This window comes from Haliotis cracherodii, unplaced genomic scaffold (assembly GCF_022045235.1).
Source record: "Haliotis cracherodii isolate W230 unplaced genomic scaffold, xgHalCrac1.p SCAF_5, whole genome shotgun sequence".
Taxonomy (NCBI): domain Eukaryota; kingdom Metazoa; phylum Mollusca; class Gastropoda; order Lepetellida; family Haliotidae; genus Haliotis; species Haliotis cracherodii.
In genome coordinates this window covers 66,392,052-66,536,230 of record NW_027266308.1, presented here as the reverse complement: position 1 = coordinate 66,536,230, position 144,179 = coordinate 66,392,052, and the positions used below count along the sequence as shown (strand labels likewise).

Below are 144,179 nucleotides of genomic sequence, written 5' to 3'. Positions count from 1 at the left end.
CAAAGTGCTGGTGGAGCAGTCCAATAGTCATCACTATCCATTGAGAATTCAGCATCCATAATCCTCAGGAACTGCTTGTCATCAATAGACAAAGTTTATGTTTCGTCAAGTCTTGTTTCCTGAAATACACTTTCCCAAAAGTCGTTTGTCTCTTTGACTTCAAAATCATTTGGACAGCGCTCAAAGATTGTCATTCGACCATCACCGATCATGTGAGTCTTGTTAACTATTACCACATCCAATTTGTGTGCGTGCCTGAGACAGACTTATCCAATTATCGGCCATCAAAAGCACAACTTCTGGGCATAAGGTGCATCTGGCAGTCCAATGATCTGATCAAGTGCATGATGAGCTGCAAGGAGGTCACGTCCTATGAGCAAAAGAATGTCTGCACCTGAATTCATAGGTGGGATGTACTCAGCAATGGATCTTGTCTCGCACATTTGGAATGTGATTACACTCTATCAAGGTAGGTAAATGCAATGACAACGACCCGTCACAGGCCTCTGTGACATATCCTGATGCTCGTCTGCTAGACATTGTCACTTAACCAGCACATAATGAGAGTGTGTATTCAATCTCATGTACATCTTCATCAAAGTTATCAAAGAATTATTCACTTTTCCGAAGTGACCGGTTGCCCTGATCATTTATGAGAGCACATTAGAGTAAGTACTGATTGGGATATTCCTTCGGAAAAACCTTGCCTAGCAGAGTCTTGGCACATGACTTGCCGTGAACTAAATCATCACATATCTACATGAAAGCAGACATCATTATTGGCTTCTCTTAATGACGTGACGCTGACGGAGTCCTATATTTTATCTCCGCTTCATGCCTCCTCGGCGAAGCCCTGCTGTCTGCAACTTTGGCGGAGGTTTCCCCCTCATTGTTAGTGTGCATGGCGGTAGCAAGCTGAACACTCCAACAAAAGAGAAACTGAATGCTACTCTTGCATTCCGCGCAGTGTGCTGAATAGATTCACAACACTTGGGGCATATTCCAGTCTTACCAAGAAAGTATTTTCTCTCACTCACAGACAGGCGTCTGGGCTGCGTGTAGAGGGGGCAAGGGCCCTGAGCTGATGATGAGCCGATCCTTTTATTACCGTCTTCGCAATGCTTGTGGTTTTGACACAGAGGTCCATCCATGGTAGAGGGCGTCATGGAAAATGATGTACAATGAAGTACAATTCTTTTGGGAATAGGCCCGTATACAGCCTTAGGCGCATCCAGGCCAACAACGCCAAACAAAGAAATAATTTTTAATTTAATATTTTCTTTTATCACAAAGATACAAAATGCAAGATTGTCGCATGACAAGAGTGTTGGTTTTTGCTGCTTTAGGTAACATAAAGGCTTGCTTTTGTAATGAAAACTGGGGCAGTGGCTATAGAGCAGAGTATGCTTAGTCTCTTTACGAATACCTGGTGTCATCACTGATTTTCACTGATGCGTTCATATGATACGCGGTTGTCCTCAATATTTTGCCTTTTACACCCAACTGAATCTGTTTGGGTAGATAATCGAGACAATCTGGCGCTGACGTTTTAAATTATCAAAAAAGTGTTTCGTCTGTACCTCCTAACAATGATTTAACAGAATAATAAATGCATGCATTTTTCCTATGTTAAGTTCGAGATCGCAGCCCTAAATACGGCAGAAGATGGGGAGAGACTGCATTCGTTACGTGTGATCAGTATTGCCCAGTTTGCAGATGGCAGATGTGAGTATTTCAATTTTCGTTTTCTGTAAAGTATTACCTAAAGACATCGAATACAACCCCGAAGTGAATTCCACTCATAATATACACTCAGGCAATGCTTGTTGTGAAAACCGAGTAAAATGAATATTGGGTTGTCACAATGTGTCTCCTAGCTGTTCGTGTGTCATCGAAAAAGTGTATTCAGTATTAAGAAAAAAAGTTTCCTTTTTTTGTAGACTTCAGTAATCCGAAAGGTTGGAATTTGGAAACAATGTGAGTATTTTTACCAACAAATCTTATTATTATGCCAAATGCCGTTATTGATTTGTGTTCGACTATAGGTAGGTGTCATGCAATCATGTGACACAGTATTGTCCGAGTATTTACCTGATCTTTGTCTTGATGTGATTATAGAAACTAACCTTAGTGCCAGTGAATGACTCTTAGCATCTGATAAAGTGAGCGAATGAGAAATATCAGGTCATATCAGCAGGATTTCATGGCATCGAACTGAACGTTTTGGAAGGTTACTGTTGATCCCTTTGAAGCAATAATCAATATAATATTGCCTTAGACTAGGTTAATATTTACTAATGTCGGTGCCAATTTATTAACCTGTATTAGTTTACCTGACAGAAAGTCAAGTGAATTTGTCTTTGTCTGCTTGTCTGACGTCGTCATTGTAAGAAACTGATGGACCAATATGCTGCTCTTTTAATGATCCCCCATAAAGTGTTTTATTCAACAAAACGTTGATTTTCGAAATAGAGCAATAAATGGCATATGTGTAGATTGTAGTGGAGGAGTATAGACACTGTGGGAACAGGATTAATCCACATGAAGTTATATACTGACCCACCAAAGAAACGTCACCCAAAGTAACATTGCATGAACAGTTGGCATTTAACTATCTGGGTAATTTTGGTCAAAGTTTCTAAAATTGAACATTACCTTGTCCGAAAAATTAAATCAATAAAGCCGATCGCCCAAACGCATCACGATCACGACAACGACCATAGTAAGCCGATGCACGTGGGTTCCATGCAAGTTGAAATGCACATGCGTTCCCCCATTTCTTGCCCTATAAAAATCCACCCAGATTCATTCGTTATTGAATAGCTACCACATGCCAAGATTGACAAGAAATCAGCGACACCAAGCCCTTGGACGATTGCAAGCTGGACAAACCGCCCGACAAGTAGCCAATACATTGCAAGTCCATGTAAGGACCACATACAGGCTCCAGCAACGGTACCAGACACCAACACTACAGATGACCGACACGTAGTGGAAGACCAAGGGTCACCATTTGACGTCAGGATCGTCAGATTGTGCGACAGCATCTTCAAGATCGCTTTGTTACTGCTGTGGAAACCGATCGACAGACCATGGGGACACACCAGTGACGACACCGTGCGTTGACGATTGACGAGCAGACACCTTCACTGTCACAGGCCACACCGAGGACCCATTCTGACGCCACGTCATCGCCGGGTCCGTCTTCAGTGGGCAACACAGCACCAGCATTGGCGCCACCAGCAGTGGAGAAGAGTCCTCTTCTCAGACGAGAGCCGTTACTGTATCTCAACAGTCTGGCGACGCCGTGGTAAACGTTCTTCGGATGCTTGTGTTGTTGAGAGAGAATCGTGGGGTGGTCCGAGTATCATGTTGTGGGGTGGAATTGATCTTGCACATAAGGTCGGCCCTGTGGTCTTCAAGAACATTGGTCCAGGGAGAGGTAATGGTGTCACAGCAGCTCGGTACATTGATCAAGTCTTAGACCACACGCCATACCTCATTTGACACGTCGCCGCAACCAAGAGTTTCAGCATGATAACACCCGTGCCCACACTACGAGAGTAACATGACTTCCTCCAGAATGGCATCAGAACCATGCAGTAGCCTGCCCTAAGTCCCGATTTAAATCCTATGGAGCACCTGTGGGACGAGATTCAAAGACGGCTGAATGACATCCGACCAAGGCCGACAACTGCAGCAGAACTGCGTCAGGCATTCCTCCGAGTGTGGGCTCAAGTGCCTATGGCCTTCATCAACCGCCTCATCCATTCCATGGCAGTCATCAATGCACATGGTAGCTACACGAGATACTGACTTGTGATGCATTTTCTCAGAGACTAGTGTTGTGTTTCACTTTAAGAACATTTGACACTTTAATTTCAACCTTGATGATCAGTTTTGCCAAGTTTCATCTTTATAATACGTCTCAAAGTATGTTTACAGTGTTTGGATAAATAAGGTTTTTGATATTTCTATTCATGCTGACGTTTCTTTTGCGGTTCAGGATATTATGATCCGACAAGACGCCAACCTTCACAAAAAAGTATGTCATAAATCCCTACCATTAGCTGATATGATGCATGAGCAGACTGTAGCCTTGTCATAGCATGTAACCTGATAACGCACAATAACCTAAGTAAGATTAATCTTATACTAAATCTAAAGAAAGGCATGGTAAAAATTCAGCATTACTTGTGTAAAACTGTCTAAAAGCTGTGCACTTATAAAGTTATTTTGCGTGTAAATATTCTGAGCTAAACCGATCAAGACATGTGACCAATATTTTTTACTTTGTTTGAACTGCATTTATTAACTGCATTTCATTTATTTGTCTGTTATTATCCTGAAGTAACTGCCTTTGTTGAGAATTTTCCCAGACACAGAAGACATGTCAATACTTAAATTTTGAAACAGATTAGTACCTAATCTTGAAAACCAATAATACTATGTTCTTATTTTTTACGTAACCTTCAAATCAAATTGTAATGAATGTATTCTCTATTGTTTTCACACCATTATTTTTTACATATTTATATTCAACAGTTTTGCTAAGTTTTTCGTTCATTTTACTTAGAGACCAGACTGAACACTTCTTCAGGAAAGAAGGAATTGATAACATTATCATGGATGGCACAACATCCGTGATAATTTTGTCTGCGCCAAAATGCTTCTAAGGCTTTTTCAAGTTCTTCTTTTGTTGGCTTGTATTTATTCATTCGTATACACTAAGGTGAACATTTATCTGAATGGAAATTTCTCATTGTATTGAATGAAAAATAGTGTTGGTTAATTAGCAGCGGACAAAATTTACTTTAGTCCGCGAGAATATTGGAAAGGTAAAGGAGCGATAAAAGAATCTATCTACCGCCGGTAAGGTATCAAAAGATGTTGCTAAGGATTAGTTAAAGAAACAAGAAATATGGCAAATATATTTGTAAGCCCCACGGAATATACCAAGGAAAAAGACTCATATTTCCATAACTAATTGAGTTCATCAGGTTTACCTCTTGATTCTTCCACATGATTAGGTAAAACGTAAACCATATATATGTGTTTCAAATGTAGCACCATGTTACAATCAGGCATTGTGAAAAAGAGGCCCATCCACAGCAAAAAAAATGCAGTTTCCGGTATCCGGATACCTCCGGACCATTACCCAAAACGCGTCCGGGTATCCGGTGGCAGATACCTTGCCGGATACCAGATCCGAGGTATCCGGCATGGACACCTCACCTGAAAGTATGCCACCTGGAATCCGGGTATCCGGCACCGGATACCTCACCGGATACCTCAATCTGGCTGGGTGTCCAGGGATCCGGCACCGGATACCTCATTCTGAGTTTCCAAAAACATGTCACAATTTGAGGGGTGCATTTTAAGTGTGAAACACCTAAATATATATTGGAAACTAACCAAGAAAATTGAACATTGCTGAAGGTATCCGGATGCAATTTTTCCAGATGTCTTATTTCTGGTAAATATCGTTAGCCTGGGCATATCAGATAGCTGTAGTAATATTCTGTGTCATTTTAGTCTTAAATATCCCCTTAAAGTTGAGATCTATGGGCATGTACTTTTGGAAGACACTTTTTTTCAATTTCATCTATAATTCTTTTTAGATGTTAAGCTGTTAAATGAACAAACATCAGTTCTGATACATGTATGATGATATCCTTAAATTTCAAGATCAGACTTCCAGATTGTTCTGAGTGAAAGTATAAACTCATCGACTGTGTGCTCACTTGGGCCTTTGGTCCTAGTGAGAAGATAATATGGTTATTTGTAAAGGTACAAGTACTTGTTACAAGCATACCAGCTTCATTTAAGTTTGAAACACATTATGCCTCACTCTGAGGGTGACATGTACCAGATTTCATCACACTACAGAGAGCTGTTCCTCAGTTACTGGGAAAATTTTTACTGAAAGACATTGAAAGCTAATTTGACCTTCAATCACAGTAGCGACTATTTCAAAAACAATTGTAAAGTGGTTCATTCAGCGTAATATTGACAAACATATGACAATGATATACAACTAGATGTATAAGAGTTATTTATACTTCTGCAGGAAAAGGCACATTAGAGAACAAGAGTCATCAGAAAGATGACATATAGAAAATCTCACCCGAGTGTCTTTTGATATTAAATATATCAACATGAGTTGATAAAAGTGGAAAAAATCTGAGGCTTGCTGAGGATTTTTGCCACTTTTATCAACGAGTGTTGATATATTTGATATCAAAAGACACAAGGGTGAGATTTTATTTATCATCCAACATCATTCTTCCAACTTTTTCAGTTTGTAGACAGTAATTAGCAGTGTCTTCAGTGTAAAAAGTACTGCTAACAGCTTCAGTAGCAGAGCCATTAGTGATGTCATTTGATTGTGACGTCATGGTAACCAATGACGTCACAATGGTCTGCAAAGCATTGTGATGCAATTTCATAGCAGCGATATCTACAGTGTAGATATCGCTTGATCTCACCCAAGCCATATCTCCTGTGGGAGCCAGTTTTGGATGATAAATCCCCCCGGCAGCTGTCTGTAAAGTAACCACTAGTAAATGTGCAATTCTGTATGTAATGAGTCAACAGTTTAAAGTTCTTTAAGAAGCATACATTGTTTACCCACAAAAGATCCATCATGGTCGCATCCATATGAATGCCAAGTTTCGATCAAATACATTGAATGGTTTTCGAATTCTGCCCCAGAAACAAAGCTCATCCCCAATTGAATCTATGTCCAACTTCAATCCATAAAAATTTAAAAATATAAAAATTAGAAAAATCCCTATATGTCTGATAGCTTTGCCAAGTTTCAATCAAATACACTGAATGGTTTTTGAATCCTGCCCCAGAAACGAACCCCATCCCCAATTGAGTCTATGTCCCACTTCATTCCATAAACATTTTAAAAAATAAAAATTAGAAAAATCCCAAAATATCAAAAGGCACCACTTCAGTATATGCCTGATACCTTCGGCAAGTTTCGATCAAATACACTGAATAGTTTTCAAATTCTGCCCCGGAAACAAACCCCATCCCCAATTGAGTCTATGTCCAACTTCATTCCATAAACATTTAAAAAAATACAAATTAGAAAAATCCCAAAATATCAAAAGGCACCACTTCAGTATATGCCTGATACCTTTGGCAAGTTTCGATCAAATACACTGAATAGTTTTCAAGTTCTGCCCCGGAAACAAACCCCATCCCCAATTGAGTCTATGTCCAACTTCATTCCATAAAAATTTAAAAAAATACAAATTAGAAAAATCCCAAAATATCAAAAGGCACCACTTCAATATGGGCCTGGTAGATTTTCCAAGTTCCGATCAAATACACTGAATGGTTTGGGATCCTGTCCCGGAAAAGGAAATGATAACGGACGGACAGACGGACAGATGGACAGACAGACTGGTGTGATCGGTGTATCCCCCCGCATTATATGCCGGGGGGGATAAAATGTAAGTGTATGACCTTTTGCCAACTTCTATCCCTGCCCTAAGGAAGAGTTTGGCCATTAACAATTTTTTTGTCTGGCTATGACATTGACATTTGACATAGCAGATCAATGTGTTATTCCAAAGATGTCCAAGCAATGCATGGTTTCATACGATAACTGTGGCTATCAAACTGAGGCAAAATATTGGAAAATCCCCATTTAAACAGCTGGCTAATGAAACATAAACAACAAATTATCAATTTCTTTTATTTATATGCCTATATCACACATTGATCAGTGTTCACATGATGGTTCCTGATGCAGTATGCAATTTCCTCCTTTTCTTCAATACTCAATAATTCTTCAATAACAGAGCGGGATAACTGTTTGCTTGAAAGCATCAGCAGACCATGCACACCAGTTCAGAGTTACTTGCCCTCAAACATCCCTTTCCTTCTATATTGCCATGGAAAAACAGGAACCAGGATGAGGGGAGGCCAGATGGGCTCTATCCCTGTTGCATTGTGTTAGTAGAATTGTGAACATTCTATTTGGTGTTTGGGTCCACATTTATAGACAAGTAGTCGCAAACATCATTCCTTTCAAGTGATTACCACATGGCCAAAGACAATAATTTCTTCAACGTCCTTGAATGGTCCCACTCCGACTTGGCATTGGATGGTCTTCTCACATTAGCCAGACCAGCCTTTGTGAGAGTGTCCCAGTGTCAATTGGCATATAACTTCTCAGTAGGCCCCCATTGAAATAACAGGACTCTCTTCTTTGCTGTCTGCCAATCACTTCGGAAATCTGGAAGGGTCCTTCCAGACTGTCAACCTTTCATCCGGGTATCTCAAGCTGGACTTCAGTTTCTGCAGAATTATGTATACAGATTGTAGCAATAGAAAAGAATTGTTGCAACATGTACTTACAGATAAAAGGCAGCAAATTCACTTAATTTATCATCTTTGAGTTTTGTTGTATACCAAACATTTGAGATATATATTGTCCCATGCTGATGAGTTGAAACAATCATTAACTGACATCTCTTAAAAATGTTCCTAGCAACCTATGCTTGCCATACAAGCCAAAGTAATAGATGAGGTAGCAAGTTGGCTCATTGATCGCTCGTAATCGTACCCAATAACGTGGGATGTTGTCCATAACAGTCATCATCTGTGCTTCTGGATCGAGCTCATAACATTAATCACTGGTTTGTCTAGTTGAGATTTGATTATTTATAATCCTTGTCATTTAGCCGAACTATTGCTGGATGTGGTGTTAAATGAGTGAATTGGGTTTAAGGCCTCTTTGAACAGTATTCCAGTTATATCACGGCATGTAAGCTTGATGTGGGAAGAAAGCCCGAAGTGATGCAGGTCTTACATGTTTACCACTTTGATGAAACCCACAAGCAAGTGTATGATGCTACCCTCGATTCAAACCCACGACCATTGGTTTCTGTCAAGCCCAAGAGATGTAACTATGCACAGCAAGTTGTGGTGCCTTTGATAATTAGGCCATCCATGCCAACAGGTGATAAAGGACAAGCAAACTGAAGAAATATTTGCAGAATAGCTACATGAACATGATGAACCAAACAGAATAATTTCAAATATTTACCACTCACTGCTACTGTTCTCTTGTTCCGTATTGCTTCTCTTTTTCCATTGATGCAGTGCAGATGACTGACTCATTCATTCATCCAGACATTCTGCAAACATAAGTAACATTCACATTACAGAAATGTCCAAACTGTACATGCTGTACATTGAATTCAATTGAAAAGACCCCAGTTGAGATTCCAACTTAGAACTGTCCTTATTAAAATATTTCATCCCCAACATTCAGAGATTAAACATAACCTCATATTTAACAACTGTCAAAAGATTATTTGACAACAAAGCCAGGGTCAGTCAACATACACTTTAACCCTCTTGGTGCCACGGGACCATATATGGTCCCTCACTTTTCACACCCGCATAGTGCCAGGGGACCATATATGGTCCCGAGAAAATGCCCTTTTTAAGCTGTGAATTTTGATATTTAACACGGAGTGCGCAAAGTCAAAACTATAACCATCATCACCCCAATCATTTTAGCTTTAACATCGTGTAACTCATACTTTATACAATGCTACGGATTGCGAAATATGGCGAGATTAGTAAAGTGGCTATCGCTCTTCTCGGCCTTTTTCTGCCATGTTTGAACACCAAGCGAACGACGGCGAATTTTGATTATGCACCAATGTCACATACACGTAAATATTTTCAGATAAAATCCTTGTTCATCAGAACAAATATGACCTGAGTGGTCAGAAAGACATATTTTTCCCAACTGTATACTTATTCACGTAAATACAATTCTGTTCACTCCTTATGAACAAGTTTATTTACACGTTTTGTATATTTTTATCGACTGTTGGTAATGGCGGAAGGGTCGGTACACATGAGAAAACGACAGTGTATATTTCCATTACATTTATGCCGTTCATTGAATGAATTTATAACCATCATCACCCTAATCATCTCAACGTTAATATCGTGTAACTCATATTTTATGCAGTGCTACGGATTGCGAAATATGGCAAGATTAGTAATGTGGTTACCGCACTTCTCGATCTTTTTCTGCCATGTTGAACTTCATGCGAATGAAGGCAATTTTTTATTATGCACCGTTGTCACATACACGTAACTATTATTATATCAGACAGCCAATCTGAAAAAGAAATCTGATCGGACTGGTCAGAAAGATTTACTTGACCCCACTGTACAGTTATTGGCGTAAGAGTACTAACGTTTAGTCGGCCACGGAAGTTTTTTGTTCAAGTATTGCATATGTTTATCGACTGTGTGTCATGGCGTTTTAGCACGGCGCTACATACAAACCGACAGTGCAGATTGTCTTTTTGTTTATGATGCTGATTTACAGAAAATATTCAAATCAAAGATACGGAAAGATAGCTATAATCGTTAATATTAAGTTGGTATAGTGTATATTTATGGGCAGGAGGTTCATGATCAAAACCTAAACATTGAATGGCCAAGCCCGAAGAGATGAACAATACACGTTCGCATCATAGCAGTGCCGCGATTTCTTGTTTACCGGTTGTCCTACATACTCGCCCGTTCAGACAAATAACTGCTACTTTTTTCATATGAAATGACTAAGAGTCATGTGTGATTGCTCAAACTAGCTGACCGTGTGAGTGACTTGCCCTAACTGTTTCACATTTTGTCGCAAGTGGAGATTTTAAAAGTGTGGCCACGACATCTAACGTGAGTCGACGCCATATTGTAAACAAATTGTGTCAAGGTCGGTTCCACATGTGGTAGCTCGGCCCCCGTTTCTGTCGATGGTACACGCGATACAAACATAATGCAACTACTGAAAACATCAACATAACTTCTACAATGATGCCAGGAATACCTTTTTGCATTTGGGTTAACCGCTTATGGATACGATGTGTTGTAAAGTTCGATTTCGATTTGTTTTTCCTTTCATTGAAACTGTGATAATGGCGCTGTGATTGGTTTGCTGAAATAGTATTTTCCATGTGTCTAATGTACATGGTACATGCTGTGATTGTCGAAGATAATTGATAACCAATTGTGTATGCATATATATCATCAAATACACATTACTAATCTCTTCAGAAAATGGAATATATTATAGCTCGTTTTCAAACATTCTGCCATGGATATTAGATCAAAAATTAATATTAGATTTTCAAATTATTTATGTACACTGTACTCTCGATTAACGTATGATAATCTATTGCAAGTCTTCAACTCTTATTTGATATGTCATCGGAAATGTCAGCAATGATTAAAATTAATTTTATTTCGTTACAATCTGCAATTTTATTCAAATAGGCTAATAGACGGTCGGTGATTTCCCGCCCCTGTGAATTTGTCGTCTGGACAGGTGCGCGTGATTTGACCTCGCGTGTTGTGACGTCACATGAAACAGCTGATCTAATGTTGTGGTAGTATAATGGATACAGATGGTTTCATTTTCCAAATAACAATATTCTCTCTGACTGAACTAGAAAGCATATATAGTACACCACGATTGGAAAATGTCTACGGCGACCGAGTGAATGAGACCGCATATCATTTGACGAACAGTGTTAGAATATTCGGTGCAGTTTTCTAATTTTGGTATGTTGACATGTGCTTTTCATATCTGTTTGAATGCTTGATATTCCAAAAATATAATGTGCATTTAGTTGAGTACAGTGAGAAAGCTGTCAAAATGGATCCAATATTAAACAACCAAGATTTTTAACATGTTAGCTTCATCTTTTGGAATCTCGAATGGTTCAATTTATAACAAACAGTAAAAGTAATTAGATCTACTCACAATATATAGATAATCAATTTCTGAAAGACAAAAAGTTTTCAGTGTAAATGTTATTTCGTTTTGATGTTTTATATAGTTATATTTATGTCTTTTTTTCACTTTGCATTATCTAAATTACCAAATACCTCGACCAGTGACATAGTAGTAATTAGATTCTACTTTGTTTTGTATCCTAAGTATGAAATAGATATTTTTTAAAAATAAATGTTTGTCTAAGAGCAAAATCAATGCATTCTTGTGGTTTTTTTTCACCATTTTAATTTGTATATCTTCCCTCCAAGCTGTAGTTTAGCTAGGCCAAAATTAAGGGGGAAAAAGGAAAGACATAATAAACCATTTTTATTAAAGATTTTGCTGGTTAAATTTTCAAAGTTCAATACCAAGAATATATTTTTCCTTTTATGACAAATAACTCCATTACTTTCATTGACCTACGATCATTATCTATTACAAACTTTTCCTTTAGTAGAATGGGATGGAATGGGAAACTAGTGGAAATAAACTATCACGTATGTCCTTAAATGTACATGTCCATATATACCTGGCTAGGTGTAAATACACTTCTAAAGTCGTATTTATAAATCAAATGAATAAATGAAAGAAAAAGTGGTATTTCATGGACTGGCCATACAAGTATATTTTGAGCAAAGGTCAAAGTTAGGCAGCCAAGTGCGAAATACGAGCTGATACGAGGATGTATGTTTTCTGGTGGCCATAGTGAAACAATGACATATGGCACCCGAGTTGCGAGTAATCGAAACTAGTTTTGTTGAATAGATTTGCTGCCCATGAAAACGTTTCAACAATTTTGATTGAATCTACATGTACTTACTCTTAGGTGGTGTAACGTTAGTATAATCTTGTTAATTATTAAGAAATAATAATGATGCCCGATATTGAGCGATGTCAATTTGAGTATTGTTAGGGCTGTTTAGCGATCTTTCACATTTTGTCCTTTGAAAATGTACGATGTCAGTTACCTCGAAGTTGTTTTTAAAACTAATAAAAGAGCACGGTCACTGAAACATACATGGACGTAACCGTGATTTCTTCAAGATATACATTCCAAACTGTCATTCGTTTTGTGACATAATCTTTGAAACAGTCTGCGTATGAATTAATTACGACCACTTCCGTCAATTTTGTTTTGATGTCAAAAACACGCACAATTTCATCGGGATTTTTTTATCGGTAAATATGTGTACTTCAACATAAATATCATATGTCTATCACTGTTAGGACATGTACTTGCCAATGATATGAATTATTGGTCATTTAGATTTCAAACAAGGGCGCTTACTTGACTTTGCTTACCATATTCGGGTGCGTCCATATTACGATTAATGTGGAAAATTAGGAAACTTATAATACCAGCACTTTTATCGATGGCTGGACAGTGCATAGATCTTTTGGATTTGGTGACTTTAGATACTGTTGGAAAGGCAATCAACTCGATTTGCATGTTATACAATTTGGTAACATTGTGTGAAGAAATAAAGACGTTGCAACACTTTTGATACAATGTATACGTTTTTGTAACCGCGACCTTCAGCACAGTACGACACTGAGCGGTTTGCAGGCTGACTGACGTCCAGGCACCATGATGGTTAAATAGGGAATCACTTGTTGCCAAAAAGAACCTCGCCAAGGTCAGAGTCATTCCATGATATATTGAATTTTTAAGTTATGAAACAACCAGTTGACCATAATACTAAAAAAAGGACCCTTGGCGTTTACGGTAAAGTATGTAGAGCAGGAAAATATCTAAACCAATCCGTACCATAAGATCTCTGCACAGAAATCATGAGGTCACGAAGCCCTGCTACGTACCTGGCATCCGCATTTGCTGCCAATCGCCTTTCCAAAATACTGTTGACTTCCGCGTTGTGGATGGCTCAGAGGAACTTCGGTCGGCATTTCCGTGGTGGAGGTGAATGAGAACAATGTATCGATACACGAGGTAAGCTTATCGTAATCAAGCATCACAGTGTATATCGATAAAGGTCGAGTCAGTATACGTCCCTTTCCCAAACCAGGCCACAGCGCTACGTTTATCGAGTGGTATACATCTTGCAAGGGACGCGACTCTTCCCTTTAATTACTTGCGCTCAGTGCTACTGTCATGGCGGATCTGTTTACGCATTTGTTTTCTGTCGAAGGTCGGCTTGTTGTTATATTAACGTACAGATCGCTTACTATAACTGCCAGGAAGTCTCTTAGGTGGGTTATGGTCGGTTTTATTGTGGTTGTGTCAACAGTGCGAATGCTAAAATTTGTTTGCCACCAAGTATGATTAAAATCGATATGGCTCAAGACATATCTTTTAGCATATTATGTTATCCACGCGTGCCTCTTAGATCCTTTGGGTTAGTTGTGTCAGATTTGTTTATTTGTTGTTGTTTAACGAAGCACTCACCAATATTTCAACTAAATGACGGCGGTCTGTAAATAATCGAGTTTGCTCATGTATTGTCATTTAAGCCATTAACAATAAGCGGTACTGAACATTTCAACCAAACCTTGTGAAATCATTTCATACCACACGTTATTATTTTTTGTGTATCATGCACAATTTTAGACAAAGGGATGTGTTGAAAGTCTCTATGTTCTAACAATCATATGTTGAGTTTGTGTTCTGTTTCCAAAATAGAAAACACTACCATTTAACACTGCAATTAAATCCAGTCTGACATTTTGTTACCTACTCTTGAGACTTGCAGTGGGTACCCGGGTAATAGGGGATCGGCTAACCGGGTAGTAAATTTGAACTCGTCCCAGCCCTACTGCAACTATATCACAAAATAAATGCCTCATTAACTGCAAACTGTGAAAAGTTTTATTGTGGCATGGTACTTAGTTTTAAGGCTTAATTTCATTTCATCTGTGCTTTAAACTTAAATTTATAAATAAAGTGTGTGTGACAGTGTTAATGCACTTTTTACACTTCCAAATACAAGGAATAAAATCTGGTATTCAAGTTTCAGTGAATGTTACTTTTGTTTGAAATACAGTCAAACTCAATTGGGTTTCTGTCACTTGCAGAACTTCAACAATGGATCATAACAAGCATGACAAATATTACAGAACATCCTTAATATCAGAACTCGGGTATTTATCATATCTAGCTTGTGACAATTTTAACATGATATTCTCGTTTCATATTTGTCAACTGAATAATGTGTTATAGTTCACAAGAAAATTAAGTTAGCCAGTCAGGCAACCTTAATGTTATTTTCATGAGCCCTACTTGAAATTAATGGTTTCTTAACCATAAAAGGTCGGGGATTTAATCTTTCCGAGGACATTTTCTAGTGTGACTTGAAAACTACAGCATAGATTCTTCTCAAACTTTGTGTATCAATAGGACAGGTGCTGTGTGAGGTTCGATTTCAATTTTTGGATTTTCTGAAAAAATACAACTGTTTTTCATTGGGTTACTTATATTTTTTCTACTTAAACATTTTAAGCACTGCATGCATTCTTTTGAATTTTAGGGAACAGTTACCATACTAAAATAGAGGAGGTGCAGTGCAAAGTTTGATAAGTGGAATATCTCAGAAAATATAACGGTATCTTGTTTCATGTTTTGAACTTAGAAATATTTTTATACCCCAGACCTAAAACCTTCAAAAGGGCAGCGCATCATATTTAGGACATAAACATACTGTGTTTTCAATGTAGAGCTAGGTTACCTGTAGATTTAACCATGCTAAATTGAATTTGGAACCAAAAGCGCAGCATGAGGTTTCAAATATTAAATCTCCATTCTACCACGACTAAATGAAATGCCAACTCTTTTGTATTACAAAAATATATTGAGTGAAGTGGCATGGGTTGAGTCCAGTATTTTGAGTGGGTTGTTGATCTGAATTTATGGAATCCCTGACAACAGCCTGTAAACACAATATGGTGCTCTATATGTCCAGCAGTTCCTTTACACTGTAATACTTCACACAAACTTGTCATACCCGTGAAGACCCCCCGGGGTAGATTAGGTCTTCAACAACCTATTCTTGTCATTGATATCATGAGCATCAATCCACACAATTGGTATCGATGACATGCTTCAACCAAGTCAGCGAGCCTAACCACCCGATCCCATTGGTCGCCTCTTATGACAAGCATAGTCATCTTTTAGGGCAAGAATGGGTTGCCCAAGACCTATTCTGCCCTGGATAATCACGGGTCAACTGTTATCATGTCATATTGCTCACTGTGCTGCGAAACATATGCAACGTCGTACAAAAGTGCCAAAATAGCAAGCTCTCTGTTGACCTTTAAAGTTTGAAATATATTCTCTTTGCAGATTTCTGTCATGTTCTCTGCATGAAAATATTTCCCACACATCCTTTGAATCATCGTACAACCGCATCGTTTATGACTCCTACTAGAACGTCTACAAATTATTATATAAAAGAATAATCGCTGTGTGTTTTCCAATATCAATTAAACAGGAAAAAGGGACAACTACAGACTTTTCATATTGCTTGGATATAGCATTTGGGTAAATAATCGTCGCTAACCCCACAACTGTCGTAAGATATTTATTATTCTTACTATGTATGACTCCTACTGGACCTTCCACACATTATTATATAAAAGAAACATCCCTGTGCGTTTTCCAATAACAATTAAATGGGAGACGAACACTGGTCGGAGAAAGGGACAACTACACACTTTTCATATTGCTTGCATATAGCGCGTGGGTAAATAGTGGTTACTACCTCCACAGATGTTGTAATATATATATTAGTTTTACTATGCATGACCCCTGCTGGTCACTCTACACATTTTTATATAAAAGAAACATTCCTGTGTGTTTTCCAATATCAATTAAACGGGAGACGAACACTGGTCGCGGAAAGGGACATCTACAGACTTTTCATATTGCTTGGATATAGCGCGTGGGTAAATAGTGGTCACTACCTCTACAGATGTTGAAATATAATGATAATTTCTACTATTTATCACTCCTACTGGTCACTCTTCACATTATTATATAAAAGAAACATCCCTGTTAGTTTTCCAATATCAATTAAACGGGAGACGAACACTGGTCGCGGTAAGGGACATCTACAGACTTTTCATATTGCTTGCATATAGCGCGTGGGTAAATAGTGGTCACTACCTGCACAACTCTTGTAATATATATATTAGTTTTACTATGCATGACCCCTACTGGTCACTCTACACATTATTATATCAAAGAAACATCGCTTTGTGTTTTCCAATATCAATTAAACGGGAGACGAACACTGGTCGCTGAAAGGGACATCTACAGACTTTTCATGTTGCTTGCATATAGCGCGTGGGTAAATAGCGGTCACTACCTCCACAGATGTTGTAATATATATATATTATTTTTCACTATCCATGACCCCTACTGGTCACTCTTCACATTATTATATCAAAGAAACATCCCTACGCGTTTTCCAATATCAATTAAACGGGAGACGAAGACTGGTCGCGGAAAGGGACATCTACAGACTTTTCATATTGCTTGGATATAGCGCGTGGGTAAATAGTGGTCACTACCTGCACAACTGTTGAAATATAATGATTATTTTTACTATTTATGACTCCTACTGGTCAGTATACACATTATTATATCAAAGAAACATCCCTGCGCCTTTTCCAATATCGATTAAACGGGAGACGAACACTGGTCGCGGAAAGGGACATCTACAGACTTTTCATATTTTTTGGATATAGCGCGTGGGTAAATAGTGGTCACTATCTGCACAACTGTTGAAATATATATATATCAGTTTTACTATGCATGACCCCTACTGGTCACTCTACACCTTATTATATAAAAAAAACATCCCTGTGCGTTTTCCAATATCAATTAAATGGCAGATGAACACTGGTCGCGGAAAGGGACGTCTACAGACTTTTCATATTGCTTGGATATAGCGCGCTGGTAAATAGTGGTCACTACCTGCACAACTGTTGAAATATAATGATTATTTTTACTATTTATGACTCCTACTGGTCAGTATACACATTATCATATCAAAGAAACATCCCAGTGTGTTTGCCAATATCAATTAAACGGGAGACGAACACTGGTCGCGGAAAGGGACATCAACAGACCATTAATATTGCTTGGATATAGCGCGTGGGTAAATAGTGGTCACTACCTCTACAGCTGTTGAAATATAATGATTATTATTACTATTTATGACTCCTACTGGTCACACTTCACATTATTATATCAAAGAAACATCCCTGTGTGTTTTACAATATCAATTAAACGGGAGACGAACACTGGTCGCGAAAAGGGACATCTACAGACTCTTCATATTGCTTGTATATAGCGCGTGGGTAAATAGTGGTCACTACCTGCACAACTGTTGAAATATAATGATTATTTTTACTGTTTATGACTCCTAGTTGTCAGTATACACATTTTTATATAAAAAAACATCTCTTTGTGTTTTCCAATATCAATTAAACGGGAGACGAACACTGGTCGCGGAAAGGGACATCTACAGACTTTTCATATTGCTTGGATATAGCGCGTGGGTAAATAATGGTCACTACCTGCACAACTGTTGAAATATAATGATTATTTTTACTATTTATGACTCCTACTGGTCACACGTCACATTATTATATAACAAAAACATCCCTGCGCGTTTTCCAATATCAATTAAACGGGAGACGAAGACTGGTCGCGGAAAGGGACATCTACAGACTTTTCATATTGCTTGCATATAGCGCGTGGGTAAATAGTGGTCACTCCCTGCGCAACTGTTGAAATATAATGATTATTTTTACTATTTATCACTCCTACTGGTCAGTAGACACATTATTATATAACAAAAACATCCCTGCGCCTTTTCCAATATCAATTAAACGGGAGACGAACACTGGTCGCGGAAAGGGACATCTACAGACTTTTCATATTGCTTGGATATAGCACGTGGGTAAATAGTGGTCACTACCTCTACAGCTGTTGAAATATAATGATAATTTCTACTATTTATCACTCTTACTGGTCACTCTTCACATTATTATTTTAAAGAAACATCCCTGCGCGTTTTCCAATATCAATTAAACGGGAGACGAAGACTGGTCGCGGAAAGGGACATCTACAGACTTTTCATATTGCTTGCATATAGCGCGTGGGTAAATAGTGGTCACTATCTGCACAACTGTTGAAATATAATGATTATTTTTACTATTTATGACTCCTACTGGTCACTCTACACATTATTATATAAAAAAACATCCCTGTGCGTTTTCCAATATCAATTAAATGGCAGATGAACACTGGTCGCGGAAAGGGACATCTACAGACTTTTCATATTGCTTGCATATAGCGCGTGGGTAAATAGTGGTCACTACCTGCACAACTGTTGAAATATAATGATTATTTTTACTATTTATGACCCCTACTGATCAATCTACACATTATCATATCAAAGAAACATCCCAGTGTGTTTTCAAATATCAATTAAACGGGAGACGAAGACTGGTCGCGGAAAGGGACATCTACAGACTTTTCATATTGCTTGTATATAGCGCGTGGGTAAATAGTGGCCACTACCTGCACAACTGTTTAAATATAATGATTATTTTTACTGTTTAGGACTCCTACTGGTCGGTATACACATTTTTATATAAAAGAAATATCGCTTTGTGTTTTCCAATATCAATTAAACGGGAGACGAAGACTGGTCGCGGAAAGGGACATCTACAGACTTTTCATATTGCTTGGATATAGCGCGTGGGTAAATAGTGGTCACTACCTGCACAACTGTTGAAATATAATGATTATTTTTACTATTTATGACTCCTACTGGTCACTCTTCACATTATTATATAAAAGAAACATCCCTGTGTGTTTTCCAATATCAATTAAACGGGAGACGAACACTGGTCGCGGAAAGGGACATCTACAGACTTTTCATATTGCTTGCATATAGCGTGTGTAAATAATGGTCACTACCTCCACAGATGTTCTAATATATATACATTATTTTTCACTATCCATGACCCCTACTGGTCACTCTTCACATTATTATATAAAAGAAACATCCCTACGCGTTTTCCAATATCAATTAAACGGGAGACGAAGACTGGTCGCGGAAAGGGACATCTACAGACTTTTCATATTGCTTGGATATAGCGCGTGGGTAAATAGTAGTCACTACCTCCACAGATGTTGTAATATATAAATATTAGTTTTACTATGCATTAACCCCTACTGGTCAATCTACACATTATTATATCAAAGAAACATCCCTGTGTGTTTTCCAATATCAATTAAATGGGAGACAAACACTGGTCGCGGAAAGGGACATCTACAGACTTTTCATATTGCTTGTATATAGCGCGTGGGTAAATAGTGGTCACTACCTGCACAACTGTTGAAATATAATGATTATTTTTACTATTTATGACGCCTACTTGTCAGTATACACATTATCATATCAAAGAAACATCCCTGTGTGTTTTCCAATATCAATTAAACGGGAGACGAACACTGGTCGCGGAAAGGGACATCTACAGACTTTTCATATTGCTTGGATATAGCGCGTGGGTAAATAGTGGTCACTACCTGCACAGCTGTTGTAATATATCTATTAGTTTTACTATGCATGACCCCTACTGGTCACTCTACACATTATTATATAAAAGAAACATCCCTGTGTGTTTTCCAATATCAATTAAACGGGAGACGAACACTGGTCGCGGAAAGGGACATCTACAGACTTTTCATATTGCTTGCATATAGCGCGTGGGTAAATAGTGGTCACTACCTGCACAACTGTTGAAATATAATAATTATTTTTACTATGCATGACTCCCACTGGTCAGTATACACATTATCATATCAAAGAAACATCCCTGGTTGTTTTCCAATATCAATTAAATGGGAGACGAACACTGGTCGCGGAAAGGGAACTCTAGAGACTTTTCATATTGCTTGGATATAGCGCGTGGGTAAATAGTGGTCACTACCTCTACAGCTGTTGTAATATATACATTACTTTTTACTATGCATGACTCCTACTGGTCACTATACACATTATTATATAACAAAAACATCCCTGTGCGTTTTCCAATATCAATTAAATGGGAGACGAACACTGGTCGCGGAAAGGGACAACTACAGACTTTTCATATTGCTTGGATATAGTGCGTGGGTAAATAGTGGTCACTACCTCTACAACTGTTGAAATATAATGATAATTTTTACTATTTATGACTCCTACTGGTCACTCTTCACATTATTATATCAAAGAAACATCCCTGCGCGTTTTCCAATATCAATTAAACGGGAGACGAACACTGGTCGCGGAAAGGGATATCTACAGACTTTTCATATTGCTTGGATATAGCGCGTGGGTAAATAGTGGTCACTACCTCAACAGCTGTTGTAATATATATATTATTTTTTACTCTTTATGACCCCTACTGGTCACTCTTCACATTATTGTATCAAAGAAACATCCCTATGTGTTTTCCAATATCAATTAAACGGGAGACGAACACTGGTCGCGGAAAGGGACATCTACAGACTTTTCATATTTTTTGGATATAGCGCGTGGGTAAATAGTGGTCACTATCTGCACAACTGTTGAAATATAATGATTATTTTTACTGTTTATGACTCCTACTGGTCGGTATACACATTATTATATCAAACAAACATCGCTTTGTGTTTTCAAATATCAATTAAACGGGAGACGAGCACTGGTCGCGGAAAGGGACATCTACAGACTTTTCATATTGCTTGCATATAGCGCGTGGGTAAATAGTGGTCACTACCTGCACAACTGTTGAAATATAACGATTATTTTTACTATTTATGACTCCTACTGGTCACACTTCACATTATTATATCAAAGAAACATCCCTGTGTGTTTTCCAATATCAATTAAACGGGAGACGAACACTGGTCGCGGAAAGGGACATCTACAGACTTTTCATATTGCTTGCATATAGCGCATGGGTAAATAGTAGTCACTACCTGCACAACTGTTGAAATATAATAATTATTTTTACTATGCATGACTCCCACTGGTCAGTATACACATTATCATATCAAAGAAACATCCCTGTGTGTTTTCCAATATCAATTAAATGGGAGACGAACACTGGTCGCGGAAAGGGAACTCTACAGACTTTTCATATTGCTTGGATATAGCGCGTGGGTAAATAGTGGTCACTACCTCTACAGCTGTTGTAATATATACATTACTTTTTACTATGCATGACTCCTACTGGTCACTATACACATTATTATATAACAAAAACATCCCTGTGCGTTTTCCAATATCAATTAAATGGGAGACGAACACTGGTCGCGGAAAGGGACAACTACAGACTTTTCATATTGCTTGGATATAGTGCGTGGGTAAATAGTGGTCACTACCTCTACAACTGTTGAAATATAATGATAATTTTTACTATTTATGACTCCTACTGGTCACTCTTCACATTATTATATCAAAGAAACATCCCTGCGCGTTTTCCAATATCAATTAAACGGGAGACGAACACTGGTCGCGGAAAGGGATATCTACAGACTTTTCATATTGCTTGGATATAGCGCGTGGGTAAATAGTGGTCACTACCTCAACAGCTGTTGTAATATATATATTATTTTTTACTCTTTATGACCCCTACTGGTCACTCTTCACATTATTGTATCAAAGAAACATCCCTATGTGTTTTCCAATATCAATTAAACGGGAGACGAACACTGGTCGCGGAAAGGGACATCTACAGACTTTTCATATTTTTTGGATATAGCGCGTGGGTAAATAGTGGTCACTATCTGCACAACTGTTGAAATATAATGATTATTTTTACTGTTTATGACTCCTACTGGTCGGTATACACATTATTATATCAAACAAACATCGCTTTGTGTTTTCAAATATCAATTAAACGGGAGACGAGCACTGGTCGCGGAAAGGGACATCTACAGACTTTTCATATTGCTTGCATATAGCACGTGGGTAAATAGTGGTCACTACCTGCACAACTGTTGAAATATAACGATTATTTTTACTATTTATGACTCCTACTGGTCACACTTCACATTATTATATCAAAGAAACATCCCTATGTGTTTTCCAATATCAATTAAACAGGAGACGAACACTGGTCGCGGAAAGGGACAACTACAGACTTTTCATATTGCTTGGATGTAGCGTGTGGGTAAATAGTGGTCACTACCTCTACAGATGTTGTCATATATATATTAGTTTTACTATGCATGACCCCTACTGGTCACTCTACACATTATTATATCAAAGAAACATCCTTGTGCGTTTTCCAATATCAATTAAATGGGAGACGAACACTGGTCGCGGAAAGGGACATCTACAGACTTTTCATATTTTTTGGATATAGCGCGTGGGTAAATAGTGGTCACTACCTCTACAGATGTTGAAATATAATGATTATTTCTACTATTTATGACTCCTACTGGTCACACTTCACATTATTATATCAAAGAAACATCCCTATGTGTTTTCCAATATCAATTAAACAGAAGACGAACACTGGTCGCGGAAAGGGACATCTACAGACTTTTCATATTGCTTGGATATAGTGCGTGGGTAAATAGTGGTCACTATCTCTACAGCTGTTGAAATATAATGATTATTTTTACTATGTATGACTCCTACTGGACCATCTACACATTATTATATAAAAGAAACATCCTTGTGTGATTTCCAATATCAATTAAACGGGAGACCAGCATTGGTCGCGGAAAGGGACATCTACAGACTTTTCATATTGCTTGGATATAGCGCGTGGGTAAATAGTGGTCACTACCTCTACAGCTGTTGAAATATAATGATTATTTTTACTATGTATGACTCCTACTGGACCATCTACACATTATTATATAAAAGAAACATCCTCGTGTGATTTCCAATAGCAATTAAACGGGAGACCAGCATTGGTCGCGGAAAGGGACATCTACAGACTTTTCATATTGCTTGGATATAGCGCGTGGGTAAATAGTGGTCACTACCTCTACAGCTGTTGAAATATAATGATTATTTTTACGATGTATGACTCCTACTGGACCATGTACACATTATTATATAAAAGAAACATCCTTGTGTGATTTCCAATACAATTTAAACGGGAGACAAACACTGGTCGCGGAAAGGGACATCTACAGACTTTTCATATTGCTTGTATATAGCGCGTGGGTAAATAGTGGTCACTACCTGCACAACTGCTGAAATATAATGATTATTTTTACTGTTTATTACTCCTACTGGTCAGTATACACATTATTATATAAAAGAAACATCGATGTGCGTTTTCCAATATCAATTAAACGGAAGACGAAGACTGGTCGCGGAAAGGGACATCTACAGACTTTTCATATTGCTTGGATATAGCGCGTGGGTAAATAGTGGTCACTACTTCCACAGATGTTGTAATATATATATATTAGTTTTACTATGCATGACCCCTACTGGTCAGTAGACACATTATTATATCAAAGAAACATCCCTGTGCGTTTTCCAATATCAATTAAATGGGAGACGAACACTGGTCGCGGAAAGGGACATCTACAGACTTTTCATATTGCTTGCATATAGCGCGTGGGTAAATAGTGGTCACTCCCTGCACAACTGTTGAAATATAATGATTATTTTTACTGTTTATGACTCCTTCTGGTCACTCTACACATTATTATATAAAAGAAACATAGCTTTGTGTTTTCCAATATCAATTAAACGGGAGACGAGCACTGGTCGCGGAAAGGGACATCTACAGACTTTTCATATTGCTTGGATATAGCGCGTGGGTAAATAGTGGTCACTACCTCAACAGCTGTTGTAATATATATATTATTTTTTACTCTTTATGACCCCTACTGGTCACTCTTCACATTATTGTATCAAAGAAACATCCCAGTGTGTTTTCCAATATCAATTAAACGGGAGACGAACACTGGTCGCAGAAAGGGACATCTACAGACTGTTCATATTGCTTGGATATAGCGCGTGGGTAAATAGTGGTCACTACCTCTACAAATGTTGAAATATAATGATTATTTTTACTATTTATGACTCCTACTGGTCACACTTCACATTATTATATCAAAGAAACATCCCTATGTGTTTTCCAATATCAATTAAACAGGACACGAACACTGGTCGCGGAAAGGGACATCTACAGACTTTTCATATTGCTTGGATATAGCGCGTGGGTAAATAGTGGTCACTCCCTGCACAACTGTTGAAATATAATGATTATTTTTACTGTTTATGACTCCTTCTGGTCACTCTACACATTTTTATATAAAAGAAACATCGCTTTGTGTTTTCCAATATCAATTAAACGGAAGACGAGCACTGGTCGCGGAAAGGGACATCTACAGACTTTTCATATTGCTTGGATATAGCGCGTGGGTAAATAGTGGTCACTACTTCCACAGATGTTGTAATATATATATTTGTTTTACTATGCATGACCCCTACTGGTCACTCTACACATTATTATATCAAAGAAACATTCTTGTGTGATTTCCAATACAATTTAAAAGGGAGACGAACACTGGTCGCGGAAAGGGACATCTACAGACTGTTCATATTGCTTGGATATAGCGCGTGGGTAAATAGTGGTCACTACCTCTACAAATGTTGAAATATAATGATTATTTTTACTATTTATGACTCCTACTGGTCACACTTCACATTATTATATCAAAGAAACATCCCTATGTGTTTTCCAATATCAATTAAACAGGAGACGAACACTGGTCGCGGAAAGGGACATCTTCAGACTTTTCATATTGCTTGGATATAGCGCGTGGGTAAATAGTGGTCACTCCCTGCACAACTGTTGAAATATAATGATTATTTTTACTGTTTATGACTCCTTCTGGTCAGTATACACATTTTTATATAAAAGAAACATCGCTTTGTGTTTTCCAATATCAATTAAACGGAAGACGAGCACTGGTCGCGGAAAGGGACATCTACAGACTTTTCATATTGCTTGGATATAGCGCGTGGGTAAATAGTGGTCACTACTTCCACAGATGTTGTAATATATATATTTGTTTTACTATGCATGACCCCTACTGGTCACTCTACACATTATTATATCAAAGAAACATCCTTGTGTGATTTCCAATACAATTTAAAAGGGAGACGAACACTGGTCGCGGAAAGGGACAACTACAGACTTTTCATATTGCTTGGATATAGCGTGTGGGTAAATAGTGGTCACTACCTCCACAGATGTTGTCATATATATATTAGTTTTACTATGCATGGCCCCTACTGGTCACTCTACACATTATTATATCAAAGAAACATTCCTGTGCGTTTTCCATTATCAATTAAACGGGAGACGAACACTGGTCGCGGAAAGGGACATCTACAGACTCTTCATGTTGCTTGGATATAGCGCGTGGGTAAATAGTGGTCACTACCTCTATAGCTGTTGAAATATAATGATTATTTTTTCTATTTATGACTCCTACTGGTCACACTTCACATTATTATATCAAAGAAACATCCCTATGTGTTTTCCAATATCAATTAAACGGGAGACGAACACTGGTCACGGAAAGGGACATCTACAGACTTTTCATATTTTTTGGATATAGCGCGTGGGTAAATAGTGGTCACTACCTGCACAACTGTTGAAATATAATGATTATTTTTACTGTTTATGACTCCTACTGGTCGGTATACACATTATTATATCAAACAAACATCGCTTTGTGTTTTCAAATATCAATTAAACGGGAGACGAGCACTGGTCGCGGAAAGGGACATCTACAGACTTTTCATATTGCTTGCATATAGCGCGTGGGTAAATAGTGGTCACTACCTGCACAACTGTTGAAATATAACGATTATTTTTACTATTTATGACTCCTACTGGTCACACTTCACATTATTATATCAAAGAAACATCCCTATGTGTTTTCCAATATCAATTAAACAGGAGACGAACACTGGTCGCTGAAAGGGACAACTACAGACTTTTCATATTGCTTGGATATAGCGTGTGGGTAAATAGTGGTCACTACCTCCACAGATGTTGTCATATATATATTAGTTTTACTATGCATGGCCCCTACTGGTCACTCTATACATTATTATATCAAAGAAACATCCCTGTGCGTTTTCCAATATCAATTAACTGGTCGCGGAAAGGGACATCTAGAGACTTTTCATATTGCTTGGATATAGCCCGTGGGTAAATAGTGGTCACTACCTGCACAACTGTTGAAATATAATGATTATTTTTACTGTTAATGACTCCTACTGGTCACTCTACACATAATTATATAACAGAAACATTCCTGTGCGTTTTCCAATATCAATTAAACGGGAGACGAACACTGGTCGCGGAAAGGGACAACTACAGACTTTTCATATTGCTTGCATATAGCGCGTGGGTAAATAGTGGTCAATACCTCCACAGATTTTGTAATATATATATTATTTTTACTATGCATGACCCCTACTGGTCACTCTACACATTATTATATCAAAGAAACATTCCTGTGCGTTTTCCAATATCAATTAAACGGGAGACGAACACTGGTCGCGGAAAGGGACATCTACAGACTCTTCATGTTGCTTGGATATAGCGTGTGGGTAAATAGTGGTCACTACCTCCACAGATGTTGTCATATATATATTAGTTTTACTATGCATGAACCCTACTGGTCACTCTATACATTATTATATCAAAGAAACATCCCTGTGCGTTTTCCAATATCAATTAACTGGTCGCGGAAAGGGACATCTAGAGACTTTTCATATTGCTTGGATATAGCCCGTGGGTAAATAGTGGTCACTACCTGCACAACTGTTGAAATATAATGATTATTTTTACTGTTAATGACTCCTACTGGTCACTCTACACATAATTATATAACAGAAACATTCCTGTGCGTTTTCCAATATCAATTAAACGGGAGACGAACACTGGTCGCGGAAAGGGACAACTACAGACTTTTCATATTGCTTGCATATAGCGCGTGGGTAAATAGTGGTCAATACCTCCACAGATTTTGTAATATATATATTATTTTTACTATGCATGACCCCTACTGGTCACTCTACACATTATTATATCAAAGAAACATTCCTGTGCGTTTTCCATTATCAATTAAACGGGAGACGAACACTGGTCGCGGAAAGGGACATCTACAGACTCTTCATGTTGCTTGGATATAGCGCGTGGGTAAATAGTGGTCACTACCTCTATAGCTGTTGAAATATAATGATTATTTTTTCTATTTATGACTCCTACTGGTCACACTTCACATTATTATATCAAAGAAACATCCCTATGTGTTTTCCAATATCAATTAAACGGGAGACGAACACTGGTCGCGGAAAGGGACATCTACAGACTTTTCATATTTTTTGGATATAGCGCGTGGGTAAATAGTGGTCACTACCTGCACAACTGTTGAAATATAATGATTATTTTTACTGTTTATGACTCCTACTGGTCGGTATACACATTATTATATCAAACAAACATCGCTTTGTGTTTTCAAATATCAATTAAACGGGAGACGAGCACTGGTCGCGGAAAGGGACATCTACAGACTTTTCATATTGCTTGCATATAGCGCGTGGGTAAATAGTGGTCACTACCTGCACAACTGTCGAAATATAACGATTATTTTTACTATTTATGACTCCTACTGGTCACACTTCACATTATTATATCAAAGAAACATCCCTATGTGTTTTCCAATATCAATTAAACAGGAGACGAACACTGGTCGCTGAAAGGGACAACTACAGACTTTTCATATTGCTTGGATATAGCGTGTGGGTAAATAGTGGTCACTACCTCCACAGATGTTGTCATATATATATTAGTTTTACTATGCATGACCCCTACTGGTCACTCTACACATTATTATATCAAAGAAACATCCCTGTGCGTTTTCCAATATCAATTAAACGGGAGACAAAGACTGGTCGCGGAAAGGGACATCTACAGACTCTTCATGTTGCTTGGATATAGCGCGTGGGTAAATAGTGGTCACTACCTGCACAACTGTTGAAATATAATGATTATTTTTTCTATTTATGACTCCTACTGGTCACACTTCACAATATTATATCAAAGAAACATCCCTATGTGTTTTCCAATATCAATTAAACGGGAGACGAACACTGGTCGCGGAAAGGGACATCTACAGACTTTTCATATTTTTTGGATATAGCGCGTGGGTAAATAGTGGTCACTACCTGCACAACTGTTGAAATATAATGATTATTTTTACTGTTTATGACTCCTACTGGTCGGTATACACATTATTATATCAAACAAACATCGCTTTGTGTTTTCAAATATCAATTAAACGGGAGACGAGCACTGGTTGCGGAAAGGGACTTCTACAGACTTTTCATATTGCTTGGATATAGCGCGTGGGTAAATAGTGGTCACTACCTGCACAACTGTTGAAATATAACGATTATTTTTACTATTTATGACTCCTACTGGTCACACTTCACATTATTATATCAAAGAAACATCCCTATGTGTTTTCCAATATCAATTAAATGGGAGACGAACACTGGTCGCGGAAAGGGACAACTACAGACTTTTCATATTGCTTGGATGTAGCGTGTGGGTAAATAGTGGTCACTACCTCTACAGATGTTGTCATATATATATTAGTTTTACTATGCATGACCCCTACTGGTCACTCTACACATTATTATATCAAAGAAACATCCTTGTGCGTTTTCCAATATCAATTAAATGGGAGACGAACACTGGTCGCGGAAAGGGACATCTACAGACTTTTCATATTTTTTGGATATAGCGCGTGGGTAAATAGTGGTCACTACCTCTACAGCTGTTGAAATATAATGATTATTTTTACTATGTATGACACCTACTGGACCATCTACACATTATTATATAAAAGAAACATCCTTGTGTGATTTCCAATATCAATTAAACGGGAGACCAGCATTGGTCGCGGAAAGGGACATCTACAGACTTTTCATATTTTTTGGATATAGCGCGTGGGTAAATAGTGGTCACTACCTCTATAGCTGTTGAAATATAATGATTATTTTTACTATGCATGACCCCTACTGGTCACTCTACACATTATTATATCAAAGAAACATCCCTGTGCGTTTTCCAATATCAATTAAACGGGAGACGAACACTATATTGCTTGGATATAGCCCGTGGGTAAATAGTGGTCACTACCTCTACAACTGTTGAAATATAATGATTATTTTTACTATTTATGACTCCTACTGGTCAGTATACACATTATTATATCAAAGAAACATCCCTGTGCGTTTTCCATTATCAATTAAACGGGAGACGAACACTGGTCGCGGAAAGGGACATCTACAGACTTTTCATATTGCTTGGATATAGCGCGTGGGTAAATAGTGGTCACTACCTGCACAACTGTTGAAATATAATGATTATTTTTACTGTTTATGACTGCTACTGGTCACTCTACACATTTTTATATAAAAGAAACATTGCTTTGTGTTTTCCAATATCAATTAAACGGGAGACGAACACTGGTCGCGGAAAGGGACATCTACAGACTTTTCATATTGCTTGGATATAGCGCGTGGGTAAATAGTGGTCACTACCTGCACAACTGTTGAAATATAATGATTATTTTTACTGTTTATGACCCCTACTTGTCACTCTACACATTATCATATAAAAGAAACATCCCTGTGTGTTTTCCAATATCAATTAAACAGGGGACGAACACTGGTCGCGGAAAGGGACATCTACAGACTTTTCATATTGCTTGCATATAGCGCGTGGGTAAATAGTGGTCACTACCTCAACACCTGTTGAAATATAATGATTATTTTTACTATGCATGACTCCTACTGGTCAGTATTCACATTATCATATAAAAGAAACATCCCTGTGCGTTTTCCAATATCAATTAAACGGGAGACGAACACTGGTCGCGGAAAGGGACATCTACAGACTTGGATATAGCGCTTGTATATAGCTTGGATATAGCGCGTGGGTAAATAGTGGACGCTACCTCAACAGCTGTTGTAATATATTTATTATTTTTACTATGTATGACTCCTACTGGTCATTCTACACATTATTATATAAAAAAACAACATCCCTGAGTGTTTTTCAATATCAATTAAACGGGAGACGAACACTGGTCGCTGAAAGGGTCAACTACAGACTTTTCATATTGCTTGCATATAGCGCGTGGGTAAATAGTGGTCACTACCTCAACAGCTGTTGTAATATATATATATTATTTTTTACTATGCATGACCCCTACTGGTCACTTTACACATTATTATATCACAGAAACATCCCTGAGTGTTTTCCAATGTCAGTAACATGTGAGACGAACATTTTTCATATTACTTGTATATAGCGAGACGGTAAATAAATGTCATTACCTCCACATGCAACTGTTGTAATCTATTTATTATTTTTGATGTGTATATCTGATGGGAATCTACACAGTATTATGTGTTATTGTGACATGCCAGTAGACTAAATATATATGAAAGATCATTTTATTATTCTGATTGTGTGGGTAGCGATGAGGATTTTCACACTTCTAGCTTGGTTATTCTTGTCTATTATGCTGTGAAGAATGATCTTTCCGTGGCTTAACTATGTAAAAAAATATATTATGCCATGTGTGGGAGTAGCGGCGATAATTTTCCTACACCTTATAGTAGACTAGACAATCAGTCCGTACTTGTCCCTTTCCCAGACCCAGGGAGCCGTCATTACAACGTCCGTGTCTACACTAGTATTTAGACACAGGACCGTGTGCAGTCTGCAATTGTCCCTTTCCTAGACCAGTGTTCGCCTCCCATTTAATTGTGTAGAAATAAGCCAGGTTATTCTTGCATATGATACTCTGTAGAATGGCCTGTCCGTGGCTTAAAGATGTAAAAATAATTTATTATACCACTTGTTGGGGTCGCTACACTATCAGTCTGTAACTGTCCCTTTCCCAGACCAATGTTCGCCTCCCATTTAATTGTGTAGAAATAAGCCAGGCTATTCTTGTGTATTATACTGTGTAGAATGGCCTGTCCGTGGCTTAAAAATGTAAAAATAATTTATTATACCACTTGTGGGGGTCGCTACACTATCAATCTGTACTTGTCCCTTTCCCAGACCCAGCCAGCCTTAATCACTGCGTCCGTGTCTATATTAAGACACAGGACCGTGTGCAGTCTGCAGTTGTCCCTTTCCCAGACCAGTGTTCGCCTCTCGTTTTGTTAATATGGAAACACACACAAGGAGGCTACTTATATATAATAATATGTAGACAGACCATTCAGTGTCGTAAATATAAAAATAATAATTGTATTATTCTAGTTGTGGGGTATCGGCGATGATTTCCCCACACCCCATACAAAGCAATATGAACAGTCTGTACTTGTCCCTTTCCCAGACCAATGTTCGCCTCCCGTTTAATTGATATGGAAAAAAGCCAGGTTATTTTTGTGTATTATACTGTGTAGAACCGCATGTCTGTGGCGTAAAGATGTAAAAATAATAGTATTATACCACTTGTACGGGTCGCTACGCGATCAGTCTGAACTTGTCTCTTTCTCAGACCCAGCCAGCCTTCATCACTGCGTCTGTGTCTATATTTAGACACAGGACCGTGTGCAGTCTGCAATTGTCCCTTTCCCAGACCAGTGTTCGCCTCCCATTTAGTGAATATGGAAAACACATTTCCTCTTATATAATGTGAACTGTGACATGCCATTGGACTAACTATATAATAAATCATTGAAATATACCACTTGTGGGGGTAGCGATGAGGATTTTCAAACCACCTTATCAAGGCAATATGAAAAGTCTGTTGTTGTCCCTTTCCGCGACCAGTGTCCGTCTCCCATTTAAATGATATTGGAAATCACACAGGGATGTTTCTTTTATATAATAATGTGTAGACGGTCCAGTAGAAGTCATACATAGTAAAACTAATACATATATTACAACAGCTGTAGAGGTAGTGACCACTATTACCCAAACACTATATCCAAGCAATATGAAAAGTCTGTAGTTGTCCCTTTCCGCGACCAGTTTTCGTCTCCTGTTAAAATTATATTGGAAAACACATAGGGAAGTTTCTTTGATATAATAATGTATAGATGGTCCAGTAGGAGTCATATATAGTAAAAATAATCAATATATTACAACAGCTGTGGGGACAGCAACGATTATTTACCCACACGCTATATACAAGTAATATGAAAAGTCTGTAGTTGTCCCTTTCCGCGACCAGTGTTCGTCTCCCGTTTAATTGATATTGGAAAACGCACAGGGATGTTTCTTTGATATAATAACGTGTAGATGGTCCAGTAGGAGTCATACATAGTAAAAATAATAGATATATTACAACAGCTGTGGAGGTAGTGACCACTATTTACCAACATGCTATATCCAAGCAATATGAAAAGTCTGTAGTTGTCCCTTTCCGCGACCAGTGTTCGTCCCCCATTTAATTGATATTGGAAAACACACAGGGATGTTTCTTTTATATAATAATGTAAAGACGGTGAAATAGGTGTCATATATAGTAAAAATAATATATATATTACGACAGCTGTGGAGGTAGTGACCACTATTACCCAAACGCTATATCCAAGCAATATGAAAAGTCTGTTGTTGTCCCTTTCCGCGACCAGTGTTCGTCTCCTGGTTAAATTATATTGGAAAACACATAGGGATGTTTCTTTGATATAAAAATGTATAGATGGTCCAGTAGGATCCATATATAGTAAAAATAATCAATATATTATAACAGCTGTGGGGATAGCAACGATTATTTACCCACACGCTATATACAAGTAATATGAAAAGTCTGTAGTTGTCCCTTTCCGCGACCAGTATTCGTCTCCTGTTAAAATTATATTGGAAAACACATAGGGATGTTTCTTTTATATAATAATGTATAGATGGTCCAGTAGGAGTCATACATCGTAAAAATAATAGATATATTACAATAGCTGTAGAGGTAGTGACCACTATTACCCAAACGCTATATCCAAGCAATATGAAAAGTCTGTAGATGTCCCTTTCCGCGACCAGTGTTCGTCTCCAGGTTAAATTATATTCGAAAACACATAGGGAAGTTTCTTTGATATAATAATGTATAGATGGTCCAGTAGGAGTCATATATAGTAAAAATAATCAATATATTACAACAGCTGTGGGGACAGCAACGATTATTTACCCACAGGCTATATACAAGTAATATGAAAAGTCTGTAGTTGTCCCTTTCCGCGACCAGTGTTCGTCTCCCGTTTAATTGATATTGGAAAACGCACAGGGATGTTTCTTTGATATAATAACGTGTAGATGGTCCAGTAGGAGTCATACATAGTAAAAATAATAGATATATTACAACAGCTGTGGAGGTAGTGATCACTATTTACCAACATGCTATATCCAAGCAATATGAAAAGTCTGTAGTTGTCCCTTTCCGCGACCAGTGTTTGTCCCCCATTTAATTGATATTGGAAAACACACAGGGATGTTTCTTTTATATAATAATGTGTAGACGGTCCAGTAGGAGTCATACATAGTAAAAATAATCATTATATTTCAACAGTTGTTGAGGTAGTGACCACTATTTACCCACACGCTATATCCAAGCAATATGAAAAGTCTGTAGATGTCCCTTTCCGCAACCAGTGTTCGTCTCCCGTTTAATTGATATTGGAAATCACACAGGGATGTTTCTTTTATATAATAATGTGTAGACGGTCCAGTAGGAGTCATAAATAGTAAAAATAATATATATATTACAACAGTTGTGCAGGTAGTGACCACTATTTACCCACACGCTATATCCAAGCAATATGAAAAGTGTGTAGTTGTCCCTTTCCGCGACCAGTGTTCGTCCCTCATTTAATTGATATTGGAAAACACATAACGATGTTTCTTCTATGTAACAATGTGAAGAGTGACCAGTAGGAGTCATACATAGTAAAAATAATCAATATATTCCAACAGTTGTGGAGGTAGTGACCACTATTTACCCACACCGTATATCCAAGCAATATGAAAAGTCTGTAGTTGTCCCTTTCCGCGACCAGTGTTCGTCTCCCCTTTAATTGATATTGGAAATCACACAGGGATGTTTCTTTTATATAATAATGTGTAGACGGTTCAGTAGGAGTCATACATAGTAAAAATAATAGATATATTAAAACAGCTGTAGAGGTAGTGACCACTATTTACCCACACGCTATATCCAAGCAATATGAAAAGTCTGTAGATGTCCCTTTCCGCGACCAGTAATTAAAATTATATTGGAAAACACATAGCGATGTTTCTTCTATGTAACAATGTGAAGAGTGACCAGTAGGAGTCATACATAGTAAAAATAATCAATATATTCCAACAGTTGTGGAGGTAGTGACCACTATTTACCCACACCGTATATCCAAGCAATATGAAAAGTCTGTAGTTGTCCCTTTCCGCGACCAGTGTTCGTCTCCCCTTTAATTGATATTGGAAATCACACAGGGATGTTTCTTTTATATAATAATGTGTAGACGGTTCAGTAGGAGTCATACATAGTAAAAATAATAAATATATTAAAACAGCTGTAGAGGTAGTGACCACTATTACCCAAACGCTATATCCAAGCAATATGAAAAGTCTGTAGATATCCCTTTCCGCGACCAGTAATTAAAATTATATTGGAAAACAGATAGGGATGTTTCTTTTATATAATGATGTGTAGATGGTCCAGTAGGAGTCATACATAGTAAAAATAATCAATATATTACAACAGCTGTGGGGTTAGCAACGATTATTTACCAACATGTTATATACAAGTAGTATGAAAAGTCTGCAGTTGTCCCTTTGCGCGACCAGTGTTCGTCTCTCATTTAATTGATATTGGAAATCACACAAGGATGTTTCTTCTATATAATAACGTGTAGATGGTCCAGTAGGAGTCATACATAGTAAAAATGATAGATATATTACAACAGCTGTGGAGATAGTGACCACTATTTACCCACATGCTATATCCAAGCAATTTGAAAAGTCTGTCGTTGTCCCTTTCCGCGACCAGTGTTCGTCCCCCATTTAATTGATATTGGAAAACACACAGGGATGTTTCTTTTATAATAATGTGAAGAGTGACCAGTACGAGACATAAATAGAAGAAATTATCATTATATTTCAACGCCTGTAGAGGTAGTGACCACTATTTACCCACGCACTATATCCGAGCAATATGAAAAGTCTATAGTTGTCCCTTTCCGCGACCAGTGTTCGTCTCTCATTTAATTGATATTGGAAAACACACAGGGATGTCTCTTTTATATAAAAATGTGTAGATGGTCCAGTAGGAGTCATACATAGTAAAAATAATAAATATATTAAAACAGCTGTAGAGGTAGTGACCACTATTACCCAAACGCTATATGCAAGCAATATGAAAAGTCTGTAGTTGTCCCTTTCCGCGACCAGTGTTCGTCTCCTGGTTAAATTATATTGGAAAACACATAGCGATGTTTCTTCTATGTAACAATGTGAAGAGTGACCAGTAGAAGTCATACATAGTAAAAAAAAATCAATATATTTCAACAGTTGTGGAGGTAGTGACCACTATTTACCCACACGCTATATGCAAGCAATATGAAAAGTCTGTAGTTGTCCCTTTCCGCGACCAGTGTTCGTCTACCATTTAATTGATATTGGAAATCACACAGGGATGTTTCTTTTATATAATAATGTGTAGACGGTCCAGTAGGAGTCATACATAGTTAGAATAATAAATATATTATGACAGCTGTGGAGGTAGTTACCACTATTTACCCACAAGCTATATGCAAACAATATGAAAAGTCTGAAGTTGTCCCTTTCCACGACCAGTGTTCGTCCCCCATTTAATTGATATTGGAAAACACACAGGGATGTTTCTTTTATATAATATTGTGTAGACGGTCCAGTAGGAGTCATACATAGTAAAAATAATCATTATATTTCAACAGTTGTGCAGGTAGTGACCACTATTTACCCACGCGCTATATGCAAGCAATATGAAAAGTCTGTAGTTGTCCTTTCCGCGACCAGTGTTCGTCTCCTGGTTAAATTTTATTGGAAAACACATAGCGATGTTTCTTCTATGTAACAATGTGAAGAGTGACCAGTAGCAGTCATACATCGAAAAAATTATCAATATATTACAACATCTGTGGGGATAGCAACGATTATTTACCCACACGCTATATACAAGTAATATGAAAAGTCTGTAGTTGTCCCTTTCCGCAACCAGTGTTCATCTCTCATTTAATTGATATTGGAAATCACACAGGGATGTTTCTTTTATATAACAACTTGTAGATGGTCCAGTAGGAGTCATATAGAGTAAAAATAATAAATATATTACAACAGCTGTGGAGGTAGTGACCACTATTTACCCACAAGCTATATGCAAACAATATGAAAAGTCTGAAGTTGTCCCTTTCCACGACCAGTGTTCGTCCCCCATTTAATTAATATTGGAAAACACACAGGGATGTTTCTTTTATATAATAATGTGTAGACGGTCCAGTAGGAGTCATACATAGTAAAAATAATCATTATATTTCAACAGTTGTGCAGGTAGTGACCACTATTTACCCACGCGCTATATGCAAGCAATATGAAAAGTCTGTAGTTGTTCTTTCCGCGACCAGTGTTCGTCTCCTGGTTAAATTTTATTGGAAAACACATAGCGATGTTTCTTCTATGTAACAATGTGAAGAGTGACCAGTAGCAGTCATACATCGAAAAAATTATCAATATATTACAACATCTGTGGGGATAGCAACGATTATTTACCCAGACGCTATATACAAGTAATATGAAAAGTGTGTAGTTGTCCCTTTCCGCAACCAGTGTTCATCTCTCATTTAATTGATATTGGAAATCACACAGGGATGTTTCTTTTATATAACAACTTGTAGATGGTCCAGTAGGAGTCATATAGAGTAAAAGTAATAAATATATTACAACAGCTGTGGAGGTAGTGACCACTATTTACCCACATGCTATATCCAAGCAATATGAAAAGTCTGTAGTTGTCCCTTTCAGCGACCAGTGTTCGTCACCCATTTAATTAATATTGGAAAACACACAGGGATGTCTGTGTTATATAATAATACGTAGACGATGCAGTAGGAGTCATATAGAGTAAAAATAATAGATATATTAGAACAGCTGTTGAGGTAGTGACCACTATTTATCCACATGCTATATCCAAGCAATATGAAAAGTCTGTAGTTGTCCCTTTCCGCGACCAGTGTTCGTCTCTCATTTAATTGATGTTGGAAATCACAAAGCGATGTTTCTTTTATATAATAATGTGTAGATGGTCCAGTAGGAGTCATACATAGTAAAAATAATAAATATATTAAAACAGCTGTAGAGGTAGTGACCACTATTACCCAAACGCTATATGCAAGCAATATGAAAAGTCTGTAGTTGTCCCTTTCCGCGACCAGTGTTCGTCTCCTGGTTATATTATATTGGAAAAAACATAGCGATGTTTCTTCTATGTAACAATGTGAAGAGTGACCAGTCGAAGTCATACATAGAAAAAAAAAATCAATATATTTCAACAGTTGTGGAGGTAGTGACCACTATTTACCCACACGCTATATGCAAGCAATATGAAAAGTCTGTAGTTGTCCCTTTCCGCGACCAGTGTTCGTCTACCATTTAATTGATATTGGAAATCACACAGGGATGTTTCTTTTATATAATAATGTGTAGACGGTCCAGTAGGAGTCATACATAGTTAGAATAATAAATATATTATGACAGCTGTGGAGGTAGTTACCACTATTTACCCACAAGCTATATGCAAACAATATGAAAAGTCTGAAGTTGTCCCTTTCAGCGACCAGTGTTCGTCCCCCATTTAATTGATATTGGAAAACACACAGGGATGTTTCTTTTATATAATATTGTGTAGACGGTCCAGTAGGAGTCATACATAGTAAAAATAATCATTATATTTCAACAGTTGTGCAGGTAGTGACCACTATTTACCCACGCGCTATATGCAAGCAATATGAAAAGTCTGTAGTTGTCCTTTCCGCGACCAGTGTTCGTCTCCTGGTTAAATTTTATTGGAAAACACATAGCGATGTTTCTTCTATGTAACAATGTGAAGAGTGACCAGTAGCAGTCATACATCGAAAAAATTATCAATATATTACAACATCTGTGGGGATAGCAACGATTATTTACCCACACGCTATATACAAGTAATATGAAAAGTCTGTAGTTGTCCCTTTCCGCAACCAGTGTTCATCTCTCATTTAATTGATATTGGAAATCACACAGGGATGTTTCTTTTATATAACAACTTGTAGATGGTCCAGTAGGAGTCATATAGAGTAAAAATAATAAACATATTACGACAGCTGTGGAGGTAGTGACCACTATTTACCCACAAGCTATATGCAAACAATATGAAAAGTCTGAAGTTGTCCCTTTCCACGACCAGTGTTCGTCCCCCATTTAATTAATATTGGAAAACACACAGGGATGTTTCTTTTATATAATAATGTGTAGACGGTCCAGTAGGAGTCATACATAGTAAAAATAATCATTATATTTCAACAGTTGTGCAGGTAGTGACCACTATTTATCCACGCGCTATATGCAAGCAATATGAAAAGTCTGTAGTTGTTCTTTCCGCGACCAGTGTTCGTCTCCTGGTTAAATTTTATTGGAAAACACATAGCGATGTTTCTTCTATGTAACAATGTGAAGAGTGACCAGTAGCATTCATACATCGAAAAAATTATCAATATATTACAACATCTGTGGGGATAGCAACGATTATTTACCCAGACGCTATATACAAGTAATATGAAAAGTCTGTAGTTGTCCCTTTCCGCAACCAGTGTTCATCTCTCATTTAATTGATATTGGAAATCACACAGGGATGTTTCTTTTATATAACAACTTGTAGATGGTCCAGTAGGAGTCATATAGAGTAAAAATAATAAATATATTACAACAGCTGTGGAGGTAGTGACCACTATTTACCCACATGCTATATCCAAGCAATATGAAAAGTCTGTAGTTGTCCCTTTCAGCGACCAGTGTTCGTCACCCATTTAATTAATATTGGAAAACACACAGGGATGTCTGTTTTATATAATAATACGTAGACGATCCAGTAAGAGTCATATAGAGTAAAAATAATAGATATATTAGAACAGCTGTTGAGGTAGTGACCACTATTTATCCACATGCTATATCCAAGCAATATGAAAAGTCTGTAGTTGTCCCTTTCCGCGACCAGTGTTCGTCTCTCATTTAATTGATGTTGGAAATCACAAAGCGATGTTTCTTTTATATAATAATGTGTAGATGGTCCAGTAGGAGTCATACATAGTAAAAATAATAAATATATTAAAACAGCTGTAGAGGTAGTGACCACTATTACCCAAACGCTATATGCAAGCAATATGACAAGTCTGTCGTTGTCCCTTTCCGCGACCAGTGTTCGTGTCCCATTTAATTGATATTGGAAATCACACAGGGATCTTTATTTTATATAATAATGTGTAGCCGGTCCAGTAGGAGTCATATATAGTAAAAATAATAGATATATTACGACAGCTGTGGAGGTAGTGACCACTATTTACCCACACGCTATATGCAAGCAATATGAAAAGTCTGTAGTTGTCCCTTTCCGCGACCAGTGTTCGTCCCCCATTTAATTGATATTGGAAAACACACAGGGATGTTTCTTTTATATAATAATGTGTAGACGGTCCAGTAGGAGTCATACATAGTAAAAATAATCATTATATTTCAACAGTTGTTGAGGTAGTGACCACTATTTACCCACACGCTATATCCAAGCAATATGAAAAGTCTGTAGATGTCCCTTTCTGCGACCAGTGTTCGTCTCCCGTTTAATTGATATTGGAAATCACACAGGGATGTTTCTTTTATATAATAATGTGTAGACGGTCCAGTAGGAGTCATAAATAGTAAAAATAATATATATATTACAACAGTTGTGCAGGTAGTGACCACTATTTACCCACGCACTATGTCCAAGCAATATGAAAAGTGTGTAGTTGTCCCTTTCCGCGACCAGTGTTCGTCCCTCATTTAATTGATATTGGAAAACACATAGCGATGTTTCTTCTATGTAACAATGTGAAGAGTGACCAGTAGCAGTCATACATCGAAAAAATTATCAATATATTACAACATCTGTGGGGATAGCAACGATTATTTACCCAGACGCTATATACAAGTAATATGAAAAGTATGTAGTTGTCCCTTTCCGCAACCAGTGTTCATCTCTCATTTAATTGATATTGGAAATCACACAGGGATGTTTCTTTTATATAACAACTTGTAGATGGTCCAGTAGGAGTCATACATAGTAAAAATAATAAATATATTAAAACAGCTGTAGAGGTAGTGACCACTATTACCCAAACGCTATATGCAAGCAATATGAAAAGTCTGTAGTTGTCCCTTTCCGCGACCAGTGTTCGTCTCCTGGTTAAATTATATTGGAAAACACATAGCGATGTTTCTTCTATGTAACAATGTGAAGAGTGACCAGTCGAAGTCATACATAGAAAAAAAAAATCAATATATTTCAACAGTTGTGGAGGTAGTGACCACTATTTACCCACACGCTATATGCAAGCAATATGAAAAGTCTGTAGTTGTCCCTTTCCGCGACCAGTGTTCGTCTACCATTTAATTGATATTGGAAATCACACAGGGATGTTTCTTTTATATAATAATGTGTAGACGGTCCAGTAGGAGTCATACATAGTTAGAATAATAAATATATTATGACAGCTGTGGAGGTAGTTACCACTATTTACCCACAAGCTATATGCAAACAATATGAAAAGTCTGAAGTTGTCCCTTTCCACGACCAGTGTTCGTCCCCCATTTAATTGATATTGGAAAACACACAGGGATGTTTCTTTTATATAATATTGTGTAGACGGTCCAGTAGGAGTCATACATAGTAAAAATAATCATTATATTTCAACAGTTGTGCAGGTAGTGACCACTATTTACCCACGCGCTATATGCAAGCAATATGAAAAGTCTGTAGTTGTCCTTTCCGCGACCAGTGTTCGTGTCCCATTTAATTGATATTGGAAAACACACAGGGATGTTTCTTTTATATAATATTGTGTAGACGGTCCAGTAGCAGTCATACATAGTAAAAATAATCATTATATTTCAACAGTTGTGCAGGTAGTGACCACTATTTACCCACGCGCTATATGCAAGCAAAATGACAAGTCTGTCGTTGTCCCTTTCCGCGACCAGTGTTCGTGTCCCATTTAATTGATATTGGAAATCACACAGGGATCTTTATTTTATATAATAATGTGTACCCGGTCCAGTAGGAGTCATAAATAGTAAAAATAATATATATATTACAACAGTTGTGCAGGTAGTGACCACTATTTACCCACGCGCTATATCCAAGCAATATGAAAAGTGTGTAGTTGTCCCTTTCCGCGACCAGTGTTCGTCCCTCATTTAATTGATATTGGAAAACACATAGCGATGTTTCTTCTATGTAACAATGTGAAGAGTGACCAGTAGCAGTCATACATCGAAAAAATTATCAATATATTACAACATCTGTGGGGATAGCAACGATTATTTACCCAGACGCTATATACAAGTAATATGAAAAGTCTGTAGTTGTCCCTTTCCGCAACCAGTGTTCATCTCTCATTTAATTGATATTGGAAATCACACAGGGATGTTTCTTTTATATAACAACTTGTAGATGGTCCAGTAGGAGTCATATAGAGTAAAAATAATAAATATATTACAACAGCTGTGGAGGTAGTGGCCACTATTTACCCACAAGCTATATGCAAACAATATGAAAAGTCTGAAGTTGTCCCTTTCCGCGACCAGTGTTTGTCTCCCGTTTTAATTGTATTGGAAATCACACAGGGATCTTTCTTTTATATAATAATGTGTAGATGGTCCAGTAGGAGTCATACATAGTAAAAATAATCAATATATTACAACAGCTGTGGAGGTAGTGACCACTATTTACCCACACGCTATATATGCAAGCAAAATGACAAGTCTGTCGTTGTCCCTTTCCGCGACCAGTGTTCGTGTCCCATTTAATTGATATTGGAAATCACACAGGGATCTTCATTTTATATAATAATGTGTAGCCGGTCCAGTAGGAGTCATATATAGTAAAAATAAGAGATATATTACGACAGCTGTGGAGGTAGTGACCACTATTTACCCACACGCTATATGCAAGCAATATGAAAAGTCTGTCGTTGTCCCTTTCCGCGACCAGTGTTCGTCCCCCATTTAATTGATATTGGAAAACACACAGGGATGTTTCTTTTATATAATAATGTGTAGACGGTCCAGTAGGAGTCATACATAGTAAAAATAATCATTATATTTCAACAGTTGTTGAGGTAGTGACCACTATTTACCCACACGCTATATCCAAGCAATATGAAAAGTCTGTAGATGTCCCTTTCTGCGACCAGTGTTCGTCTCCCGTTTAATTGATATTGGAAATCACACAGGGATGTTTCTTTTATATAATAATGTGTAGACGGTCCAGTAGGAGTCATAAATAGTAAAAATAATATATATATTACAACAGTTGTGCAGGTAGTGACCACTATTTACCCACGCGCTATATCCAAGCAATATGAAAAGTGTGTAGTTGTCCCTTTCCGCGACCAGTGTTCGTCCCTCATTTAATTGATATTGGAAAACACATAGCGATGTTTCTTCTATGTAACAATGTGAAGAGTGACCAGTAGCAGTCATACATCGAAAAAATTATCAATATATTACAACATCTGTGGGGATAGCAACGATTATTTACCCAGACGCTATATACAAGTAATATGAAAAGTCTGTAGTTGTCCCTTTCCGCAACCAGTGTTCATCTCTCATTTAATTGATATTGGAAATCACACAGGGATGTTTCTTTTATATAACAACTTGTAGATGGTCCAGTAGGAGTCATATAGAGTAAAAGTAATAAATATATTACAACAGCTGTGGAGGTAGTGACCACTATTTACCCACATGCTATATCCAAGCAATATGAAAAGTCTGTAGTTGTCCCTTTCAGCGACCAGTGTTCGTCACCCATTTAATTAATATTGGAAAACACACAGGGATGTCTGTTTTATATAATAATACGTAGACGATCCAGTAGGAGTCATATAGAGTAAAAATAATAGATATATTAGAACAGCTGTTGAGGTAGTGACCACTATTTATCCACATGCTATATCCAAGCAATATGAAAAGTCTGAAGTTGTCCCTTTCCGCGACCAGTGTTCGTCTCTCATTTAATTGATGTTGGAAATCACAAAGCGATGTTTCTTTTATATAAAAATGTGTAGATGGTCCAGTAGGAGTCATACATAGTAAAAATAATAAATATAGTAAAACAGCTGTAGAGGTAGTGACCACTATTACCCAAACGCTATATGCAAGCAATATGAAAAGTCTGTAGTTGTCCCTTTCCGCGACCAGTGTTCGTCTCCTGGTTAAATTATATTGGAAAACACATAGCGATGTTTCTTCTATGTAACAATGTGAAGAGTGACCAGTAGAAGTCATACATAGTAAAAAAAAATCAATATATTTCAACAGTTGTGGAGGTAGTGACCACTATTTACCCACACGCTATATGCAAGCAATATGAAAAGTCTGTAGTTGTCCCTTTCCGCGACCAGTGTTCGTCTACCATTTAATTGATATTGCAAATCACACAGGGATGTTTCTTTTATATAATAATGTGTAGACGGTCCAGTAGGAGTCATACATAGTTAGAATAATAAATATATTATGACAGCTGTGGAGGTAGTTACCACTATTTACCCACAAGCTATATGCAAACAATATGAAAAGTCTGAAGTTGTCCCTTTCCACGACCAGTGTTCGTCCCCCATTTAATTGATATTGGAAAACACACAGGGATGTTTCTTTTATATAATATTGTGTAGACGGTCCAGTAGGAGTCATATATAGTAAAAATAATCATTATATTTCAACAGTTGTGCAGGTAGTGACCACTATTTACCCACGCGCTATATGCAAGCAATATGAAAAGTCTGTAGTTGTCCTTTCCGCGACCAGTGTTCGTCTCCTGGTTAAATTTTATTGGAAAACACATAGCGATGTTTCTTCTATGTAACAATGTGAAGAGTGACCAGTAGCAGTCATACATCGAAAAAATTATCAATATATTACAACATCTGTGGGGATAGCAACGATTATTTACCCACACGCTATATACAAGTAATATGAAAAGTCTGTAGTTGTCCCTTTCCGCAACCAGTGTTCATCTCTCATTTAATTGATATTGGAAATCACACAGGGATGTTTCTTTTATATAACAACTTGTAGATGGTCCAGTAGGAGTCATATAGAGTAAAAATAATAAATATATTACAACAGCTGTGGAGGTAGTGGCCACTATTTACCCACAAGCTATATGCAAACAATATGAAAAGTCTGAAGTTGTCCCTTTCCGCGACCAGTGTTTGTCTCCCGTTTTAATTGTATTGGAAATCACACAGGGATCTTTCTTTTATATAATAATGTGTAGATGGTCCAGTAGGAGTCATACATAGTAAAAATAATCAATATATTACAACAGCTGTGGAGGTAGTGACCACTATTTACCCACACGCTATATATGCAAGCAAAATGACAAGTCTGTCGTTGTCCCTTTCCGCGACCAGTGTTCGTGTCCCATTTAATTGATATTGGAAATCACACAGGGATCTTCATTTTATATAATAATGTGTAGCCGGTCCAGTAGGAGTCATATATAGTAAAAATAATAGATATATTACGACAGCTGTGGAGGTAGTGACCACTATTTACCCACACGCTATATGCAAGCAATATGAAAAGTCTGTCGTTGTCCCTTTCCGCGACCAGTGTTCGTCCCCCATTTAATTGATATTGGAAAACACACAGGGATGTTTCTTTTATATAATAATGTGTAGACGGTCCAGTAGGAGTCATACATAGTAAAAATAATCATTATATTTCAACAGTTGTTGAGGTAGTGACCACTATTTACCCACACGCTATATCCAAGCAATATGAAAAGTCTGTAGATGTCCCTTTCTGCGACCAGTGTTCGTCTCCCGTTTAATTGATATTGGAAATCACACAGGGATGTTTCTTTTATATAATAATGTGTAGACGGTCCAGTAGGAGTCATAAATAGTAAAAATAATATATATATTACAACAGTTGTGCAGGTAGTGACCACTATTTACCCACGCGCTATATCCAAGCAATATGAAAAGTGTGTAGTTGTCCCTTTCCGCGACCAGTGTTCGTCCCTCATTTAATTGATATTGGAAAACACATAGCGATGTTTCTTCTATGTAACAATGTGAAGAGTGACCAGTAGCAGTCATACATCGAAAAAATTATCAATATATTACAACATCTGTGGGGATAGCAACGATTATTTACCCAGACGCTATATACAAGTAATATGAAAAGTCTGTAGTTGTCCCTTTCCGCAACCAGTGTTCATCTCTCATTTAATTGATATTGGAAATCACACAGGGATGTTTCTTTTATATAACAACTTGTAGATGGTCCAGTAGGAGTCATATAGAGTAAAAATAATAAATATATTACAACAGCTGTGGAGGTAGTGACCACTATTTACCCACATGCTATATCCAAGCAATATGAAAAGTCTGTAGTTGTCCCTTTCAGCGACCAGTGTTCGTCACCCATTTAATTAATATTGGAAAACACACAGGGATGTCTGTTTTATATAATAATACGTAGACGATCCAGTAGGAGTCATATAGAGTAAAAATAATAGATATATTAGAACAGCTGTTGAGGTAGTGACCACTATTTATCCACATGCTATATCCAAGCAATATGAAAAGTCTGTAGTTGTCCCTTTCCGCGACCAGTGTTCGTCTCTCATTTAATTGATGTTGGAAATCACAAAGCGATGTTTCTTTTATATAAAAATGTGTAGATGGTCCAGTAGGAGTCATACATAGTAAAAATAATAAATATATTAAAACAGCTGTAGAGGTAGTGACCACTATTACCCAAACTCTATATGCAAGCAATATGAAAAGTCTGTAGTTGTCCCTTTCCGCGACCAGTGTTCGTCTCCTGGTTAAATTATATTGGAAAACACATAGCGATGTTTCTTCTATGTAACAATGTGAAGAGTGACCAGTAGAAGTCATACATAGTAAAAAAAAATCAATATATTTCAACAGTTGTGGAGGTAGTGACCACTATTTACCCACAAGCTATATGCAAACAATATGAACAGTCTGAAGTTGTCCCTTTCCACGACCAGTGTTCGTCCCCCATTTAATTGATATTGGAAAACACACAGGGATGTTTCTTTTATATAATATTGTGTAGACGGTCCAGTAGGAGTCATACATAGTAAAAATAATCATTATATTTCAACAGTTGTGCAGGTAGTGACCACTATTTACCCACGCGCTATATGCAAGCAATATGAAAAGTCTGTAGTTGTCCTTTCCGCGACCAGTGTTCGTCTCCTGGTTAAATTTTATTGGAAAACACATAGCGATGTTTCTTCTATGTAACAATGTGAAGAGTGACCAGTAGCAGTCATACATCGAAAAAATTATCAATATATTACAACATCTGTGGGGATAGCAACGATTATTTACCCACACGCTATATACAAGTAATATGAAAAGTCTGTAGTTGTCCCTTTCCGCAACCAGTGTTCATCTCTCATTTAATTGATATTGGAAATCACACAGGGATGTTTCTTTTACATAACAACTTGTAGATGGTCCAGTAGGAGTCATATAGAGTAAAAATAATAAATATATTACAACAGCTGTGGAGGTAGTGGCCACTATTTACCCACAAGCTATATGCAAACAATATGAAAAGTCTGAAGTTGTCCCTTTCCGCGACCAATGTTTGTCTCCCGTTTTAATTGTATTGGAAATCACACAGGGATCTTTCTTTTATATAATAATGTGTAGATGGTCCAGTAGGAGTCATACATAGTAAAAATAATCAATATATTACAACAGCTGTGGAGGTAGTGACCACTATTTACCCACACGCTATATATGCAAGCAAAATGACAAGTCTGTCGTTGTCCCTTTCCGCGACCAGTGTTCGTGTCCCATTTAATTGATATTGGAAATCACACAGGGATCTTCATTTTATATAATAATGTGTAGCCGGTCCAGTAGGAGTCATATATAGTAAAAATAATAGATATATTACGACAGCTGTGGAGGTAGTGACCACTATTTACCCACACGCTATATGCAAGCAATATGAAAAGTCTGTCGTTGTCCCTTTCCGCGACCAGTGTTCGTCTCTCATTTAATTGATATTGGAAATCACACAGGGATGTTTCTTTTATATAATAATGTGTAGACGGTCCAGTAGGAGTCATACATAGTAAAAATAATCAATATATTACAACAGCTGTGGAGGTAGTGACCACTATTTACCCACACGCTATATGCAAGCAATATGAAAAGTCTGTAGATGTCCCTTTCCGCGACCAGTGTTCGTCTCCCGTTTAAATTGTATTGGAAATCACACAAGGATGTTTCTTTTATATAATAATGTATAGATGGTCCAGTAGGAGTCATAAATAGTAAAAATAATCAATATATTACAACAGCTGGTGGGTTAGCAACGATTATTTACCCACATGCTATATACAAGTAATATGAAAAGTTTGTAGTTGTCCCTTTCCGCGACCAGTGTTCGTCTCCCATTTAATTGATATTGGAAATCACACAGGGATGTTTCTTTTATATAATAATGTATAGATGGTCCATTAGGAGTCATACATCGTAAAAATAATAAATACATTACGACAGTTGTGGAGGTAGTGACCACTATTTACACGCGGGCTATATGCAAGCAATATGAAAAGTCTGTAGTTGTCCCTTTCCGTGACCAGTGTTCGTCTCCCATTTAATTGATATTGGAAATCACACAGGGATGTTTCTTTTATATAATAATGTATAGATGGTCCAGTAGGAGTCATACATCGTAAAAATAATCAATATATTACAACAGCTGTGGGGTTAGAAACGATTATTTACCCACATGCTATATACAAGTAATATGAAAACTCTGTAGTTGTCCCTTTCCGTGACCAGTGTTTGTCCCCCATTTAATTGATATTGGAAAACACACAGGGATGTTTCTTTTATATAATAATGTGTAGACGGTCCAGTAAGAGTCATATATAGTAAAAATAATAGATATATTACAACAGCTGTATAGGTAATGACCACCACTATTTACCCACGCGCTATATCCAAGCAATATGAAAAGTCTGTAGTTGTCCCTTTCCGCGACCAGTGTTTGTCTCCCGTTTAAATTGTATTGGAAATCACACAAGGATGTTTCTTTTATATAATAATGTATAGATGGTCCAGTAGGAGTCATACATCGTAAAACTAATCAATATACTTCAACAGTTGTGGAAGTAGCAATGATTATTTACCTACATGGTATATGCAAGCAATATGAAAAGTCTGTAGATGTCCCTTTCCGCGACCAGTGTTCGTCTCCCATTTAATTGATATTGGAAATCACACAGGGATGTTTCTTTTATATAATAATGTATAGACGGTCCAGTAGGAGTCAAACATCGTAAAAATAATCAATATATTACAACAGCTGTGGGGTTAGCAACGATTATTTACCCACATGCTATATACAAGTAATATCAAAAGTATGTAGTTGTCCCTTTCCGCGACCAGTGTTTGTCCCCCATTTAATTGATTTTGGAAAACACACAGGGATGTTTCTTTTATATAACAATGTGTAGACGGTCCAGTAGGAGTCATATATAGTAAAAATGATAGATATATTACGACAGCTGTGGAGGTAATGACCACCACTATTTACACACGCGCTATATGCAAGCAATATGAAAAGTCTGTAGTTGTCCCTTTCCGCGACCAGTGTTCGTCTCTCATTTAATTGATATTGGAAATCACACAAGGATGTTTCTTTTATATAATAAAGTATAGATGGTCCAGTAGGAGTCATACATAGTAAAAATAATCAATATATTACGACAGCTGTGGATGTAGTGACCACTATTTACCCACACGCTATATGCAAGCAATATGAAAAGTCTGTAGTTGTCCCTTTCCGCGACCAGTGTTCGTCCCCCATTTAATTGATATTGGAAAACACACAGGGATGTTTCTTTTATATAATATTGTGTAGACGGTCCAGTAGGAGTCATATATAGTAAAAATGATAGATATATTACGACAGCTGTGGAGGTAATGACCACCACTATTTACCCACGCGCTATATGCAAGCAATATGAAAAGTCTGTAGTTGTCCCTTTCCGCGACCAGTGTTTGTCTCCCGTTTAAATTGTATTGGAAATCACACAAGGATGTTTCTTTTATATCATAATGTATAGATGGTCCAGTAGGAGTCAAAAATCGTAAAACTAATCAATATACTTCAACAGTTGTGGAAGTAGCAATGATTATTTACCTACATGGTATATGCAAGCAATATGAAAAGTCTGTAGATGTCCCTTTCCGCGACCAGTGTTCGTCTCCCATTTAATTGATATTGGAAATCACACAGGGATGTTTCTTTTATATAATAATGTATAGATGGTCCAGTAGGAGTCAAATATCGTAAAAATAATCAATATATTACAACAGCTGTGGGGTTAGCAACGATTATTTACCCACATGCTATATACAAGTAATATCAAAAGTCTGTAGTTGTCCCTTTCCGCGACCAGTGTTCGTCCCCCATTTAATTGATATTGGAAATCACACAGGGATGTTTCTTTTATATAATAATGTGTAGATGGTCCAGTAGGGATCATACATAGTAAAAATAATCAATATATTTCAACAGTTGTGGAGGTAGTGACCACTATTTATCAACATGCTATATACAAGTAATATGAAAAGTCTGTAGATGTCCCTTTCCGCGACCAGAGTTCGTCTCTCATTGAATTGATATTGGAAATCACACAGGGGTGTTTCTTTTATATAATAACGTGTAGATGGTCCAGTAGGAGTCATACATAGTAAAAATAATCAATATATTACAACAGCTGTGGAGGTAGTGACCACTCTTTACCCACACGCTATATATGCAAGCAATATGAAAAGTCGGTAGTTGTCCCTTTCCGCGACCAGTGTTTGTCTCCCATTAATTTGATATTGGAAATCACACAAGGATGTTTCTTTTATATCATAATGTGCAGATGGTCCAGTAGGAGTCATACATAGTAAAAATAATAGATATATTACAACAGCTGTGGAGGTAGTGACCACTATTTACCCACACGCTATATGCAGGCAATATGAAAAGTCTGTAGTTGTCCCTTTCCGCGACCAGTGTACGGCTCCCATTTAATTGATATTGGAAAACACATAGGGATGTTTCTTTTATATAATAATGTATAGACGGTCCAGTAGGAGTCATACATAGTAAAAATAATCAATATATTACGACAGCTGTGGAGCTAGTGACCACTATTTACTCACACGCTATATCCAAGCAATATGAAAAGTCTGTAGTTGTCCCTTTCCGCGACCAGTGTTCGTCTCCTGGTTATATTATATTGGAAAACACATAGCGATGTTTCTTCTATGTAACAATGTGAAGAGTGACCAGTAGGAGTCATACATAGTAAAAAAATATATATATTTCAACAGTTGTGCAGGTAGCGATGATTATTTACCTCACTAACAGTACAGATAAGAAAATTAATGGCTTTAAATGTTATAAATTTATGTACATTTATAAAACACGTTACAGTACGAATTGTAAGGCTTAGAGCATACAATACTCTCCTTTAACGTTATTTGTCATGAAAATTTTGTCCCAGAATACGGCGTTCGCTTTTGAGTAATATTTATTCAGACAAAAATGTATGGAATTGTTATAATTTGACTGGGATTTGTCTATTATTAGCCGCGCATTTCGTTTTGGCGTGCGGAAGCTTAAATACAGTATAGTTGAACTACACGCGCGTGTACAACAGGCATACCTCTCGATAAAAGTAGCGCTGAGGCCTGGTCTGGGAAAGGGACGTATACTGACTCGACCATCGATACACGAGGTTTGTTTACATCCATGTTCTTAAATGGCGCCCTGGACCGTAGGGGATTGTGGGTAAAATGGCTTGTTCCGGGTTAACACTAAGCTGGGCCCCCGTCTCTAATATCACAATATTGTTTGGCGCAATTTGACGACGCGCATAGGGAGCCGGGAACCAGCTTTGGTTAACACGGCTGGTTCCCGGCTCCCTATGCGCTTTTTCAACTTGCGCCAAGTTATATTAGAGACGAGGCCCAGCTTATACACTGAACGCGATCGGTCATCTCGTCAAAATTGGCCAAATATTGAGATTGCAGCTGAGGTCATGCTGGCAGCTGAAGTGTCACATTAAGGTAAGGAATATGTGAATATTACAATGATCACGTATTAAAGTCATTTACAACATGTAACTTGTATAGCCAACATGTAAGTAAATGTATAATTATAGTTTTATAGGACAAGTAGCCTGTCTATCATATGTTAGTATTTGCTTATGTATATAATGTAGAAATATGTCTACTTTTACTGGATAATTTGTATGCTAATGTGACTCACTGTCTTATTTCATATACTCCCTTTACTCTGTGAGAATGATTAATAGCCTCAACATATTTTTCCAGATGTGAAGAATCAAGAACAGCTTAATGACAGGGAAGTTTTGCATCAGAGATCATCGTGAAGTGGAAGATAAGACATTTTAAGGGTTTGCACATTTTCGCTTGAACTAGTTGAACAATAACCATGATGACAACTTTATCATGGAGGAAGTTTTGGTAGTGGGGTAGCCTAGTGGTTGAAGCGTTCACTTTTCGTGCTGAAGACCCAGGTTTGATTCCTGCCACATAGCTGCGATATTGCTGAGTGTGGCGTTAAACATCAAACAAAACTAACATCCGCATACTTACTCATGTGGGGATTCCAGGTTGAAGTTGGTTCCCATCAACATGATCAACCTATGCTAGTTGTAAGAGATAACATAATGGATCGGGTGATCAGGCTCGCTGACTTGGTTGATCCATGTCATCGTATCCCAATTGTGTGGATCGATGCTCATGATGTCAATCACTGGATAGTCTGGTCCAGACTTGATTATTTACAGACCGCCTTCATATAGCTGGAATATGGCTGAGTGCAGAGTTAAACAACAAACACCAACATGATTCTACAACCTGCTCTTGTGGATACCTTTTTGAGGATCCTACACATAACTTCTTTTCACGTCGTAACTATTGCAATATGTTCTACTACATGTGTTTTAAATATATATTTTTTTCATAGTGAACTGGATTTGCAAACAAGCCAATGGCTTATCTAAATGATGCTCAAATACAAAATAAGTATTAATAAAATACTAATTCTATACTATTGCAAACTATCAGTTGAGCCATTATGTAATCATCTGATTATAAGTAGATAATGAAGGAGAAGTCCATATTGATTAAATCTACCAGATTCTGAGATGAATGCACGTATTGATTGATTTATTTCAATGTTTTCCTCTACATAATTTTCAACAATACCATATAAAGCTTTCTTATATCATATCCATGCTGTATAATAATACCTATTATTTCTAATAATAGCATAAGTTGGACACACAAATAAGTAATGAATGGTATTTTTATAACAGGTGCCACACATGCGGGATAGGTCATTTGACATGAATCAGTTTTATGTGAATTTAAATCACTACAAGCTGATCTGAGTCATGAAAGGATATGACTTTAATTCTGTGAAAATGGAAATGCTAAAACATCTCCCAACATTAACCATGCTTTTACAGAATCTGTTCACTTGTTATTGTATGTAAAATATTTTTGAACGATTACATCCATCTAATGATTGTTTGTATGTGTGATATGCCAGTAGAGGTATATGTGTACAAGCATGTGCATACGGGTAAAAGTATTATGTATGTTTGGCTAGGTACCAGTATATGAATGAGTGTTGTTTTGTCCCCTTGTATATTAGCATCATCATAGTTTCAACAGACAGTTTACGTATATCAAATGTTAAATGTCTTTGTAGGGAGAATTGCATATCAAAACTGTCATTAATTTATAACTGGTGAGTAGAACTTTTTAAGTATCTGGCATGCTACATTTCCTTGGTCCACAGAAACATGTTACCAGTAAACTGACTTGATAAGTAGCATAGCAGTCAGTGTGGTTGGAAACTAACTAAGTGACTGACTGATATAGAAGATTTAACGTGCGCTTTCCGACTACAGCGTATTTCGCACACGGGCCTGGCCGGACCATTTAGTGTATTCCGAGAAGGGTGAAAGTGGTGTGTGCAACCCAAGAGGGGGCTTTTAGGGGTTGCTTATATTGATTTTTTGAAATTTTTAAATTTGGTCTGTTTTGATTAGGAATACGCCTAGGGCCTTGAAGTTTTCTAGTTTATTTTGAGGGTTTAGTATTTCATGTAGAGTAGGAACCTTATTTAGATTGAGGGTGGTTTGTAGTGTGGTTCTGTGTGTTTGATAGTGGGTGCAGTGAATGAGTGCATGTTCTGTGGTTTCGGGTTGTTTGCAGTGGGGGCAGTTGCCTGTGGTGTGTCTTTTAAGTTGTTTTAGGTGGTTATTTAGGTTAGTGTGTCCTGTTTGGAGTTTTGTAATTAATCTGTCAATTTTTTTAGAGGGGTGTAGGATTTTAGGTTTGGCTAGTGGTTTTCTGAGCACTTTTTTGATTTGGCTATTTGAGTTTTGATATTGATTATGCCATTTTTTGGTTATTTTTTGTTTGTTTACACTTTTAATTTCTGATTTTGAGATGGGTAGGTTTAGGCTTATTTCTGGTATTTTGAGAGATAATTTAGCTGCTTTATCGGCGCTTTCGTTGCCGTAAATTCCTACGTGGGCGGGGATCCACAAGAAGGTTATTTGTTTGATGTTTTTGTTAGGTCGTTGGAGCTTTTAAGTATTTGATTTATTAATTTAGGTCGTTTTTTGGTATTTTTGTTTTGTAGGGCTTGTAGTCCACTAAGGGAGTCAGTGAGAATTAGGATTTTGTTTTTGTTTTTAGATTGTTGGTTATGCAGGGCTGAGGCCATGCCCATAAGTTCGGCCGTGAATATAGATTGGTTGTTAGGGAGTCGGTAAGATTGTGTGGATATTACTGGTTGTGTGGTATGGACTCCGAAGCCTGTGTGGTTGGAGATCGGGTCTGAAGATCCGTCAGTGTATATGTGACACCAATTTGGCCAATTTTCGTGTATGTATGCAAGTGTGGTGGTTTTAGCTATGTTTGGGTCGGTTTGTTTATTTATTTGGTTAGCTAGCGTTGTGTCTATTTGGGGTATTTTGGGTTAAGGGGTGAAGATATTTGATTTTTTGCAGTTTTGTTTAAGATTTTGAGTTTGGTGTTCATTGAGGTAGTTAGTTATTCTTTGGGATATTGGGGTGAGTAAGGGGTGTTTGCGAGCTAGAGCTTGGTTTCTTGGGCTAATGTTTTGGTTAATTAGGTTTTGGATGAGAGGGTTTGTTTGGGACGCGGCCCAGAAATTAAGGCTTAGATGTTCCCTGCGTAGATTTAGTGGCATTTCTCCTGTAAGGGCCTGAAGTGAGGTGTAGGAGGTGCCATGTTGGGTGCGTGTAATTAGTTTGAGAGCCTGATATTGTATTGAGTCAAGTTTTTTAGAAAGAGAGTTGTTTAGGGTATTGTATATGGCACAGCCGTAGTCTAGTTTTGATCTAGTTAGTGTTGTATATAGTGAGAGGAGGGTATCTTTGGAGGCTCCCCAGTTAGAGCCGGTGAGACATCTTAATGTGTTAAGGCCTTTGCTGCATCTAGTTTTTAGGTTTCCTAAGAATTTTGTTTGTTTTTGGAATTTGATTGTTTGGTTGTTTAGCTGGAGGATTGGGTAGGCAGGTTTCATGTTTTTATGTTCGAATACTACTCCTGTTGTTTTATCTGAGTTAAGGGAGAAGCCCCATTTGTCTGCCCATTGTTGTATTTTATTTAGAGATTTTTGGATTAAGTTTTCTGCCATTTTAATGCTTTTAGTGCGGATCCATAGGGCTCCGTCATCCGCGAATTTTGAAGTGTTTGGTTTAGGGGATAAGCCCTCGAATAGATCATTTATCATTATATTGAAGAGGGTTGGGCTGAGGATGCTGCCCTGGGGAGTGCCATTTTCTAGGGGACACTGGTCCGATAGTGTATGGTCTATACCCACGGTAATTTTGCGATTGTTTAGGAAATCTTGGATGAAGTTTATTATTTGACCTTTTAGTCCTATTTTTTTTAGTTTTTGTATTAGCCCGTGGTGCCATACCATATCAAAAGCTTTAGAGAAGTCGAGGAATATGCCTATGGGGTATTGCTTGTTTAGCTGTCCTGTTTTTATATCCTGTTCTAGTCGGGCAAGGTTATCGAGAGTTGATCGGCCAGGAGTGAAGCCGCTTTGGTCAGGATTTATGATGTTGTTTTGGTCTAGGTAGTGCTGTAGCCTATTTTTAGTCATAAGTTCCATTATTTTGCAGAGATTTGAGGTTAGGGAGATGGGCCTATAGGAGTTTGCCTGATCTGCTGGTTTATTTGGTTTAGGTATTGGGATTACTAGAGCTTCCTTCCATGAGGATGGGACCTGTCCGTTTAGGTAGACTAGGTTGTATAGTTTAAGTAAAGTTTGGAGTAGTTTGGTAGGTAAGTGTTTGATTATTTGGTAAGAGGTGAGGTCTAGGCCAGGGGCTGTTCCTTTTTTTCTATTGTTTAGTACGTGATTTAGTTCTTCTATGGTGTAAGGTTGATTTTTTTCTAGGTTGTCTTGTCTGTTTTCTTTGGAGAATTTGGTTTCTTTATTTAGTTTATCTTGGAATTTCTTACTGAAGTTACTGTTGCTGCTAACTTTAGAGAAGTGTTTGGCTAGGTTGTTGGCCTTTTGGGTGGGGTTAGTTGAGTTGTTTATATTGGGGCTTTTTTTGTGCCGTTTGATGCCTTGGATGGCGTGAATTTTGCGCCACACCTTCCTAGCGTCGGTGTGGTGGTTTAGCTCCTCACAGAATTTTTTCCAGTTTTTTGGTTTTAGCAGTTTTAACTAGGTATTGCACTTGGTGGTTAAGTTCATGAGCTGTTTTGAGATGAGAGGGGTCTCGTTTAGCTCTGTTGAAAGCTGATTTGCGTTTTAGTCTAGTTAGCTCTATTTCCTCATTCCACCAAGGGACAGTGGGTTTTCCTGGGTTGGATGATTTGAAGGGGATTGCGGATTTGGCTGCGTTGATTATGAAGTTAGTTAGGTTTTGACAGAATGTTTCGGGGTCTGTTGTTTCTAAATTGTTTAGATTAGCTTCGTTGCATAATTCTTGGAATTGGTCCCAGTTGGCATTTTTGTACTGAAATTTAGGTTTCTGTTTAGGGGTTTGATTTGGTATTTTTATATTTCCTAGGGTTATATTTATGGGAAAGTGGTCGCTGCCTAGAGGTACTGGGTGGACGTCCCACATCAGACTTTGTGCTAAGTCTGGCGTACATATTGTTAAGTCGATAGCCGACATGGTGTGGTGGGTTTTGTCGTATCTATTTGGTTGGTTATTGTTTAATAGTATTAGGTCATTTTTTTCGATCCACTCTGATATTAGTTGTCCATGGTTGTCTAGTTTATCTGCAATGCCCCAGGTAGGATGATGGGCATTGAAGTCTCCTAGGAAGATGGTTGATTTATTTCCTAATTGGTAAAGGATATCTAGGTCTGTATCTTTAATTGGTTTTAGTGTTGAGTGATAGATGTTAATGATTTTTTTTTTGTGGTTATTGATGGTTATTGATGGTTATTGATGATAGCTTCTAGATTAGGAGTGTTTACTTTAACTTCCTCGTAGTTAATATCCTCTCTAACGTAGATGATTAGACCTCCTCCTGTTCTGCCTGGCATGGTTTTGGACCTGTCGGTTCTCACTGCGTTATAATTTGGTAGGTTGAATTTAGTTTTATGTGAGAATTTGGTTTCTTGAATACAAGCTACATGGGGACCTTTATCTATTTTGAATTTAGCTTTGAGTTCAGAACCATGGCCGGCGAGGCCATTGGCATTCCATTGAAAAATGTTTAGGCCTTCCATTGGGAAACTGGGTGGATTTATGTTTGGTTTAGGCTTGGTTTAGGTATATACTTTAGTAGGTTATTAAGGTTGCTGCTGAAACGGTCGAAAGAGGTGGTGACGAGTTTTAGTTTATGTGCTACACCAAAGAAGGCTTTGGAGCTGGCTTCTGGATTAGACTGCTTTAACACGTAAGCTAGTAGGAGGACTAAGTTGTTTAGATTTTTGCTTGCTACGTTTTGGGTGAGTTTTTTTCTATAGCTTTTGGTTTTTGGGGCTGACAAGGTAAGATCGTTTATTTCCTCTGAGGATGTGTACTCGTCCTCTTCGGTTAAGTTGTCTTTAGTTTGGTCAATCTGTTCGGTGGTGGGTTGCATGCTGGGTTAGGGTGCGAGAGTCTGAGTGGTTTCTGTAGTTTCCCTGTTGACTGGGTGTTCGGGGGTTGCCAGTAGGTTTGGGAGTGTTGTTGCCCTTGTGGCTGTGATGGCTTGTGTTGGTGCTGGTTGTGTTGTGGTCGTTGTGCGTTGGGTTTTGCTTGCGGGTGTAGATGTGGTAATTGTAGGGTGAGAGGCGGGGAGGGTGAAAGTGTGAGTTTGTGGGATGTGTGGGGTGTTTGTTTCATTTGCGATGTATGCGTCTCGCTGATTTTGGTCCCATACGGAGACTGGGTATACTGTTTTGCGTGCGTGAGTGTTGTTGTTTGGGGGTGGTGTTGGTAGTAGTGGTTTGTATGCTTGCGGTGTGGGTTTTTTGGTTTGGATTTTGGCCGTGTTTATGTCTATATGTCTGTTGGCCTGTTGGGTGAGTGATAGTCTGTGGGGGCATTGGTTCGAGAGTGATGAGTGTTTTATGGATTTGCAGTGGATGCACCAGGGTGTGCATATGCCTGGGCAGTCCGTTTGAGCACAGTTTTTGCATTTAGTTTTTTTGAAAGTACATTGGTTAGCGGTGTGATTATATTGTAGGCAATTAGAACATTGCTTTACTTGCTTGATGTATGGTTTGACCTCTAAGTTATGGTTAGCGCCGAAAGTGATATGTTTGGGGGCTTCAGGGTGTTTAGCTGTTTTTTTGAAGTTTATTATTACAATAGGTGTGGGGGTGGTTTTCCCGTTTGTTTGATTTAATCCTGCGGAGGCTAGTTATTTGTGGTTGGGTTTGGATAGTGTTAGCTTCTTTGGCGTATATGTCGAGGTCCTCGTCGGTTTCCCTTGGGTGCACTCGAATAACTCCCCTAGTGTATATTTGCCAGTTAGGTTTAGAGCTATTTACGGTGAATTGGAATATTTGTTTAATTTTAGTTGCTGCTATGTAGGATTCTTGATTTGGGAAGATTATCTGATATCCTTTGAAACTACGTTTGATGTTTAGGTAATTGATTTTTTGTTGCCTTAGCCACATGCCTATTTTATTTATGGTCAGTGTTGGAGCTAGTTGTACTGAGGGGGTGGCTGAAAAAAAGTAGAGGGCCCATGTGGTGATGAGGGCTGCGGGTGAGAGGGTGTGTGAGGTAGGTGATGCCGATGCGTCTAGTTTGCGTTTTTTTGAGTTGCATGCTTGGGGAGGTGGGGTGCTGGGTTGAGTTTCCATGTAGGAGGCTTGAGGGTCTTCATCGCCGTAGCCTGTGGGAATGAGTGAGGGTGTTGCCCTGTCGGAGGTGTTGTGCGCCTCCGCAGGTGTAGGGGATGTAATGCCAGAGATTTCGCTTACTTACTTACTTACTTTGGAGATTTAACGTGCGCTTTCCGACTGATGCGTATTTCGCACACAGGCCCGGCCAGGCCATTTAATGTGTTTCCGAAAGGGGCGAGGGTGGTCTGTGCAACCCAAGAGGGGGCTTTAGGGGTTGCTTATATAGAATTTGGGAATTTTGAGATTTGGAATAGATGCCGATGGGGTTGGGGAGGAGAACTAAGGGAGCTGGGTATGGTGGATGATTGTTTGTTTATGTGATTTTGATTTGGTAGGTTATTATGGTTTTAGATGCGTTTTATTAGTTCCGTTTTGATTAAGAATACGCCTAAGGCCTTGAATTTTTCTAGTTTATTTTGTGGGTTAAGTATTGCTTCTAGAGTGAGAGCCTTGTTTAGATTGAGGGTGGTTTGTAATGCGGTTCGATGTGTTAGGTAGTGTGTGCAGTGGATGAGTGCGTGTTCTGGGGTTTCTGGTTGCTTGCAGTGTGGGCAGTTACCTGTAGTGTGTTTTTTAAATTTTTTTAGGTGGTTATTTAGGTTGGTGTGTCCTATTTGGAGTTTAGTGATGACTCTGTCGATTTTTTTTGATGGATGGAGAATTTTTGGTTTGGTTAGTGGTTTGCTGAGCACTCTTTTGATTTGGCTATTTGAGTTTAGATATAGGTTATGCCATTTTTTTGTGATTTTTTGTTTGTTTACACTTTTAATTTCTGATTTTGAGATGGGTAAGTTTAAGCTTATTTCTGGGATTTTGAGGGATAGTTTAGCTGCTTTATCGGCGTTTTCATTACCGTATGTTCCTACGTGGGCGGGTATCCACAAGAAGGTTATTTGTTTGCCTGCCTTAGTTAGGTCGTTGGAGCTTTTAAGTATTTGATTTATTAATTTAGGTCGGTTTTTGGTATTTTTGTTTTGTAGGGCTTGTAGTCCACTTAGGGAGTCAGTAAGTATTAGGATTTTTTGGTGTTTTTTGGATTCTTGATTATGGAGGGCTGAGGCCATGCCTATTAGTTCTGCCGTGAATATTGATTGGTTATTTGGGAGTCGGAAGGATTGTGTGGTTTTAGTTGGTTGTGTGGTATGGACTCCGAAACCTGTGTGTTTGGAGGTCGGATCTGAGGATCCGTCCGTGTAAATGTGACACCAATTTGGCCAATTTTTGTGTATGTATGCTAGTGTGGTAGTTTTAGCTATGTTTGGGTCAGTTTGTTTATTTATTTGGCTAGCTAGTGTTGTGTCTATTTTGGGTATTTTAAGTTTAGGGGTGAAGATATTTGATTGTTTGCAGTTTTGTTTAAGATTTTTAATTTGGTGTTCATTTAGGTAGTTTGTTATTCTTTGGGATATTGGGGTAAGTAAGGGGTGTTTACGAGCTAGAGCTTGGTTTTTAGGGCTGATGTTTTGGTTTATTAAGTTTTGGATGAGAGGGTTTGATTGGGACGCGGCCCAGAAATTTAAGCTTAGCTGTTCCCTGCGTAGACTTAGTGGCATTTCTCCTGTTAAGGCCTGAAGTGAGGTGTAGGAGGTGCCATGTTGGGTGCGTGTAATGAGTTTGAGAGCCTGATATTGTATTGAGTCAAGTTTTTTAGATAGAGAGTTGTTTAGGGTGTTGTATATGGCACAGCCGTAGTCTAGTTTTACTTACTTACTTACTTACTTACTTACTTTGGAGATTTAACGTGCGCTTTCCGACTGATGCGTATTTCACACACGGGCCCGGCCAGGCCATTTAATGTGTTTCCGAAAGGGGCGAGGGTGGTCTGTGCAACCCAAGAGGGGGCTTTAGGGGTTGCTAATATAGAATTTGGGAATTTTGAGATTTGGAATAGATGCCGATGGGGATGGGGAGGAGAACTAAGGGAGCTGGGTATGGTGGATGATTGTTTGTTTATGTGATTTTGATTTGGTAGGTTATTATGGTTTTAGATGCGTTTTATTAGTTCCGTTTTGATTAAGAATAGGCCTAAGGCCTTGAAGTTTTCTAGTTTATTTTGTGGGTTTAGTATTGCTTCTAGAGTGAGAGCCTTGTTTAGATTGAGGGTGGTGTGTAATGCGGTTCGATGTGTTAGGTAGTGTGTGCAGTGGATGAGTGCGTGTTCTGGGGTTTCTGGTTGCTTGCAGTGTGGGCAGTTACCTGTAGTGTGGTTTTTAAATTTTTTTAGGTGGTTATTTAGGTTGGTGTGTCCTATTTGGAGTTTAGTGATGACTCTGTCGATTTTTTTTGATGGATGGAGAATTTTTGGTTTGGTTAGTGGTTTGCTGAGCACTCTTTTGATTTGGCTATTTGAGTTTAGATATAGGTTATGCCATTTTTTTGTGATTTTTTGTTTGTTTACACTTTTAATTTCTGATTTTGAGATGGGTAAGTTTAAGCTTATTTCTGGGATTTTGAGGGATAGTTTAGCTGCTTTATCGGCGTTTTCATTACCATATATTCCTACGTGGGCGGGTATCCACAAGAAGGTTATTTGTTTGCCTGCCTTAGTTAGGTCGTTGGAGCTTTTAAGTATTTGATTTATTAATTTAGGTCGGTTTTTGGTATTTTTGTTTTGTAGGGCTTGTAGTCCACTTAGGGAGTCAGTAAGTATTAGGATTTTTTGGTGTTTTTTTTTATTCTTGATTATGGAGGGCTGAGGCCATGCCTATTAGTTCTGCCGTGAATATTGATTGGTTATTTGGGAGTCGGAAGGATTGTGTGGTTTTAGTTGGTTGTGTTGTATGGACTCCGAAACCTGTGTGTTTGGAGGTCGGATCTGAGGATCCGTCCGTGTAAATGTGACACCAATTTGGCCAATTTTTGTGTATGTATGCTAGTGTGGTAGTTTTAGCTATGTTTGGGTCAGTTTGTTTATTTATTTGGCTAGCTAGTGTTGTGTCTATTTTGGGTATTTTAAGTTTAGGGGTGAAGATATTTGATTGTTTGCAGTTTTGTTTAAGATTTTTAATTTGGTGTTCATTTAGGTAGTTTGTTATTCTTTGGGATATTGGGGTAAGTAAAGGGTGTTTACGAGCTAGAGCTTGGTTTTTAGGGCTGATGTTTTGGTTTATTAAGTTTTGGATGAGAGGGTTTGATTGGGACGCGGCCCAGAAATTTAAGCTTAGCTGTTCCCTGCGTAGACTTAGTGGCATTTCTCCTGTTAAGGCCTGAAGTGAGGTGTAGGAGGTGCCATGTTGGGTGCGTGTAATGAGTTTGAGAGCCTGATATTGTATTGAGTCAAGTTTTTTAGATAGAGAGTTGTTTAGGGTGTTGTATATGGCGCAGCCGTAGTCTAGTTTTGATCTAATTAGGGATATGTAGAGAGAGAGGAGAGTATCTTTGGAGGCTCCCCAGTTAGAGCCAGTTAGGCATCTTAGGGTGTTTAGGTCTTTACTGCATTTAGTTGTTAGGTTTTGGATGTGAGCATCCCAGGTGAGATGTTCATCGAAAATAAGTCCTAAGAATTTGGTTTGTTTTTGAAATTTGATTGTTTGATTGTTTAGCTGGAGGGTTGGGGAGGCGGGTTTCATGTTTTTATGTTTGAATACTATTCCTGTTGTTTTTTCTAAGTTAAGGGAGAAGCCCCATTTGTCAGCCCATTGTTGTATTTTATTAAGAGATTTTTGGAGTAGATTTTTGGCCATTTTCATGCTTTTAGTGCGGATCCAGATGGCTCCATCATCCGCGTATTTTGATGTGTTTACTTTAGGGGATAGACCCTCGAATAGATCGTTTATCATTATATTGAAGAGGGTGGGGCTGAGGATACTGCCCTGTGGAGTGCCATTTTCTAGGGGACATTGGTCCGATAGAGTTTGGTCTATACCCATGGTTATTTTACGATTGTTTAGGAAGTCTTGGATGTAGTTTATTATTTGACCTTTGAGTCCTATTTTTTTAAGTTTTTGTATTAGCCCATCGTGCCATACCATGTCGAAAGCTTTAGAGAAGTCTAAGAAGATGCCTGTGGTATATTGTTTATTTAGTTGTCCTGTCTTAATATCTTGTTCTAGTCGGGCGAGGTTATCTAGGGTTGAGCGGCCAGGAGTGAAACCGCTTTGATCTGGGTTTATGGTGTTATTTTGGGTTATGTAATGTTGTAATCTATTTTTAGCCATTGATTCCATTACTTTACATAAGTTTGAAGTTAGGGATATTGGTCTGTACGAGTTAGCTTGATTAGCTGGTTTATTAGGTTTAGGGATTGGTATGACTAAGGCCTGTTTCCAGGGAGTAGGAACCTGTCCGTTTTGGTAGATGAGATTGTATAGTTTGAGTAGTGCCTGGAGTAGTTTTAGGGGGAGTTTTTTAATTATTTGGTAAGAAGTTAGGTCTAATCCTGGAGCTGTGCCCTTTTTCCTGTTTTGGATTACGTAGAGGAGCTCCTCCATTGTGTAGGGTTGATTTATTTCTAGATTGTTATTGTTTGGTTCTTTTGTGGGTTTGTTTTCTGTTTTAAGTTTATCTTGGAATTTTTGGCTGAAGTTGCTGTTACTGCTAACGGCCGAAAAGTAGTTGGCGAGATTATTTGCTTTTTGGGCGGGGTTGGTTGAGTTGTTAAAGTTAGGTTTTTTTTATGTCGTTTTAAGCCTCTAATGGCGTGGATTTGGCGCCAGACCGTTCTGGCATCTGTACGGTTATTTATACCTTCGCAGAATTTTTTCCAGTCTCTACTTTTGGCTATTTGGACTAGTTTTTGAACCTGATGGTTTAGTTCGTGGGCTATGTTTAAATATTTGTAGTCGCGTTTTGCTTTATTGAAGGCTGATTTACGTTTTCATCTAGTCTGTTCTATTTCCTCATTCCACCATGGTACCGTCGGTTTGCATGTCTTAGATGTTTTGAAGGGGATGGAGGTTTTGGCTGCATTTATTATATAGTCTGTTAGGTTTTTACGATAGGTTTCTGGATCATTATTTTCTATTTCGTTTAAGTTAGCTTCGTTGCAGATATCTTGGAATTGGTCCCAGTTAGCTTTATTGTAATGGAATTTTGGTTCTTGGTTTTCTGTTTGGATTGGTACGTTTGTATTTCCTATGGTTATGTTTATGGGGAAGTGGTCGCTACCTAGCGGGACGTCGTGCACTTCCCATTGAGTGCTTTGGGCTAGATCTGCGGTGCATATGGTTAGGTCGATAGCTGACATTTTTTGGTTTATCTTATCGTACCTCGTGGGTTGGTTGCTATTAAGGAGTACTAGGTCGTTTGTTTCTATCCATTCGGAGATTAATTTGCCATGATTATCTATTTTATCATCTATGCTCCATGTAGGATGGTGAGCGTTAAAGTCTCCTAGGAATATAGTAGATTTATCGCTTATTTTGAGTAGTTTGTTTAGATCCTCAGGTTGGACTTTTTGTTCCGCCCAGTGGTAAATATTTATGATGTTTATGTTTCGGTTATTTAATGTGATTTTAATGCCGTTGGCTTCTAGGTTTGGCGTGTCTATTTTTATTTCTTCTTAGTCTAGTTTTGATCTAATTAGGGATATGTAGAGAGAGAGGAGAGTATCTTTGGAGGCTCCCCAGTTAGAGCCAGTTAGGCATCTTAGGGTGTTTAGGTCTTTACTGCATTTAGTTGTTAGGTTTTGGATGTGAGCATCCCAGGTGAGATGTTCATCGAAAATAAGTCCTAAGAATTTGGTTTGTTTTTGAAATTTGATTGTTTGATTGTTTAGCTGGAGGATTGGGGAGGACTAAGCCGTCAGTACTCAAATAAGTAATTAAGAGACAATTGCAAGTGATAATACCCACCTGACACTAATTGCCCTGTTAATCCCTAATCCACCATGAGTTGACATTGAGTTCATCTTGCTAATGAGCTGTTGTGAGCGTAACGAGATGATAAACATCAAAGGTGGGGCAGGCTTTGATCATGTGTTCTGTAGAAGAGATTATGTCACTTGTTTAATGTTTATTTAGGATTCGCTACATCCCTTGATGCTACCAAGACCATACTTGGGATTATCAGACAGTTTGATATCTGGATACAACCTGTTGTCTCAGCTGTACTTATTGGATTCTGCCTTGTAGCAAACTATGTGTGTGACAAGGACTTTGACCGCTCTGTGCAGATGCATAACAATGCATAATGAACTTGGGGTATGATTCAATTATGTCAAACAAGTCAAAGATGGGTTCCACTGTATTTAGAAACAGACGATAGATGCAATACTGTGTAACTTTATAACAATCAAATGAGTGTTCAAATAGGAATACACATATATTTACAATTACCCTTGAAAAGTTCCAAAACCAAATAGAACTACTTAAATTATGATTACACTTGACCAATATATTTGGCAGTTTTTCCTGTTATTGTTAATCTTAATTAAAGATAGGATAAATGATAAGAATATGATAATGATTTTACTCATTACTTATCATGGGCAGATACAGCTTTTTTGAAAAGGGGGGGGTGCACAATTAAGATCTATTTATTGTCTTTGGTGGTAATCTATACAAAAATAAAGATTTGTTTCGAAATAAAAATTGGGGTGCGCACCCCCCTCTGTATCCGCCCATACTATTGCCAGTAGCCTAATTAAGGTCCCTTAAATGTAATATACATAGTTTTTAGTCGATTGTTCAGGTGGTTCTTTTTAGTTGATTTTTTGTATCAGTGTCTATTTTGGCCTACCAATTAATGGTAGATATTAAATATCAATAATAAGTGAGATAATTATTTTCAATGTGGCTCCCATTGCAACTAAAGCAAGGAACGATTCAAATAAAGTCTGATTCAGCTGCTACATTGAAATGTATTTGCTCCTCTAATCAGTAATATGATCAGTTGTATAGTGACTTGATATTTGGCGAAAATATCTGTTGTATGAAATCCTAGTGTTACTTACTTTTGTATTTGAGATGATATTTGTATTTGGTAGCCTAGTGGGTAATGCGTTCAAAGCACTGGGTTCTATTCCCCACATAGGTACTGTGTGAAAAGCCCATTTCTGGTGTCCCCGCAGTTATATTGCTGGAATATTGCTAAAAGCTGTGTGGAACTATACTAACTTGCTCACTCATTATATAGTATTAATTTTGTGATCACTTACATGACTTGTGTGATTGAAAGTTTTGATAATTATGAATACCGTATTTGACGTAATAAGCGCCCAGGGCGCTCTCAAATTTTCGTGGTTTATGCTGACAGCCTTAAATGTTTATGTACGACAAATATATTTTTCCAGAATTAAATTCCCCATAATTAAGGGTGCATGTCACACACGAGTGTGTATTATACGCAAATAAATAAGTCTTGTATACATTAATCAATTGGAAAGAGTGTTAATTGGGATTGTTCACTAGCCAATATATTAGCAAATATTCCTGTGGGCGCTTATTAGAGCGAGGCGCTTATTACGTCAAATACGGTAGTTCTGTTTTTATGTATAAGAACCTATTTTATGCAATTTTGCCTTGTTTACCCTTCCTTATATTTTGATATAATGCAAACATTTGAGAAAAATTCAGGTGAGCCTTATGGCACTACAGGAATTGTTTTCAGAAGATCAATTTTGTATTTTCTGTAAAATTTACTGTTTGCTATGGATTTTTACATTGGTTAACATGGTTTGGTTAACAGTTTCTTGATAAATTGTCATTACCTTACTCATTGAGAAACCAATTTTTTACCCTTTGTCAATATATGTGTGTTTCTTATATTTTTAATAACAAGCTTTTAAAGATGTTATGAATTGTTTCAGGTACCTGGATTTCACAATGACACCAGATCAGACAAGTCATACAAAGGACTCTCCGGATGATGAATAATCCTCCCCAGAACAACTAACAGGTTCACCTCAGAAAGTGATGACTCTGAATGAATAATGCCACATCAGTGTGATTCTGTAGGTTGTTTCATCACGACATTAATCAAGTCTAAAGGAATTAATACCACAGCAGTGAGACTATGTTTATGTGGTGTACACTGACGCTGACTATACAAATCTGAATGACTTTTGTGGTTAACTGCACAAACATAATTGACTTTAGATATTCTTCTACCTTGAAATTCTTCTGAGATTTGACTAATTTGTTTATTTAGAAAATGTCATTGAAGCATCTGTTTCTGTTTTTGAAAGTTCTTGCAAACACCTCTGGTTACTGAACCAATGAAATGTCATAAAATCAATAAATATGATTTTTTATCTTAACAAATCTTTTGTTTTGCTTCTTTAAGAAATATGATATTGATCATTCATAACATAGATGCTAACATACACAAATATACTAATGCCCTGAATGTTTTCCTACAATTGATACAGCTCACTGAACGAAGTTTTTAGTTCCATGTCAGTAGAAAAATTACATTGATATTTTTATGTACCGGTACTTTATTAGGTGTTTTCTGTGGATGCCATTAGTCTTATGCACCCATTTGGGTTAATGATATTCTGTTTCAAACTTCAACGAAACTCGTCTGTCAAGATGTAACAAGTACTGATACAGTTCCAAAATAATCTTTTAATCTCACCAGGAACAAAGGCCCAAGTGAGCACATAGCCAATGACCTTCATTATTTTGTCAGAGTGAGTATGGTGTTATGCCACTTTATGAGCAAAATTCCAACAATATCATGATGGTTGATACCAAGCAATGTACCGATGTGGTGAATCAAACGCTTCAACCACTAGGCTAGAACAAACTGGGAATATGAAGATGAAATGTAAGGATACCATCATACCAGGACTGAATGCTTTTCATTTAATACGCTGAACATCTAAAATCACATATATATGAACTTGAAATATGTTTTCATCAAAAGTACATGCCCATAGATCTCAACTTTAAGGGGATAGGGGATATTTACAACTAAAATAACACAGAATATTACTACAGCTATCTGCTATGCCCAGGCTAACATTATTTACTAGGAGAAAGACATCTCGAAAAATTGCATCCGGATACCTGCTGGATACCTGCCGGATACCTTCAGCAATGTTCAATTTTCATGGTTAGTTTCCGATATATTTTTAGGTGTTTCACACTTAATTGAACAAAGTGCACCCCCAAATTGTGACATGTTTTTGGAAACTCAGAATTAGGTATCCGGTGCCGGATCCCTGGACACCCAGATTGAAGTATCCGGTGCCGGATACCCGGATTCCAGGTGACATACCTTCCGGTGAGGTGTCCATGCCGGATACCACGGATCTGGTCTCGGCAAGGTATCTGCCACCGGATACCCAGACGCGTTTTGGGTAAGTGTCCGATTGGTGTAGGTGCATGTGTATCTTCAAAGTCCATCATTTTGGCCTATTCATATCAGAATCTACAGGAAAAAAGGCAAACCTCAAAGCCCATCTGAAACAGTTATCATTATTATTTTTAAAGTTGATTATGGCTTGTTATTATTATAATATGGGGGAAAATCTATATCAAATTCACCTTTCAAAGCCATATGATTTGCTATATCCAAATATAAAGTATCAGTTCTATCCACAGCCCATCCTGAACGTTTTTTATTCCATCACTGTAATGTTTCGTGTATCAGTTGAAATGATGCATAAAAATATGAACTTAAAGTAGTGGTAAAATCCTTCCATAAATACCAACAATAAACAAACTTTGCACAGGCAGCCGAAAGAAAATGTGTTTTTCTTTTGAATATATAAATTGTATATTTTGGATATATTTCAATTTCCTCTTGAGTACATTGCCCATCACAAGCATCTGCTTTTCCATCAGGTGAGACCAGAGCTGGTGTGTTTTTTTAACTGATACAATACAGTGTCATGATGAGTCTTCGAGGGAGGGCTGTTGTTTCCATCATCTTATTCAAACATCTGCTCTTGCTTCATGTCAACTAGCATTTGAGCCATCAATCACGACTGGAACTGAATTCGTCAGGTGTGACACCAATATATTGCAATATCAATCATGTGTTATGGCATCACATCAACACATACATAACTCGAACTGGTGTGTCAAAATCTACGCATAACACTGCCATCGTTGGGTCATCTAACACGACTAGAACTGATTTCTTTTAGCAGGACACCAAAACACTACCATCAAGAGCATCTGCCCTTGTTTCATGCCAACAAGCATTTGAGACATCAACCAAGACTCGAACTGATTTCTTTGGGTCCAACATCAATCTCATTAAAACTTGTCAAGGTATTGCACTTTTGTCCCAAATGTAACATGAGTATCTGCTCTTGCTTCTTGTCAACTGGCCTTTGAGCTATCAGCCAAGACCCAAACTGGTTGTATTGGTCCCGAGACGAATACAGTGCCATCAAAAGTCTTTGACTGATCACCCCTTTAATCCCCATCAAACATACGCAGCTACTCTTGCTTCAACTCGCCTTTGAGCTATCAGCCAAGATTCGAACTGGAATGTCATGTCGGACACCAGTCTTCTGACATCGACACTTCCAAGGGTCACATGTGTACTTCCTATGCAGTATGTGTTGTCTTTGGATCTGTGTGGATCTTATAGGTGTTGATGGCAATTAACAACTTGTTAACCAGATGTGTACAAGATGACAGCTGCCTTTTTCTTGGCCGCCGCCTGTTCCATTGTGGCAGTCTCATTATGTTTCATTTCAGGTATGAGCTTCTTCATTATGATAGTGATTTTGTGTGTATGTAAGATAGCCTATGTTGCCCTCTGAAGCCACTTGTTGGATACTGCCTCCGATGCTGGCATGTCTTTATGATGTTGTAATAATCTCTCTGCAGATTCTTGTTTCGGACAAGTACAAATGGATCTATTGACCTGGTCCATGTCCACCCTGAGGATGAGGACGAGCTGGTGGTCATCAAGAAGGCGGTCACCAGTCTCTTCTCTGTTACTGTCAGGGTATACATTACGATACTAAGTATATAATAAATAAATATGCCTCACATTAGCTAAAACAGCAGCAAATTATTAGATTTAACATTTTTATACACTGGCAAATATGTTGACCATATAATAATATGAGTTTGGTCTCATATAACTTGATCTGAAATTAAAATCATATTAATGTGTTGTGGTGGATATCTTAAATACATTGCATAAATTATATATTATTGTTGTAAAGGAAACTGAAGAAAGCATGGACTCCTACGAGACAACAGATCTAGATCACCTAGGTAAATAAGAGCGACGAAACCCTTTCCATAGCCACAAGAAATATCTGCTAAAAGTAGAATAATCTTACAGTCCTTTGGGTAGATTTTTGTCGTTCTGAATATTTATTCATAGCACTCAATATGAAACAAAGATGCGGCACTAAATCAATTCATACGAAGTCACATGTAATTAGTGAGTTAATCATGTAATTCAGCATACATACATCACAGATAGCTGAATTACAACAACTGCGTGTGTTTGCTTAAATTTAGTTAAATGTCAACATTGGCATTTGTTTACCTATCCAGGCAAGCTAACGCACAAGTACAAGGTGGAAACGACTCCGCAAGGAAGAACTCTGACTCGATCACACTTCAGTCATGACAGGGCAGAGAGAACCCACCAAAAGGTGAAACCACTTTTTAATAATGTGACTTTTGAAGCTCTCAAGATAATGCACTGTTGACATGCTGCAGGCTTCTTAACACAATGTGCATCTAACAGTGTGATCATTATGTACCATTAGGTAATGACATGTGTGCCCCAAAGCTTCAGCTAAACAGTGCCATGCCATAACCTTCAAGACTTTCATTCAGTAAGGGTTTATGCATGATTTCGATCCCAGGATTAATTGTGCAGAGTATCTTACAACTAGATTTGGTCCAATAGTCCGTAATGAATACATGCTAAGATAATATCATAAAGAAGTTATTAAGTATATCCCTTCAGCTTTGCTTAATTACATCAGTATGCAAAATACGAGTGAGTGAGTATTATACATACATTCCAAGAGATGCTAACGTAGATTATGTTGCCATTAAAATGTTGGAACCTATTCAGAACTATTATGGAAATGCTAATCATATACAGCGCTGACAAAACATTAAGAAAAACAGTTGACTTAACAACGAGCACATTTAAACCAAATAAATACCCTTCTCATACTTCTCATTAAAATTGATAAATTTGGACATGATTTCTCTTTGTAGAAGCATTGACGTAAAACCCATTCATATAAATGTTGAATTGTTGAATGCACTATTGGTCTGTAAGTTGTGTGCAATGGCAAGTGTACAATATAATTCACATTAATATTAAATTTGCACAGACTCTGCACTACCAGGGTGACGGGACGTTACACAGAGGTTACGCCTATGACAAAATCCTCCTGAAAGAAAAGCATATCATGAAACAAAAAGAAAGGTAAGAAAAACACATGCCAAGTTGTCCTAATAATAAGGTGTGAATCTTCTCCAATGCATGTATTCTTAAATCATTTCCAGGAATATTAATGTTGAAAAGGTCAGGTGAGAATGGAAGCTTTAGCAATGATATCATCTTCAGAATGGCTATTTTCTTAAAGTGTCTTTAAATGCATAAAATGTGCATAAAAGCAAAAACATGGTTTTTACTCAATACTCAATATAAAGTATCAGTTAAATCATTGAAAGAGCAATTTCAATGCAGGTGATGGTTTTATACTATTTATATTTTCAAGGGTTTTACAACGGGGCGAGAAGGTCCACAAGATATCAACCTCTGGAGGTACGTGTTGAAATCATAAATGTTAGTTTCAGATATTGAAAACATTTATTATATCTATCATTATGATGGGTAAGTAATATCAATGCACATATATACATCAACAATTTACAGTAACATTTTTTCATTTCAACAGATTTTCCTGAAATATGGATTGCTTCAACAACCAGCATACAACTGGATGGAAAGAGGTTCGTCTTGGAAACGTCATTCAATATAATGTGTCTGAAACTACAGGATGAACTTTATTCAATAAAATAAGGGAGTTATGAAAACAGCCTTTTGTTCATTGCATGGTACTTAATGTTAATGTCTATTCTCTTGCAACAAGGTGTATATTTTATCATTTATTTCATTCCAGCTATGTTAACAGACCACCGATGGATAATGATGAACAGAGTCTGGTCCAGGATACACTTGAAATTAAAAGGGTTTGTCAAGACTACATACATAGCCTTTGAAACCAACACATCTTGAAGGATGTTGAACAGTTGATTGTAACTTTTGCTAGACTATACTTGGTTGAATGTGTGTCATCATTCCCTAACAACGTTAAACATTGCTTATTATGTCAACCACTGGTCTGACTATTTACAGATCGAACTGATATAGCTGGAATATGTGTCTTAAACAAAATGACAGCATTTTGATAACTTTTGTCATTGCAGAGAAAGGTGGATAAACGGATACTCGACGTGCGACAGAACATTTCTACCTACCTGCAGTGTGTTCATATGTATCCCGAGAAAGGTAAACACCATCAGTACATGGAATACTATTTGACAGTGGTAAATTTCATTTAAGAAAAACGAAAAATGTATATTTTAAAAGTTACAATGCGTCCTATCTCACTATATGCAAATCATCCTTCTTCTTTTTCGATCCTGGAATGTATGCAGGACAAGTCTTCATGCAACACCAGACATTTGTGCAGATGGCGGCCTTCGAACAGCAGCAGACATTCACGCCGAACACCCACTTTTAAGCAGCCTCAAGTGCTGATGCAACCATCAGCGTTCATGCAGCCTACGTTCCTCCAACTGCAATACGATTATCCAATACTGATTTAGTAAGCAGTATTACACAGCAAGTCGTCATTGCTGTGCAACAACAAACATTACAGGAACACTCCTCGCAGACAACCTCACGAACATCCCTTTCTGGGGAAGATTCATAGAGCGTTCACCATTCGACCATGGCTCCAAACCTTAACGCCTCGTACTTTCAATCAATCTCATTAAAATCAGATCTTAGTTGTCGCAATCGCTAAAATAAGATCCAAAGATATCCCATTATGGGTCACGACCGAATCTTTTATCCAAACGACAGTTATGGCCTGTACAACTGATTCTGTCAAAATCAACGTCTATCTCTCACTTCCGTGGGATAAACATATGAATGGAGGACACGTAGCACACTACGTGGGAAGCACTGCCATACAATCGAAATCATATATTAGACATTCAGGAATGTTCGTTTGTTCAGTTTTCAAAATTTTAATCGAGAACTGTGTCAACATGTTTTCCAAGCGTAGTCTGAAATGGAAGTCGCCAGGTTGAAATGAGTGACCAAAAGCTCGAGGAAGCTGCTTTCTCATGAACGGCTTGTTATTCGTTTCAGTGGTCGGTCAAAGTTTGTGAAAGATCGTTCAGATGTCGTTCGGGATGTCCTCAGATCTTTGTTTAGTGCCAACAAGAACTTTGATCTGATTTTAATGAGATTGACTTTCGACAGGATGAGGATGTGTTTTTTATGAGGAGCCATCATAGTCAGAGGATCATCCCTTTATCTACAAGGACTACAAATTGATTACTTGGATCACAGATGGCCTTTATATCTCTTCACCTTCGTTCTTTAATACTTTAATATTAGGGTGATGATTAGGACACTCTAACTGTTCCGCCTGTTCCATCCTTTTTCACACGTATCAAAGAATCGGAACGTTTCTTTTGCAAAGGCTGCAAGAAAAAAAGGTCTACCAACTCCCCATTCAACCTCGGAAATGTGCCATGCATGGTATGACTGCTTTTCTTCAGGCTCGGAAACAGACAAAGGCTACACACTCGTGTCAAATTCAAAGAACAAGAGCTACAGAGTAGAAGACGAGAAGCGGGATCAACTAGATACCATCCCTAGATCCTCCTTCTTTGCCCTTGCCATGTAATGCTCTATTAACAAGGCAATGAGGTAAGTTAAATAGGGGTTCAATGTTTCGTTAACCCTTATTAAGTCAACCCTAGGAAACTACATCCATCTTTGATGGTCGCATACGCAAAGTCAACAAAGACGTTGTACAGGTTTCAAATCTGTCCCGATCCCAATGATGGAGGTGATCCCTTGCCTTCCGATGAAGGGGTGAAGATGAACCATTAACCAGTCATGTACAGCAATGAAGATTAGGTTAAAGGCTGGCAAAAATCTGTAAGAAATGGGATATCCTGGACGACCCTTTTCTTATAGATATTCTCATCCATCCATAAGAGAAGAAACCCCTCTCACCCTCAATTCTCCACAAGTACAATACTCAAGAGTTACTGCCACCCAAGTTGACAGAAGCAATCAACAGACTTCTCATCAAGGGAGCAATACAGATAAAATAGCCAGGGTTTTATAATATAACTCCAGGGTTTTACTCACCAATTTTCCTGGTCCCCAAGAAAAATGCTACACTTGCCACTCCTTAAGCAGATGATAAGACTGCACAACTATCTAGCGTCATGGATTTACAAGATTCTTACCCTAAAATCCCATTCATCTAGACAATAGGAAATACCTACAGTTGCTAAGAAAGAAACTGTAAATAGGTCGTCCTGTCCTTTCGAATTTCTATGTCAGTGTGGTTGTTTACATGGGGGACCAACCATTTGTGGCTCTCCTACACATGACATAATTCGAGCACATGAAGTAACACAACTTGGCTGGCTAATCAATTTCTCAGCATAAGATTTCTATCATTTTGTCCATAGAAGCTAAATTAGCAGACCAAGTGGTTTAAAATGAAGAGGTTAAATGTTTCATAGTGTCAGTGACAAATTCCCAAGATCAAAAGGATCACAATGAGGACATGCAAACCATTAGTCAGAAAAACCCACGCAGTGCATTATCAAAAGCGGCATGGAGCTGCACCTCATAGGCCACTTCCAGACAGGGGAATACCAATCAGTTATAACCAGTGTTTTCAATGTAGCACCCAGCACCATCACAGCTATGTGATCGGTTTCAACAGTAAGGGTCGACATGTGATCGGCCAAGGGTAACCACCCCCGCCAAACATTGCTACATCCGACTACACCACCTACGTGAAAAGACAACCACAACCACCTCAACCGCATCCAAAATACCCAGACTGCACAGAATCTGCGACCAGACCTACAAAACCATTTAAGAGTATTTAAGAGGTCTACAAGCAAGACGTCCTGTTTGACGTGTCATATTGAGTTTACAACATCATCCACAATGACTGCATAGGTGTCGTCAACACAGGGTATGGCCTCAACTGCAATGGAGAGGAATACAAATAAAAATTTCTCCTCTTTCCAGGGGATGGAAGAACACAGGTCTACAGATTTGGGGGAGAAGGTTACACCGGAAACTGCCTACAGGAAGTGGACAGGTTTGGTGGGGGTAGCACTATGATGTGGGCAGCTATCTTTCATCATCTCATCAGGTTTGGTCAATATCCAGGGCAATCTTATGGCTCAACGATACATCAACGAAATTTCCGACCACACATCCTCCCAATTGTACGCAACGGCAACTGTTTATTCCAACAGGACAACGCTCGACAGCATACAACACGGATCACAAGAGCCTGTCTCCAGATCCCCAGATTTAATATGATGAGTTGGAGAGACGGCTACGCCGACGTCAACCACAATCCAAGATGTTGCAGAAGATGGCTTTTGCATTGCTGGATGAGTGGGCTAGCATTCCCCAGGATGTGACTCGCATACTTCGCTTTCATGGGCATGCCACTACTGATTCAAATGTTATTAAGTAAGGATAAGAATTTATGGATGAACAACTTCTTTATTAAAATTAAGAGCGATGTTTCAGTGTAGATTCTAACACTGTTATCAAGCAAGTGATTTACAGAGTGTGGTTGGCAAGTTTATATGCAAGTAGGAGGCAATGTTTATACAGTAGAGTAGATATTCTTATACTGGAGTTGAGAAGCCTGTTATGTACACACAAGGGTAGTGATGACAATCATCGGTAAAGTCAGTGACATAAACAAAGGATGAAGCCAGTATTATAAACAACTGGATTATGGCTGATTGGGGTCTTCGATGAGTTAATTGTACGCCGGGGTATATAATAGCCTTGGTCACGGTTGATTGACGGCTGGATTCTTTTGATGTTGATAGCTTCTTGTAGTTTCCTGATCTTGAAGTCTTTGAGGTTGGTGGCGAGGGTTGTGACTCTCTCCCACTGAATGCTGTGGCTTGGGTTGTCACGGATGTGGTCTGAAAGAGTTGATTTAGAGTCATCTTTGGAGACCAAGCTTTGATGTTCTTTGTGGCTGGATGGTGGGAAAATATTTTACCAGTGATGCCTATCAACCTTTAGAACATACTAACTTTACATATTGTGATTGACTTCAGTCATACTAGATTTGACAATGGCGATTACCGTATATCGCTGTGTATAAGGCGAGTTTTTCATACCTAAAATGAGGGGGTTAAAAAGGGGGGTCGTTTTCAGTGAATGAATCAATGGTAAGGAATTGGAGGACAGCGAAGCCGTCTCTTGAGGAGCTGCCAAAGACGAAGAAGGCCAGACGAGGATCCGAGACGCCATACAAGCCACTGGAAGATATTCTTTTCCAGTGGATCAGAGAGTTACGACAGTCAGCGTGCATCGTCACATGCATGATGATTCGACAGCGAGCACTCTATGTTTACCGTACTAGGAAAGACATGGATCTCCCGAAGTCATTCAAGGCTTCGGGAAACTGGTGTTCGCGCTTCTTAAGGCGACACAACCTAGCGCTGAGGCATAAAACACACATAGCACAGAAACTTCCTGCTGAAGTGGAAACCAAAGTGGGTTTTTTCCATCAATTTGTGATACGTGAGCGTAAGAAGGTAGACTACGATTCAAGCCAGATCGGAAATATGGACGAAACTCCCCTGAACTTCGACATGCCAGGATCCAGAACCATCGACACCAAGGGGACTTCGACGGTGTCAGTTCGTACATGTGGGGCTGAGAAGCAACACTTCACGGTGGTCTTAACCTGCATGGCCGATGGGACCAAGCTGGACCCAATGCTTATTTTCAAACGGAAAAGCATGCCGAAGGACAAGTTCCCAAGTGGCGTGTACGTCACGGTGCAGGATAAAGGATGGATGGATGAGTCTCTTGTACTCAAATGGCTCGAGAACGAATGGATGAAGAGACCAGGTGCTGCCAGAGGATGCAAGTCCCTGCTTGTGTGGGATATGTTCCGTGCCCATTTGTGCGAAGCAGTGAAAAAGAAGTTGGTCGACACCAAAACACGTCAGGCCGTGATCCCCGGTGGATGCACCTCCCTGTTACAGCCACTTGACGTCTGCCTCAACAAACCGTTCAAGGCCAACGTAAGGAGTGCGTGGAATACGTGGATGGTCAATGGCGACCACACGTATACAAAAACAAATAAACAAAGAAAAGCACCGCTTCCAGTGGTCGCAGACTGGGTGAAGACCGCATGGACGGACATACCAACGGACATGGTGAAACGCAGTTTTCTTAAATGTGGGATAGCCAATGCTTTGGATGGATCTGAGGACGATTGTTTATATGAAGATCTTGTCAATACTGAATCCGGGAGATCCGACACAGTAGAAATAGTTGCAGACATCCCTGATGATTTTGAGGATGAATTGAACGATTACTATAACGACAAAACGGATTCAACAGCATGGGACATTCTCTGTGCGGAAGAATACGACTCGGAATTTGACGGGTTCACCGAGGCAGATCTGTGATCTGTTCTGTTCTGACGTGTGTATGATTCTGAATTATTCTGAATGATGAATGGGTATGTAAACAAAGATGTGAATTAATTTAATTAAGAAAAATGGGCGTGCGTAAATAAATGGCTCATAACTTGAAATATGTTCTTATGTTATTACTTCATAAATGAATTTTATTTTACGGGCACCAATTTGGTGTTGCACCGTGTAAACACAAAATGGCGACATGTGCTGGAGTTACACACGCGACCAGTCATCGTAGAAAAAAACAACGCAAGATAAACATATTTTTTATTATTAAGGTTTGTGCGCGCACTTGTGATGTGTTTCATTCCAGGTCGCCTTATACACGGAGTATAGGATTTTGGGTTGATTTTGAAGGCGTGTACAGGGGGGTCGTCTTATACGTGGGGTCGCCTTATACACAGCGATATACGGTACTCATCGGCTTATCTTGGTCGAAGAAGAGACCTTATTGCCAACAAAGGAGCTGTCAGGTCAACCAAACAGACAAATCAAGGTCCAGCCACTAATCCATTCTTGGATCAGTCAGAGCCGCATACATTTACAAAGAATAAGCTCCATTTATCAAGGAATACTTCAGCTGAAGTTTCTAGAACAAACATCTCCTGGATAAGAGCAGTCATACTCAGAATATACAAGGCAGCACGGTTAGATCCACCTTCAACTTCCAACCAACACGGAGTCAGAACTATAGCACCCACTTTAGCTCTTCATGGCAACTGCTCCATCCCTATAATTGTGGAATATTGTTTTGGGAGATCACACAGTCTTCTGAAATCACTATCTTAACGATTTTGCTGCAAAGGATGTTGCTGGGATTCATTAATTTGGGCCATTAGTTGTTGCACAACAACTGTCAATGCCTACTAGAAGATAGACACTGACGACCTACCTTCATGCTGACCTGTTCTCATGAGGTTTATGTCCCAAATCAATCACCGAGAGCCCTGTCACCTGTTTGACAATGTAATTTAGAACCTGATGACTGAAATATCTTTCCTTGCACAGTTTACAAAATCAACATAATCTGAATTTATTTACTCCTCTCCTATCACAAAGAAGGCAGGTGTACCCCGTAAGCAGATGTCATGATCCCTTGGAGTTATGTGAAGAACTCACGTCTGAATCACTCACTTGCTGTAACCCACCATCTTCTGTGGGATTCAAGCAATAAGATCACAATAAATATGTATTTTTAAGAGGACGAATATCATTCATTCTTATAAAGATTCTTACGCTAAAGCGCCCACCTAGCCGTCCCTTCTTACGCCTTCTACGTATAGCATCCGTCAAGTAAGGAAATGAGAGAGTGACGAGTCTACCGGCTTGGCACAGTTCAGGAAGGTTCCACGACCTCTCGGCAATGAGTCGAGATAAGAAATAAGTAAACTGACGTCAAAAAGAAACCATACCGTGGTTTGAAATCACTCTTGCTCAAAAACAACAAATCATTCATGCATGAAGTAAAGTGTATTGAGAAGATCAATATATAAACATAATCAACACTGAAAATGACAATCATACTGTGACCGAAAATGACGTCAGAGCCCCCCAAAGTTGGGTGTGGTACAAAATTCGAGCTTTCAGAATCATGGACAATAGGCAGAGTACATAAACATTCGCTCACTTTCAATGACAAGTCATCAGTAGCGTGTGTGACCACCAAATGCCTCAATACACGCAAAAAACTCTTCGACGCACAGAAAAAGTCAGTCGTCTGATGAGGTCACGTGGGATTTGACGCCATTCTTCTTGGAGGGCCAAGATCAGTTCTTGTTGGTTGGCTGGAGAGTGTGGTCGTTGTAGAACACGACAATCCAAGTCCCAGAGGTGTTCTATTGGGTGAGCGTGCGGGCCACGGCAGGTCGTTGACGTTGTTGGTTGTGAGGAAGTTAGTGACAATTCTGGCTATATGGGCTCTAGCGTTGTCATGCTGATAAATGACACCACGTGGCTGCCTTTGGAGAAATGGTAGGACAACTGGACGAAGAATGTTATCCATGTAACGCTGTCAAGTTTCCATCAACGATGACCAGCAGTGTCCTCTCCTGCCTGACACTCCCTCCATCATATGGTACGACCTCCTACACGCAACTCGCCGCCTTTCGTTCACCCCTTCGGCTGTAAACACGTTGTCTTCAATCAGCCCTAAACATACAGAATCGACTTTTGTCAGTGAAGACAACCCTCTGCCAGTCACGTCGTTGCCTAAGTCGTACAGTCCGGGCCCATCTTAATCGCAGACGACGATGTTGCGCTGTCAATAGCTGTCCTCTGTATGGTCTCAAAGCCCTGATTCCATGAGCCCTGAGTCTCCTGACCACTGTCTGTCGACTAACCCTGTGACCTAAGGCATTTGTCGCCGATGACGTCACTGTGAGGAAGCGATTTCGGAGGTGCAAGGTACGCAAGCACTGGTCATCATAGGGCGTGGTCACCCTGGGTCTTTCTGTTCTTGGCCTGTCAGCGGTCCGCCCTGTCTGTCTGAAACGTTGCATCAAGTTGGTAACGGCAACACGGGAGCAACCAAAGGTTCGTATGGGCGTGGGTTGCTGCCATCTGTACCATACCCAAGGCTTGTTCACGTTGTTCGACTGTGTTTTTTTATCACTGTGGATGTCTGACTTGCCGTTGCAATCGTTTTATACCCTTACCCGCACGTGCATTTGCAGTTGTCCGTGGTGCACATGATTTTCACTTTTTCGCGTGTTATCTCGCAAACATGTAACAGACAATTAACATTTTCTGCATACACTATTGTTGTATTTAGGTTATGTGTTTTAGATAGACTTCATCGAAAATAATTTTATACTTTGTCTGAAATTTATATTTTCAGTTGGTAAAGTTTCTTTTGGACGTCAGTTTATCAGTCAGTATAAGTAATAATAATATTTTTACTCTAAAAAATATATTTTTTAACATGTTTCTATTCAGTATAACTTTGTTTAGCTTTGCACAAAAATCTTACTTTGGGCAGAGATTTCTTATGGCTATGGAGAGGATTTTGTTGTTTTTATTTCGGATTAAGGATGGATGCATATTTATCGAGCTTGACCCTGATGCACATGACACAACTGTTTCTTCACTAAAAAATATTACAACAATCACTTGTTCACATGATTCACACTTTCGGGTTTACAGCCCAATGTTTCAAGTTTCACTATAGTATCATCAATGACGCTTACTACATGTACATCAAAATGATCTTCTGTTTAGGTGATGCTAACCGGACACAGTGTGTGCAGGAGCTCCGGGAGATATTGCAAGCACTACACACAGAGGACTACAAGGAGTTTGTACACTCAGTTCTCAACGTGTCTTGTGGAGCGGTCGAGACTAACTGTTCGGTAGAAAGACTCGTCTTCATAGATATCGTCGCAAGACTTGCTGATGATATATCCCAAGGACTTATTGTCAAACATGTTCTCAACAGGACAGACCCTGATGAAGAGGAGCTAAGACATGTGTTTATACACTGCATTGCAATTGCGAAGCCGATCATGGTTGGTCTACATTCAAGAAGGCTTAATTGATTTATTGGTTCATGTGTCGATTTGTACATGATTTTTACATGTGTGCACATGTTGTATATAATTGACCTCTTAGAGTTATGTTGGTTTAATAATGTTCTTACAATACAAAGTCATGATTATTTACACGTTTGTAACAAGTGAATTAATAATTGGTAATATGCGCTCTGAATGTTATGTACATACATTGAATACTGCTTATACATTTATCAAATCAATGTATATTCATTCTCATTTTAGCAAGTGGTCCAAGCTGTAGAGGATTACTGCTTTGGTATTGGAGATCAGCATCATGGTACGTCATTAGAACAATGAAATAAACCTGTATGTCACTAAAAACTTCGAAAAATGCCCTAGTCATTGTATTGAATTGTATTCGCCTTTTTATTTGAAATGGTTTTTTTATTACTATTTGACAGGATCAATAAATCTGACAGTGGTACAGACTCGGGCGTGTTTGGCCATAGGATCTCTTGCCAGGAATCTCCATCTGTACTCGAATTCTTCGGATGCCTTCAGACTGGTTGGGAAGATCGAGTCATGGATAACTAAACACGAAATGCGTAAGGAGACCAACGCTTATTCATGTGCTGTCATATATAAACTGTAAAAGTTAACAATATAGTTGACAATTTACAACAGATTGATTATTTAATACATCTCTTATGTTTTCTTTTGATTTGGCAAACTTGAAAGATCTACTACATACATTACCTCACCTCTTAGTTTCAAGATCATGCAAAGGGTTTTTGTGGCTCTTTTGAATTAACAGTGCTGATTTGAGGGTGATCTACCTGTCATACATTAGCGCCACGTAAAGGAACACTATTCATCCAAGGCACTGGGCATTATATACTACTCCATAATTTTATGGTCTATTGTCTGGTCTCGGTCTAGGCGTTGATGTAACTAATGTATAAAAAATCATGTATGTTACATTGATGAGCTTATGAAAGGATCACAGAAAATTAGCAATGGCACCAGGTGTTGATGAAATTGTCCCTGCCCTACCGGTAGCACCTGTCACTCATGCAATTGGCATACGAGTACGGGTCTGATGTCTGATGCGGCACAGTGCTACTCCTGCCATTTGATGAAAGCTATCAAACAAAGCAGCCAGTCAAGTGATGGACTTTAAGACTAACTGACAGCGGGCAGACGGACGGAAATAAAGATAGGATAGTTTAGTGAATTTGACTCTCACATTTGCATGAACCGATGGGGATTGGAATATGTTCTCGTTCTTGTGAGAGTGGTATGTATTTCTTATTTCAGATTATATATTCTGAATCAGTACAACCTAAAAGTAAAAAGGCAATGCCTGAGTCGCCTTACAACACGATATCATGATACTATCGTGACCCGGTAACCAAGATGTTAAATCGTCAGAAAGATGATGTTCAACACACATGATATTTAAACTGTCTCTGTAAAATGCATGTCTCTGTTAATGTGGTTAGTACACCTCTTGTCATCCTGAGAATTTAGTTGATTTTCAAATCAGTCAAAGTCGGGCATTAAGTTAAATCTACATCTGTAGCTTTAAAGCATAATTTACGAAAATTTAGGGTAACTTTCGCCATCAGAAGACATGTCTTCCACCGAAAAGCTTCTCTGTGTCTAGGTCCTTTCCACCCAGATGCTAACATATTTTTCTACGATAGATATAATGTAAACGCACCCACGTACTGAGCTAAAAAAATGTATACTTGGCTCTAAGATATGCAGTGTTAAGTAGAAGTTTATGCTATATTTTTTCAGATCCGCACTACAGATATAAAAGGTCAGTCCGTATTGGAAAAGATAGTCACTACATTATTTCCAAGAAAATACTGCTCCACAGCCTAGGAAATGCTGGGCACCCACAATCACTTAACAGGATCATCTCCAATACTTCCCCTGGGCAGGGTCACCACGACTGGAGACGTGCGGCAGTTGAGGCACTCAGACACTATCGGTGTAACCAGGTAAAAAAACAGCAACGCAGACGTTTGCACTTGTTTTGTAAGTTCAAATTCATGTTTTCAAAGGACAGACAATATTCATTACATATACAAAAGTCTTCCATAATACTACGAAAATAGTTTCTCAATCATTATTATATGAACAGAAGCGACAAATCTCAATTGTACGATTACGACTATTATCATGAGCAGGTGTTTATGAATCACTATGAAATAGTAATGACACCAGGTATTCCCGAAAAGGCGACTGTATCCTGCCCCATCGGTGGCATCCATCACAAACACATGCAACGCAAGTCAATTGTTCAACCACGGGAATATATGGTACAAGTCAAAATAACGCATTGAATCGGAAATCATTTTTGTCACTGTTGTGTCTACCATAAAACTGTTGAGATGCAGTCTTGTGGAGTGTGTTTGTCACTTTGACTCTCTATGCATAGTTGTTCATATGAAACATGATACGGTCTCACTGGTAATCTGTATTTCTAGTTTAGCTGGGTAAATTGGAGGCAGAGAATTGGCTATTTGATGGTTATTGAACCATGTCAGATCATCGATCCGTATATCCGTAAATAAATTTATATTAATACACAATCCGTAAATTATAAAATATATAATAATGACATACAGCTATGCATTATATCCTAATTACATTCATAAGGTCAGTTTGAATTACTCCATACCTGGTGCAATACCAACTGATCACATCAAAACTCGAAGCAGTATTAAACTCAAAACTAAGTAACTGTTGTTAGTTTTTTTCCAGTGATCAATATCAATCGGATAATGTATGTTTTATAGTTAAATCATAACCACACTCTTTCGCAAAACTATGAAATGCTGAATACTTTTTGGACAGAGCGCTGGAGCATTGCTTGAGAGTGCTCTTCGAGACGACAAGCAGAGTGTCAGAAGAGCAGCCAAATACCTGTACATCAGGCACCCAATGGCAAACAACCTGACACGTGAACAAGAAAACGTCATTCTCAGGTATTGGGATTGTCTTTAAAACATACTACGAGACAAGCAATAATAGAACTACTACTACTCCTGGTATCGATTGCAACATATTTCTATTTTCAAACATGGAAAAAACAATATTTTCTCAGAATATGTTAATCGATATGCCGATAAGCTCTCTGTCTCTCCTATTGGTAGAGACACTGTACCCCTAGTTGACACAAGTTTTCAAGTTATTGGTCACACAAATGTTCAATACTAAGTATAGGTGTATTCATAGTATGGAGACTGTTTGCTAAATTTGAAAAGAATCCATTTGGTTGTTTTCGAGTTATTGGTCACACAATTGTTTAAGTAAATAGTTTCTAAGTAAATAGAGAACGAAAGATAGCTGTATTTGGTTCAGACAAACCAAATAACGAAATGAAACTTCGCATGACACCTCTCCTGTTGGTATAGAAAGTGTTCACCAAGAATATAATTTATGCAGTAATTTTTAAGATGTACGTTGCACGAAAATGTCCTCGGAAGGACGAATGGGCGGAATTCCTTGGTATAACTGTATATCGCCGCACTTTTAGGTCGGCGGTATTACAGAAGAAGCAATATTTCCATGAAACAAGAATTTCCCACATATATTCTTTTGTCGCATGTTTTTAACTTGATGTCAAATCAAAGAACAATTTCCATCTTGGTGATTTGACTAAGATTATGCTTGAAATGCTTTTGATTATGTTTCAGTCACACATACGCATGGCCAGTCATTGCAAGACTAAGGAGAAGTGTGTTAGATGCTGTTTTCTTCCAGTTTAGAATAGCCTTGCCACGCGTGGACTGGAAAAAACAGATAGGGACAAGTGAAATTGGAGCCAGTTTCGGTGTCCTCTTTGAAAATGAAATGTCTGCGGTGTTCCGTAAGTTGCGTGTAAAACGGCTTAGAATATGTCAAATATTTGTTCCAGCATGAAGAGCAGGGGAGAAGTGCAATCACTAATATATGTTGACCGATGTTGTTTCACGATTCCAATTTTCTATTTACAGTATCTCTTGTGAATGAGTTTAAATTATCGTTTGGATACTCCTTTGCCATCACGAGCACATGAATGTTATTTGACTGATAGATCCCTTACTGGCTTTGGGGGGCTTACTCGGGATTATGTACATAAGGAACAACAATCTTTACCAAGTTTAAGATAACTTCCATTTTAGTGAAGTCAAACCATGCTTCCAGCATGAAAACGTTATTTCCCAATTCAGATTTTCTTAAGATACCTTTGGTATAGTGAGTGAGTATGTTTTTACGCTGCTTTTTAGCAATATTCCAGCAATATCACGGCGAGGGGACACAGGAATGGGCTTCACACATTGTACCAATGTCGTGAATCGTACCTGGGGGCTTGGCGTGACGAGCGAACGCTTAAACCACTTGGCTAACCGACCGCCCCCCCCCCCCACCCCCCTTTGGTAAAGAGTGAAATAATCAAAGCTCTACACACTGAACGATAGAATATGGCTTTCCTACAAGATTGAGTGATCTACTTTCAGGACCTCTAAGTGGTTTCGTTGATATCGATGTCCATGACAAATTATGGGCTGATGCAGACTTCGGCATCGTTGGCAAGCATATCGACATCCTCCTAATTGAACTGTGTTACAAGGGCAGACTGGAGTACAATGCAAACAAATTTAAGGTTTGTATGATAAAATAGTTTGGTTATAACTAGTGTGTCTAAAGATCAAATTTGAATACCTCATGAAACTATAAATCAATTTTATTGAAGGACATGAGCGTTGGATTAGCACAGAACCTGGCAGGAGTCTTTGATGACATGGCTAAACAGATCATGAAGCCGATGACCGATGAAGCCACTAGAATGGCCTCTCAGTTTTTGGAACCTGATGGCAAAACCACGAAGAGCAACTTTGATCCACTTGCAAGAGCGGTAAAAGATATACCAGTCAAAACAGATGAAGCCCTGTCCTCGGTGTTGGAACTAAATACTCTCACTCAGCAGTATCAAAGTATGCCATGGGTGACCCGACTACAACAAGCCGTGGATCATGCACAAGCGTTGGTAGAAGGGATAAATACTGATGCCCTCAACTTCTACAAGGTAATCAGCAATGTCAATGACGCCATAACATAATGTTATGATATGTCTGTTTTTGCAATTGTTTTGAATTGTTCATACAAAATATATATATATTATATATTCTTTTGTTTTATCGTTGTACGTATCTAGATGTGCTTTGTTTATGTACATATGTAGAACCTATGTAACCATCGATACTGGTGTTGAGATGCGACTTCCTGGATTGGATGGGTCAGACTCCTTGACTTGGTGTGTTAACGGTCAACGGCGCGGATTAATGCTTATAATATCATTCACTAGATGCACTAATCCAGACTATTATTTATTTACATGCCGCAAGCAGTTCTTAACAAACACGCACGGACGCACTATACACACACACACACACACACACACACACACACACACACACACCTCACCTCACTCATTTGTCTTGTCGAGATTCCAGTATTTACAGTCCAACGTCATATATCTGGAATATTGTTGAGGACAGCACTATTGACTACCAAATAGTCAGTCAAATGCGTTTCGAGATCAGTAGTTCAAATAATCCGATTTAATTTAGCCTCGCGATGATTTGTTATACAATATGGAACATTGGTAAAAAAGAGAAAAACACACCGTATATCATAATGTTACTAATTGTAAAACAGTTGTCCTGTCCTCATGGACATATATAGGTTATATGTGAACGGTAATTTAGTGAACATTAAAATTACCGGTTATCATACTCTTATTCCTATACAGAGAGATGTAAGCTTTTGCCTGAGTGAATAAACATTATTTTAGCCTTAGGAATCCCCATTGAATTAGGTCACCTGGTAAACTAAAATGATACATGATGCATTCAGGAAAATATGGGCGTGGGGGCTGCTCTGTTTTTGTACTTAATCCAAACACATTACTTGTTCAGTTTTGAAATTACAGAAAATATCTGACGCAAGTATCGTGGCCTTGCCGGTTGGAGAGAAGGAAATAATGGATAGTGTCAATACAGCAACCAAACTGATGGGCAAAATATCCAAATATCCAAAGCAAGCCTTCTCACACTTAGAAATGTCCAAACTTGGGTAAATATCAATAATTTCTAAGCCATTATTTATCATAAAAACTAAATGGTGTCAACAAAATGTAATAAATATCAATAAACTTGGACATATCCAACGCTTAATTTATATACTGGCCATATGTTTCTATCGTTTCATTTTTTCTACTAACCTCCTTTCAAGTAATCTATGTATTAATTGATTACCTCATAGTTGACAAAATATTAATTTCAGATTCCAGCTTGGAATGGGTCGATTATTTTCTGCAAATTCCATCATCAGGAAAGCAACTTCTTTGTTGAAAGGTGACTTTATTTTCTCATTTAAACTTATAAATGTTGTACTTTAAAATGTTGTACTTTAAAATGTTGTACTTTAAAATGAATATAGTGTTGTGGGCATAAATGTAGTTAACCCAATGGGGATGTTAGGTTAATATTTAACATTAATCCAATGTTACTGATTAACATATTCATACATGGGTTTTGTCCAAATAAACAACCAGGGACACATATTGACTGTATCCAATATTTCCAACATAAATAAGAAATGCAGTGATTCTAAATGTTAATACATTAGGGATAACCATGCAGAATTGGGACAATATTCATCAATAAAGAAGACAATAATATTTTCTATTATATCGAACATTCAAATGCGAATGTACATCTCAATTTTTGATCAATTTACATATTCCAAGTAATAATTCAGATTTCAAAACATGACTTCAAGTGTATTTTTTTAATATTTTGTAAGGCCCCATTTGCCCAATTGGTGGTGAGCTCGAAATCGAAAATTAAATTGATTTTCCAAAGTATCTTGAAACCTAAATATGTACATACAATGAAATATAATTATGTGGCATTTTAGAAACTGTATCAGGTGATGCGTAGAACACAGTTATATAGAAAATTGGTTATATTTCTTTTCAGGCCAATGCTTCAAATCTAATGCATGGAACTACCCAGTATGTTTGAGGTGTTATGATTTCAAAATGAAAGTGACAAAACATTACCATAATCACAATAAATCTATGCTTAAAGCAGTCCGTGTACGATTCGGACCTTATCATGAACATGTGATCATAAATCGCTATCAAATGTTGATTATACCAGGTGAGCAGCGAAAGAAATCAATTTAATTATCAAGCGTAAATAAAGGTCACGAGAGCACTCGTTATTGAATTTATTCTGAAATGAAATAATGCATTATTCAATACAAATTCATGAAATAAAAGCAACACAATTCTTTCGAGATTCATAAGACAGCAGAGTCAATTGTACGGTTCGGACAATAACATGATCGTGTGTCTGTGAATCACTATCAAATATCGATGATACCAGGTGTTCCGAAAAAATGAGCGTTTCCTGCCCCACCGATGATATACCATGCAATTGTACCTGGGTACATATGGCACAAGTCGAAATAGAACATTGCATCGGGCACCATTCTTGTCACTGAAGCGTCAAATTTGGAAATTGATTCCATGTGTCGACTATAAAAGTCTTTGACAGCTTTACTGAGGGCTTTTAATGTTGAAACCTTGATCGAGGTTACGGAAAGGGATGAGTGCGACATCATGCGGAGAGATTTTACAGATGCAAAACCAGGAGTTGTTGTGTGTTGCAAAATATGCCCAAGCAATTCTCGTTAGAATATATCTAAATATAATTTAAATTTTCGGCTAGATGTATAGCCATCTGCGGTAAGAGTATAGCCATGTGTGGTGTTAAGCCTATTCAGTTGTCATGTGTAGTCACCGAAGGAACATTATTTTTGAAGGTCAAAGTTCATCGTGGATGTCAGCTGGAAGCGACATTACCCATGTCATTTCTTCAGTAAAGAGCATATTGTCATCTGGGTTCAAAGGACACAGGAGAAAGAAGAGGACACCTTCGCCGTTTCATCAGGTTAATGATCTTCTCGACAATGTGGTACGTACAGCTCATGATATAATTAGGAGATAAACATCATGTGTTTTCAATGTAGAGCTAGGGTATCTGTAGATTTACCTACACAATCCTGGTATTGCCGTAGTTGAGGTGACCATATCCGTTTTGAGTTGTTCCCATTTTGGCATCGGATTTCAGCAGTACTTCATTCTTTCCACACAATTCAATCCCAATCCTTGCACAAATGACCAATTCATTTTTAGCATTAATTTTGTATGGATGTCAGCAACACTTTGCCAGATATTTACGATTGAACTACTTTTGCGTTTCTTTTTCCAGACTATACTTTGGGGCACATGTAATCTTAAATGCTTGACCAAAATTAAACTTAAAGAATGGAAATAGTGTAAAACAGACGATGAAAAATGACACGCGAACATGATGCCCAAACTGGGAATAAAATGGGTTTCCTGTTTTTACCGCGCTGCGAAACAGGTGCTCAAACAGGATGTTCGTCACGAAAAGCAGTTACATACATTAATTGTTATTTTAATTATTCACTATGTCAATATCAAAGGTCGTGTTACTCACTCAACAATAAATGCAATGTTTATTTGGTAGGATTTACAGAAATAACAACGCTTTTTGACTTGCTCTTGGTCGCATTCAGCACAACCAAGTCTTCATATCATCCTTATAAACATTTGTCACGCACTACTGCACCATTCCGCCGGTAATTTTAGGCCATGCCCCTAATTAGTTTTCTTCTGTAAGCGATTACGGAGACTTCGATTTCAACTTGGTCATGTAAACAGTTTCTAACGAATGTTATGACCTTTTCCTTTAGGGAATTGACTCACTGTACCAAAGACAAAATCTCAATCAGTGATTTCATTTTCTTGCCCAGTGCCCTGAAGAATTCGATTACAAGATTTAATTCATCACTGTGAAATGTACTGGTTACGCTGCTCTCAATTGAAGTGATATTCACAGGGTGATTCAGCAGATGAAATATTCAGGAAAATTGAGACAAAGAGCAACAAAATCATATCACAGATGGAATCTCTGAGGGACAAAGAACCACAAGCATTCCAAGAAGGACTTGACCAACAAAAACTCACAATTGACAAACTACAAATCAACTTCAAAGTGTTTCAAGAAACGTAAGTAGCGATGGCTCTCAATTGGTTTGTGTCTGCATTGACAGAGGAAAGGCAGCTGTTTAGTTCAGAGGGTATCTAGCATCATCAAATGGGATAAATGCATGACATTGTGTCAGAGTCCCTTGAAGATCAGGAGTAGAAAAGGTCTTCAGCAACCCATGCTTGTTGTAAGAGGTGACTATGTCCTGTCCTCTTGCATTAGCGTTGAATATGTACCATGAAACAAAAGTTGACTTTTGGAAAATTCAAGATATACATCTTGCCATTCAGTCTTGAGGGGAGTTGTTTGTCACTCTGAATGGTCTCCTTTAGTTCTGGATCAGGTGGGTAAATCAGTGGAAGGGAATTAGTTATTTGATGGTTATTGAAGGATATTGAAGGATATCAGGCCATTGATATACCTGAAGGTATACAGTTAAAGGTCTTGGTCAAATTGTCTTGTTTTGATTTTGCCAGTCCAAGCAAAAATTCCGGTTCACATGCATAATTAGATCAGCAAGAAGGGGAGCACCTTTGCCTCATGTCAGATCCCTACCCTAAATTTCACATATCATGTGAATTGGGATGTTATATGGGATCTGTAAAACATGTTAAGAATGGTAAGAATAAGTAATGGTTAAGTAATCAGAATTTCAAACATGACTACTACTACCTCAAGGATTATTTCTCTCAATCCAATGAATAGAATCTTTTTCCCATCTGCAACAGTTGATACGTTTGAGATAGTATGAACAAACTAGCTCAGTCTTGACATATCCTTGACATCTAAGATGTAAACTTCATGTGTTTGTACTATTGACAGAATGAAATATTTCTTTCCCCGGATCTTGGCAAGTTTCATTGGTCATCCCTGTAATACCATATAATTTAAACATAACTTACATGCTTCAATTTTCAATATGTCAACGTCCACTCCAGAGAATAACCAATCTCAATTATCTGCCGAAACAGATTTCATTTGGCGTAAAAGGCAAAACAGAGGTAAAACTTATATGAATGGATCACTGAAAATCAGTGATGACATTCATACAGACCTTGAACGTTGGTGGCCTCCTGGAAAATAAAAACTTTGTCTCTCAGATAGGTACAATTGGAAAATATAACAATGGAACAATAATGATAATTCTTTGACCGTACGTCTCCGCTTTGCCTGACTGGAACCATATATTTATTTTGTGACATAACGTTATTCCTGCATGTACAGGAGAACAAACTCCAACACAGAAGAACTCTTTTCAGGTATATATGACATCCTGTCAATAATTGTAGGTGATCAGAACATGCTCTCTTTCCAAGAAAAGACAGCTATGATAGGATGATTTCACAATGCAGAACATCCCTTATCCACATCTTACATTCTCGTTATCATAAAAAAAGTTTTCATGAAAACATTTGTCATTACGAAACTAAATATTTTGTTGTTATCAGTTCCCACATTTGCAATCTTGGGACGACCACTTACTATCGTATTCCAATGATTAGGTAACTCGTTCCCATGAAATATTTTTAGCCCTGTGCCTTTAGGGACATTCTAATGCATTGTTCAAATCCTTATCAAGAGTATAATTTAAAATATTTTCGCCTCATGAACTTCATATGTTCTCTTGTCAAAATGTACTCTTAAGAATGTTTTATGATGTGAAGTAAACTAATTACACTGCCTAAATTTCTATAGTCTGTCTCGTGCTTTTAATTCTAACAGTTTGAATGTATACCAGAAAAACAAAGTATATATGCACTAATTATATAACAATTTCCTGGTTAAAATCCTCAGGATAGAAAAGATCAAGTCTTCCATTCAGTCCCTATTTGGATCAAAGTTTCATCCCTCATTCCCTGGTCAAAGACGTCCTTCAGATTCCAACTGCGGTGAAGGGACATATCCCTCTGGCACTAGGAGCAAGTATGGAACTGCGGGAATCGATCTCGTGTTGAATAAAGGGTGGAAGGTACGGATTTTCTACATTTTTGGTGAAAGATGTTAATAGCATGTTACACTTTTAAATTTCGTATTGCATTATCACAATTTCGTTATAATTATCATCGTCTTAAGATAGCAACTTGTAGACCTTTTACTCTTCCTACAAATCATAAGTATGTCCAGTATGTAAAAGAGGGTTATGTTGAAGATGAAAGTCTCGTGTTGATGATCTGTGTGAAATACAAATACCTGCGTGATAAATAATTGCAAAGAAAATACTTTGTACATCCAACACAACAAAAACTTTATCTGCGAATGTCATCTGCTGATGTAAAAAAACCCGTGAGCGTGCGGGTAAGAAAAGGCCTTCACCAACTTATGCTTGTCATAAGAGGCGACTATGCTTGTCGGAAGAGGCGACTAACGGGATCCAAGGGTCAGTCTCTCTGACTTTGTTGATGCATGTCATCATATGCCAATCACGTGGACCGATGCGCATGATGGATCCATGGATTGTATGGCCCAGACTCGATTATTTATTCGAACCCTTCGCGGAATGATCATTTGCAAACAGCACGGTGTCCTGTGCACAGATCACAAATCTTGTGAAGTTAAGTAACGTGGTCGTGTAGAGTCCTTGGATTCGGTCCTGCCCCACCCTGAGACACATGCAACACATGGGCAAGTGACTTTGTTCGAAATCACAAAGGTGGAAATTTAACAAAGAAACCAAAGGTTTAATTAGTGCAGAGTTAAATTAGCACTAAATGGAATAAGTAATTGACAAATAAACGGAAGGGGGACAGTTAGCACTGATTTATAATTAGCATTGGACAAATAGAAGTCAACTGGGTGATCAGCCTTGATGGGGATACAGACTAATTCAATCAGTCAGTCCAAGGCAATAGGCAGATATGTTTCCTGTTTATGGTTCATGGCTGCCTGGTATCTCCTTATTTGAAGGCATCTTGTAGATCCCTTTGACACTAATTGTTGTTGAACATGGTTTTGGAAGCTTCCCACATGATGGTGGGGATTTTGATGGGTCTTTTGAGGGACCTGTCAAGAAACTTGACCAGAAATCTGCACTTTCATCAATCACCAAGACCATACCATCACGTGGAAAACTACAAAACCCCGCCGAACAACAGTTACTGGCGTCAAAGGAGTTCTCCCATTTCACGTCAACACTAAGTTTTTGTTCTAATATATGTATACAACAATTGGCAGGAAAATATCAAGTCATTTCTAAGGATACATTGTTTTCTAATAGTGTGAATTTCCATTCCAACGATACTTTCACTCACACAAAACAGTAGTAATAGTCAAAGAATATACAAGTACCTTTTCAAATTAGTCTCTTTTGAACTATTTCTTTGAGCACATTGAATGACATTCCATACACACTATTCCTCCGCCAGGTCATAAACCCTGTAGCTGGTATAGTTCGCCAAACAGGAGCTTCAGAGGTCACGATCAAACCAACTGATGGAGACTTCAAGCAATATGAGATTATTATAGCCAACATTAATTCCTCTGTCGGGAATGAGGACAAACATTTTAAACAGGCACAGGAAATAGGAACATCAGGCGGCAAGAATGGGTGTGACTGGCCTCACATTCATCTTGCTGTCAAGAAGAAATCTCAAGGTACCGGTGATGACATGTGCTTCTACATGGACCCGTCACCATTTGTCGATACTGTGAAACTGAAACCTGTTTGGCACCAGGAATGCAAAGACTTCACCTTCAAACACATCGGACAAGTTGCTGATCTAAAATCAATGATTGGTGGCTTGTCAGAATTCCTAGGGGACCTGAAACGAGCAGCACTGGATTGGCTAAAAGGATTTGATATCAAACTGATATTAAACAAAATCATCCCTCCAAGTTCCGTATTAGGGAAGGCTGTGAGCTTTATGATCAGTAAGCTTGGACCTCTGTCTGATGTAACCCAGCTGTTTACGGGATTTGGGTAAATATGCGTATTATTTGTTATATAATAATGAACCTTGTTTGATATCATATGTACTCAAAGGCAAACGTTGTTGTGACTCGGATTTTTTCAGTTATAAATCCTTCATGTGAATTGATGGACTTGATCGAGGCAGGTTTATGAATCGGCTCTCAGAAATGCTACCAACCAAATATTGCTAATATTGCATGTGTTTTGCCACATTTTTGCTTCTGCTTCAAGTCTTCAAGTGTCCATTAAATGACAGATATCTATATCCATGACATTGCCAAGAAAACAATTACTTTAGAGATGGTGACATTTTGATCTTGAGTTGAAAGGCTGCTAGGATTCACATGATAATGCCAGACCACATATTGCTGGAGTTGTCCATCATTATCTGACTCAGAACAATGTTAATGTGTTACCCTGGCCTGCAACCAACCCGCCTCCTCCACCCCACCCCACCCCACCCACCCCCCCACCCCCATCTCTGATCTGTCATCAGTTGAGCAGGTCTGTGTCATCTCACCAAATATGCGATAAAACCCTTTCCATATTCATCAGAAACTTCTGTCAAAAGCAGAGTCGACTGTAACAAGGTTATAGGAACGCTAGATTATCCATCCTCAGATATGGGAAGCCATTATACAGATCATTCTTCAATGTTAAGCTATTGACTTTTGCCTTTGCATAGATAGATAATGTTATGTACTGTATGATGTGCCAGAGGATATGTTAGATTTAGTGAACTAATTTTAATAAATGCTGAATTTCAGGGACCATATGAAAAAATTCTTCTCGTCAATAAATGTCAAGAAGATGGCTTTTGGAGCATTTTCTCAGATGTTACGATCAAATGTCAACTTGAAAACTCATCTTCCAAACCTGTCACGTTTGCTTGGAAAGGCAACTTTATTACTTAAGGAAGTACCGTTCAGAAAACTGAAAACATTTGCAACTGGTGGTCTTGGTAAGCTTCTTGGACGATTTGGAATCCCACCCAAAGGAGGGAGACTAGCCAGCACATCTCTCCTCAAGACTTCCATGTTTAAAAGTAAGACCTGCACATCCAAACAATGATAATTTTTTTCATATGTAACTGTGTAACAATGAAATTAAAACCATAGAATTAATAAAGCAATCAAACATATGTTAGAGTGAGCAACGAATGTGAGAAAGTGGGTAAAAAGGAATGGCTGAATGTTACCTATTTGATGAAGGAAAGCATGGCTATTATTCATATGTGACATGAAATTACATGGTGCAACTTCGCAGACACTGTTCTTTGACAAGTATGCACTCTACAGAACACTCACCTTGCCTTAGTCATTGAAGTACTGTCGTTAAACACAACATAAATTTTGTAGCTCCATGCAACTTTGAAGGCGGAGGCAAGGCACTGACATTAGTAGAGATTCGTCGCTTAGTCATGCCAGGATCCAAGAATCATGGGCTCGCAGATTAGCCCTAAGTATGCATACAAGTACTCGTGTGTTTCACAGAAGTCGTAAACGTTGAAGACCTGTATAATCTCCCATATCAAGCCTACATGCAGTGATATGATATTGTTGGCATTAATCTAAACTAATGATATTAACATGCTCTGGTAAAAACTGAAACATTGTTGAAAGTGAGCAGATACACACTTAACTACATAAGCTACGATGAAATGTAACGGACGTTTGTCGCATTTTGTTTTCAGAGTGTGCCCACTTCAAGACAGGCTTCCTTTCTGGACATGATCAGATGTGTACTGCTGATGAGGATTGTCTTGGATTCGCTTGTCATATTAATATACCGCTGAGCTGTCGTAATGGTGGGTTCTCTTTGAAAGTCAGGGTTGACCCTCTGGAGGCCAAGGTTGACGTCGAACTAAATGGCAACGGAACGATTGCTCCTAGAGGTAAAGACAGGGATTGTAAATTCACAAACGTCAATGGTCAAGTAATGCATAATTCTTTGTCGGTCAGTCATTAGCTTTAAACAAGTATCACAAGCCGACACAGCTAAAATATGTACACGTCCTAATCAAATAAAAAAATAACCTAGTTAACCTGAAAATATATAGTCTAAAAAAACAGCCGAAATAGATTCATAGGACATAGAGGCAAAATTGTGTTGCAAATTAATATGAGTTAATAAGTAATGACACCAGGTGTTCACAAAAATGGTAAGCAGGCCCTGCTCTACCGGTAGCATGCCAATGACACAATATCATTTAAAAGCAAGTGTCAGCAAGTAAGCTACATGCTAAGGTACCATGGAATAGCATCATTCATCATGTTTATAAGCAATATGTCATATGTAGCAAATTTCTTTGAATGGTCTACCATAAAATGTCTGCAATGACTTAACAATGACACCTTAATGGAATAAATCAGTAATGAGCAACATCTGTCTTTCTGAGACATTTGAGTTCCTCAGCAATTAAGAAATGCAGTGGTCCAAAGATGGAGCTCATTATACAGTGCTCGACATGAAGGAGGGATATAAATGTGAACACCAGAGAATCAGTCTCCGAAACAGATTCCACTTGGCGTAAACATTGTATGACTGGATCACTAAAATTCAGTGATACCAGGTGGTTGTGAAAAGAGTAAATATATCCTGCACTTCTGATTGCCCTTCTCTTTCTTAAATGGAAACATTACTATATGTTATTATACTGTTGCTTACAAATAAATCTAATATTTTTAGACGCTTTGTCAGTTGGAACAATGACAAATATCACACGCATTTCAGTAAGACATTTATGAACTGAATTGTGTACTCGAGACAGTTTGATGATTTTTTATATTGTTTCCATTACTATGTAACAAATGGATTTTATCCACTCAGAGAGCCATTCAAATGGTTCCTTTTCTCGTTTTGTTCACATTTTGACATACAGAGTTGGATGAAGTGGCAGAAATCTGATGGATTTTGCACTGTTTATGTTGTTTCGGGCCACTCAGAAAAAAATAATTGTATGATTGTTTGTAGTTTACTAATGTGGACGCAATGGTGATGGCAGTGTAGTATTCTGAACTGGATTTTGAAAGTATTGCGTTTCCTCATGCATAAGATTCAGAATGTTTTTCTTAGATTGGAACAACAATAAAAACAATTGGATATGGCCAAGAAGTTTTCCTAAAGCTTCCGGTAGATCGATTATCTGATATCATTCAATAACCAAAAAGTCCATTCCAGTGATAAGGTCACATGATCTTGGAACAAGAGAAACAAGTGAAACCTCCTCATCTGATTCATATTTACGAAACAATATCAACAAGACTTCAACTTTCCCTTAATGTCAATATTCTACACTTTTGAGACACGGTCGAGCATTATACAACTCTTACAAGAAGATTTACAACTCTTACAAATGCATTTTGGAAATGAATGTCTTTAAGAAACAAGATTAGCATAAAGATTCATGGTGTCCGTCTCATATTGTTGTAATCCATACAATGGTAACAGAATCCTTGTTACAGGTAACAGTGTCTCAAGGACAGTAGTCTACATTGGACCATTCTCCTTAAGCCTCATGAGCTCCGTGGAAATACAAGGAGGAGAATTGGTAATCTCACTTTCTGTTAAACCATGTAACAGATCAATGTGTCTTCAGGACATCAAAATCATCAGGAACCTAGTCTTTCACGGGAGGCACAAACGAGATATTTCAGGTAAATGAAACAGCTTTTTTTAATGCATTTTCACAGATTTTTTTATTACAGAGCAAAGATCACATTACTGAATCATTATCTAGTGTTAGAAGTTGTCGTTAACGTTACGTTATTCTCAAGAGATTTTTGTGTAAGAACCAGGACAACAAATCTCCAAGCCAACAAATGATAAGGACCGAATTCCTTTAATTACCTTAAATGGCAACAAAATCGCCTTGAGACTCGTCAATAATTACCAGCAGATAAACTACCACAATACATGGATGCTGTCATTAATTATTTTACAAAATGAATACAAGAGCTCGAAGATTAGACCTAGGTAGCGAACGTCGAAATACAGAAGGATCTCATTTAAATTAGGTAAAGGTCAATAATAAATTTATTAATTAATCACTTAGGTTCGTTCGCTCGGTATTATCTGTTACATCGTGGCTTCAGGATCCGATATTTGTCTGTATCCCTCCAGTGGTGGATATATCTGAAATGTAAAAACATTTTAACATTGTTACAAGATTTGAAAATCTCAAGTGTATAAACCTGGCTGAAACAAACACTGGATCAATGTAATGATGTAATGTAAACAATATATTCCGGAAGTCATGTGATCCCGAATAAGGAACGAGGAGGCCACACTTCCTACATCTGCCAAATTGCGATATAAGTCAGCATGAAGGCGATTCCTGATTAAAGCTTTTAATTAAATATACACATGCACAAAAGTTAAGCGCCACCATATTCATAGTCTCTAAATTTCACGTGTGGGAATCAGAAATACGAAATATGATGATGTATGACTGAATTAGGCTTCCATAGTTTCATGAACCCAAATTTGTCCAGATACCACAGGGAAAGCGTGCTTTACGTGTTGCTGCAGTTCCCCTACCCTATAAATAGTGAAATTCAAGTTTCAGGCACGTGGTTGCATCTGCTCCTGTGTGAGATTCCCCTTCCAATGGAGGTTGAAAATCAGCCATGGTAAGGAGAAAGTTATCGAATGCTGAAAGATGGAAAGTGATAGGCATGAAAATGGGATGTCATGCAGGGCCATTGCAAGACAAATGGGTCGTCATCACAGTGTTATCACTTGTTTGATTGTCAAACATGGTCAAACCAATGATGTCAATGACAGGCATAGGTCTGGTAGGCCAAGAAAGACCTCTAACAGAGAGGATAGACGTCTTTTCAGGATAGTCAGATGAAATCCATTTGCCACTTCAACAGAATCAAGACTGCAGTTGATTACCCATCAGAGATGCTCGATGATGACCGTAAGGCGTCGCCTCAGAGCGGCTGTTTATAACGTCAGTGAAACGTCCTCATCTGACTGAGAGGCACATGCCGAATCGTCTGATATAGTGTCGTGCCCTTAGTCGATGGAACTTGGCCAACTGGAGACGGTCCATTGGTCTGACGAGTGTCGAATGCTGCTACGAACTGTTGATGGTCGAATACGTGTTTGGAGGCAACGTAACACTCATTTTGCACCAAGGAACATCCAGAAGACCTTAGCATGTCCCGGGGGGTCTGTCATGATATGGGGTTGTGTTTCCTTCGGCTGCAAACTTCCGTGGTGACAATTCTTGGAAACCAGAATGGCCAACAATACCAAGATGCCGTTCTTCGTCATTTTGACAACCATCCTCTCCAGACAAGACCTGTTTACATGGACGACAATGCTAGACCACACAGATCTCGGGCAGTTTTGGCTTATTTGCATCAAGAAGCTATTGCCACTCTTCCTTGGCCGGCCTGTAGTCCGGATCTTAATCCGATTGAGCATCTCTGGGACATTCTTGGTCAGAAATCAGACCTCGTGATCCCCCAGTTCAAAATCTCGCTGGACTTGAAGCCGCACTTCATGAAAAATGTATCCGTTTGCCTCAGAGAAGCATTCAACGACTTGTAATGAGTATGAGGCGTAGGGTTGAAGCTGTGGTCAATGTCCGTGGATCATACACACGTTACTGACGTTTCTGTCTTGCAATAGACTCTGCAGTCCCTAGGGTGTCTATGTGACACCTGATATGGTCTGCTCATATTTTTTTGGAACACAAGGTAAACTTGCTTTGGGACAACTTTTGCATCACATGAGGTTTACATATACGGCTTATAACAATCGTACATCTCGTTATGATAGTCATCATTAAGTGCCAAAAGTAACCGCATAAATATGGTGGGTGGCGCTTAACTTTTGTGCATGTATATATATAGAATCTCTTCTAGACCCTTGTAAACACCGGAAGATCAAAACCAACTTGATAATATCAACATTCCAGTCGGAATGACCTCGGAACCCCTGGATCGCGATCACAACCCACTGTCAAAACATCTATAGATGGTAAACTGTAATTACACGGCGATAGGTGTTTGAGATCGAGAAAGATACACGGGGATGAGTAATAGTTGGAACGAAGTAAACTTTAAAAAGAATCTTTAACTTTATTTGACATATGTATAAGGATATGCGTACATGGGAAATACTTAAATAATTATGAAAATTGTCTTTAAAACATTCCTTACTGCTGCGTTGAAACGTTGACCCATTTCCGTGAAATGAGTCTGTCTGTCAGGAGGGACGAGAACTGACAGAGAGTATATCGCCATGCGGGAAACGTTGACTCGTTTCCTTGTAGCGAGGTCTGCCTGTCGAGAGGGTCGGGATCCAGCCTACAGTATATCGCTATGCGAGGAACATTGACCCAGTTTCTGTGTAGCGACGAATTTATGGGACTTTTGGACAGATGACTAATTGACGTCTCAGGCTACAGAAGTAAATGTATTAGCATCAGGAAGGTAACGCTCACAGAGAAATATAGTTCATTATAAAAAAAACGCACTCACAACGTTGTGGGTTTCAATTTTAACAGAACAGATATCTATTCATGAAAAATATATGAATGTTCCCACTGATCTACTTCATTGTCATCACTTATCCCAGATTGGCTACTGTAAACATGACCTTGATGAAACAGTATTTTTTCCTACAATATGCTATAAAATTAAAGTATGAATCCATTAAAAATGAAATCAATGTCCCCGGACTGATATGGATATAAAATTATTGCAACTAATGCTTGCGACCTACACTTGCATTTTAATATATGTTTTTACAAAACTGTCTTGAGTAGTTTACCGATGATATAACAAAGCCTAATGTCACTCAATATTCTTCTCTCACACTGTGATATCGCTACCACAACGTAATTATTTTCAAAACAAGGACATGGGTACATTCATCAATATAATGAAGCTAAGGCTCAACTATAGTGTACCCAGTATTACTATGAACATATTTCCAATGTTCAGTTAATTTCTGCTTATTGCGCTCTCATACACTAATTTGTTTATATTGTTAATTACTGGTTTTTACCTTTGATACATTAATTTATCTGACTTTCTATCTTGTAGAACACCACATATTTCTCAAAATGATCATGCTTTATGAACCGTCCAGTTGATAATCGAGCAAGCGGGATTTGTTATTAAATATTTGCTTCAAGAAATAATGAAAAGATATTTGTTCGTTAGTCATGCTGGATGTCCAGAACGAAATGTGAAAATATATTGCGTCTTTTGAAGCAGTGAAGTTAGCTGAACTCTCTCAAGATGCTTAGTAATATAATATTGTGTTAGTGTGTATATTTATGTGTTCACCTAAGCCATCCATAACATTCCTGTTCTCATCTGGGTCAGTGTATTTTGTAAACAGCTACGATACAGGGCGACACACCAAAGCTGGAAAGCATGGATTTATCTGCAATCACAGATCAGCTGACGAACCTCAATATTCCTGGTAAAGAGTTGATAGGACAGATGAATGAAATGTTGGATGGAATACGAACAAAGGTGTGCACTTACATTGTTCTAGCAATATGAATTTTTAATTTGATTTCATGAAAACTTTTGTTTATTGGTGTACTGTAGAAGATGTTTGGAGATTTCAGAATGCATTTTACGCAGAACCAAGTTAGTGTATATAAAAAACATAATTAAACAAAATGGACCTTTGTCATATCCTCCTTTGTTTAGTGTGTGTAGTAAGTTGTCAATACGCCCAAAGGAGTATTGATCTTACGATCAATACACTGAATACGATTTAATTAGATGAAATGAAATGATGACACTTTGATAATGATTGGATCAATGACACACACATATGATGTATTTCATTTCAGTATATTGGGGTTAATGTTATATGGGTATTATAACAAAAGAAACGCGAAGACCTCTTCTAATTTGCTACATCAAGAATAGATAAATGTGTGCAATATGTTGTAATATCAATTTCATTAATGACAGATTCTGCTCAGACCCTTTTGGATTTCAGAATTAATGTTTTTGAAAATTCAGTAAATGTGATTAAGTCGTCACTTTCGCGCCAATGAAACTTGTTTCGGTGGATATTGTAGACTGGTTATTATTCTCTTGCATTAACCGTTGTACTTATATTATATTACGAAACACCTAGAACAATGTTTTCAATAAATCCTGTATTCTTGCTAGATATTAGAACATGAAGTTGATCAAGTTGAAACTCTAGTGGACGAGATGAAAGCTGAAGATGATTATGAAGACCATCAGGATTACCCAAATGGAAAACCCCTCTATTTGCCTTTCTTCCCACCTGGTCTCATGACTTTCCCATTTCCAGCAGGACCTGTTGTGTTTGTTATATGTAAGTAACCCCTTGATGAAGATTACAATGTGAACAGTAAAGTAACTCCTTGCTATCTGGTAGACTGGTTTGTTTTAAAAAGAAACAATTCCATGGAAGTGGACATTGATTTTTCATTATCTCAACTCTTAACGTAAGGAATTGTAGTGTGTTATTGAGACTTCGTATAATGGTGACGATATGGCTGTCTTTGCCTTTAACACTCTTATTAGGTGAGCTCGAGGCATAGCTTGTTTCAGACTGCTGCATACATATGGATATATACATATGGTACATATGGTATAAACACTAACACGGGGCGCATAGAACAGCCTGTCTTGTATGTGGCAGTGAAAAAGGGATTTATTCTCCCGCTCATATATCCCATGTAGGATACAAAGTATTTTATAAATATACGTGAACCAATCTAGTTTTAGTGAAGGCAATTGAATAACGGAGGGACAATGGAACTGCTTCTCTTTACAAGTAATGTAAAAACATTCTGTGCTTCTTTTCTCTAATCTTACAACACGACAACTTCTAGATGGTAATTTCCGATGAAATGTGAGCCCATGAAATCCTTGGGTTGGCGTAGATACATTTTGCTAACAATGTTATGTCTCTCCGTTCATATGTTTTTAATGTCATTATGCATACACCGGTACATCGTTTTAGGCATTTACCGAAACTATGTTAAACATGTCCAAATAACCCGAACATGTGTTATTTCTAACAATCTCTCCTTGCATATACCAACATGCCTCACAATTCTGCAACTACATGTATACCAGTCGTGAATTACTAACTGTGTGTCATACTGAAAATGATATCTCAAATTTGTAGAGGTATCAATCATAAAATTAAACAATGTTCACATTTCTAAAGAAAGAGAAAGCAAATATCTGCTGTTTGCAAGATGCTCATTTGACAAAAGACTTAATATAAACAAAGAATAGGGAAACAAAAAGATTGCTATGTTGGCACTTTTAAAAATAATTCTAGAGGTGCAGCCATACTATGTGTCAATAAGTTTGACTGTAAAATCAAACACGAATATGCGATGTTAATGGCAATGTGCTTGTTGTTGAAATGGATATTAACGATTACAAGCTTGCTTTTGTTAATATTTATGGACCAAATATAGACAATGTGGAATTATGTGACAGTTTGGACACAACAATTAGATTTCGATATTGACCATATTGTGTTGTCTGGAGAGTGGAATAATAGATGTTTGACGTGAACAGAACCCCTTCTGTAAATGATATACATGGAAACAACCCACACCTTTGAAACAAGCGCGCTTGGACTACTTCTTATTTTCCCATAATATGTTACCTTCCGTTATGAAAACTGAAATAGGACCTAGTTTCAGATCTAACCACACCAATATCATTGACGTTTAAATGTACAGATCTCAAAAGGGGCAAGGAATTTTGAAGTTCAATAATTCTCTATTAAAATGTGAAACTTATGTAACACTCATTAAGACTACCACTGAAGTAACAAAGCAACAATATAAAAAATGAAGATAATATCTTGAAAACGAATTTAATATAGACAATCAACTTTTTGGGAACACTGCATCTCACGATAAGAGGTATGACAATACAATATTCACCCTACAAAAAGAAAAAAAGCAATTTATACGGGACAGAAACACTCAAGAAAGGTTAGATCTTCTGACTGACCAATTAAATGCATCCCCGGAGCAAACAGTTAAAGAGGAAACTCCAGCAGAGATTATGATAGTCAATACAGAATTAAGAGAGGTCATTAAGCATAAAACAAAAGGGTTAATGGTATTGACAAAAGCACGGTGGACGGAGGAAGGGGAAAACTAACAAAATATTTCTTAACTTTGGAATCAAGAAACTATCGAAATAGATACACAAACAGCATATAACAGGAAGATGACAGAATAATTGAATCACAAGATGAAATACAAAAAGAAGAAAAAGCCTGTTATTCGAAACTACACTCAAAAGATTATATTACAAAAATAGACCTCATGTCCCTACTAAAAGAATACGGTATTCCTAAACTATCTAATGAAATAGCCAAGAGGTTAGAAGGTGAGCTGACCTACAATGAGGTACACAAAACACTTACTAAATTACAGTCCCAGGCCAGATGGATATATGGTGGAACTTATCAAGACACATTTGGAAAATATCTGATAAAATCCAATACAATAATGTTCAGTTATCAATATCACAAATACAAGGATTCATAACGTGTAAAGGAAATAAACCAAAACAACATTTGAAAACTGGCGAAAAATAAACTTACTATCAGTATTCTATAAAATCTCATCAGTAGGAATATCCCAGAGAGTGAAATCTGTCTTAAAACCTCCTGATTATCGAGGATAAAAAAATAATAAATCAATGGCTGGAAGATACATTGGTGAAATAACAAGACAAATCTATGTTCCACTGGACTACACCAAGTTAATAATTAATTAATGAAGTTAATAATTACTTGTAGATTTTGAATGGGCTGTTGATTTAATAGGCAGTTGATTTGGGAATTTATAGAAAAAACACAAAACTTTGGCTTTGAATTGGTATTTCATTAGAAAGATAGATAAAACCTTAACAACGAAATTCAATCATGTGTACTTCATGGTGGCTTTGGATCCTAATTTTCCAAAAAATCTAGGGTCTCCCTTTATCTTTGTATTATGTACTGAAATAGTAGCAATGATGATAAGAAACAAATATAACATACAAGATTGGTAATATTGAACATTGACTCTCAGAATTTGCAGATAACACAACTTGTTGACCCTTCAGAACGATGACACTATAACGTACTTCAGGTTCTACTTTCTATGCTAGATTATCGGGCGTAGAGGTTAACAGACAAAAGGAGGATACTCTGAATGGGATAAAATAAGCGTTCTAGAATAAAACTGTGTCAAGAATGGAATCTGGATTGGAGGCAAGGACCTTAATAAGGCCTGGTGGAAACTCATAGATAACATCCGCGTAGAGCGTATAAATAACAAGGGTATCATAGCACAATATTCATGGCAAAACGAGAACATAAAAATGGCAAACAGTACATTTTATAAGGAATTGTATGTAAAAGGGAAACGTTTCATTATTGATTTTCTAGATAGTAACGGACAATTCATGTGAATTGAAACCTTTAAAACCATTTTCAATTCGAAAACCAACCTTTTAACCTAAACTGGTGTTCGACACGCATCAAATGTTACATCATATATTTAAAAATACTCTCTTCTTAATTAAACATACATCGTACAACTTGTACCTACTGTTCTAATGAAGCAGGAGAAGTTATACATATAATCTGAGGATGCAACAAAGTGATATCCATCTGGTGAGACATGGAACGAAAAACAAAACGCAAAACTCGGTAACGGTAGACAAAGAGAATATTCTTTTTAGCTTTGGTTATTTATCGATAAATAACAATCCCTTAAACCTTGACAAGGTAGACACAATTTTAGGTCGTATTAAGGTCCTTGCCTCCAATTTTATCTTTAAACCTTATAATTTTTCTGTTAAAATGAATAATTTTCAACCTTAGAAATAACTTTCAACAAACGTTCCAACTTATACAGAAGGAGCTCACTGAATTTTATTAGTTAACAAAGTATACTTCGGCCATTAATTGTAATTGGGATTACTTTAATAAGCTTTGGTCAAGGTGTTCCTTTGAATATATTATTATGCAAAGGCGTGCAGATGCTCTGGAAAAAATAAATGAATTATATTTTTGTGCATATATTTGTATATGTGTTGGCATGCGGATGTGCAACAGTATAGATTAATCAGTGAACTATACTCTTTCCAAAAAGTATGGGAACGCCAAATATTGGATTGTAAGGATGCAATGGCAAGCATAACCACCGGATCTGCTTGCAATGGAACATCTTTGGTACATCCTTGGTCGTGGGTTGCGTTGCAATCAACAGTTCTTTCACTTTTTCCAAACAGAGTGACAAACTGTCCCTCAGGCAACCCTGAGAAGACTTGTTAGGCCGATCAGACGACAGTGTACAGAATGCCTCCAATGTAGAGGAGGCCTTTCACTTTGTTGACATAATTTTCTGTGTCACTTTGTGAATCGGCCCTTGCAGACCCGATTATTTACAGACCGCCGTCTTAATACTGGAGTATTGCAGCGTTATGTTGGGGTGCAGCGTTAAACAACAAACAAACACAACAAACATTTTAAATCCATTATTCAGCTACTGTGGGTATAGGCAAGGAGCAATTTCACATCAAAACGATTTGAGTAATGAATATACTTTCATATAACCCCCATGTTATTAATATCAACTGGCTAAGTCGAAGAAATTTGGATGTTCCCATATTTTTTAATGAGTATATGATCGTCCACTGACTGATTAATACGATTAAAAGACTTGAATCGTTCTCCGTTTAACGCTTAACTGTAAAATTCCTGAGCTTCTTTCACAGTTGCTGCTTTCTTTGATTAATTATCAAATATAATTATTTGCGTTTTGGTTTGTTCAGTCACACTATAGACAGAGGCATATTTTTTATTCCTTTCTATATGGTATTGAGTTTTACCCATAAGCATCCTGTGGGGCAATTATATGGGACGCAACATTTTGTGATTGTTTTACTGTTGTATTCTGATAATTGTACCCTTCATTTAAGTAAACATGATGCTTTTTATGATGACTATACAGCAACGTGGACATTAACGTTTTCTTTGCAGCTATAGATGCTGGAGGAGAGCTTGGTCAAGAGTTTTCTGTGGATGTACAGACAGTCAAGTCAACTATGTCAGTGAGTCAAATACCAAATTTAAAGTGAGTGAGTGAGTGAGTGAGTGAGTGAGTGAGTTGGGTTTAGGCGACTGGGCCACCCGTGCCCCCCTCAATTTAAAAATACTTGAGAGTAAAAACAGTGTGATGTAAAATTCTTAATCCAAGTACAACCATAATGGAACCACTGGTTAAGAATGAGTGAGTTTGGTTCTTTCCGCAAAGTTCCTGAAATATCACAGCAGGGGATGCAAGAAATGGGCTTCCACCATTGCACCCATGTGAGAGGTAGGCTATCCCAATGGTAAGGTTAAGTGCTGCATATTTTTAAATGAGTTCCTTGTAATTATGAATGATATGTGTATCGTTGTTCTGTTTTGTATTAGGCAAGAATAGGACCATTTGTTGCGGCGAAAGTCAAAGCATCTTTCAGCATGTCTATCATAGTTGTATCTGCTGGAATATCTCTCACTGGATGGCTGATGAAAACAAGTTTTCCTTTCATAATGGAAGTGAACTTTGCCAAAGTACCAACAGTTGTCGTGTGAGTACATACTAGTAATTATTAGCTCACCAGGTTTGGGGCCGGACCAAATAGGGTTAATTTGGCTATATTGCTTTAAGCGACTTCTCCTCTGGAACTAAGAAACAGATATCAACCATACTTGATTGTAAGCATTCTCCGGTGGTGAGGATTAAAAATTAAACAAATGGTGGGGCTGACCCCCAAAGGGGCTGAGGGGCGAGGTTAAAAAAAGGTAATTTTGCAATATTAATATAAACGACCTTTTCTCTGGTACGAAGAGATGAACATCAACCATATTTAGTTGGATGTATTCTCAGGTGATGGGAATTGACAATTGTACAAACAGAGGGGCTGAGATACGGAGCCAAAAAAGAGTTTTAACTTGGACAGAGTTAAAATTCCCACTGTAAAACCATATGTATAATTGCTGAGTATAATGAGAGTAATGCACACATGCTACCGGGACTGGCCCTTCTGTTCAACTGTCCCAAAAGATTAGAACCATGACCATAACATGCAAACCGATATTACCCCCCACCCATAATAAACAGGTTCATTGTATACATTTGTTTCTTATGAAGGGAATAATACATTTATGCCAATGGGATTTGCCATGGGGTCCAGCCTTGTCTCTTGAACCTTAGATCCTGGATCATAACATCTAAACGGTTCAAATTTTCATGCTACATTTGTATATAGAGAAGTACCCGTTCGTGCTGTCAGATTTGCCATCCATCACTTTTAAATGAATTACGAAATATTTGCAGTATTACATACATGTACAATTCAAATGTAGATCTTCTTCCCAGGGGTAGCAGGGAACTGGATTGCTCCTGGTGGTCATCTTTGTTATTCATGATAATACCCATCCATACAATCCTATTGAATATGGTCGCGACATACCATAGAACAAAATTAGGTTCGCCGTCTCACTAAATTCACATGATGATAATGGGATGAGGATGCCATGTAGAGTGGAAGAATATTTCCTTGCTCCAACACTTGCACTTGCATCATAATGAAAGGGGGACATCTGCATTGCTAAACGTCGCATGACCATCGCACATTATACAGTGAACTGTTCTATGACTATGGGTTTTGTGGATGCATACATTATAGTCTTTTCATCATTCGAGTGTTGCAACTTAGGTGGAAAGTTAAGTTGATATTGCCTTACTTATGAGTATATGTTATCATATGATTCGTATCAATATATAACTTAAAAAAATCCATCTTACATTTCAGAAAAAAACTTAATGTCGAACTCACTCCACTTGAACTAAAATTAAGGGCATGGGTTAAAATCCTTTACATTATCAAAATGCATTTTGACATATGGCATTGGAGAAGCCCCACATACACTGGTACCATTTGGGAACACCGAGTTGACCTGAATGATAAAACCCCACCACGATTCCCTAACTGTGACCACAGGAAGAGGTCCTTGTCAGGGAGTTGCTCAGTTCGGCAACTTGATGGAAGACATCCCAGTGACACAGCATTCATCTTGGAGGTTGACAGTGAAGATGAAAATAGCCCTGTTACTCTACACTACAGTATTGGTACTTCTCGTGGTGGCAGAGATGTGAGATCATTGGTCGAAATGAGAGGGCCCTCCTTAACATTACCCACAATCTCATTGCCTCATGGAGTTCCTTTATATTGGACTATCAGGGCTAGAAACCAACAAGGTATTGAGGCAACAGCTATGTGCATGCTCGACACCTTTGACAATACAGTTCCAGATGGAAGAGTGGATGCTGGCTATCAGTTTACAAGTCATAGGACAGTGATCCAAGCCAACGTTGTCGTATTTGAAGATTCTCCACTTACACCTAATCATTCGGTTGCTGTGGGATACAGTCCTGGGGAATTCGGAAAAGAAATTGTGGATTGGCAAATTCTTTACCTGAAAAACACGAATGAGAGACAAGGCGTCTTGTCCACATTAAAATATTTTGCCCCATCTAAGGCTGGAAAGTTGTCGTCTGCTCCATTTTCTACATCGTATGCAGTTAATGATATTGAATGTGCAAGACTATGTCTGCAGACAGGATCAAAATGTATTTCCTTTGACTATGAAATGCATACTCACACGTGTGATCTGCAGGAAACAGTTGTTGGAGCAAAGGCAAAACTTCATCTTGCTACGTCTTATTTCCACTACGAAAGGCTTGGTGTTGGTTACAGTGCATTTCTCGAATTCTCCCACTCAACACTTGAACATGGCACCCAGTATTTTGTTAATGCAAAGATCACCAACACTCTAGGATACATTGCCTACCTGCCATCAACAGGGACTCTAGCTGACTTCACTCCGCCAGAACCTGGTCCTGTGGGAGAAGCTGTCTCTGATGTGTTACGGGCAGATGGATGTAAGGCAGCTGTTACTCAGAGATGCATTGATGTCACCAAGGAGCTCAACCACAGGTAAACCTCACTATATAAAATGTGTCCTTTTCATGTGCACCATGAAAGCCCAAACTTTACACAGTAACAACAGAATGTGATATGCCAAAGAATTACTTGGAATATATATATATATTGTCAGTTACACTGAAGAGCTGTCATGAGACAGCGAAAGTACTATGTTTGAAACTGATATAAAGAAGATGATGGACTAACTTGGACTTTATTATTTTATTATATATTACATGTACACCGAGTGAACATTTACCTCATTTTTGTATATATATTTATATATATATATATATACCATAAACAAGTTAAATGTACACGTAAACACGAACAATTTATATGGAATATATGTCTTTTTACAGAAAAATAATTGATGGACATGCTGGAGGAACTGTTTTTGGGGGAATCAAACCTCTTGAAGATACAAAGTATACCCTCGCTAACAACTTTATCTCAGGTAATCTGTTTTACCAAGGTACAACCTCCCATGGTCTACAACATGCTTATACTTTTGGTAATATATTGGATCAGTAGAGACACAAGCTAGTTTGATTTGTATATGAGGAATATAATGCTGAAATGCAAATAGCCTGTGTCTCTATGAATCAGTAACATGTAATGCCTACCAAAGACATATTGTGCGGGTATTTTTGTTATTATAAAAGAACTAATTTGTTCAATGATGATTATTGCCATTGATGAGTTTTATGTTTATCTTTTTAAAGGAAACTGTGATGGATTCCACGATGACGAGAGTGGTATTTGGGGCTACACGTGGGCTGCTGGGACATCTGTGTGCGGATCTGATGTTGTGAACTTCACCGATCCTCATGCACAGCTGCAAACCAGGCAAGACTGGACATATACCGGACTGGGCAAGAACCTCCATCTGGCTGATGGTCAGTACTATATAACCTTCCAAGCTATCAACAACGTTGTTCATGGAGGAGCCTTGGTTACAACGGTGTGTCACTCTACACCTGTAACAGTTGATACAACACAGCCAGTTGTACACGAGGTAGGGGATCTGTTGTTTGATGAGGATTTTGATATCTTGGGCGTCTACTTCAATGTATCAGACGATGGATCAGGTATTGCTAGGGTGGACTTTGGTCTTGGCAAAACAAAGTATGACGTATTTGTGAGATCCTACAGTCGTCATCCCTTCCTGAACAGAGACGACCCATACCTTGTGATAGAAGATCTTGGCTTGGCACCAGGTGTGCAGGCTTGGGTGCGAATCAGAGCCGTAAATTCAGGTAAGGAGAAGCTTATTTTTAGACATCTTCACTACCATTCTTAACACTCATTTTAAACTATAACCCATATGATTGATATGATTGTTCATCACGTGACGCAGCTGTGGTATTTGGTTACAGTGGATCTCTCTACTGCAAGCCATGGTGATGTACCAATACTGATTGACTTTACACCTCCAGTCATTGGTAGAGTACTTGATGGGAACGAGCTGCGCCGAGATGTTGAATATCAACATGATACTGACAGGATTTGTGCACAGTGGGTAGATTTCTATGACCCAGAATCTGGTATTGACAGGTATGTGACACCAGTTACTTAATGTTCACCTTCTCTGTGATGACAGAAATGACTAAAATGACTTGAAAACATGTACATATTTAAACCATACACAATGAAGCTCTCAGTAACATTAATATAATATTTCATTCATCATAGTGATCACAATGTTGCTGTGTGACGATGTTGCAATATGCCTGTACTTTCAGTTATCTCTGGGGTGTTGGAACAACAGCTGGAGCTGATGACCTTCTTTCATTTACAAATTTTACCCATCATGTTAAAGCTGCGTGCAACGTCACAACTCTGCACCACAACACCACCTACTATTCAACAGTTGTCGCTTTCAATGGGGCAATCAATCAGAAGGAAATTCAGGCAACGTCTAATGGAGGTACATTTGTATGTTTGTCAAATATAAATATTTGTATGATGTCATTTTGGAGGCGTATATTGTCTTACTGTCAGTATTTATATGGCCTAAAGACACTCTGAAAGAGCCAAAACAGTATTAGCCAACCAGTAAAAACTTAAAAACTACTGAAGACAATGATGGCCAATACATTCATGACACTTTGGGTCTCTAGGTTGAACTCTCCGCCCGAGAACACCCGATAGATGCTCTCTTGAGGACAAGTCAGGGGATTTAGCGGGCCAATTTCTCCGTGCCTTCTTGTCAGAGATAACCCCAGTTATGACCTGGGCACGATGTGTTCTGGCATTATTTTCTTGCAGGACCCAACATTTTGGCGATATATCAATGGCCAGTCAAATTGACATTCGCTAAAAACAAATCCGTTCGGTTGTCATTTGTGATACTGCCCCACACCATGACAGCTCCATACCAAATAGGGTCAAGAATAGTTGGGCTGGCATAGTTATCGCCGCTACGTCGCCAACAATGTTTTCTTCCATTTGTGAATCGGAGGAAAAACATTGATTTGTCTATAAACATGATGGCGCACAATCTTCCCTATCCCACCAAATACCGAGCCCACCCCAATCTCTGCCCCTTAAGTTGTCATTGTCACACACTTATCAGGACGCCTGGCAGGCTGCATGGTGAGATGTTGAGATTCACCTTCCTGTTATTGTACAGACTCGCTAGCGGAGTTAAATCTATTGTGCCACGCCCAGGTCTCATTGCCCAGGTCTCATTGATGGCTTTTCCCATGCTGTTCATGCAAGATGTGAAATGTCCTTGCGATTTGATGTTGCATTCAGATGAAACTCCATAGTGTTGTAATTGTACACCGAAACGATAGTTACATTAAAACAATTAGCTGTATATATACTATTAAAAGCAAGTAGGGGATATTTCATTTTGCGATCATACTTGTAACAAATGCAAATGAATACGAGACAAAGTAATATAGTTCCTTACAGAGGAAACATTTCCAGTGAAATTCGACCCCCAAACACAACAATGGCAACCCCAGGATCTGCACGTGATGCTAGTGATGATCATGGGGGTTGAACACCAGATTTGCAGGACTTTGAATTTGAAGGTTATACCCACCGTGGAAGGAAATCTGAAGGTGGAAACATCAGTTTAATTGTTTTGGAACTCAGTTACCAAACGGGTGACATGCGCCGACTTACACAAAATGAAAGGTTACGTGCCCTTGGCATGCCACAGGTTGGCACAACACAGACTGTTGTGCCACGGACGATGAACGTTTCACAGTCTGTCATAAGCAGATTATGGTCCAGATATCGTGCTACACATTCTGTTAACGATGGACGGCGCTCGGGTCGACCAAGGGCGACAACTCATGCACAGGATCGATTTATCCTTACTTTAGCCTTGAGAAATCGTGTCATAACGGCTGATCAGATTAGAGCTTGACTACAAGCAGACACTGGTGTGAGAGTGAGTGCCAAGACAATCAGAAATCGACTGCACAGAGGTCATTTACACGCCCGACGTCCTCGCGTCATGTTTTAGAGATCATCACATTACGACAAGATGATGTTGGTGTCGGAATCGTTAACACTGGGATAATCAACGTTGGAACAATGGAAAGTTTTCAGATGAGTCGAGGTTCACTGTGGACTTCCTGAACAGGCGTAGGAGGGTGTGGCGGCGACGAAACGAACGTTTCCATGATGTTAACGTCATTAGACATGATCAATTTTGGGGTGGATCTGTAATGGGTTGGGGAGGCATCACTGCTGCTGGAAGAACGGACTTACATGTTGTTGCCGGACGTGTCACAGGCCAGCACTACCGGGACAACATCTTGGCAGCCCATGTTGTGCACGTCGTCATGGCCTCAGTTTCATCTTCCAGGATGACAATGCAAAATGTCACAGAACCAGTATTGTTACAGATATCCCCTCCAACAGCACCATATCACCACATTACCAGCGCTGAGTCCGGACCTGTCCCCCATCAAGCATGTCTGGGACATGTTTGGACAGCAGTTACGTCAACGTCAACAACGTCCTACCACTGACCAAGAAATTTTTACAAACCTGTAGAGGTTATGAATTCTCTGATGAAATCCTCCTTGGGGCACTTATTGCATTTTCCTTGCTCAAGAAAATCTACATGACATAGTTGTAACCATTTTCCTTAATAAAAAATGTCACCACACAAAAAACTTAGTTTTTGTATGATATACGACCACCCTTACGGGGCCTCACCCCCAACGGCGCCTCACGCCAGGGGGAGCAACTCTCACCCAAATCACTTTCCATATGTCAAATGCTGACGGAATGTGGGGAGGTGGGTGGCCGTGCCCCAAGGAGGATTTCATCAGAGAATTCATAACCTCTACAGGTTTTTAAAATTCTCTTTCTGATTAAATCCTCCTTGGGGCACTTATTGCATCAAGACAGACTCCCAAAGATAATCTAGGAAGTGGCATCCGTCAGCAACAGGCGTAAATAAATACATCGTATTTGATTATTCAACAGAATAAAATATTGAGTTCAATAAATGGAACCAACCTTATCGTGAGGCACCACCGTCGAAAGGCGGGGGCTAGAGACAGGGCGTGGTCGACCATATATTATGATAAAGCCTGTTTTTGCGGCTTGTCATAAGTTGAGAACTTGAAACACCTCCCACCCCCCCACACTTTTTTTGAACAAGTGATATAGGGGCGTAGATCACGAGAGACCATAACCAGCGCTGAGCTAGGCCAGAGGGTACCCGAGGATCGAAGGAGCGCGTGCGCAAAATACGAGTATTATCGAGTAGTAAGGACTGATATTTATCGACCGCAGAAGATAAAATCCGGACCATTACTGAGCAGTATAACCGGAGGACTGTCTAAAATCTCGAATGCTCAATAGGCTAGAGATTAGAACTTTGCCCAGTTCAGAGAACTGACTGACCAAACCGAGTACGCTCGCTTGAGTGTTTGTCGAGTTGGTAAGGTTTGATGAATCGTGCTCGGCTGGCTCCAAATAGCCGCGGAGCAGATCTGCTCAATGTGCAGAGCCGCGGCGTACGCTTTTGACGCAGCCACTGCTCTAACCTAATGAGCCTTCAACCTGGTAGGGGGGTCCCTGCCTGTAAGCGTATACGCTGTACAAACGGTTGAACTATCCAACTCGAGATAGATTGTTTACTCGCAGATGAGCCAACCTTCCTACCGCCGTAACAGCAAAATAGTTGGCCTTGAGAGTCATGCGGACACCCAAGACATGAGCATGTCTTGCAGTGGTCCCCGACGAGGAAGGCTGTGAAAGAGCAGGTAGCTCAATAGGAGCCGTTCACGTGGAAGCGTGTGCGACCCTTTGACGGTAAGAGTCCGGTAGTCGAAAACTGACTCTGTCCCGGTAATATTTATCGACCCCATGGAAGACAGTTATTGCGGGATCGGCTGACATAACAAGAATGTCGCCTACCCGTCTGCCGGACGTTACCACCACAAGGAACGCCGTCTCCCAGCTCAACAGCTGAAGAGAGAGAGACGACAGATCCCGAAAGGAAGGACCGGACAGCCAATCGAGAATGATTGACAAGTCCCGAGGGGGACTAATCCGCCGGACTGGCGGTCGGATCCTGTCCACACCTGCTAAAAAGTGCTGCACTAATGGGTGTGCACCCGGAAGTGCCCCGTCGACAGTGACGTGAAAAGCTGCGATAGCTGTAGAGTACCCCCGGACTGTTGATGCGGCCAGGCCGTCATCTAGTCGCGACTGGAGAAACTCAAGCATGGATACGAGATCTGCAGAAAAAAAGATCTGCAATCCCTCTATCGACACACCAGGGCGCATAGCAGGCCTATCTATCGTACTGAACGTTTGTCGAATCCCTCCGCGAAGCCAGTATTGTGTCTTCAACTCGTGCAGGAATACCGCTCTTCTGGAGGCGATTCCTGACAGTGGCCAAGCCACCCATTGAATCCTGGGATTCGGGTGGAGGGCCCCATTCTGGGATAGGAGGTCCGGTCATAAAGGTAATATAACAGGAGGCTGAGCCAGAAACCTGAGTATTACTTGAAACCCACTCTGCGCCGACTAAAGAGGTGCCAGGAGCACAATTAGTCGCGCAGGCTGAGTGCTTAGCTGAGACAGGACCTTGGAAATCAGAGGTACTGGGGGGAATGCCCATAGAATTCTGTCCGTCCAATCTAGCAACGTTGGTGTCTGGTGATTCATCCCAGACGCAAACAGATCCACCTGTAACGGCCTGTATAACAGGGAGAAAATCCCGAATATCCCCGGGTCGAGCCTCCACTCGTGAGGAGCGAGGATCCGCCGAGACAGAGCGTCCGTACGGACGTTGTCCACCCCCGGGAGATAAACAGGTAGCTGATATCGTGAGAGCCGCACTATAGTGGGAACTGCCACGTCTTTCGTCGAAGCGATGGAGACGCCCTTCCCCCCTGCTTCCGGATGTAAGTCATCGCCGTTTGGTTGTCCATCTCTAGACCAACCACTTGGCCACGAAGCAGACCCGGGAAGCGTTGGAACACCAACCTGACCGCTCTCAGTTCTAGCACATTGATATGCAGTTTGATCTCCTGCTGGGACCATAGTCCCGAGGCAGTGTGATCATTCAGAACGCCTCCCCAGCCGGAGAGTGACGCGTCTGTTTGAACTGTGAGAGACGGAACGGGAGTGTCGAGGGTGAGCCCCCGGGACGGATTCCCGACCTCAGTCCACCACTTGAGGTGTGTAATGAGCCACTACGGAGTCTCGAGCACAGTCTCGAGATCTTCCGAGTTCGCCCAAAGTCAACAGAGTGCTTGTTGAATGGGACTCATTCTCAATCGCCCCGCCAGACCAAATTCACTGTCGCCGCCATGTTGTCCAGTAACTGGAGCTATGTACGAGCAGTGTGACTTGCGCTTAAGGGACTTGATATCTTGTGACAGAGATACACGTCCTCTCACCGTGTTGAAATTAGCCACTAGGAAGACTAGATTCTGAGTGGGGCTCAGATCTGACTTCTTGAGATTGACCATCCACCCTAGAGTGATCAGAATATCTATCACTTGTTGTGTAGCTATCTGACTCAGGGATTGCGATAGAGCACTTAGTAACCAGTCGTCGAGGTACGGATGGCAGAACCGACCTTTTGACCTGGCCACTTTGGCGGGAATCAACATCAGCTTGGTGAACACCCTCGGGGCCGTGGAGATCCCGAATGGTAGAACCCTGAACTGATAACACCTCCCGTCGAAAGAAAACCTCAGGTATTTCTTGAACTCGGGGTGTATTGGTATGTGGAGATGTGGAGCGTATTTAAGTCTATTGACGTTAGCCATTCTCCTGTCTCGACAGTTGATATCACTGTTTGGTGACTAGGAAACAAGTCGAGTAGAAGCCCCTTGCTTTCCTGTCCCTCGGGACCCGGTTCGATCGCAGCTTTCATAAGAAGTGCGTCGACCTCGGCACGGAGGAATTCCGCCTTCTCTCGGGTAGCAGGCACCGGAGTGTGCTTTATCCGGGAGAAGGGGAGGGGCAGATGATGTTTCCACCGAGGCAAATGGCCATCCCTTAAAATGGACGGGGTCCGGGGATTGTGATGTAACTGTCTCCGATTCCTTCAGGAATAGAGCCAGTCGGCCGCCTACGGGGACATCCGGTTGTCGTCAGTGGACCCCGGCTGTCGGCAGTTCGATAACTTGCGACTGTGGGTTCACCCGGGGCTCTTCGGGCGCTAATGGGAACCCATCGTTCCCAGCCCCGCGAAAAAGCTGTTGGCCTCGACCAGCTGCCTTGACCCGGCCCGTGCCTCTCTTGCTCCTCCTGGCGCCCTTATACCTGAAGGAAGCGGCGGCTTCCAAGCAGGTGTGGACGTCTGACCCATGCGTTAGCGTAGGAGGGGACAATTGGAGAGGCCCGCTTACGCGGTTTTAACGCTTGGTACCTCCAACAAGGCCTTATGAGTCTTTGATGGAAGTATACAATTGAGCGGCCTCTCGGACCACCTGCTGAGCCCCAGGGAAGAGGGTGGCACCCTCTTATACGGCAAAGCAAGTAGGTCTTGGCGTGTGTAAGTCGAGTATTTAGATACCGACATCCATCGCCTGCGCATGCCCATAACAGCGCACATCATCTGCGAGGCACAGCTACGAATAGCGTCCCGCGTAAGATAACTGAACTTCCGTTAGTTGCGCGTCCGACTCCGAAGAGTCGGCCGGCCCCTCTCCCGCTAACTCCCTCTGTACAGCCGACAGATACGCGGAGTGTACGGACACACGGAGCTGTTGGCATGCATTATGATATTGCTCCTCGAAGCATATGTAAGCAGCCTTCAACTCCGCACCGCACGCTGGAAAGGGGGGGGGGCAACCGCCGGCCCTGCTTGACCTTAGTCAAGTTGGGTGTCTCCGACTCTGGCATGGGCGCAGCCACCTGAGGCAGTACCTGGACAATCCTGTCCCGCACGTGCCTCTGCACCCGGCCCAAGGCCCAGTCCCGGTGCCGAGGTGCCAGAGGTTCAAGGGAACCGACCTGGCACCGGGCTAGGTATCCACTAGTGGAAGCCTCGGCCTCGGAAGAGGCGTCTGGCTCCGCTAGTGAAAATTGTGCGTCGGTAGTGCACGGGCCGGCGCCTGCCACCACTACGCTGGGGAGCGACCTCGAGCCAGAGCCGAAGCTCGGTCTCGGATCGTCCCCGAGACAAAGGGAACCAACCTGGCTCCGGGCTAGGTATCCACTAGTGGAAGCCTCGGCCTCGGAAGAGGCGTCTGGCTCTGCTAGGGAAAATTGTGCGTCGGTTGTGCACGGGCCGGCGCCCGCCACCACTACGCTGGGGAGCGACCTCGAGCCGGAGCCTGAGCTCGGTCTCGGATCGTCCCCGAGACCAAGGGAACCCCCCTGGCTCCGGGCTACGAATCCACTAGTGAAAGCCTCGGCCTCGGAAGAGGCGTCTGGCTCCGCTAGGGAAAGTTGTGCGTCGGTAGTGCACGGGCCGGTGCCCGCCACCCCTCTGCTGGGGAGCGACCTCGAGCCGGAGCCGAAGCCCGGTCTCGGATCGTCCCCGAGACCAAGTGGCCTGCCTCGGCCGACGCCGGGCATAACACAGATCTCGAAGCCGCGTCCGGCGCCGACAACGGGGAAGGCTCAGCCCGTAGCTCCTGCCGGAGCCGAGACTTCACCTCCTCCATCATCGACGCCATCGGCGACTTAAGTAACGCAGAACAGTCTGCCAAAGACAGTGCAGGAGAGGGTCCAGTGCTTACTACGGGGACCCTCGAGCGTTCTCCCCCGGCCCCTGGAGAGGGAGCGGGGGAGACAATCTCGGCAGCTTTTTTACCCTTTTTAGATGGGGAGGGGGGGATGTCTTAGTAGATCTGATATCTACCCCCGCCTTTAATAGACCTCTTTAAAGTGGAACAAGTCAACTTGTCTCTTTTGGGGGGTAAAGGCAATGTCCTCCGCCAGACATATTAGGCAGCGTTCGTGCCTGTCTTAGAACAACCCATACACAGTTTGAAGGTCTTTGTAAACAAGACCGTAATTTCTGAGGTGGGCGGGAAGGGTATTAATGTGTATCAGTGTGATATAAAGATCGGAAAGATACGTGCATAAATTGTGAAACTAGAAGCAAAGGCGTAATGTAGAATGCGATTTGTAACGCGATACTAATAGCCAATGTCGTAGTATAATTATAACACCAAAGGGGCGTGTTACGCGCTAAGGTGTAAAACCCGTAAAAAAGGTAAGTGTAGTTTATAAATTAACACACCACCTTGGGTTTTGTAAAGGAAAAAATTGTAGACCAATGCTGTATGATATAACAAAACCCCGAGCCGTTTCTTAATGGCCTTGGTGTTACATGTATCAGCCCGTGGAACTACAATATGGACGCCATTACCGCCATTTGAATTCAAAGGTACCGTGCACGTGGCGTTAATTACAACTCTATAACTTCACAATGCGAGGTATTACGCCTTTGCAATGAAAGAAATGTACCATACATACAGTTTGGTCAGCCATGGTTCTTGTCGAACGATAGATTTCTCTTATTTTGTCTTGTGTGAAAAATCAACACGTCTGTCTCTTACAGATGCCATAAGGAAAGTGATTTGGGTGAGAGTTGCTCCCCCTGGCGTGAGGCGCTGTTTTGGGTGAGGCCCCGTAAGGGTGGTCGTATATCATACAAAAACGAAGTTTTTTGTGTGGTAACATTTTTTATTAAGGAAAATGGTTACAACTATGTCATGTAGATTTTCTTGAGCAAGGAAAACGCAATAAGTGCCCCAAGAAGGCTTTAATCAGAAAGAGAAGGGTGCTGCGTTGCAACAGGAGTGGAATAACCTTGACCAAAATGACTTGGGACGCCTCGTAAGGAGTATGCTACGTCTTATCCGTGCCTGTCTAGCCAACAGAGGGGGGTTTACCCGTTATTGACTTTGCTGTCATGTCATGGCAACTTTGCTGTTTGACCCTGGGTTTGGTTTTGCCCTTAGTATGGAAAATCTGTGCTTCACCGGCAGTACCAAAGGTGTGGAATAAATAAATAAATAAATAAATAAATAAGACAAATGTTCCCTTAATGTCTTTTCGTCATTTGTGTCCTCTTTGGGTTCACAAGTTCCTTGTCATAAATCTTATAAATCCAATATCCCCTACTTTTTTTTAATAGTATAGTTTATGTTGAAATATGATTTCATTCTGATAGTGTTGACAATTAAACCCTTCCACTTTTTGTTTCAGTGCTGGTAGACACAACTCCGCCTCTACTTGGGTATGTCATTGATGGTGCTGCTCTACTGAGTGATGTGGAGTTCAGCTCTCAGACGGCAACTATTGCAAGTTCCTGGGCCAACTTCACTGATCCAGAAAGCCATGTACCAGAATATACAATGATGGTATTTGTAAATGATGAACTAAAAAAGAAATTCCATGTTGGATCCGTGACCAGTTATACTGATCATACAATAAGCACAAAACACAAGGACCATGTGCGAGTTCAAGTCACAGCAATAAACGGAGCAAGACTTGAAACAGCATCTGGAAGTGATGGGTATCTGGTGGACGAAACACCGCCCAACTTGATTTATATACAAGATTCTCAAACAGGCAAATACCAGAGCGATTCTACACACCTTGGCATCAAGTGGTATTTTACAGATGACGAGTCAGGCATCATGGAATACAGATACACTATATTTGAAAAGATTGGGGGTCAGGAAAAAAGGTTTTGGCCAAAAGAAGAGACATTTGCAGTCACTGAAGTTGAAAAGGCAGATATACAGATGGACTCCCTTTCTCTTAGAAATGGGGCATTATATACAACATCAGTCACAGCTCTCAACAAAGCTCTTCTTGCAACATCAGCAGAATCAAGTGGAGTTGTTATCGATACTACAGCACCAACTGTTAATAAAGTGAGCATCCATTGCCATACCAAATCATAGAGATTCATTAGATAACAAGTCGACTTATAATAAAGACACATTTCCCAGTCCTTTTCATATGTTGTGCTTTCAATCTAAACATCTTACCACTACCACGTTGAGAAAACATTATGCAACACTACTAATGCTCAAATGTACAATAAAATTAAATCTTTTTCGTTTATAATGACCCTATAATAATGTGCTTTACATGTTGTAGGTAATGATAGGTCTACCTGGACAAGAGGAGGAGCTTGATGATTTGGGAAATGTAATCCACATGGAGGATCAGCCTATGCATGTGTCTTGGACAGCTCATGATCCGGAAAGTGGCATAGCTGAAAGCCTGCTTTGTGTGAAGGACAATGTCATACAGTGCACCCAAAGTGAACAGTTTACCAGCTATGGAAGTACATCATCTGTAACAGTGAATCCTCTCAATCTTATATCAGATGATAATGTTACATACTTTGTATTTATCAGAGTTATGAATAGAGCAGGCTCGACCGCAGAAGCTATGTCAAGACCAATACACGTAGAGAAGGGGAACTCCCCTGGAACAGTCTACGATGGTCGAAGTGTCAGTGAAGATACAGATTTCCAACAGGATCTTTCGAGTCTTGCTATGTCATTCCATGGCTTTGGTAGCGATGCGTGTGGAATAACCAGCTACGACTGGGCGATCGGAACACAGCCATACATTACTGATATAATGCATTTCACGAACTATGGACTTACGATGGTCAGTGACGGTGCAGGATATGCTGAAATAACAAATACAAACTTCAACAATGTGAAGTATTTTGTTACAGTCCGGGCGGTAACTGGTGTGGAATGTCAGGAATCATACATTGTATCGTCGTCAAATGGTGTAATGGTCGACCATGAAATTCCAGTGATAAAACAACAGTACAGAGATAAAATGATGACGTCATCCGTTGTGTTTGAAAACCAAACGACAACTCTACCATTGACATGGTCTGTAGAGGATGCAAATATCAAGTCTGTGATATCCTGGTCAATAGGGAACCTCCCACTCTCTGGCAAAAAACATGAAGCCAATATTTCAAAGTCAGGTCTTGATCCATTGGAGATAAGTCTTTCAGCAAACAACACATATTTCGTGACAACATACGGCACTGATATGGCAGGCAACATGGCTTTTACCAGTTCACCTCCAATCACAGTAGATACTTCACCAGTTTCTGTTTTAGACTATGATTGTACACCCTTCATATCAATGAGGTTAACAATTGTAACATGTTCATGGAGTCTTTTTGATGAGGTGGAAAGTACCATCACTAACGTATCAATTACAGCACGAACAGGACCAGACAATTCGCATATATTGGTGGTTTCAAGACTATCTGCAACTGAGAGAATATGGAACTTTGACACGAATGGAGTTTTGCAAGATGCCATTCCATCTCTGTCTCTAACTCTAGAAATTGACAATGGTGCTCATCTGCACAGCAGATTCGTCAAAGAAATCATATTTGATCGGACACCTCCAACCATTGGGGAACTCACAATAGTCACATCATCTAACCTATCATCGAAACAGGAAGCGGACTGTCAGCATCAAACATCATACATATCTGCCCTTGTGAGTGGATTCAGTGACCCCGAATCACAGATCGACAGGTGAATGTCAAGTACATGTACATATTTTACTTAACATGGATAATAACGTAATCATATTGTTCCTAAGTTTACAGAAACATCTATTCAAACAAAGACGTTTCCTATTGAACTTTCTTCCTTATAATAATTAAACTAAAAGAATTTATGTTTCAGGTATGAAGCAGGACTTGGGAGTAAGAGAGGACTGACGGATATTGTTCCATTCACAAAAGTCAGTTTGTCTGATGGACTGTTTGTACTTTCAAATTTACACTTAGAAACTGGTGCCCTTATCTTTGTCAGTGTCCGTATATTCAACAAAGCCGGGCTGTTCACAGTAAAAGAAAGTAACCCAGTGGCTGTTAGCCCTAAACCCTACTTAGTTGTTTTGGATGGAGCAGGATCTGATGACATTGATAGTCAACACGATTTATCAGCCATTCAGGGTAGCTGGGTCTACTCTGATCCTTGCGAAGTTCTATCAGCAGAGTGGGCAGTAGAGGACATCACAGGGGAGCTTATCAAAGACTTTGAACACACCCCTGGGAACGGGCGCATTTTCTACAATGATGAACTGACACTGGGGAATATGAAGACATATAGAGTCATTGTGCGAACCATCGATGCTCTCAGTCGTACCATTTTAGGTAGATCTGATGGTGTGATGGTCAAAATTCAGCCTCCAGTTCCTGGGAATGTTCGAGATGGCATTGCTGCTGACATCAACTTCCAGCTTCCTATAAATTACCTTGCAGCAAATTGGGATCCGTTTGGAGAAATTGATGATATGGACCCATCACAGAAAATAGAATACTATGAAGTGGCTATAGGGAATGACCGGAGATATGCAGATAGGAGATCCAATGTTCACTACTTTGAAAATGTTGGTCTCAACAGAAGTTATGTTTTTGAGCATTTAAATCTAACAGCAAAAACAGTAACATATTACATCACAGTGAGGGCATACAGTTCTGCCGGAAGTTATGAAGAGTCATTTTCAAATGGAATCAGAGTTGGATTTGGAACAGACATCGTGTCAGGAGATATAGAACTTGTGGAGTACCAATCCAGTACAAGTGAAATACAAGTCTCATGGTCTGACTTTATATCTGACTTTAACATTCGGAATTATGAGGTTGCTGTTGATACTGAAGAATATCCAGAGTCAAATACCAGCTTGGAATGTCAGAATATTGTGTTTCAGCCGCTTGTGTCATTTGAACCTGTCAACAAAGACACAATAAAAACCATTAAAGGTCTACATTTAAATCATTCACATGTTTACTATGTCCTTGTGAAAGCTGAAGATGAGGCAGGAATGTGCAGGATTGCATCAAGTAAACCAATTACAATTGATACAACACCACCTCAACCAGGACAAGTGATTATTGATGGTCGACAGTCATCTGGTATTCTGTATGCCACGCAACTGCACTCCATTCATATAAACATGACTGGATTTACAGATGAAGAAAGTTCCATTGATGACTACACAGTGACTTTATTAGGAGGATCGTTCTGCACTGATTCAAAGTCAGTTTTCACCAATGAAACAGATAGTTTACATACTGTTACTGTTTTAACTTCCAATGCCCATTTCAACGATCTCATGCTTGAAACAACCAGGCCATACTATGTACAGGTTACCGCAGCTAATAAGGCAGGGTTGAAGAAAGTTGTAACAAGTCAACCTATTTTAGCTGATTATTACCGTCCAGTGACTGGAAACATAAAGTTTGGGTCAGACTGGAGGTACAGTGCAAGGTCTTGGGGTGATACGAACCTGTTACAAGGCACAATTCTCATCAACACCAACACTCATGATTCTACATGTCAAACTGAGAGAGAAGTACTGCAGAATGACTATAAACAGGAAATACTAATCTTAGATGATGTCTTCCAATCACACGCTGTTGATGTTTTAGACAATATCCAGGTCAAGATATATGCAAGACTTGACCACTCTCTGCAACTGTTTGAAAAAGGTGGAATAGAAACAAACGTAATGCTATTGACGGAGGGCAACTATTCATTTTCACTTCTCGCCACAGCAGGACATCATGTTTCATCTGTTGTAGGACTTGTCCAAGAAAATCTTCCAAACCCTGATGATATCTTAAAGGCTTACACGAAGATATTTATAGATAACTGCAATGGTAGTGTATGTCCTGAAGGAAACAGAACTGCAGTAAGTGATGATGACAGTTGGAACCTTGGAGTCCTGTTAACTATAAATGACAATATGTCAAAGCCGCTGATTCTTTTCTGGGCCAAAGATAAATCAAGAATCAGAGTTCATTCCATCCAAGTAGACTTTGATCCGAGAGTATCACTGAACGACTTTTCATTTCAAGCAATGAATGATTCAACACCATCAATGGATTCGTGGAATATAAATCTATTCGTCAATGGTGAGTTGAAGGGACAACATGCTGGACTAAACATTCAAGGACATATGGCAGCTACTGTGTTCACCTGGAACAATGATGGATATATTCCGCACGTTGATGATCCGTTTGACCCATTCACATCTAACCTCCTCCTGTCATCACTGAGACTACCACTCCAGCAAACCTACCCATGTAGGTATGGAAGAGCTTTTTATGATTTACAGAGTGGGCTGAAGGATATTTTCATTGGTCTGTCAGATTCACAGAATACAACTGCCAATATTGTGCCTTATGAAAAACATATGTCATTTTGTGTTCCCTGCAAGGATCTTTGCAAAGAAAATTGTGGCTTTGAAGATTCCTGTGTCCTGAGTTCAGACCTGCAGGGATTATCAGTCAGGCACTTTGAGCTCAGCAACTTGACACTTGTGCCATCTCAGATGCCTGATCGCATTAACTACACTAAATCACAAGTGAGTGCCTACTATCTTGATGTGAAAGTAACTGATCATGCTGGTTATGAAACAGAAATCAAGTCTGACGCCATCATCATCGACACAACACCTCCAGTGGTGACTGACGTGACCTGTTTTGATCCTGAGTACTCTATGTATGAACCTGCTATGTTCATTGGAAATGACCATGCTGTCAGTGCTAGTTGGGAGATATCAGAGGATTTCAGTGACATCATCACTGTCGTTGTTGGAATTGGAACTAAATGTGGACTAGATGATATTGTTCAACTATCCCTTCAAAATAGACTGAAGAATGTCACTTTGAATTCAACAAAAGAAAATCTTCAACAGGATCAAAAGTATTTCGTCGGTGTTACTGTGGTAAATTCTGCTGGTCTGAATCACACTGCATGTTGTCCATTTATCATTGACATCAAATCCCCAAACATTTCCTCTAGTGAACCAGTGCCACTGTTTGTCTCAGCAGAACATGTACCTGGACTTAATGTTTCACTTACCGAGTACAATGACCGGGTTGGAATCCAGTGGGATGGTCCACATAGTGATGGGGACTCTTTTGGTAAGACAAATCTTGATTTTCTTTCTTTTACCTTAATGTATGTATAGAACTGTGTACGGTGTTACAACTATTCAATACTGGATCACTCAGCCATGACCTTTCTTTTATTACAATTTGTGTTTTAGCATATGTTTTTGTGGTCGATTGCCCAGGTGGTGTAATGTCTTCCACCCCGAATCCACTTCGAATCCACAATATTTCTTATTTTGATTCTTGGTTTGTCAACATTCTTGGTTTGTCAACACCATACCCATGCTCGTGGTCCTTTACAAAATTGGTAAACGTGTATCCCAAATTTTTGAACTGTATCATCTCTCTCCATCCTAAAACTGTTTGAACAATTCATAAAACTACACTACTGCCTAGAAGTTCAATCCATTTACACGCATGAGCAACTCATCAAGCAAGCTATGATTTAAAAGAAAAATATGAGTACTGTTGTCATCAATCATATCCATTTAATTAATGCGACTTTGGATTCTACATGGCCCTTTGCTATGCGAATTCAGGATCCAGGAAAATGTTATTGTCAATGAATAGTTTGTGTGATTTCAAAATAAACGTCTGTAAGACAACTTCCAGTGAATATATTCATGAGGTTTGGCGGAGCATGGTTTTTAGTAGACCCTAATTACTTTATGAGAGCTTTGGTCACTTTGTCTCTGCTGCATACCCGTGATGCTTGGTAAAAATAACATGTAACTGAGAGTAAGTCATATGATGAAAAATAAATTTGAGAGAGTTAGGGTTCTAATAATTGCCTTACCAAAGGAAGAGATCAGTAGACGTGAGCACGGGGCTGTGTATAAGATGGATGTTGCATAATGGCTGCAAGGAAAGGTAAAATTGAGCTGCAGCTACGTCACTTTATAACGGCTAACGTAGTGTTGCTTACACGGATCTGTTGCAACAAACTTCCAGGCCTCCTGTCAATATATCATCTACTCGATCCTTGTAACATCGTTTTAAAAGATCTTCATGATTTTGGATTAAGAGGCCGTCTGCCTCATTTTATGTCACAGTTTTTAAGAGACAGGCAATTTCAAGTCCGAGTGGGTACAACCCTGTCTGATCATTATAATCGGGTGTCCCACAAGGCAGTATTTTGTCTGTCACATTATTTATTATAAAAATTAACAGTTTGTCCAAAGTTTTAAATGATTCAGTTGATGGATCACTTTTTGTGGATGATTTTAACATGTCTTGTCGTGGTAAAAATATGCACACAATAGAAGGCAATTAGAATTATGTCTCATTAAAATTCACAAGTGGTGTCTAGAGAACGGGTTTAAATTTTCCAAATCAAAAACTAACTGCATACATTTTTGCAGGAAATATAAACTACATAAAGACGCTAAGCTATTTTTAAATGGCACCCCTATCAAAATGGTGAAGGAGGCAAAGTTCTTGGGACTTATTTTTAATAACCATTTAACTTTCCTCCCACATATTAAATACCTAAAAGCTAAATGTCTGAAGGCACTCGACTTATTGAAAGTAGTTTCAAATTAAAAGTGGTGAGGGGATCAAACAACCTGCTTACACTTGTATAGATCACTGATCCGTACAAAACTTGATTATGGCTCCTTCGTCTATGGTGTAATTTACAAAAACTAGATACTATACTTCATCAGGGCCTCAGGCTTTGCCTTGCCTTTAGGACGTCTCACATTCACAGTCTATATATAGAAGCAGATGAACCTTCTCTTAAACAACGCCATCTACAATTATCTTTACAATACATCACTAAATTATATTCTAATCAGTCAAATCCAGCTTTTGAATGCATATTCAATCCTCTCTACAAAGATCTTTACAATAAGAAATCAACACTCACTCCACCACTCGGAATCAGAATAAAATCTGCAATATCAGCTTCTAATATTAAACTCCAAGATATAGCTCCTATTCAACTTTTCTCATCTCCTCCTTGGCAGATGGTAAAGCCAGAGGTAGACATTACATTAACAAAACTAAAGAAATCAGATACTGACCAGTTAATTTACCAACAAGAATATAATCAATTAAGAAACAATTATTCACAGATGGATCCAAGGATGGTGGCGCAGTTGCTAGTGCCACTGTCATTGGATCCAGAACAATATCTTCACGATTACCTTATAACAGTTCCATTTTCACTGCAGAAGCAAATGCCATTTTTGCAGCACTAAAATATATCAGTAACCAATCTAAACATAAACAATTCTTATTTTTTTCAGATTCTCTTTCCTGCCTTCAGGCGATTAAAAATATGTCATCCAAACATCCATTTTTAATCCAAATTCTCGAATTAATTAATGATCTTGCTACTGGCCAATATGACATCGTCTTTTGTTGGTTACCAAGCCATGTTGGTATCATTGGTAACACAATGGCTGACGCTGCTGCAAAAGCAGCACTCAACAAATCTCTGACACCACTTCTGATCCCATACACTGATTTTAAACCCGTGATTAGATCTTACATTTGAGATCAAATGCAAAAGAAGTGGGACGCCCATGTAGGTATCAATAAATTACATGAAATTAAACCAATAATCGGTTACACCTACTTGGGTTGTCAGTCCAGATTTGAAGAGGTCATTATGCGACGATGTCGTATTGGCCATTCGAGATATACCCACGAGTATTTGTTAAAAGGTGAGGATCCTCTGTTTTGTATCCCTTGTGATGAAAGAAACACGGTCAAGCATGTCCAGCTTGACTGTATTGATTTTTCCATCACAAGGGACAAATTTTTCAGTGTCAGAACAGTGAAGCCACAGAAGGACCTTTTTAGTGAAGTTAATTCTCAGTTAATACTATGTTTTTTAAAAGAAATAGAACTTATTCATAAATTTTGATGTATTTACTGTATTGTTTTAAAAATTGGTAGTGCTAATTGATAACTTAGATTGTTAGTGGCTGTACCTTCAAGGGGGGTTGAAGTAGCTTAAAATTATTGTCCCCCTAAGAGGGTATGTAAGTCCCACATCTTTCGAAGCATTTATATGGATGCCAGAATTTTAACACGTAGAATTTTCGTCATTTTAATATTTGGCTTAACTAGTAAAATATCGCCTGTGACTGAAGGGATGATATAAATCCAGCTAGGGTCCATGCAGGAAGCAAAGGCACTGTAAGTCCCCATGATCCCTGGTATGGTGATCTTCCTATAGTTACTGACTATCTCTAGCCCATATTTATATTGTGTTGTTAATTCTTACTGCTTTTATATGTTCCTCAACTAGTTTTAAATAGACTCTGTGATATTCTAGTTATTGTACCGTCCTTTGATGACAGGTTTTTATAAAGTCTACATATATTTGTTATTAATGTATTACTTCCTGTCACGATATGGCTGAAATATTGCCGATGTGACGTTAAATATTAACTCGCTCATCGTTTCAAAACAGTTCAACTTCAAAATAATATTAATACATAAAGCGCCGACTAGGTAACAGATTTCAACACCTACCCGGTAACATTAATATTCCTTCAAACGAAAGAAGCATTCACACTTGAAATTGAGAGCACTTTAAAATGTGTATTTCGTATAATCCGTGGTACAGAATGGTATTTAAGAAACTAGGTTAACTCATTAAAAAATACAATTTTGTTGATTTCTGTAAATATTCTCGACCTCTATTTCAGTTCATCTGCTTCACAACTATACCGACATTCATAATTCTATTAACATCAATCAGTTGTACCAACATGTACTATTTCACATGAACAATATCAGCCAAATACATCATGTATCTGAAACCCCCATCAACCTGTACCCGTTCATTATCAAGTTTTATTAAACAGAAAAAAAACATGTCAACTGAAAAGAAAAGACTAGGAGACAAACTTCAGCTCCCTCTTATAAATATCTACGATCCAGATTGGGGGTCGGGGGTAGCATATTGCCATGTGAGATAATGAACATTGTAACTGGTGATTGCTCTGTGATAAATGTACCATCCAAAACATTATTTGATGAACGAACATCCATATATTTGCAACACGAACACGAATATTTACCAACCTGTAACAAACGTGTCAACTGGATCCTGCAGCAATGAATGAGCATACTACAGTTTTACTGTCGGCTTGTCGTTATCGCTAGATCCTAGTGGAATTGTTTAGGCATACAAGTCAAGCAATTAAACTCTAATTAGGATTGGCTGACCTTGTGTTTATGGTCTGGTGAACACATCAATGACCGGTCATTAACTGAAGATGTACATTTCATTGTTTTCTTGCATCTTTTTATTCATTTGATCTATTTGTCAAATTCAACTGAAACCCGGTCACTGTTACACACATTGTACGCGTTTGGTCACTCATTGCGCACGCGTGTTCCACAAAAAGCTCAACTCATTTGCAACCCGTTTAACGCCCGTTCTCAACACGTGTAACGTTAATGAACTTGAATGTCATTAAATGTTCCAGACTGGCAGCTGACGAGTGAAGATTCTGTAGAAGAAATATATCCAACAATGCGAGTGGGTTCCAACTTAACTCGACGTTTTGAGGTCGTGAATGGGTATATTAGTCTTTCCAATGGTGCCGTCAGCGTTTCGATTTCCGAATTCCTCAATAGAAACTTCTCTGATGGTCTAACAAGTGCTGACTTTAAGAGCAGCCCCCTCTTGATGGAACCAGGCAAATGTTTCATCCAGACTGTGACATCTGTCAGCAGAGCTCACAAGAAAACACATTTGACGCCACAGAAAACCTGCATTAAGCGTAAGATTGTTATATATGTATTTCATATTTTCAGAAGATATGTCAATACTTTATTCCAATGTGGGGATCTCGAGTTAGAATGAGAGGCGACTCACTGTACTAGGTGGTCAGGCTCGGTGATTTGGTTAATTGGATTTCATCAAACCCAGATGCATAGGAAGTCCAGATTCGATTATGTACGTTGCTGAAGTGTTGATCAGACGTTAAACAATGAACACATCATCGTTCATAATACATATGCATCCATTTTGTTATTTTTATAACATACAACCATGCTGTGATTGTTATGCTTTCCAGGCAAGAAAGACCAGATTGTGAAGCAGGGTACCAACAAAACACTTGAGATTGATGGTGATGCTATCGCCGAGTTATCTGGAAAGAACAATCATCCTGTTTGCACATTATCAGTGGCAGGTAAGTTGATCCGACAGAACACGGAGTATCGAGTTTGTGAAGCATTAACATTAGAACTATGCAAGTTGATAAAATTGTGTCATTGACATCAAAAGTGTAGACATTTATGGTTGAAGACTACGCCAATTTATTCAATAGTATATTCAGTTCTACAATGTACTCCTTACTAAAAGCTGCAGTCGTGTAGTTTCCAGTGGCGCCTTATCGGTTGGTGTACTGAGCCAGGCAGACCAACATAAGGCCTACGGTGCTCCAGCCGCTGTGAATTATTCCCCTTACATCGTCAGCCCTGACATCACATCAACACGGCTGTCCCGGTATCTCACTGGAAGGTAAAAATGTTCTTTGAAGCGAAATAATGTTCATGTAAATAACAGTGTCCGCATTACATCCTTACATGAATCTAGGGGTATCAGTATCAATATTGATGATTAGTTTGTTGCTGTTGTATGTTATAGTGTAGCAAAACCGAAAATAAATAAATTAGATGTTCATTTTTTTCAGACTCTACAATTTTGTCAGTCCTGTATTCTTTCTGTCACCAATCAGCGACATGCAACTTAAAGAAGACATCAACATTAATATGCCAATATCACCAACCGACAATCACCAGGAATCAGCAATCATTCTTTGGGACTCAGGTACTGAAAACGCATGTATGTGTTGAGAGATATTTTGAAAGGAATGAGTGAGTATGGTTTTAAGCTGCTTTTAGCATTATTCAGCAGTGTCTCGACAGGATACACCAGTAATGGGCTTCACACATTGTACCTGTGTGGTGAATCGAACCCGGGTCTTGGGGGTGAAATGCGAACACCTTGACCGCGAGTCTACCCCACCTCCCCCTTTTGAAAGGAAATATACTCATCATGAGTTTATTTATATACACAGGGGACAAAGTCTGGCGCCATATCAGTGAAATCTGTGGCACTGCCTCTTTGAAGAATAACGCCATAAGGATTGATCTTCGTACATTTCAGGTGAGTAGTTTGCATCAGGTATCAGAGATATGTGTATTTATTCTACACCATTTAGTTCTTGGTATAAGTCCTTTCCCCAAATCTACTTATGATTTATTTTATAACTATAAGAATGGTTGCATTTCACTTTTCTGAACATATATACATTTATCATTTATAGGTTTCTCGGCAGGATAAAGCCAACGGATAAAAACGATATCTGTTGGGGTCATATGCGGAAAGAGATGCAAATATCAAAGGTCAAGTAGGGACTACTTTCACTGTTTATAAACAAACATGGCGTCGCCCTAGTCATTCGGCGATCGAGTCAGAATTAACCATTGGGAATCTGGATAAACTACAGGGAATAATTGCTATCATTATCAAAAGAACAGTCTAATATACTGAAAATCAGTGTCTAACTGTGACGTAGCTGAGGCATTTTATAAGTTTTGGCAACTTTGGAGATGTAACTTTGGAAACCATTTTGCGAGGGCACGAGGCCTAGCCAAGCGGGATCAGTAGCCATATCTGTGCCTGTAGATCTCTGCGGCTTGAAACCTTCTCCACAAATTAAAAGTTGGATTTGGCCGAAATATGTTTGAATTGTTACCTTGTTTCGTTTTGTCGCTGTTTGTACATCTGACTACACTTCTTAACGTTATGACAGGACAGACCGACTGTCAACAACGTCTGACCGTGGCCGTGACGTCTCATAGACTAGGGTTAGAGTAGCTTCCCTTTGACAAAGGGCAGTTACTCTAGCGGACAGACCGATGGATTGCCGCGAAAGGCAATTAAAAACATTTGTTTTTTTGCGTATATGTTGCTTCGCCACTGTATTAGAAACAGATTTCAGTTGGAACTATATTGGCTACTGTCACTGTCACATCACTTACCCTGTGACGTAATAAATATTAATGCGCGCATTCCAGGAAAACTTGCAATGTTTCGGTAATGTTTGTGAGAGAGGGAAAGCGATTTTGAAGTATAGAATTAAAGAATGACATTATATGATAAAGAGGTTATCACGCTTGTGTCTTTGGGGATATTCCTAATGCAGGATATTTACCATCCCCAAACACACTCGCGTGATAACCTCTATATACTTACACATTCATCCAGTGAATATATACTATTTATAACTAAATCAATACTTGTCATGTGTCGAATTGCTGGGAATAAAAGGGAAAATAGTGGCGAAAATTTAGGAATGGGTGACTTGTAGAGAAAAGGGTAAGCATGCCCTCCTCTGCAAGGCTTTCCCTGGGGCAGGGGTACCAGGCTTACCCTGGGGCATGTTTGAACCAGGCCAAGTCTTTGGTTGTTGGGATGGTTTAGGTGGGAGACGATTAGTAGGAGGGGGGTTTGTGTGTACATTGTGTTACAATATGTTAAACCAGAAATCTATACATAAAAGAAACCAACAAACAACCATCAAGTGGTACACAATCAACAAATGTATTACAAAATTCAACAGGTTTACAAATCAATACCAAATACTGCCCAGCAATTACAACGCCAGTGCACAATAGAGTGGTAAAGAACTGTTGGAAATGTGAGAAAAATGCTTTTCTGGCTTCTGGAGTCATAGGACTATAAAAAGAACATATATCAAAATGACGCGAATTGGCATAATCTAGCCCGTCCTAACTGACATTGTGATTACCCTTAAAATGTACTTTTATAGGTAAAATGATGATAAACTGTGTTGTCATGCATGTATGAAATAACCTTAGGTAATTACCTAACACCTGTCCCGAGGTTATGACCTCACACCGTCCTGTGCATTCTCTCAGGTGCAAATGAGTTTGGGGTGGTCTCAAAATACTGCTGTTATTGGACTTAATTTACATACGTTGATGGGGGTAGCAATTAAGGATATGTACTGCATTATATTTGCTTGGAAACATGATGGACTAGTTAAGAACTATGAAAGGGGATGAGTATAAGAAGGTTGCGTTTTTGGAATCCAGAAGTATTTGTTGTTCTACAGATGGTTTCTTCAGGTAGCATATGTCTCCGCTGATGACGTATATGAATCTGTACTTTTGAATGTTGTATTATGTTTTGCTACGAACCCGTTACCCGCCAAGATGGGCACAACAGGGTTGAGCTCACAATGTCTGATTGGCGTACTTAAGACAACGTAACATATGTCTTGTACATTACTTGTTTTAAGAATCGTTTCATATGGTCTGAAGTCGACAATGTCATATATTCCTGTATGATCACCTTCAGACTACTCATGGTTTAAACGACAGCATCTGATTCACGAACGTTATACTAACTGGTGTTATCTATCCATGACAATAACACTGGCGTTGTTTAAAATGGGCAATAGCTGAAGTTCAAACCAGTCTATAAACACATCACCTCCAATAGTTTCCTTTTGAAAATGTCCAATTTTCTTTTTCGCCTCGAAAATAAGCACACATCCTTCAATAAGCCCCATATCATGGGTTGCAGCTTGCAAATCAGTGACACGATTACCTTTACCTGATGGTACCATAGGTGTTTTTTTCCATCTGCCGATAGCCACAGATCGTCAATGGAATGATTCATCAAGGTAAATTATCTGGACGCCCTGACTGTGATAGTTATGAATGGTTCGGAGATAATGTGACCTCATAGACAGGATGGAATATTTTCCCCTGAAAAGTGCTAGGTCATCGCCACGCGCAGTGTATAGAAATGGCGTCTCTTGGAGAGCAATATTTAGTGCAGTCCGGAAAACGTTAATTGCATTTTTAATTCCTCCCAAATTCTACTACAAGTCAGGGTTACCTTCTGCTAATAAAGCTTTTACACTATATGCCTAGTCACCCTAAATCATAGCTGTCTAATATCCTTTTACTTCCCAGTTTTGTTTTTGAGACCACCCCTATACCTGTTTTGTTTTCTTATCATACTGTAGACTTGATGGTATGAATTGAAAACCTCATAGCTTGGGCAATTCGGTAATTCATCCTATCTAAGTTACTAAATGGTTTCCCTCTATCTCTCTAAAGTGTAAAGAACTTGTATATATTTCCCAGTACAGACTCCATATCGTGTACCATGGTTATGGCTATGCAAGTGTAATGCAATATGCATCATGGGAGCAATGTTAACAAAAACAACGCAGCATCATTTTGTCATTTTAGAAGATGCACATCTTGAATTTTCTCAAATTGATTTTTGTGTGTGGATTAGATGTTTTTTGAAGACTACATTATTATCATTATAACATGTCATGTGCGCATATTTCTATAGTCCGTTTCGGACTGTCATAATTGGACTTAGAATACATGTGAACTTCCTGATTTTGTTCGAATTTGTCTCCTGTAAACATGTAGATAGGACTCCTTGTAACTGAAATACTTCAAACTACAGGTATCGCGATCAGTAGTTACTCGATAACAACTGTCTGTGATTATAGCCTTTTTTAACAGGCAAAGACAGTACTTTAGTACAATATGCAATGGCAGTATATAATATGATGACAGTGGTCAATATCAAATACAAAAATACAGTGGTATCACCAAAAGTCAGTGATAAATAGTATTTTAAACCAGAGGTGACAGCAGTCAAGCTTCCAAGAAATCCCTAGGCAGGAAATCCGGGGAGATGGGTGATCTTCACACGAAAGCTGGTCTTGAGGTAAAGAAATGTGTGAGAGATACGAGAGGCACGCTCTTGTCCCCTTATATACAGTCGAACTTGAAATTTCCACACATGGTGCCATCACAACATAGAATATTCTACATGTTTCTATAACACTATGAAAGTTACAATATTCCAGAAGTTTACATATCACACTAGCATCTAAATATAGTAACTTCCTCACAACTGCTTACATTAAATAGTACTACATTCCTGACTAATCACTGTCCGAAAACAATACAATGAGCTTCTTCCGTCTCTAAACAGAGACAACGTAATACAGTTTAAATCATTGTTATACAATACAATACACTGCCATATAACATTAGGTTATATAGTTCAATGAATGTGTCCGTTCCTAACTAGTCTGGCTGCAGCTTTTGATTATGCAATCCCATTTTCATGATCCTAGCATTAAAAGTTTGTATACAATATGTGTAACCTAGGGGAGTCGAATTGATTAGTTACATTTATATATGCTGTAATGATAATACTTGGTGAGTACATGTATCTTAGTAAACAACTGTCACTGATATGTAAAGATGGTCACCTTGCCCTTCTTTTCATGCTTTATTTTATATGCTTATTCAATGCACACACTCTAACTACCACTGAGGAATACACCGAAAACGTTACATCAACTATCTAAGGCACATCTCACGAGTTATTTGTGAAGATAAATGTGTATGGAATTAGTAAAGATTTCTGTGAAAATAATTTGTAAGTGGACGTTTCTCTTTCTTGTTAAAATAGTTGAGTGGAAATGTCTAAGAAAACAGGGCTGGCAAAATAGTATGGGCTGCCATAAAGATGGATAAGGCTAATGATCTGTTAGGATATTTGTTATTTTGTAACTATGCAATTATAAGCATTATAAGTAAGCTTAGCGCTTGGCTTATGCAAAATAAATACAAACCTATATTTCTGAAGATAGTGTTTGGATTTGGCCTTTCGGTCTAGATCTCGGATTACGTAGGTTGAGCATTAACATGAATATTTATTTTACAAGACAAAGATTATTCTCAAACAGCGTTTCAAAACAAAAATTGTATATTAACCCCTGGTGTTACCATATTGATACAAGCAGCTGAATTACCATTCCCATTGTTAAATTTTGGAAAGAATGTATATTTACTTCGTTAATTTTAATTTTTTTTAAATATTATTTTCAAACTATACAACTTTCTTAATAGAGAGTTTAAGGCAGTTTTGGCAAGTGATCACTAGCAGTTGCAAATCTAACCCCAAGTGTCACCATATGAACACTAGGGGTTGCAAGTTTAACCCTTAGTGTTAACATTTGAAATGAATTAACAACTACTCAGTTTCTTTTTCCAAACAAATATTATTTTATTTACTCAATTGCGTAACTTTATAATCAGAGATAATAGATCATTTTGGGCAACACACGCAATTGCTGATGTAGCCCTATAATAATTACATGTCTGTTATGTTCATTGGAATTCCTGCATTCGGATTAGCTGAACTGGTCATTTCCCAATGAATAGAAAAAACTAAGCCACGCCCACCGAAGCGGACTACTTTTATTACTGCTGAATGTCGGGGAATCCCAAAATTACAGTCGAGGGAATTCCCTTGGCCTTGGTTCATGACTTTCATGTCTTCAGGTTTCATTTCTAAATGGCATTTTTCCAACTGTATCTTCCCGTTCTCAGGGACCTAATGTTGGAATCTGGCGGTTATTGACCATGTCATTTGAAACAGTCGCATTCTCCCGGACATTTTTGGTCCGGGTCATTACAGTCTTACTGTTGCATTTCTTATCGCCTCTTGCCTTGATCGACGGGTCCTATGAACATTGTTTTGATCTTACTCTCCTTTGATTGGCTACTGACTTTGTAGGCGTGTCAATTTATCACGGGTATTCCTACAATTCCTACACCTTGAATGTTTATCAATCTCGTCATTTATGTCTGTTTTTATATATTTTATACATGTTTTTGATGTCAAATTTAATTATAAGCATTGACTGTGTATTTCCACGCAGCGAATTCTTACTAAAGTTTGCTTCAATTTTTCGCTTCATACCTCAAGGGGTTACTTTAGCAACTGCTAGTGTAGTGTGCTCCAAATGTTCTGATGTCTCTGTCAAGAAATTCATGCAACAATTGTATTTTTGAAATACAGTTTTAAGATAGTACTTCTTTTTGGAAAGTATAGTAAGTATTTATACATTCAACCTCTAGCGTTCATGTGGTGACTCTCACACTAACAGTTGATAGCAGCACAAACGTAACTAGTGCCATTATATCAGCTGCATCCCAAACGTTTGTTCATCTACTTCTGAAAACCCATTTAAATTGACGTAAGTTGATGTGTCATCAATTGATCATAATCATGCTCCTGATATACCTTTTCCTTATCCGATTCTTTTGTTTGATTGAAAACTAGTCTCAGGAACTACATTCATGAACATTTTGCATAACAAATTGGCCCGAAGAAAGGAATGGTTAAAATACTAAAAATGGTCATATATTATTTTTTCTGTATAATGACTCCAATGTCTTCCATTCGTGTATAAAGCTCAGTTCTTAAAGAATACTCTTGACAGAAGCATAATTGTTGTCAAAGGATTCAAGGATTTTTTTATCCATAAATGGATTATGGAGCCTTAAGTATGGTAAAGGTAAATGATTTGTGCATATTTAGTTAGAAACGTTTTGAAATTTGCTTCAACTATGAATTGTGTATGTTTTTAACACTGAAGGAGTCCCTCTTTCCGCAACTCAGCCAGTTGCAATTATTGACAAGCGAAAAGAGAGAGAAATCGAGGATGATTTTCCCAAACGTTTCAACCTCTGCGTGACCTTGACTTTTATACCAGTGTCCATCAAAAGTTACTAGGCCCGCAACGTTAGTATAGATATGATATGTACAAAGTTTCATGAAATCATACCCAGTTGTATTTTCCCGATAGGTGAGTAGCATGATTTAACCCTGTGAAGGCCTGGATTAGAACAGGTCTTTAGCAACAGCTTGCCGCGGTGGCAAAAGCCATAAGCTTAATTATTATAGGGCTATTTAAATAGGAGGTGAACTTTTGGGATGCATCTATAATTACGAAAAGATGGAGGGGTATGTTTTAAGTTTTAAGAGTGTCATATACACATTTGTATAAAATATTTTCCACAGTATTTTCCACTGCAAATTAGATATTTGATGGTGAAATTCTCCCCATTTTGTTATACGGCTCTGAAAATATTTTATGCATTGGTAAATATGCTTCAAATAAGGCAGTACTTGGTGAAACTGGTTGCTGTAGCATATAACTTCTTAGCAATTTTTTAAATATTGGATAAAAGTATTAAAAATGAAAGCTCATAGGTACCCAATTCAATGTTACAAAATAAAGTGACAAAACCCTTTCCACATCAAATAGAAATATCTGCATAAAGCAGAGTCGATTTTACTATTCCGACCATATCATGAGTATGAGTCTATGAATCACTATCAATTAGTAATGATACCAGGTGTTCGCGAAAAGGTGAGATTTTATTACGGGTGTTGACATTTGGATTCTCTCACCCAAAATGCATTCTGACATATCATAAATTGTTCGTAGAGAGTTAACAGAGGAAAATGAAGAGTGAATTAGGTTTAACATGCCATGAACAATATCAATGTTATCTTATGATTTGTCAGGTTGATGTAGGACGAAAGTGAAAAGCCATGAAGAATGAATACTTCATTCTTGATACATTTCTTTTCATAAAGTGGGTATTGTTTCGGCTATTTAAAAGCCAACAGTGTACAACAGTATCCGTTGGGGTCGATTCTGGATAAAAAAGCAAAGTAAATATAAAAGGTCGGGTTTGTACTTCCTTCACCGTCACCCTTGTCTACCGGCTATCCTGTCAGACTGTCCTGGGGATCTTGACAACTTGCAGTGATAACTGTCAAAATAATAATATGAAGACAGGGAAAATCAGTGTGTAACATGGGGCATAGTTGATGCTGATAAAAACTGTGAAGCAATTTAGAGATGGCACGCAACACCTGAAAACTCTAACAAGCTTTTTCCTGAAGTTACAACAGTGTGATATATTATTTTGTTTCCTTTTTATGCCATGTGAAACATGTCATAACGTTATGGCAGTATAATTACCAGGAAGACCAAACACATGTCTCAAAGACTACAGTAGCTACCTTTTGAGACAGGGCATATACTTGTATTGTAGTGGGAAGATGTAATGTCACTGTGGAAAGAAGCATTCAAAAAGATACATTTGTGCCGTAAACATACCTTGTTAAAATATGTACCTACATAAGTGGTTGTTATGCCACTATCTGAAGAGCATGATTCAAATAGAACTCTATTGCCTGTTGTCAATATCCGATTAACTTGTCATTAATGCACACATGGAGATATTATTTCATTTCAAAAACAGAATTTAAGAATGATGAAGAGGTTATCTATTTTGTATGGTTTGGGGGTCGTAAAATGCTATATTGGGAATATACTCGTAACTATCTCGTCACTGATCGGTACATATAATGTTTATTGATAAAACATGATATTTACTATCCCCAAACCCACTTGCATGATAACTTCCATGAACCTGTGACCAGGTTAACTTCATCGAGGTACCGCAATGTATTTGATACTTACTCATGCTTTTGCTAGTTGATGAAACTTGCCTTTTCTTGTCTTGTCCTTCATCTAAATAACCAATTTCAATCAGTTAATGATGGTGACAATTTAACTTTGTTTTCAGATCTGTAATTTAGTCTTCAAGAGAAGGTTGACAAAATCAAATACACGTGAGAAGAGGACAACGATTGCTTACTCGAGTCCAAGAATGTTTTCCGGAGCCATTGTGTCTACGCATGTGAACAATACACCTCCCATCATTGACACCATTGTTGTGCAATGTCTTGAAGACAGCTTCGTAAAGCAGGCCATCAAATATCATGATCTGCAGAATGACGATTTAACATTTACAATAAAAGCGGATCCCAAGCATGGCCATGCCAACCTTTCAGCAGAAGGAATATTATCCTACCGACCAGTAAAGGATTTTAATGGCTATGATAGCATTCTTGTAAATGCAACGGAAGTTTTCATACATGATTTGGGAATACTACCAAGTACATTTACAAAGAGAATATACATCAACGTCTCAAATGTCAATGATCCTCCTGTCACTTTCTACCAGAGGGACACCCAGTCACCAATACCATCATTTGTTAAAAGTATTCACAGGGTGTATGTTGAAGGCAACCTAACGGATCACTCTCTGGGTTCGTTTTGGATAGCAGATGCTGATACCCCTGAAGAGTTGAAAATCCTTCAAAAGGATATTAGTGGACCGGCAGCCAACTTTACACTGACAGCGGTAAAAGCGACAGGGGAAGATGAAGAGACACAAAGAAACATGTCTTTGATATATTCAGGCAAAACTATGATGAAACATGCCTTGAATCTGAAGACCCTAAAGGAATTCCGGGGGGGCATCCAGTTCTCACTTCTGGCTGTTGATAAGACGAACAGCTACAGCCACGCCCTGTCCATTCACGTGTTTGTCCTACTCAGCCCATGTTACCATGGTGCCTGTGCTCCAAGAAACACGTCCTTATCTTGTGAACATCCAGGCAGAGCAACCAGCTTTCAACCATATCACTGTATGTGCATGGCTGGCTACGAGGGAGAGTTATGTGAAGAGGAAATCAATGAATGTCTAAAGGCAACCTGTTCCCTTCTGTATGATTGTGAAGACAGACTGGCGGCCTACGACTGTGTCCTGAACATTCCGAAGATTCTGGCTATACTTGTGTGCATTTGTCTGCCCTGTTTTGGTGTTGCCTGTTACATAAGTCGCAAGTACAAACACATTTGTGGTCGAGCAACGGTTTGGTAAGTAATATTATTTAACTCATGCTATCATACCTGTTCCTTTTAAATTAAAACATCACAGCAGACATGGAAATTTCATTATGTTCTTATTTGTTTACACCTTGATTTACATGTTGTGAATGTCACAGTGAGAAGTATCATAATGCATATCTGGTTTTGTGGCTTTGACGTTTAAGACATATATTGTTTGTTTGAAGGAATGTGCCAAACAACCTTCCAGATACACAGGCTAATCCTATACACCTTACCAACGCGCATATCGGGAGATCACGAATCGATGGTGACGTTGACATGGATCAGAACACTTCCGGATCGACCTCTGCCACGACACAACTATAGGGGAATCCTCAGGGGAATTACTGAAGCACGCCTGACTTATTCATGGGTCCAGGACGTACCAAGATGCCTTGGAAAACAGATTATATGACCATGAGGCGCACATACAAGATCCTGGCCATCTGTGTTGCTTTAACTAACAACAACAAAAGGGAAAAGTGTATTTTTCAGTTCTTACTATTCAATTGTTTCAGATTGTGTAATGCTTATTTTATTACTTATGCTAGGAATCTAATTAAATGTATGAACTGTGTAATGTTTCAATATTAATATACAACAATGAGATTCACATCTTAACAATCCGACTTTGTGGCTTTTGATTTAGTATTATGCACATTATTTTAGTGTGTTAGTTCATATAGTCCCCAAATATATTTCGTGAAGCGATTGAAATATACTCTTCAAATCAAGTAGGGGATCATCGATATGCATGTTAATATGAAGTATGAAAACAAAGATGTTAACGACAAACATTCCTATGTAACGTTTATGTCACCAAAACACATACTATCCTTAGCATGTGTCTTTTACACAGTAGCGCCACACATATGCGAAGGATGTCATTCCTTATTTTGAAACTTACAGTGAAGTTTGATTAATCTCTGTGGACCAATATTTTTGTTAATATTCCTGATTCCGCTAGTCACACATTTGTGATTTACTTGATATCTTTCTTGTTTTGTGCATGAACTAGCAATGTGTCATCTGCAACATGCGGAGTGCCTTCTGGCTATTGGCATGCTGGAAATTGGCAAAAGTCAGCTGCAGTAGACTAAAACGGTCAATGTTTCACAGTATGTTATTAGCGGATGACGGAAGAGGTACTAACAAACCCACAATGTTTACGATCGACCACGTTCAGGGCGTCCCAGGACAACAGCAAGAGTACAGCATCGATTGATCCGAAACCATGAAATCAAGCTCATACAGCGAATCAAATTGAGGCAAAATTTCATTAGGTTACTGGTGTGCGTGTTAAAGGTCAGACGATTAGAAATCGTCTACATGGAACTCATAT

At 38.8% G+C, this 144,179-nt stretch overlaps 1 protein-coding gene across 1 annotated transcript; it reads left to right on the top strand.

Moving 5' to 3' along the window:
* Positions 1-68,805: 68,805 nt before the first annotated feature.
* Positions 68,806-143,932, top strand: LOC139443842 (uncharacterized). The gene is given in 44 exon segments (XM_071224744.1): positions 68,806-68,870; positions 70,357-70,477; positions 70,701-70,752; positions 71,041-71,141; positions 71,841-71,935; positions 72,636-72,705; positions 72,943-73,024; positions 81,475-81,761; positions 82,029-82,083; positions 82,208-82,351; positions 83,550-83,755; positions 84,615-84,745; positions 85,457-85,629; positions 86,261-86,406; positions 86,497-86,829; positions 87,736-87,878; positions 88,089-88,159; positions 89,637-89,788; positions 90,740-90,909; positions 92,684-92,858; positions 94,252-94,805; positions 95,564-95,841; positions 96,490-96,690; positions 98,261-98,452; positions 102,162-102,298; positions 102,956-103,127; positions 107,829-107,899; positions 108,264-108,421; positions 109,649-110,833; positions 111,184-111,278; positions 111,547-112,080; positions 112,201-112,378; positions 112,567-112,751; positions 121,487-122,160; positions 122,390-123,813; positions 123,967-127,217; positions 131,636-131,932; positions 132,230-132,346; positions 132,534-132,678; positions 132,851-132,987; positions 133,238-133,326; positions 141,687-142,825; positions 143,023-143,321; positions 143,856-143,932. Coding segments are annotated over 44 exon segments (14,361 nt in total).
* The last annotated feature ends 247 nt before the right edge of the window (positions 143,933-144,179 follow it).